At 44.4% G+C, this 144,179-nt stretch overlaps 7 protein-coding genes and 1 pseudogene across 13 annotated transcripts in view; 2 read left to right on the forward strand and 6 right to left on the reverse strand.

The window, feature by feature from the left end:
- Positions 1-17,659: 17,659 nt before the first annotated feature.
- On the forward strand, positions 17,660-49,194 carry LOC110538150 (annotated as a pseudogene).
- On the reverse strand, positions 41,545-78,206 carry LOC110538149 (gap junction gamma-1 protein-like). 3 transcript variants are annotated; one of them, XM_036938213.1, is made up of 2 exons: positions 77,567-78,206; positions 41,545-45,731 (listed from the first exon to the last, which is right to left on the reverse strand). In XM_036938213.1, the coding sequence occupies exon 2, from the start codon at positions 45,675-45,677 to the stop codon at positions 44,220-44,222; it is 1,458 nt and encodes a 485-aa protein (XP_036794108.1). In that variant the 5' UTR covers positions 45,678-45,731; positions 77,567-78,206; the 3' UTR covers positions 41,545-44,219. The 3 variants fall into 3 exon arrangements, with proteins under 3 accessions (XP_036794108.1, XP_021480454.1, XP_036794107.1); XM_021624779.2 differs by lacking the exon at positions 77,567-78,206 and adding an exon at positions 76,192-77,193; XM_036938212.1 differs by lacking the exon at positions 77,567-78,206 and adding an exon at positions 55,536-55,854.
- Positions 78,207-81,230: 3,024 nt separating this feature from the next.
- On the reverse strand, positions 81,231-99,396 carry LOC110538952 (116 kDa U5 small nuclear ribonucleoprotein component). Its single transcript, XM_036938214.1, has 26 exons — positions 99,239-99,396; positions 98,626-98,738; positions 98,324-98,486; positions 98,134-98,212; positions 97,944-98,019; positions 97,763-97,828; positions 97,232-97,267; positions 97,042-97,132; positions 96,733-96,815; positions 96,351-96,517; positions 95,983-96,107; positions 91,514-91,577; positions 91,342-91,432; positions 88,449-88,584; positions 87,970-88,097; positions 87,392-87,585; positions 86,388-86,742; positions 86,149-86,231; positions 85,616-85,702; positions 85,123-85,249; positions 84,508-84,595; positions 84,317-84,435; positions 83,664-83,758; positions 83,314-83,467; positions 82,023-82,130; positions 81,231-81,893 (listed from the first exon to the last, which is right to left on the reverse strand). The coding sequence occupies exons 2-26, from the start codon at positions 98,725-98,727 to the stop codon at positions 81,798-81,800; spliced, it is 2,913 nt and encodes a 970-aa protein (XP_036794109.1). The 5' UTR covers positions 98,728-98,738; positions 99,239-99,396; the 3' UTR covers positions 81,231-81,797.
- Positions 99,397-101,898: 2,502 nt separating this feature from the next.
- Positions 101,899-105,381, reverse strand: LOC110538152 (probable phosphatase phospho1). 3 transcript variants are annotated; one of them, XM_021624781.2, is made up of 4 exons: positions 105,132-105,381; positions 104,633-104,693; positions 103,793-103,857; positions 101,899-103,706 (listed from the first exon to the last, which is right to left on the reverse strand). In XM_021624781.2, the coding sequence occupies exon 4, from the start codon at positions 103,660-103,662 to the stop codon at positions 102,892-102,894; it is 771 nt and encodes a 256-aa protein (XP_021480456.1). In that variant the 5' UTR covers positions 103,663-103,706; positions 103,793-103,857; positions 104,633-104,693; positions 105,132-105,381; the 3' UTR covers positions 101,899-102,891. The 3 variants fall into 3 exon arrangements, with proteins under 3 accessions (XP_021480456.1, XP_021480457.1, XP_021480455.1); XM_021624782.2 differs by lacking the exon at positions 103,793-103,857 and having other exon boundaries at positions 105,132-105,371; XM_021624780.2 differs by having other exon boundaries at positions 101,899-103,857; positions 105,132-105,371.
- Positions 105,382-109,480: 4,099 nt separating this feature from the next.
- On the reverse strand, positions 109,481-129,518 carry LOC110538153 (zinc finger protein 652). Its single transcript, XM_021624783.2, has 6 exons — positions 129,162-129,518; positions 120,184-121,656; positions 119,538-119,685; positions 117,954-118,069; positions 114,518-114,662; positions 109,481-113,252 (listed from the first exon to the last, which is right to left on the reverse strand). Exons 2-6 carry the CDS (start codon positions 121,126-121,128, stop codon positions 112,657-112,659), a joined length of 1,950 nt encoding a protein of 649 aa, XP_021480458.2. The 5' UTR covers positions 121,129-121,656; positions 129,162-129,518; the 3' UTR covers positions 109,481-112,656.
- A 971-nt stretch (positions 129,519-130,489) lies between these two features.
- LOC110538154 (prohibitin) lies at positions 130,490-134,038 on the reverse strand. The gene is made up of 7 exons (XM_021624785.2): positions 133,891-134,038; positions 133,289-133,383; positions 132,784-132,945; positions 132,529-132,671; positions 132,210-132,326; positions 131,909-132,004; positions 130,490-131,718 (listed from the first exon to the last, which is right to left on the reverse strand). The coding sequence occupies exons 2-7, from the start codon at positions 133,371-133,373 to the stop codon at positions 131,506-131,508; spliced, it is 816 nt and encodes a 271-aa protein (XP_021480460.1). The 5' UTR covers positions 133,374-133,383; positions 133,891-134,038; the 3' UTR covers positions 130,490-131,505.
- Positions 134,039-135,444: 1,406 nt separating this feature from the next.
- On the forward strand, positions 135,445-141,512 carry LOC110538155. 3 transcript variants are annotated; one of them, XM_036938216.1, is made up of 6 exons: positions 135,445-135,804; positions 136,480-136,663; positions 137,109-137,212; positions 137,307-140,090; positions 140,372-140,580; positions 141,022-141,512. In XM_036938216.1, the coding sequence occupies exons 2-6, from the start codon at positions 136,480-136,482 to the stop codon at positions 141,125-141,127; spliced, it is 3,387 nt and encodes a 1,128-aa protein (XP_036794111.1). In that variant the 5' UTR covers positions 135,445-135,804; the 3' UTR covers positions 141,128-141,512. The 3 variants fall into 3 exon arrangements, with proteins under 3 accessions (XP_036794111.1, XP_036794112.1, XP_036794110.1); XM_036938217.1 differs by having other exon boundaries at positions 135,445-135,799; positions 136,459-136,663; XM_036938215.1 differs by having other exon boundaries at positions 135,448-135,799.
- Positions 141,513-141,645: 133 nt separating this feature from the next.
- Positions 141,646-144,179, reverse strand: part of LOC110538156 (synaptic vesicle membrane protein VAT-1 homolog) — a 42,223-nt gene continuing 39,689 nt past the window's right edge. The window contains exon 6 of the mRNA XM_036938218.1: positions 141,646-144,179. This exon is cut by the window's right edge and continues 3,383 nt beyond it. The gene's annotated coding sequence lies outside the window, so the exon portion shown is untranslated.

Consider the following 144,179-nt stretch of genomic DNA (forward strand, 5'->3'; position numbering starts at 1 on the left):
CTGTGTACAGCTGCAGCGATCGGTAAGCTGCTCTGACAGCTGATACTTAAAGTTAGTGAGGGAGATATAAGTCTCCAACTTCAGTGATTTAATAGCTACAATGCTATCATTGTCCTATGGATTGCTAGACTGAACGGATTAAGCCCACCCATCCTCCCCCACCAACCTCCCTACTTTCATTTCTGTCTCAAGTAACTAAACCTTTAGTTGGTATCATATATCTTGGAAATACGTAAAGTATGTTTCGTATGGCTCTGAGGCCAGGCTGGTTCTCTGGCAGTGACCTTGCAATCCAGGCCAGTCTCATAAAGCAGACACAGGCAGGGAGAGAGATAAGATGGAGCAGCTCTGGTCTGGTTTGAGTCACTCCAGGCTGCTCTACTAAGGCCAGTTCAGACCAGTTCAGCTCAGACCAGGGTCTACTATAACAGGTGTACTCTCTGCCAGCTCTCACAGCACACCCACACCCACTTACACTTATCAGGTGCTATGGGGAGAAGGTGGGTGGCACTGCCTGTGTGCATTTATGTGTGCGTGCCTGTGTGTGTTTGTGAATGCACCGGAGGAGGCATATAGGATTATCAGCATTGTGTATGGATGATAATGAGTATGGATTGCATGATTATGAGTGTGATTGGCAGGTGGTTGTATTGTATTATTTCTTACATTGTTAGCATAGAAAATCTTAAGTGTTATTACATACAGCCGGGAAGAACTATTGGACATAAGAGCGACGTCAACTTACCAACATTACGACCAGGAATACGACTTTCCCGAAGCGGATCTGTTGTTTGGACCACCACCCAGGAAATTGGATCTAATTCCAGTGGCCGACACAAAACAACGTCGCCACAGAAGAAGTAGACGGAGCGGCCTCTTGGTCAGAATTCGAAGGCGTGCACACCACCCACCGCTGCTGAGTATAATACTTGCCAATATCCAGTCTCTAGACAACAGGGTAGACAAAATTAAGACAAAGGTTGCCTTCCAGAGAGATATCAGATATTGTAACATTCTCTGCTTCACGGAAACATGTCTCTCTTGGGATATGTTGTTGGAGTCAGTACAGCCACCAGGTTTCTTCAAGCATCGCGCCAACAGAAATACACATCTCTCTGGGAAGAAGAAGGGTGGGGGTGTATGCTTCATGATTAACGACTCATGCTGTAATCATAACACCATACAGGAACTCAAGTCCTTTTATTCACCTGACCTAGAATTCCTTACAATCAAATGCCGACCGTACTATCGCCCAAGAGAAATCTCGTCTGTTATTGTCACAGACGTGTATATCCCCCCTCAAGCAGATACCACGACAGCCCTCAAGGAACTTCACTGGAAACCATATATCCTGAGGCTGCCTTTATTGTAGCCGGGGATTTTAACAAAACAAATTTGAGAACAAGGCTACCTAAATTCTATCAGTATATTGATTCTAGCACTCTTGTGGAAAATACACTGGATCACTGCTACTCTAACTTTCGCGATGCATTCAAGGCCCTCCCTTCGGGCAAATCCAACCACGACTCCATTTTGCTTCTACCATCCTACAAGCAGAAACTCAAACAGGATGTACCTGTGACAAGAACCATTCAACTCTGGTCTGACCAATCGGAATCCATGCTTCAAGATTGTTTTGGTCACAAAACTGGGAAATGTTCTGGGCAGCCTCAGAGAATAGCATTGATTTATACGCTGATTCGGTGAGTGAGTTTATAAGGAAGTGCATTGGAGATGTTGTACCCACTGTGATGACTAAAACCTACCCTAACCAGAAAAGGTGGATAGATGACGGCATTCGCACAAAACTGAAAGTGTGAACCACCGTATTTAACCATGGAAAGTTGACTGGGAATATGTCAGAATATAAACAGTGTAGTTATTCCCTCCGCAAGGCAATCAAACAAGCGAAATGTCAGTATAGGGACAAAGTGGAGTCGTAATTCAGCAGCTCAGACACAAGAGTATTCACCCCATTGTCATTTTTCCTATTTTGTTTCTTTACAACCTGTATTTTAAATTGATATTCATTTGGATGTCATGTAATGGACATACATACACAAAACTGAGAAAAAAACAACAGAAAAGTGGTGTGTGCATATGTATTCCCTCCATTTGCTATGAAGCCCCTAAATAAGATCTGGTGCAACCAATTACCTTCAGAAGTCACATAATTAGTTAAAAAATGTCCACCTGTGTGCAATCTAAGTGTGACATGATCTGTCATGCTCTCAGTATATATATATACAGTGGGGCAAAAAAGTATTTAGTCAGCCACCAATTGTGCAAGTTCTCCCACTTAAAAAGATGAGAGAGGCCTGTAATTTTCATCATAGGTACACTTCAACTATGACAGACAAAATGAGAAAAAAAATCCAGAAAATCACATTGTAGGATTTTTTATGAATTTATTTGCAAATTATAGTGGAAAAAAAGTATTTGGTCACCTACAAACAAGCAAGATTTCTGGCTCTCACAGACCTGTAACTTCTTCTTTAAGAGGCTCCTCTGTCCCCCACTCGTTACCTGTATTAATGGCACCTGTTTGAACTTGTTATCAGTATAAAAGACACCTGTCCACAACCTCAAACAGTCACACTCCAAACTCCACTATGGCCAAGACCAAAGAGCTGTCAAATGACACCAGAAACAAAATTGTAGACCTGCACCAGGCTGGGAAGACTGAATCTGCAATAGGTAAGCAGCTTGGTTTGAAGAAATCAACTGTGGGAGCAATTATTAGGAAATGGAAGACATACAAGACCACTGATAATCTCCCTTGATCTGGGGCTCCACGCAAGATCTCACCCCGTGGGGTCAAAATGATCACAAGAACGGTGAGCAAAAATCCCAGAGCCACACGGGGGGACCTAGTGAATGACCTGCAGAGAGCTGGGACCAAAGTAACAAAGCCTACCATCAGTAACACACTACGCCGCCAGGGACTCAAATCCTACAGTGCCAGACGTGTCCCCCTGCTTAAGCCAGTACATGTCCAGGCCCGTCTGAAGTTTGCTAGAGAGCATTTGGATGATCCAGAAGAAGATTGGGAGAATGTCATATGGTCAGATGAAACCAAAATAGAACTTTTTGGTAAAAACTCAACTCGTCGTGTTTGGAGGACAAAGAATGCTGAGTTGCATCCAAAGAACACCATACCTACTGTGATGCATGGGGGTGGAAACATAATTCTTTGGGGCTGTTTTTCTGCAAAGGGACCAGGACGACTGATCCGTGTAAAGGAAAGAATGAATGGGGCCATGTATCGTGAGATTTTGAGTGAAAACCTCCTTCCATCAGCAAGGGCATTGAAGATGAAACGTGGCTGGGTCTTTCAGCATGACAATGATCCCAAACACACCGCCCGGGCAACGAAGGAGTGGCTTCGTAAGAAGCATTTCAAGGTCCTGGAGTGGCCTAGCCAGTCTCCAGATCTCAACCCCATAGAAAATCTTTGGAGGGAGTTGAAAGTCCGTGTTGCCCAGCAACAGCCCCAAAACATCACTGCTCTAGAGGAGATCTGCATGGAGGAATGGGCCAAAATACCAGCAACAGTGTGTGAAAACCTTGTGAAGACTTACAGAAAACGTTTGACCTCTGTCATTGCCAACAAAGGGTATATAACAAAGTATTGAGATAAACTTTTGTTATTGACCAAATAGTTATTTTCCACTATAATTTGCAAATAAATTAATAAAAAATCCTACAATGTGGTTTTCTGGATTTTTTTCCTAATTTTGTCTGTCATAGTTGAAGTGTACCTATGATGAAAATTACAGGCCTCTCTCATCTTTTTAAGTGGGAGAACTTAAATAATTGGTGGCTGACTAAATACTTTTTTGCCCCAAGGTATGTAGATATTCCATAAAAAAAAACACTACAATAGTCATTTACAACATTAACAATGTCTACACGGTATTTCTGATCAATTTTATATTATTTTAATGGACGAAAAAAATAATTATTTCAAAAGCAAGGACATTTTCAAGTGACCACAAACTTTTGTTTGGTTGTGTACATCCTCGATATCTCCATCTCTTCTTCATGTGAATGACGGGCCTTGTCTCGTGTCTGAAGGAAATCCTTCATGTCCGACTCGTTTAAAAAACATCTTTGTGGCCTCCTGGGTGGCGCAGTGGTCAAGGGCGCTGCAGCGCCAGCTGTGCCACCAGAGACCCTGGGTTCGCGCCCAGTCTCTGTCGTAATCGGCTGCGACCGGGAGGTCCGTGGGGCGACGCACAATTGGCCTAGCGTCGTTAGGGAGGGGAGAGTGTTTCCTCCGACACATTGGTGAGGCTGGCTTCCGGGTTGGATGAGCGCTGTGTTAAGAAGCAGTGCGGCTTGGTTGGGTTGTGTATCGGAGGACGCATGACTTTCAACCTTCGTCTCTCCCGAACCCGCATGGGAGTTGTAGCGATGAGACAAGATAGTAGCTACTAACATTTGGATACCACGAAATTGGGGAGAAAAAGAGGGTAAAATTCAACAAAAAAACTAAAACAAACAGAAAAACATATTTGTCCCGTACGAGGTGAGTAATCAGTGTCCTTATAGAAGCTCTTTTCGGTCATAAGAAATGTGGCAGAAACATTATGTACAAAATAATTTACAAATAACGCAAAAAAACACACACAATAGCACAACTGGTTAGGAGCCCTTAAAACATCTGCCATCTCCCCCGGCGCCATCACCAGAATTTCGACCAGAAATACAACTTTCTTGAATTAGATCCTTTGTTGATCAATGTGATTCCAATTATTCCAGAAGCTTCTCTAAGATGCCACCGGCAGAGAAGAGGCTTTCGGGAAGGGACTTTTCGTCCGACTCAGGTGTGCATACCATCCACCGTTTCCGAGTATATTACTCACTAATGTTCAGTCCCTGGAAAATGAAGTAGATGAGCTCAGGGTGAGGATCTCCTTCCAGAGAAACATCAGGGACTGCAACATACTCTGTTTCACAGAATCATGGCTCTCTCCAGATATACTGTCCCCGTCCATACAGCCAGCTGGGTTTTCAGTACATCGCTCAGACAGGAATAAAGAACTCTCCAGGAAAAATAAAGGTGGAGGTGTGTGTTTCATGATTAACTACAAATGGTGTGATTTTGGTAACATACAGGATCTCAAGTCCTTTCGTTCACCCGACCTAGAATATCTCATAATCAAATGCCGAACGCATTACCTGCCGGGATAATTTTCTTTAGTCATCATCACAGCCGTTTATGTTCCCCCTCAGGCTTAACCACAATGGTTCTCAAGGAACTACACTGGACTTTGTACAAACTAGAAACCGCATATCCCGAGGCCGCATTTATTGTAGCTGGGGACTTTAATTACTTTTATGAGGAAAACGCTACCAAAGTTTTATCAACACATTGCCTGCTCTACTCGCACATGGAAAACGCTCAATCATTGCTACTCTCCTTTCTGGGACGGCTACAAGGCCCCCACCCTCCCTTCGGCAAATCAGATCACGCCTGCTCCAGAAACTCAAGTATCCATGGTAAGGACTGTCCAACGTTGTTCTGACCAATCGGAGTCTATGGTTCAAGATTGGTTTGATCACGTGGACTGGGATATGTTCTGGGTTGCCTCTAAGAATAACACTGACACGGTGACTGAGTTAATCAGGAAGTGCATAGGGGATGTTGTTCCCACTGTGACGATTTAAACTGATCCAAACCAAAAACCGTGGATAGATGGCAGCATTCATGCAATACTGAAAGTGCAAACCACCACATTTAACCTCGGCAAGGTGACTGGGAATATGGTAGAGTACACACAGTCCAGTTGTGCTCTCAATAAGGCAATAAAACAGGGGAAATGTCAGAACAGAGGCAAAGTGCAGTTGCAAATCAACAGCTCAGACACGAGACGTATGCGGCAGGGACTCCAAACATTCACAGATTATAAAGGGAAAACCAGACACATCGCAGACACTGACGTCTGGCTCCCAGACAAGCTAAACACCTTGTTTGCATGCTTTGAAGAAAACATGGTGCCCCCGACGCGGGCCGCCGGAAGAAATGGCAGCAGTTGTGCTATTATGAGTTTTTTTTTCACGTTATTTGTAACTTATTTTGTACATAATGTTTCTGCAACCGTATTTTATGGCAAAAAAAGAGCTTCTGGAAATCAGGACAGCGATCACTCACCTCGGATTAGACAAATACTTTTTCTACAACAAAGATCACGCACAAGACATTCTCCAAACACTCCACAGGCCCAACATCCTCGTTATTTGCAAGAGGAAGCGACGCAGGTACAGGACAAAGAGCCGGGTGCCTGGTCAGGACCCGGAGAAGGCGACTGGGAAAGCTGCCGTTAACGTCAATACTACTCGCCAATGTGCAATCATTGGACAATAAATTAGACGAGGTACGATCACGAATATCCTACCAACGGGACATCAAAAACTGTAATATCCTATGTTTCACGGAATCGTGGTTGAATGTCGACATGGAGGGGGTTGTGCGTATATATATATATATATATATATACAGTGCCTTGCGAAAGTATTCGGCCCCCTTGAACTTTGCGACCTTTTGCCACATTTCAGGCTTCAAACATAAAGATATAAAACTGTATTTTTTTGTGAAGAATCAACAACAAGTGGGACACAATCATGAAGTGGAACGACATTTATTTGATATTTCAAACTTTTTTAACAAATCAAAAACTGAAAAATTGGGCGTGCAAAATTATTCAGCCCTTTTACTTTCAGTGCAGCAAACTGTCTCCAGAAGTTCAGTGAGGATCTCTGAATGATCCAATGTTGACCTAAATGACTAATGATGATAAATACAATCCACCTGTGTGTAATCAAGTCTCCGTATAAATGCACCTGCACTGTGATAGTCTCAGAGGTCCGTTAAAAGTGCAGAGAACATCATGAAGAACAAGGAACACACCAGGCAGGTCCGAGATACTGTTGTGAAGAAGTTTAAAGCCGGATTTGGATACAAAAAGATTTCCCAAGCTTTAAACATCCCAAGGAGCACTGTGCAAGCGATAATATTGAAATGGAAGGAGTATCAGACCATTGCAAATCTACCAAGACCTGGCCGTCCCTCTAAACTTTCAGCTCATGCAAGGAGAAGACTGATCAGAGATGCAGCCAAGAGGCCCATGATCACTCTGGATGAACTGCAGAGATCTACAGCTGAGGTGGGAGACTCTGTCGATAGGACAACAATCAGTCGTATATTGCACAAATCTGGCCTTTATGGAAGAGTGGCAAGAAGAAAGCCATTTCTTAAAGATATCCATTAAAAGTGTCGTTTAAAGTTTGCCACAAGCCACCTGGGAGACACACCAAACATGTGGAAGAAGGTGCTTTGGTCAGATGAAACCAAAATTGAACTTTTTGACAACAATGCAAAACGTTATGTTTGGCGTAAAAGCAACACAGCTGAACACACCATCCCCACTGTCAAACATGGTGGTGGCAGCATCATGGTTTGGGCCTGCTTTTCTTCAGCAGGGACAGGGAAGATGGTTAAAATTGATGGGAAGATGGATGGAGCCAAATACAGGACCATTCTGGAAGAAAACCTGATGGAGTCTGCAAAAGACCTGAGACTGGGACGGAGATTTGTCTTCCAACAAGACAATGATCCAAAACATAAAGCAAAATCTACAATGGAATGGTTCAAAAATAAACATATCCAGGTGTTAGAATGGCCAAGTCAAAGTCCAGACCTGAATCCAATCGAGAATCTGTGGAAAGAACTGAAAACTGCTGTTCACAAATGCTCTCCATCCAACCTCACTGAGCTCGAGCTGTTTTGCAAGGAGGAATGGGAAAAAAATTCAGTCTCTCGATGTGCAAAACTGATAGAGACATACCCCAAGCGACTTACAGCTGTAATCGCAGCAAAAGGTGGCGCTACAAAGTATTAACTTAAGGGGACTGAATAATTTTGCACGCCCAATTTTTCAGTTTTTGATTTGTTAAAAAAGTTTGAAATATCCAATAAATGTCGTTCCACTTCATGATTGTGTCCCACTTGTTGTTGATTCTTCACAAAAAAATACAGTTTTATATCTTTATGTTTGAAGCCTGAAATGTGGCAAAAGGTCGCAAAGTTCAAGGGGGCCGAATACTTTCGCAAGGCACTGTATATATATTTATATAACATATAAATATGTTGTGCATATTTGGAAACAACAGCTGGTGCACGAAATCTAAGGAAGTCTCTAGATTTTGCTCGCCTGAAGTAGAGTATATTGGGATAAACTGCAGGCCACACTACTTGCCTAGAGAGTTTTCAGCTATACTTTTCGTGGCTGTTTATTTACCACCACAGACAGATGCTGGCACTAAGACCACACTCAGTCAGCTGTATAAGGAAATAATCAAACAGGAAACCACTCACCCAGAGGCGACGCTCCTAGTGGCCCGAGACTTTAAAGCAGGGAAACTTAAATCAGTTCTACCAAAGGAAAAAAAAATCTAGATCACCTGTACTCCACACACAGAGACTAGACCAGAAGCCATGGATTACAGGCAACATTCGCACTGAGCTAAAGGGCAAAGCTGCCGCTTTCAAGGTGCGGGACTCTAACCCGGAAGCTTACAAGAAATCCTGCTATCACCTGCGACGAACCATCAAACAGGCAAAGCGTCAATACAGGGCTAAGATTGAATCATACTACACCGACTCCGACACTCGTCTTATGTGGCAGGGCTTGCAAACTATTACAGACTACAAAGGGAAGCACAGCAGCAAGCTGCCCAGTGACACGAGGCTACCAGACGAGCTAAATCACTTCTATGCTCGCTTCGAGGCAAGCAAAACTGAGGCATGCATGAGAGCATCAGCTGTTCCTTACGACTGTGTGATCACGCTCTCCATAGCCGACGTGAGAAAGATCTTTAAACAGGTAAACATACACAAGGCTGCGGGGCCAGACGGATTACCAGGAAGTGTGCTCCAGGTATGTTCTGACCAACTGGCAGGTGTCTTCACTGACATTTTCAACATGTCCATGATTGAGTCTGTAATACCAATATGTTTCAAGCAGACCACCATAGTCCCTGTGCACAAAGGCAATCTGCCTAAATGACTACAGACCCGTAGCACTCACATCCGTAGCCATGAAGTGCTTTGAAAGGTTGGTAATAGCTCACATCAACACCATTATCCCAGAAACCCTAGACCCACTCCAATTTGCATACTGCCCAAACAGATCCACAGATGATGCAATCTCTATTGCACTCCACACTTCCCTTTCCCACCTGGACAAAAGGAGCACCTACTTGAGAATGCTATTCATTGACTACAGCTCAGTATTCAACACCATAGTACCCTCAAAGCTCATCACTTAGCTAAGGATCCTGGGACTAAACACCTCCCTCTGCAACTGGATCCTGGACTTCCTGACGGGTCGCCACCCCAGGTGGTAAGGGTTGGTAGCAACACATCTGCCACGCTGATCCTCAACACTGGAGCTCCACAGGGGTGCGTGCTCAGTCCCCTCCTGTACTCCCTGTTCACCCACGACTGCATGGCCAGGCACGACTCCAACACCATCATTAAGTTTTCCGACGCACAACAGTGATAGGCCTGATCACAGACAACAACGAGACAGCCTATAGGGAAGAGGTCAGAGATCTGGCCGTGTTGTGCAAGAATAACAACCTATTCCTCAACGCGACCAAGACTAAGGAGATGATTGTGGACTACAGGAAAAGGAGGACCGAGCACGCCCCCATTCTCATCAACGGGGCTGTAGTGGAGCAGGTTGAGAGCTTCAAGTTCCTCGGTGCCCACATCAACAACAAACTAGAATGGTCCAAATACACCAAGACAGTCGTGAAGAGGGCACGACAAAGCCTATTCCCCCTCAGGAAACTAAAACGATTTGGAATGGGTCCTGAGATCCTCAAAAGGTTCTACAGCTGCAACATCGAGAGCATCCTGCCTGGTTGCATCACTGCCTGGTACGGCATTTGCTTGGCATATGACCGCAGTGCGCTACAGAGGGTAGTGCGTACGGCCCAGTACATCACTGGGGATAAGCTGCCTTCCATCCAAGACCTCTACACCAGGCGGTGTCAGAGGAAGGTCCTAAAAATTGTCAACGACCCCAGTCACCCCAGTCTGTTGAAGGATTTTTATCAATAATGACTAAATAATGTATACATTTGGCGTAGAGTTATAACTCAGAGTTATCTGTTGTCTGTTGATGAATATGTTGGTACATAGGCCAAGAGGAAGGGTCTACAGACAACTCGTGATCATAGGGAAACTAACAACAGGAAATATGTCTGGTCCCCAACCAGGGAGAGGAGAAACCGTTGGGCGTGCAGTAGATTTGTAACATATGGTAGCAGAAGATAAGCAATGTGTTGGAACTGAATTGAAAATAAGTTTTGACATGATCCAGGAGGAGGCGGGACATTTTCGTAAGACATGACGCAATGTGTGTTATATAAACTAATGTACATGGGATTATGTTCAGAGCTCTCGGAAATAAACACTATTGATTAATCTTGAGACTGATCTTTGTCTATTTTATGCAAATAAGAATCGTACAAATTCTTAGAAACGGACCAGGTGTTTTGTTTAATGAACATATAGGAATAAAATTCCTCTAACACAGTCATAGACTGTTCTCTCTACTACCGCATGGCAAGTGGTACCGGAGTGCCAAGTCTAGGACACAAAGGCTTCTCAACAGTTTTTACCCCCACTCCACAAGACTCCTGAACAGATGTCTACCCGGACTATTTGCATTGTGGGCCCCCCTGTCTCAGATCTTTACAGACAATTCCTTCGACCTCATAGCTTGGTTTTTGCTCTGACATGCACTGTCAACTGTGGGACCTCATATAGACAGGTGTGTGCCTTTCCAAATCATGTCCAATCAATTGAATTTACCACAGGTGGACTCCAATCAAATTGTAGAAACATCTCAAGGATGATCAATGGAAACAGGTTGCACCTGAGCTCAATTTCGAGTCTCATAGCAAAGGGTCTGAATTCTTATTTAATTAAGGTATTTCTGTTTTCAAAAACCTGTTTTCACTTTGTCATTATGGGGTATTGTGTGTAGATTGATGAGGAAAACATTTCATTTTATAAATTTTAGAATAACAAAGTAACAACATGTGGAAAAAGTCAAAGGGCCTGAATACTTCCAAATACACTGGATATACTGTATTGTAGTCGAGGCCTATCCTATTTAACTGTTGCTGTACATATACTATTCTGTCCTACGTGTTCTACAGATATACTACATGTTATATCCATATACAGTGCCTTGCAAAAGTATTCATCCCCCTTGGTGTTTTTCCTATTTTTTTGCATTACAACCTGTAATTTAAATAGATTTTATATTTGGATGTTGTGTAATGGTCACATACAAATAGTCCAACTTGCTGAGGTGAAATGAAAAATTAACTTTAGAAACCCCCCCCCCCCCCAAAAAAAGAATCTTAATTCCAGGTTGTAAGGCAACAAAATAGGAAAAATGCCAAGGGGGTGAATACTTTCGCAAGCCACTGTACTGTCCATAATGTCTATACATCCCATCATATACATATATATTTATACTCTGGACTCCGACATTGCTCATCCTAATATTTATATATTTCTTAATTCCATTCTTTTAGTTTTTAGATTTGTGTGTATTGTTAGATATTACAGCACTGTTGGAGCTCGGAACCTAAGCATTTCGTTGTACCCACAATAACATCTACTAAATCTGTGAATGCTGCCAATAAAATTTGATTTGATTTGATTTGCCGGGGGACAATGGGTCCTTTTGTTACCGTCTCTCCTGTATCCAGAAGCTGCCCAGCCATGCCGTGTGATGTCACATGGGCACAGGCAGGAAGTAATTGCCCCTCCCCTCCATCCCACCCCCACAGCTAAGCTCCTTCTCAGGCTCCCTGTGTGGAACAGCTGGGCTATATCAGCCTGGAAACATACACAGCAACACTTAACCAACACCTTGACAATCAAGACCAGCAGCACTTATGTACACTTACACAAATATACAGGTACAAAATACACTCACCTAAATACACAGAAAACCATTCATGATAAACCTAGAACTCTCAAACAGACCTTTATCCATACACAAATCTACTGTAATAGGTCAACAGTAAACACACACATACACACTCACAAATCTTGATAATTTATCGAGAGTGTACTGGACTGATTCCTCCTCTCTCTGTTGAATAATAGATTAATCACTTTAAAGTATACTCAATTGAATTAGATTGGTAATTTATGAATTATTCAGTCAGGCAGGGGAAGTGAGGGAGGCGGGGGAGAGGAGAGCAGGTTGTTCCCAGAGAGCGAGGCTTTAATAAGATTAGAAATGTGCCCTACGAAAAAAAGGCATTTTTGCTTGGAACAAGAAGGAATTAATGTGGCTTGGAGTGCTGTGTGTGGGACAGCATGTAACACGGGGAAAATGAGATGAGACTTTTATCAACAGAGAGAGTGACAGAGAGAGAGTCAGAGAGAGAGAGAACACTGCCTCCTTCTACTATCAGCATATCATATACGCAGTGTTGCTGCCTGCTGCTTTCGTTGTTTTTAGGGTTCCAAGCTAGCGCTGTCTTTTCTTATCAGTGCTTCACAGTCCTGCCCCGATCATATAATTTTTGTAGGCATGCATGCTGCCGTGTACTTCTCCACACAGGCCTTATGCTCTAGGGCTGAGGCATTTATCTGGCGTCTACACAAGGTTCATAGTTCATACAGTCTGAAGAAGAAAGAGCTTTCCCAGAACTCCCTCTTCTATCATGAAAGGATACATATTATTATCTGAGAGGAAATACTGTTATCTGTGTATAGGAGATAGAAGAGCCGGCGTGTGTCCGTGTATGTCCGTCTGTCTGTCTGTCCGTTCTTCTGTCTGCAATAGGAAATGACACAACGGAACTAGAAGGACATAACATCCACCCCTCCCCCTGACCATCGTCAAGCCCAGATGGTACAGCGGTATAGGCCATTGGAACACACAGCACACACATAGCAAACATTCCCCATGGGAGGCCCAGCTGCTTACATAAATCACTGAATCCATGAGCCTAGCATAGCATAGAGACACCAGTCATCTTACACAAAAACACTACACAACTCACCCATTCACCTTCCTCCCTGCCTACACAGAGCTAGCTAATAGCGCTGTCAGATTGCCCTTATGCTCCCTCATTGCCTCAGTGAGATCCAACATTAGCAACACTATTAATCCTAGTGTGTGTTATTAACAGACCGATCTTCATGATCTTTTATTAGCCTTACTGCACATACTCATAATGTAGCACATTTAGTGCCCTTATATAACTGAGCAGGATCTTTGCATGGGCAGGGGCATACTGTGAGATGTGCCAGGAGAACCTCTCTTAGAGCTCTATTGTTTTGGGAGGCTTAAGACTGCACAGTCCAGCCTACTGGGCAACTTCCCAGATTAACGGTAGCTTTTAAGACAGAGCCCTACTCATAATCAATGGGGCTTTTCCCTGGAAGTTAAAGACAGGACTTATCTCTTGTTGATCAAATCTGATCACATACACTACATGACCAAACGTATGTGGACACCTACTCGTTGAACATCTCACTCCAAAATCATGGGCATTAATATGGAGTTGGTCCCCCCTTTGATGCTATAACAGCCTCCAGTCTTCTGGGAAGTCTTTCCATTAGATGTTGGAACATTGCTGCAGGGACTTGCTTCCATTCAGCCACAAGAGCATTAGTGAGGTCGGGCACTGATGTTGGGCGATTAGGCCTGGCTCGGAGTCGGCATTCCAATTCATCCCAAAGATGTTTGATTGGGGTTGAGGTCAGGGCTTTGTACAGGCCAGTCAAGTTCTTCCACACCAATCTCGGCAAACCATTTATGTATGGACCTCGCTTTGTGCACAGGGACATTGTCATGCTGAAACAGGAAAGGGCCTTCCCCAAACTGATTGCAACCAACTTGGAAGCACAGAATTGTCTAGAACGTCATTGTATGCTGTAGCGTTAAGATTTCCCTTCACTGGAACAAAGGGGCCTAGCCAAACCATGAAAAACAGCCCCAGACCATTAATCCTTCTCCACCCAACTTTACAGTTGGCATCTATACATTCGGGCAGGTAGCGTTCTCCTGCCATCCGCCAAACCCAGATTTGTCCGTCTAACTGCCAGATGGTGAAGCGTGGTTCATCACTCCAGAGTCCAATGGTGGTGCGCTTTACACCACTCCAGCCGACACTTGGCATTGCACATGGTGATCTTAGGCTTGTGTGCAGCAGCTCGGCCATGGAAACCCATTTCATGAAGCTCCCAACGAACAGTTATTGTGTTGACGTTGCTTCCAGAGCCAGTTTGGAACTTGGAAGTGTTGCAACCGAGGACAGATGATTTTCAGCACTCTGTGGTCTCGTTCTGTGAGCTTGTGTAGCCTACCACTTCCTGGCTGAGTCATTGTTGCTCCTAGATGTTTCACAATAACAGCACTTACAGTTGACCAGGGCAGCTCTAGCAGGCCAAAAAATTTGACGAACTGACTTGTTGGAAAGGTGGCATCCTATGACATTGTCATGTTGAAGTCACTGAGCTGTTCGGTAAGGCAATTCTACTGCCAGTGTTTGTCTATGGAGATTGCATGGCTGTGTGTTAGATTTTATACACCTGTCAGCAACGGGTGTGGCTAAAATAGCCGAATCCCCTAATTTGAAGGGGTGTCCACATACTTTTGAATATATGGTGTATAATACACATGATTTCGGTGTGGCCTACGTGCCCACGGTTTTCCTAAAGCCAAACCCTGAACATTATCCTCCACCTCTTTGCCTCTGTATTCCACACTCCCCCCTCTCTCCACCAGAACAGGAGAGAGATGGAGACAGGTTTCATACAAAGCAACAGGATGCAATACAAACCCGTATTATTCCTCAAGGCATCTGTTTCTCACTTTCTTTTTTTCTTTCTTCCTTGCTCTTTCTTCCTCTAAGTCATTTTGGGGGTGTTGCTTTAGTTTCCCGGGTGATTGAACCGGCTCCAGGGCTATGTCACAAACAGGTTCTCATCACACACAGCTCAACTGCACAGACTACTCATCCCTGAGCCCTCTACCACTCTAGCATGGGAAACATATTTGCACATTGCCAAAGCAAGTGAAATAAACAATAAACAAAAGTGAGAAGAAACATATTTAACAAAATTATTAGAAATGAACAGGAAACATTGCACTCAAAGAGGTTTCAAAAAGATAAAGGCATTTTAAGTGTTATATTATCAGTGTTTTAGCAATGTGTAAATAGTTGTAATACGAATAGTGGTGGAAGATTAAAAGAAGAGAAATGTTGGTGGCTCTGTAGGGTCTGTTTGTGTTTGTGAACCGAGCCCCAGAACCAGCTGGCTGAGGGGACGCTTCTCTAGGTTAATCTCTCTGTAGGTGAGGTCTTTGTGGTGGAATGTGTGGGCATTGCTTCCATTTAGGTGGTTGTAGAATTACATGTTGATAACTAGCAGGTATAGTCTTAATTCTGCTCTGCATGCATTGTTTGGGGTTTTGCGTTGTACACAAAGTACAGTGCCTTGCGAAAGTATTCGGCCCCCTTGAACTTTGCGACCTTTTGCCACATTTCAGGCTTCAAACATAAAGATATAAAACTGTATTTTTTTGTGAAGAATCAACAACAAGTGGGACACAATCATGAAGTGGAACGACATTTATTGTATATTTCAAACTTTTTTAACAAATCAAAAACTGAAAAATTGGGCGTGCAAAATTATTCAGCCCCTTTACTTTCAGTGCAGCAAACTCTCTCCAGAAGTTCAGTGAGGATCTCTGAATGATCCAATGTTGACCTAAATGACTAATGATGATAAATACAATCCACCTGTGTGTAATCAAGTCTCCGTATAAATGCACCTGCACTGTGATAGTCTCAGAGGTCCGTTAAAAGCGCAGAGAGCATCATGAAGAACAAGGAACACACCAGGCAGGTCCGAGATACTGTTGTGAAGAAGTTTAAAGCCGGATTTGGATACAAAAAGATTTCCCAAGCTTTAAACATCCCAAGGAGCACTGTGCAAGCGATAATATTGAAATGGAAGGAGTATCAGACCACTGCAAATCTACCAAGACCTGGCCGTCCCTCTAAACTTTCAGCTCATACAAGGAGAAGACTGATCAGAGATGCAGCCAAGAGGCCCATGATCACTCTGGATGAACTGCAGAGATCTACAGCTGAGGTGGGAGACTCTGTCCATAGGACAACAATCAGTCGTATATTGCACAAATCTGGCCTTTATGGAAGAGTGGCAAGAAGAAAGCCATTTCTTAAAGATATCCATAAAAAGTGTCGTTTAAAGTTTGCCACAAGCCACCTGGGAGACACACCAAACATGTGGAAGAAGGTGCTCTGGTCAGATGAAACCAAAATTGAACTTTTTGGCAACAATGCAAAACGTTATGTTTGGCGTAAAAGCAACACAGCTGAACACACCATCCCCACTGTCAAACATGGTGGTGGCAGCATCATGGTTTAGGCCTGCTTTTCTTCAGCAGGGACAGGGAAGATGGTTAAAATTGATGGGAAGATGGATGGAGCCAAATACAGGACCATTCTGGAAGAAAACCTGATGGAGTCTGCAAAAGACCTGAGACTGGGACGGAGATTTGTCTTCCAACAAGACAATGATCCAAAACATAAAGCAAAATCTACAATGGAATGGTTCAAAAATAAACATATCCAGGTGTTAGAATGGCCAAGTCAAAGTCCAGACCTGAATCCAATCGAGAATCTGTGGAAAGAACTGAAAACTGCTGTTCACAAATGCTCTCCATCCAACCTCACTGAGCTCGAGCTGTTTTGCAAGGAGGAATGGGAAAAAATGTCAGTCTCTCGATGTGCAAAACTGATAGAGACATACCCCAAGCGACTTACAGCTGTAATCGCAGCAAACGGTGGCGCTACAAAGTATTAACTTAAGGGGGCTGAACAATTTTGCACGCCCAATTTTTCAATTTTTGATTTGTTAAAAAAGTTTGAAATATCCAATAAATGTCGTTCCACTTCATGATTGTGTCCCACTTGTTGTTGATTCTTCACAAAAAAATACAGTTTTATATCTTTATGTTTGAAGCCTGAAATGTGGCAAAAGGTCGCAAAGTTCAAGGGGGCCGAATACTTTCGCAAGGCACTATATATTTTTCTCCCTCTTTCTCTCTCATCATCTCTCAGGGTGAGAAAAGTTGTATTCATTAATAGCTTCTTATAACTCATGCCTGATGCTGTAAACAAAGTTGAGCTTGAGCCTGCAAACCACCTAGAAAGTAAACTTGCAGAGCCAGCCAGATATGTAACGGGGCAGTCAAAGAAGGGCACGAGATAGAGAACAGGGAAACCGTCGATCTGATTGGCCGATAGCCCCTTCCCCTAGCCTACTCTGACCATCATTGGCTAGGGGAAAAATAAATCCCTGCCAAACAGACGCTCACACAACACATACACACGTACATACACTACACACACTCATACACACAAGTCAAGAGGCAGACCCTGGGCTAATTCAGTACCAGGGAATTAAATTACTGGCTGCTCTACATGCAGAGGAGGGGAGAGAAGAGGGGGTTCGGATGGGGGTGGGACGGATATTACAGGAAGAGAGGGAGGGAGGGAGGGGGAAAGTGGAGAGAAGGCTGGGGCTCAGGGGTGGGGTTGGAAAATGCAGAAGGAGCAACAGCTTGAGCTCTGGGACTACAGTGGACAGAAAGTAAGAGCATGGTGTGCTCTCAATGAAGGAGTGAGAAAGAGGAAGCCAGAAAGAGAGATGAAAGAAAACAAGACACATCAATCTACGTAAAGGAGGGCGTGAGGACAAGACGGACATTGTAGTTCTACAGGAGCCGAGTGGAGAGGGAGAAAAGAGGGGGGAAAGGAGAGAAAGAAAGGAGAGAGGCGCATGAGGTATTTTTATAGGGCACAGACAGAGATATGATAGCCTGCTTACAGAAGCGGTGTGCCTGGAAACGCTCAGAAAGAGAGCGAGTGGGAGAGAGAGCGAGAGAAAGAGAGGGTGAAAAAGGAGGGGGGAGTGAGTGAGACAGAAAGATTAACCAGTCAGAAAGAGCGAGAGTGAGCAGTGAAGTACAATCGGGGAGAAAAGGCAAGGGAGGGAGGAGGGTGCATGAGAGGTAAAAAAAATAAGAAAATGAAACAGGGGAAAGGTGCCAAAACAAACTAATGTGTCAGTGCTGAGTGAGGGACACTAGAAGAGAGAGAGAGAGAGAGAGAAGAGGGCCAGCCAGAGGACGTAGTAGGGGGAGAGAGGCATGAGGGGACTGTTCTGCTTTATGCTCACCCTGTCCATCCTGGGGACTGTCCTGACTGCACTCGTCTGGTATGTCTTCAGAGACCGGTGAGTCCCACTCCCTTTCACATCCCTTCTCCCCAACTTCCTCCCTCTCGACTGGGCAGGTGTTGGAGCCTTTAGCCACGGGCTAGGTTGGGGGATTAGGCCTGGCTGGTGGTAGCTAGCATCATATACTCCAGACAGGCACAGAGAGGACAGAAGGGAGTGAGTCTCCACACTTTTGCTTTTAATGTGTGATTGTTTCACATCGGTTGGTGTGAGTAGCTGCTCTACTGGAACAAGGTAAGAGTTGTGCAGGGGGTGAAATATGATATGTTTAGTGTTGGTGGTTATGCCTGTTCACTGGTACCCCCTCCACCAACTCCCCTTTTCTCTCTTCTCTCTCTCTCTCTCTCCTCAGAGCAATGGTTGGTTTTTCTCAATGCTTGTTACTGTGGGTATCTTAACTAAACCACTGACACACCCTGATTATGTGGTGGAAAAGAGAGAGAGAGAGAGAGAAACTTCTGTTTGTGCCCCAGCAGAGCTGATGTATTTCAGATCATAAATCCCAAAGTCTTTAACTGACTGTGGATTTAAACCAGACCACTATTAATGGACTCTGAACAACCTGTTCTAATTTTACAACTTGTGCTGAAGCGAACTCAACTGTTTATTTGACAGTGTAGGTAGAATAAGAGGAAGGTGTTGCAAAGGCACATGGAAGGCTCAACGTTGGTGCATTTTGAAATATCATACTCACACCCCAAAAAATATTATAGCAGATCTTATCTCCCCTCGACCCCATTGTTTTATAAAAACATACGAACCTAGCATGTGCTTGTAGGTGTGCTCTGTTAGACGTTGATTTTAAATAGTGATCTGTTTTCTGTGGGAAAGGAAGATGTCGCCTGTAGGCAGGCGAAGATAAGTAAGTGAAAGGGGGAACAGAACAAGAGATTGAGATCGAGAAGTCACTGTAAAAGGTCTTCTCGTGCTGTTACCAAAACACGCTTGATGAACACACTGTTGGCTTGTTGTAGCTTAGTGTCTGCCCTTCTGTGACAGTGACACTTGAGAGACGTCCCCCCCCCCCCCCCCCCCAGTCACGTCTCGATGAAACTAACTGTCTGAATGTGGCGTTAGACTCAGATTAATCATAGAACTAAGTGTTGTTTGACATTCACCATCTGCAGGATATGACAATTATCCCGCCATAAATAACTGTCTACAAGAGTGTCACATTGTGGAGCAGCGAAACCCATGTACCCTCTGTGGTGTGTTCTTAAAATATCTCTTTATAGCTCACTTCAAGGGGGATTATCTGTATGTAGTAAGTTCAGGCTCGACCTTGCCCTTGAATTTCTTCTCAGACTGTTTTTGATAAAGTCCCTTGTCTTTCAGTTAATTTGGGGTTGGCACTGCCGTTTGTAATGCTGCTGTAAAAGCGTTTGGGTTTCCTGTTTGAACAGTAAAACACGCTTAAACAGCTGTGTTTACCCTTCAGTAACCCTTTAGCTCACCAGGTTGTTGTTTATAGTATGCACAACATTCAGCTATTGGTTTAATGTGAACACACTGTAAATGACCACATCAACACAATTAATTCAATGAAGGTAACATGGTAAACTCAAGCAATACACTGCAAATACAACAGCAAACAATGCAGCTATACAAGCGTTGACAAGATAAGTGGTGTACTGGGTTCAAACAGAGGTCTACTCATCCTTCTATTCTCTCTGTCTTTCTCTGTCCCTGTTGGTGTACATAGCAATGTTCAACCTGGCATACCCCCCCACAAAGATCCTATTATGAACTCTGGGCCAGTCCCCTCCGGAACATGCAAGGGCTGCAGGTGAGACTAGATACACGCCCTGACAACCACTACCCACATCCTCTCTGCTCAACAACCACCTCATCGGTCTCTCTACTGTTCTTAACTTCATTACATGGTTCATAACTGCATGTTCTGTGTTGTGTCTGTGTGGTGTGTGTGTGTGTGTCTGTGTGTGTGTCAAAGGGATACAGTTACTGAAAAAGTGGTGGAGCGCTACTCTCACAGCTGGAAGAAGCAGGAGGACAAGTTCAGAAATTTCAGGTGAAACATCACCACACTATAAACCCAGACTCTGAACCCCACTAAAAGCCAGCCAAGATGAGCCAAAGACCACTTTGTGAGGGTCACTAACCATAACAAAGGGGATGTTTCCTTACTACTCCTAGAAGAATGAGATGCAAAGCACGTGGAAGTGTGCTTCAAAGCAGGAGAAGTGACCTGTGAAATGTTAGTGTTTACTTCTTCATGCTGTTAGTAGCAGTACAAGTAGAGGTCAGCGTTATGTAAGATTGTTGCGACACATTGCGTCAGTGGGTATTTCCCTTCTCAAGGCTATCTTCCTCAGCTTCCTGTCTCTGCAGGCTAATTCTGGCGGAGACAGGAAGCTGAGTATACAGAGACTTCAACCACACCAAACAACACCAAAGAGAACTGTAAGGAGCTTTGTAAATGAATAAAACACTTGAAAGGAAGGACATTCTAAAAGACAATACTTTTCAACAAACATTCCTTTCCAATTTGTATATTTATGTCAAGATGAAGATGAGGCCTTGTTTATGTATTCCTATATCTGATATTTTCTTACATTTATCACCAGTAGGTTTTTATACCTAACTTATCAAACAGACTGTTTCACAATAAGAGAAATGTGTGTTTGAAGTACATGACTCATTTACAGTTCGCTTTTAATACTGTGTCTTTATCTTATAATCAAAAGGTTATTGTTGTGTTCTCAGGTCTCTTCTGAGTAACAGATGTCATGGACTTACCAAGGCTATGGTGACACAGGCCAACACTCCTCTGGGGTCAAAGGTTGTGTACGATGGAGAGAAGAGGAAGCCTCTTCAGGTGACCCCTGAACTGTTCAGCACCTTTGCTAAGGTTTGTTGAGCTGGTCCAGAGTGTCACCTCAATGATTAGTGTGTGTGAGTGTGTGTTTAAGAAAGAGAGTGACATGACACATGTTGTGTTGCCTACAGGAGAATCCTTTTGTGAATACAACATGGGATACGTGTTCTGTTGTTGGGAATGGGGGAATCCTAGCTAATAGCAGCTGTGGAGAGAAAATCGACTCCGCCCAGTTTGTTATCAGGTGTGAGACAGAAAAATTACTCCACAATAATTACCCTTTCCTCTCAAACATTGTTAGAAACAAATTCACTGACCACTTCCCTCTATGTCTCCCTTTCTCAGGTGTAATCTCCCTCCTCTGGAGAACGGCTATGAGAGAGACGTGGGCAACAAGACAGACCTGGTGACAGCTAATCCCAGCATCCTCATGGAGAAGTGAGTTTCGGAGTTCATTGGGCTTCTCATACTGCTTATCACCTGGTGTTTTATGGTGGATTAAGAAATTACTTGATCATATATTCTGGTGCTGGTCAAATTCATCTCCTCCAGCTGTTCTTCACCGCTCTCTTTTTCTCTCCATTACCATCCTCTCTCAGATATGGGGGACTGCAGGAGCGTCGTCGGCCCTTCGTGGAGAGCCTGCGTAGCTATGGCGACTCCCTGATGCTCTTGCCAGCCTTCTCGTATGGCCCCAACACGCCTGTGTCTCTGCGGGCCCTCTACACCATCCAGGACTTTGACAGCCCCTTGCGGCCTGTCTTCCTCAACCCAGAGTACCTACAGAGTCTGGCGCACTTCTGGCAGGGCCAGGGCCTGCGGACGGTACGCCTCAGCACAGGACTCATCGTGGCTAGCCTGGCGCTGGAGCTGTGCACCAACGTGCATCTCTATGGGTTCTGGCCCTTTAATGAACACCCCCTCCGACACCAGCCCCTCACCAACCATTACTACGACGACAGGCAGAGTAAGAAGACGGTGCACGCTATGCCCGCTGAGTTTGACCACCTGCTTAGACTCCACAGCCAGGGCGTGCTCAGGATACACCTGGGAGAGTGTGCGCCCATGGCCAGGTAGGCCCCACCCCTTTACCGGAACTTTACCTACAGCTAGGACAGACACAACAGGGACATAGGGCCCTCCTATAGGCTCTCTCAGGAGTCTTACCCAGTCATGCACTTACCCAGGCATGTCTTTGCTACCTGCCAGATGGGATGGCCCCGACTGGCCCAGAACACTCTGGTATTCAGCACAGGGGCATGTTTTATGTGACGTATGTCTGGTCACAGTGGAGGAGCAAGGGAGAGACTGGGACAGTTAGTCTCCCCAGCAGCCGTTTGTAGATTCTCAGTGTGAGAGTCTGCAGAACAGGTTGATCTGCAATTAAATAATTTGTACTGTACCCAAAATGGGTGTAAATACATGAAATATGCATATCATATACTGTATAGGTGTACAATTATGTATTTATCATCAAGTGTTCTAGCTGGAATCTAGAGAATGTTTTTGTTTTGTTGGACTTAAATACAAAGTGTTTTGGAACATGCATGGTTTAGATGAGGCCTTCCCAACTACAGAGGGGGTCAGTGTAGTGCCTAATATGACTCACATTCCTGACCCTAGCCAAAAAAAAAACACATGCGAGCCTTTAAGAGTTAACTGAATGTATGGTCATGTCAATCTAATACCTCCTGGATTGGGCAATCTTTAGCTGGACTGTTACATTCAGATTTCTATTTAATATTAAATGTGTTATTTCTCATTATGACATAGTGTATAATACATTCAATGTGGTACTGGGTCCTTCCATGAAATGAGTCCCTTTTTTGTCTCTTTGATATTTTAAGTAGAAATTGTGCACCAATATTGAATGTTAAAAGACTGTTAAATTAAATGAAGTGCCCTTTAATATAGACCACATGGAAAATTCAATAAATCATATTTTTTTAAATGAATAAAGACTTCTGAATTTTAGATCTCCATTTGTGCACCCTCTGTGACTTCAAGAAAGATTCTAACCCACTTAACCCCACTTTCACCATCATTGTAAAGCCCTTAGTTATTTTATTGCTTTAACAAATTAATTTCTGAAGATGATTATTTATTTCACATGATTTAGTTATTAATTTTAAGGTAAAAAAAAAAATAACCTGTTACGTGAACTGAACTCTCGTTTTAATATGGTGAAACTATTTATTTTAAAGATGTTTTTGAAAAGAAACATTGAATATCTAATAGTCAAATCATAGTGTAAAAGCAGAGCTGCTTCTACGCTTTTTGGCCATTTTCTGGTGTTTTGTGGTGGAAAACTGAGTGGGTTGAACATAACATGTCAAACCTGTTACCCATATAGGAACAGGCTAAAATTATTTTAAAAAAAATACATTTTGTAAAATGCTTTCTTTCAAGTGCCCTTCTCTGTTTCACACAACAAGCTTCCATATTAAATGGTATACCCTGTTGTGGTTAACCCCGATATTTGGCACTTAATATGCACTGACTAGAGTAATTTTTTTATTCAACCTCTTATGATGGGAAAACACAATTTTTATTAAGTTGAACATGTGCTCTTCATGACAGAATGTTCAAATTAGGTGATATAAAACAGTTTATTTTCTCTCCAAGTTAGACTATCCAAAACTCAGCTAACAACAAATGTTCCCACAACTTTAGAGAACATTTCCTTAAGAGTTTCATTAGGTCACCAGAAGGGACTCATTTCCTGGAATGACCCTACTACTATACCAACACTATTTGTTTCATCATTTCAAAATACATTTTGGGAAAGAAAAACAGTGTTTCAATGATTCTGTAAACATAAAATAACAACAAAGGGGGGTTCTTCCCTTACCCAGGCCAAACTAACTAAGAATAATGATGCTGGAGCACGAAATTGTCTTTGCACATAATTTAAAAACAAATGTGAAAAGGATCTAGGGAGTGTCATTAGTCCAATGTTAGTCCAGTGTTTGAAAGTGACCTGGCACAGTGTGTTTTATAAATAACATAAACACACTGATGTTACATAACCCTTCAAACAGAGATCTCTTCCATTCTGGTTCTTTGTACCATTTGACAGTCCTAGATGTAGCACAGAGATGGCTGGGCCCCAGCCTCAGTCTCCCGGTTGGCTCTCTGGGTCGTGCCATGCCCACACTGGCACAATGCAACACAACCTCCCAGACACAGAAGCCTTGGGCAAAAACACAGAAGGGGGAACAGAAGGAGACCAGGGAAGTGATGACACCCATAAACATTTCTGGTGAGTCCTTTTTCAAAAAGGGTTTCCATGGTTACCAGCTCTCACAGGTCAAAGCGTTATAACAACAAATACTCTCCCCCTGTGACCATGGTGACAGTAAAGAAACGGTGCTGTTATTAAATAACAACATTAGCAAGGGAGTGGTGGGGGGATGCAGGATTGACCAGTTCACTTATTAGCACCGTAGCTGCTGTAAGTAATAGGTTAAAACTAGATGCATGGGTAAGAAGTGTCATGTACTGTCATGTTGTGTCTTGTCTCTGTCCTTTCCCTTCACCCTGTCTCCCTCTGCTGGTCGTTGTTAGGTTACCTTTTCTCCCCCTCTTTCCCCCAGCTGTGCCTTGTCTCCTCCTAACTACCCATTCACCCCGTTTCCCACCTGTTCCCTTTTTCCCTCTGATTAGGTCCCTATATCTCTCTCTGTTTTTGTTCCTGTCCTTGTCGGATTCTTGTTTGTTGTGTTTCATGCCTGAACCAGACTGTCGTCATGTTTGCTGTAACCTTGTCTTGTCCTGTCGGAATCTGCCGGTCCGTCTGAGCCTACCTATGTTTGGTAATTAAAGAAGCTCTGTTTAAGTTAATTCGCTTTTGGGTCCTCATTCACGCACCGTAACAGAAGAATCCGACCAAGAATGGACCCAGCGACTTCGGATCCTCTCCACTCAGCCGTCGGGATCCAGGGAGCGATGCTAGGCAGACACGAGCAGGAAGTGTCTGCTGCTCGACATGCCGTTGAGACCCTGGCCACCCAAGTCTCCAACCTCACAGAACAGGTTCACCATCTCCGCCTCGATCCACCGGCCACTTCCAGGGCTTTCGAATCTCCGGAGCCCAGGATCAATAACCCGCCGTGTTACTCTGGGGAGCCCACTGAATGCCGCTCGTTCCTCACCCAGTGTGATATTGTGTTTACTCTCCAGCCCAACACTTACTCCAGGAGCACTGCTCGTGTCGCCTACGTCATATCTCTCCTTATTGGACGGGCTCGTGAGTGGGGCACAGCAATCTGGGAGGCAAGGGCTGAGTGTACTAACCAGTATCAGGACTTTAAGGAGGAGATGATACGGGTTTTTGATCGATCTGTTTTTGGGGAGGAGGCTTCCAGGGCCCTGTCTTCCCTATGTCAAGATAATCGATCCATAACAGACTACTCTATTGAGTTTCGCACTCTTGCTGCCTCCAGTGGCTGGAACGAGCCGGCTTTGCTCGCTCGTTTTCTGGAGGGTCTCCGCGCAGAGGTAAAGGATGAGATTCTCTCCCGGGAGGTTCCTTCCAGCGTGGATTCCTTGATTGAACTCGCTATTCGCATTGAGCGACGGGTTGATCTTCGTCACCGAGCTCGTGGAAAGGAGCTCGCGTTCTCCGTTGCCCCCCTCTCCGCATCACTACCATCTTCCTCTGCCGGCTCGGGTGCTGAGCCCATGCAGCTGGGAGGTATCCGCATCTCGACTAAGGAGAGGGAACGGAGAATCACCAACCGCCTCTGTCTCTATTGCGGTTCCGCTGGTCATTTTGTCACTTCATGTCCAGTAAAAGGCCAGAGCTCGTCAGTAAGCGGAGGGCTACTGGTGAGCGCTACTACTCCTGTCTCTCCTTCAAGATCCTGCACTACCTTGTCGGTCCATCTACGCTGGACCGGTTCGTCAGCTTCCTGCAGTGCCTTAATAGACTCTGGGGCGGAGGGCTGTTTTATGGACGAGACCTGGGCTCGGGAACATGACATTCCTCTCAGACAGTTAAAGGAGCCCACGGCCTTGTTCGCCCTGGATGGTAGTCCTCTCCCCAGGATTCAGCGTGAGACGCTACCTTTAACCCTCACTGTTTCTGGTAATCATAGTGAAACCATTTCTTTTTTAATTTTTCGTTCACCTTTTACACCTGTTGTTTTGGGCCATCCCTGGCTAGTTTGTCATAATCCTTCCATTAATTGGTCTAGTAATTCTATCCTCTCCTGGAACGTCTCTTGTCATGTGAAATGTTTAATGTCTGCTATCCCTCCTGTTTCCTCTGTCTCTTCTTCACAGGAGGAGCCTGGTGATTTGACAGGGGTGCCGGAGGAATATCACGATCTGCGCACGGTGTTCAGTCGGTCCAGGGCCACCTCTCTTCCTCCACACCGGTCGTATGATTGTAGTATTGATCTCCTTCCGGGAACCACCCCCCCCGGGGTAGACTATACTCTCTGTCGGCTCCCGAACGTAAGGCTCTCGAAGATTATTTGTCTGTAGCTCTTGACGCCGGCACCATAGTCCCCTCCTCCTCTCCCGCCGGAGCGGGGTTTTTTTTTGTCAAGAAGAAGGACGGGTCTCTGCGCCCCTGCATAGATTATCGAGGGCTGAATGACATAACAGTGAAGAATCGTTATCCGCTTCCTCTTATGTCTTCAGCCTTCGAGATCCTGCAGGGAGCCAGGTTTTTCACTAAGTTGGACCTTCGTAACGCTTACCATCTCGTGCGCATCAGGGAGGGGGACGAGTGGAAGACGGCGTTTAACACTCCGTTAGGGCACTTTGAATACCGGGTTCTTCCTTTCGGCCTCGCTAACGCTCCAGCTGTCTTTCAGGCATTAGTCAATGATGTCCTGAGAGACATGCTGAACATCTTTGTTTTCGTTTACCTTGACGATATCCTGATTTTTTCACCGTCACTCCAGATTCATGTTCAGCACGTTCGACGTGTCCTCCAGCGCCTTTTAGAGAATTGTCTTTTTGTGAAGGCTGAGAAGTGCACTTTTCATGCCTCCTCCGTCACATTTCTCGGTTCTGTTATTTCCGCTGAAGGCATTAAGATGGATCCCGCTAAGGTCCAAGCTGTCATTGATTGGCCCGTCCCTAAGTCACGCGTCGAGCTGCAGCGCTTTCTCGGCTTCGCGAACTTCTATCGTCGTTTCATCCGTAATTTCGGTCAGGTGGCAGCTCCTCTCACAGCCCTTACTTCTGTCAAGACGTGCTTTAAGTGGTCCGTTTCCGCCCAGGGAGCTTTTGATCTCCTCAAGAATCGTTTTACATCCGCTCCTATCCTTGTTACACCTGACGTCTCTAGACAGTTCGTTGTCGAGGTTGACGCGTCAGAGGTGGGCGTGGGAGCCATTCTTTCTCAGCGCTCCCTCTCTGACGACAAGGTCCACCCATGCGCGTATTTTTCTCATCGCCTGTCGCCGTCGGAACGTAACTATGATGTGGGTAACCGCGAACTGCTCGCCATCCGGTTAGCCCTAGGCGAATGGCGACAGTGGTTGGAGGGGGCGACCGTTCCTTTTGTCGTTTGGACTGACCATAGGAACCTTGAGTACATCCGTTCTGCCAAACGACTTAATGCGCGTCAGGCGCGTTGGGCGCTGTTTTTCGCTCGTTTCGAGTTCGTGATTTCTTATCGTCCGGGCTCTAAGAACACCAAGCCTGATGCTTTATCTCGTCTCTTCAGTTCTTCAGTAGCCTCCACTGACCCCGAGGAGATTCTCCCTGAGGGGCGTGTTGTCGGGTTGACTGTCTGGGGAATTGAGAGGCAGGTAAAGCAAGCGCTCACTCACACTCCGTCGCCGCGCGCTTGTCCTAGGAACCTTCTTTTCGTTCCCGTTCCTACTCGTCTGGCCGTTCTTCAGTGGGCTCACTCTGCCAAGTTAGCCGGCCACCCTGGCGTTCGGGGTACGCTTGCTTCCATTCGCCAGCGTTTTTGGTGGCCCACCCGGGAGCATGACACGCGTCGTTTCGTGGCTGCTTGTTCGGTCTGCGCGCAGACTAAGTCCGGTAACTCTCCTCCTGCCGGCCGTCTCAGGCCGCTTCCTATTCCCTCTCGACCGTGGTCTCACATCGCCTTAGATTTTGTCACCGGACTGCCTTCGTCAGCGGGGAAGACTGTTATTCTTACGGTTGTCGATAGGTTCTCTAAGGCGGCTCATTTCATTCCCCTTGCTAAGCTTCCTTCTGCTAAAGAGACGGCACAAATCATCATCGAGAATGTTTTCAGAATTCATGGCCTTCCGTCAGACGTCGTTTCGGACAGAGGTCCGCAATTCACGTCTCAATTTTGGAGGGAGTTTTGCCGTTTGATTGGGGCTTCCGTCAGTCTCTCTTCCGGCTTTCACCCCCAGTCTAACGGTCAAGCAGAACGGGCCAATCAGACTATTGGTCGCATCTTACGCAGTCTTTCTTTTCGCAACCCTGTGTCTTGGTCAGAACAGCTCCCCTGGGCAGAATACGCCCACAACTCGCTTCCTTCGTCTGCGACCGGGCTATCTCCTTTTCAGAGTAGCCTCGGGTACCAGCCTCCGCTGTTCTCATCTCAGTTCGCCGAGTCCAGCGTCCCCTCCGCTCAGGCTTTTGTCCAACGTTGCGAGCGCACCTGGAAGAGGGTCAGGTCTGCACTTTGCCGTTATAGGACGCAGACTGTGAGGGCTGCTAATAAGCGTAGAACTAAGAGTCCTAGATATTGTCGCGGTCAGAGAGTTTGGCTCTCCACTCAGAACCTTCCCCTTAAGACGGCTTCTCGCAAGTTGACCCCGCGGTTCATTGGTCCGTTCCGTATTTCTCGGGTCATTAATCCTGTCGCAGTTCGACTTCTTCTTCCGCGATACCTTCGCCGCGTCCACCCGGTCTTCCATGTCTCCTGCATCAAGCCCGTCCTTCGCGCCCCCGCTCGTCTCCCCCCCCCCCCCCCCCCCCATCCTTGTCGAGGGCGCACCCATCTACAGGGTCCGTAGAATTTTGGACATGCGTCCTCGGGGCCGTGGTCACCAGTACCTCGTAGATTGGGAGGGGTACGGTCCTGAGGAGAGGAGTTGGGTTCCCTCTCGGGACGTGCTGGACCGTGCGCTGATCGAGGATTTCCTCCGTTGCCGCCAGGTTTCCTCCTCGAGTGCGCCAGGAGGCGCTCGGTGAGTGGGGGGGTACTGTCATGTACTGTCATGTTGTGTCTTGTCTCTGTCCTTTCCCTTCACCCTGTCTCCCTCTGCTGGTCGTTGTTAGGTTACCTTTTCTCCCCCTCTTTCCCCCAGCTGTGCCTTGTCTCCTCCTAACTACCCATTCACCCCGTTTCCCACCTGTTCCCTTTTTCCCTCTGATTAGGTCCCTATATCTCTCTCTGTTTTTGTTCCTGTCCTTGTCGGATTCTTGTTTGTTGTGTTTCATGCCTGAACCAGACTGTCGTCATGTTTGCTGTAACCTTGTCTTGTCCTGTCGGAATCTGCCGGTCCGTCTGAGCCTACCTATGTTTGGTAATTAAAGAAGCTCTGTTTAAGTTAATTCGCTTTTGGGTCCTCATTCACGCACCGTAACAAGAAGGGCATTCTAGAGCTTGTATTATTTCCCTATAATGCAATATATATTTGGAAGGTAGAATTCAATGGCTGTAGTTCATTCTTAGATGTTCTATGTTTGGACTGCTTTTGAAAGCAAAAGTCGAAATGAAAACACTATTGACATTTTTTTATTAGATTTTCATAGTGGTAAACTCAGACTGATGGTTTGATTGGCTAAACTAGCAAGTCTGTTTGTTTGGTTACCACGGCAACTACTGTAGCTATCTAGTAAACTTGCTAGCTACTTCAGTGGATGTTGAACACATTTCTAACGCAAATGTGTTAAATTATAGCCATGGTATAAAAGGGATAATCAACTCGGGGCTCTATGCGTTCTCTGGAAAATAATGCAATTCAGAGGAAGGTCTGTTCCACTCACCTAGCGGGTCATGGAACACACCTTCCACCTCGTTCATTATTTTCCATGGAACACATAAACCCTAGTTGATTATCCCTTAAATACTTTTCTTCAACCCCACTCCAATATGCTTTCCACACCATTTCAATGTTGTTGTTTTTTTTTATTTCACCTTTATTTCACCTTTATTTAACCAGGTAGGCAAGTTGAGAACAAGTTCTCATGTACAATTGCGACCTGGCCAAGATAAAGCAAAGCAGTTCGACACATACAACAACACAGAGTTGCACATGGAGTAAAACAAACATACAGTCAATAATACAGTAGAAAAATAAGTCTATATACAATGAGAGCAAATGAGGTGAGATAAGGGAGGTAAAGGCAAAAAAAAGGCCATGGTGGCGAAGTAAATACAATATAGTAAGTAAAACACTGGAATGGTAGATTTGCAGTGAAAGAATGTGCAAAGTAGAAATAAAAATAATGGGGTGCAAAGGAGCAAAGTAAATAAATAAATAAATACAGTAGGGGAAGCAGTAGTTGTTTGGGCTAAATTATAGATGGACAATGTACAGGTGCAGTAATCTGTGAGCTGCTCTGACAGCTGGTGCTTAAAGCTAGTGAGGGAGATAAGTGTTTCCAGTTTCAGAGATTTTTGGAGTTCGTTCCAGTCATTGCCAGCAGAGAACTGGAAGGCGAGGCGGCCAAAGGAAAAATTGGTTTTGGGGGTGACCAGAGGGACATACCTTCTGGAGCGCGTGCTACAAGTGGGTGCTGCTATGGTGACCAGTGAGCTGAGATAAGGGGGACTTTACCTAGCAGGGTCTTGTAGATGACCTGGAGCTAGTGGATTTGGCGATGAGTATGAAGCGAGAGGATGGGGGTTGGATGATTACAAGCTGTATGAGAACGAGTGATGCGCGTTTGGAGTAATACATGCTGTATCCAAGGCTCAGCCAATCGTTCACATGGCAGAAAGCCGCACGCGACTGAAGAGACGCGCACGCTCTGGAAAGACAGCGGGAGAGTGGAAAGGCAGTTTGTGGGTTAACGTACAGCAAGCAGCGCGTTCTCTGAACGATAACGATTAGGTAAGGAGACCGGGGTGAGAAGGTGACGTTGCGTACTTCATGAACTGTAACCGAAAAACAACTGGCATTTGGAAAGTTTTTAGTTGAGGGAGAAATTGTGGTGGAACAAGTATTGTTAAGTATCTTGCTTGCTAGATCGAATTATCCGTTAGCAAGTCAGATATATTGAGCAACATTAGCCAACTTAACTGATCAAATAATTGAGTTTATGGTGTTAGCTAACGTTACAACAACAGATGAGCTAACGTTAGTAACCTAACCAATTCGCTATAGTATATGACGTTGTACGACTCCTTGCCGTTCGTTCCTTACTGGACCCTGGCAATCTGCGTGAAATGTTAACTAGTTAACGAACTAACTACTATCCTGTGAACTAATGTTTTCCCTCTACAGTATGTGGTTAATTTTCAGAATTAGAGAATGGGGTGAAAATGAGGCGTTGCTTGTTAAAGAAGTGGAGCTGGAGCTGGGCCTGGTTTAAGCTGGATGTCACTATAGGGGTGAAAGGAACACCACACACTTTCCCTCTTTCTCACTTTTTCAATACAGTGGATGAAAGGGGTATGGCAGGTGTACTCTCTGCCTGAAAGTTCATTTATGCCAAGAAAGGGCATCATGCTCTGCTGACACATTGTAGAACAGATGTCCACAGGCAGAAAGTGTATAATGTATTAATGCAGTGTACCCCAAAGATATTGCTTTTGTTGTGTTGAACTTGACAGTACCACTTATTACATGTTTTACTCAGTAAATGTTATTTTTGCACACATGTAGCCTTGTGCACTTGATCGATGTCTATAGTGGCCTCTATAATAGAGCAAAAATAGAATGCCTGTTTGTTTCATTCTATTTCTACTTTAAGATTGTTTCCCAAGTGCAATATTTAGATGTGTGTGGTCACAAGCGTTATATTATAAAGGCTGTCATGACTGTAACTGTAATATTAGTGTATTGATTTTTTTTCTCAAGACTTGAGTGTCATTTGCAGTAAAGTCTAGGCAACAAATAACATTGGATTGCTTTCTTTAGCCCTGGATTGTAAACTGCCATGGTCAAAACATATTGATACAACAGTAGCTAAGATGGGGAGAAGTATGTCTATGATAAGGCGCTGCTCTGCCTGTAGGCAGGTCCTACAGGCCCTAATGTTGTTGCAGCTGGATTACTGTTCAGTCGTGTGGTCAGGTGCCACAAAAAAGGACTTAGGAAAATTGCAATTGGTTCAGAACAGGGCAGCATGGCTGGCCCTTTGATGCACACAGAGAGCTAATATTCATAATATGCATGTCAATCTCTCCTGGCTGATAGAGGAGGAGAGATTGACTTCATCACTGCATGTATTTATGAGAGGTATTGACATGTTGAATGCACCGAGCTGTCTGTTTGAACCACTGGAGCACAGCTCAGACACCTATGCATACCCCACAAGACATGCCACAAGAGGTCTCTTCACAGTCCCCAAGTCCAGAACAGACTATGGAAGGTGCACAGTATTAAATAGAACCATGACTACATGGAATTCTATTCCACATCAAGTAACTCATGCAAGCAGTACAATTTGATTAAAAAAAAACCTTATGGAACAGCGGGGACTGTGAAGCAACACAAACATAGGGACAGACACACACACACACACACACGCAATAGCATACGCACTATACACACACTTACGCATGGCTTTTGTACTGTGTATATGTGTTAGTGGTGGAGTAGGGGCCTGAGGGCACACAGTCTGAATGTATTGTAATGTTTTAAAAATGGTATAAACTGCCTTAATTTTGCTGGACCCCAGGAAGAGTGCAGCTAATGGGGATCCATAATAAATACAAATTCTTTCAATTTTGTAGCTGTGAGTTAGGTTCACATAAACCACTTTTTATTTTACACACAGCACCTGACCATGTGGATCATATTCTTTGTTTAATTAGTTAAAACCTGCATTTCCCCATAGAATTTTTGCATGTTTCAGTGCAAAAAAAAGTCCCACCTTTTTGGGCCCTCACCAGTTTGCATCCCTGTAACATAGCTTATTTACTGCCAATTCAGTCAGCGAGGACATATAATAGGGAAAATATTTTTGTTACTGTTTGAAAGCAGTGGTCCCCACATGTTGCGGTTCAAGAACATGGGTTAATGAGATTCCATTCATGTGGACTGTGACCTCAGTGTAGAGCCAACTGCTGCTCTCAGCTCCGCTCCGTCTCCGACTGGTGCATTGTTGTATGATTAATGATATTATAAGCAAGCTGATTGCAAATAGAAAATCCCCTCTATTTTAAGAATGGCTTTATACCAGTGGGGCCTCTGTGACAGTCAATCAAGGCCTCCCTCAAGGATTGAAATGTTCTCATACCAACCTGAAACTCAACTGTCACCAAATTAACAACTGCCAAATAAATATGACATAGCTGACATGAGAAGAAGTGACATATTAGGCCCGTCTGCTGCATGGGTCGCTGGAATAGTGACACAGCATCAGCCTGTAAGACTGTAATTCTTCTGATAGGACCGTACAGCCCGTTGCTCTCCACCAATCAAAATCAAACGGGAACCCGACTGACAGTAAGAGGACAATACAACAACATCCCAAAAGTCCATGTCAGTCTTGTCTTGTTCTGGTGATGTGGTGTTTCTATACTGAAGAGACAGGCATCAGGGAGACATTGATGGGGATACCAAACTGGAACTCTCAGAAACATCCTTTACAAAAGGCTAGAAAACAAAAATGTTATTATGTTATTTATGAAACTGTGCTTTTCTACTGTTGGTTTGTGATGAAATCCCCAAAAGGTGACTTTGACAAACATAGAGGACCTCTAACAGACTACCCATCATCAGACAAATAGATCCCTGCGTAAAGGGTACATAAAGGGTTCAACTACATAGACATCAACAGACACATGCTGAGGAAGATAATGTAGCCTCCTGATGAGTAGACACAGTTGACAAAACTTCATTTTGATTCAGTCTGACTGGAGATCTTTTATTTTTTTCAGTTTATATTCTGGGCCTGACATCAACACAATGTGACGTCTGAGAAAAGTATCTGTCTAATGTAGAACCCACACAGTTAGACAAACAGCCTACAAGGCCAATCACAAGCCATTATGTCTCCTGCTGGAATGAAAAGTGCTGGGAAAGCGATGTGTCACATCTGCACTTCTGCTGAATACCGTCGCCTTCTAGTTCCAACCCCACTCACCAAGCACCATGGGACCATGTTGAGACCATGTTGACACAGAGTCAGGAAGAGTGCCCAAATCCACTTGCACACACACACACACATTCAAGCATGCAGGGGCGGTTGAGGACCCAAATTTGGCCCTGGCATTTACAGTGCCTTCAGAAAGTATTCACACTCCTTGACTTTTTCTAAATGTTATTGTGTTACAGCCTGAATTTAAAATGGATTAAACTGATAGTTTGTGTCACTGGCCTACACACAATACACCATAATGTCAAAGTGCAATTATATTTTTAGACATTGTTATGAATTAAAATGTACAAATGAAAAGCTGAAATCTCTTGAGTCAATAAGTATGCAACCCCTTTGTTATGAACCCCTTTGTTGTTCAGTCTGCTTTCCAACAGACAAATTCACCTTTCAGAAGGACAATAATCTAAAACATAAGACCAAATGTACACTGGAGTTGCTTACCAGGACAATATTGAATATTGAATGGCCCCTAGTTACAGTTTTGACTTAAATCGTCTTGAAAATCTACAGCAAGACTTGAAAATGGGTGACATAGCTTGAAGTATTTGAAGAATTAAAAAGAATAATGTGCAAATATTGTACAATCCAGGTGTGCAAAGATCTTAGAGACTAACCCAGAAAGACCCACAACTGTAATCGCTGTCAAATGTGATTCTAACATGTATTTACTCAGGGGTGTGAAAACTTATGTAAATTTGATATTTCTGTATTTAATTTTCAATATATTTGCAAAAATGTCAAAAACATGTTTTCACTTTGTCATCATGGGGTATTGTGTGTAAATGGGTGATATTAGGTGAAAAATATTTAACCCATTTTGAATTCAGGCTGTAACAAAACAAAATGTGTAATAAGTAAAGGGGTATGAATACTTTCTGAAGGCACTGTATAACACACCGGACAATTATTTTCCTTGAGGACACCAAATCGGTTTCTTTCTTGAGGCCCCCACATCGGCCCATTTTGTTCCTTGAGGCCCCCATTATTATCCAGATAATTTCCAGATAATTATAATTTTGCACAAAAGTTAGATAAGCCCACTGAGCTAAAAATGGACCAGCCCATCTGGCATTTGCCTGAAATGCTAGGTGGCCAGTCCGCCCCTACATGAACGTACACATGCACACAAATCCAAACCACACAGGCCCCATCTTGGAGCCATAAGTCACCCCAGTCCACACTGACTGATGCTCAGATGTGGAGCAGATGGGGCCTCAGCCTTCCTTCTCTCTGAGATGGCCCCTATACTGCCTGGGACTGGGTCCCACTGAGGGTCTGCTGGCTGGGGCCACATAGAGACAGCTGCCCACAGACATCTTATACAGGATACATCCCAAAATGGCACCCTGAAAGTAGTGCACTATATAGGGAATAGGGTGCCATTTGAGATGCATACATAGACTCTAGGCCCCTATAGAGCCATTGTCGAGCCTCTTCAGACCCTGTACGGACCCCTAACACACCCAGGTACTTTGAACCCAGTCTGGGCCTTTTCTCTGTGGCATTTAGTCTATATACTATACACATTTTGATTTCTAAGAGGGGCCCAGCTCTCCCCCTGCCTCTTTAGGGGTCATTCTTGAATTGCGGTGGTAGATGCTGCCTCTTGATTTTGGCACCATGTAAAAACAAAAACATGACAAAACATGACAAATAATAAATGTTCGGTTTTATTTAACTGTTATTTAGTAGCAAAACATGTAAGTCCTTTATACTGCAACATATTTATTTGTATGTATTATAGAAACTACTGATGGCTTGCAAATTGGTTTGTCCCACTAGTGATGTATAGAGGTGATGTTTTAGGTATTTAGAGATATCTATCATTTTGAATGCTAGACAGTGAACAAAAGTATTAATATATGAATAAAATGAATAAAAACAAAGAAGGCAATTAAAATAAAAACAATTGTACTAGTATAATGTGTGTCCCTCAGCTTATTATTATTTGTTATTATTTTACCCCCCAATTTCAATCTTGTCTCATCGCTGCAACTCCCCAACGGGTTCGGGAGGCGAAGGTCAAGTCATGCGTCCTCCAAAACATAACCCGCCAAACCACGCTTCTTAACCCCTTCCCTTATCCAGAAGCACCAAATTGTCAGAGGAAACACTCAACATTCAACTGACAACCGGGGGTCAGCCTGCTGGCGCCCGGCCCGCTAAAGCGCAATTAGCCAAGTAAAGCCCACCCGGCCAAACCCTACCCTAATAGGACAATTGTGCGCCGACCTATGGGACTCCCGATCACGGCCGGTTGTGATACAGCCTGGGATCGAACCCGGGACTGTAGTGATGCCTCTAGCACTGCGATGCAGTGCCTTAGAACGCTGCGCCACTCGGGTGGGTTGGCCCTCAGTTTTATGCCATTTGTGTTACCGCCTTTAAAATCACTGATTGCAAGGATATCAAGGACCTTGAGCATACTCTCCATTGGCAAACTGTTATCGGGAGAGGGGTCTATGTATTAAAGAAAATTATTAGCTAATCATACCCTTTTAGTATGTCATAAATTTGAGGATTCCATTGATAACTTGGTGTGTCTAAATACAAAGTGTCACTTGGTGTTATGCTGCATTCACATGCTAGTCGGAAGTAGGAAACTGACATTTCCGACTTGCTAACTGGTGGAACACGGGCACGTGTATAACTACAACCAGTTAGACATTTCAGAGTTTCCTTGTTCCGACTAGCACGCGAATGTGGCGTAAGTCAATTTAAATGAAGGGAAATAACATTGTGAGTAAAATGATTATTCATATCACTTTAGTAAATTGTTTTTAAAGGATTGATTAACTTAGATTTGAGCACTTGTGGTCTCCATTTTAGAAAATCCTCATTTACCTAAAATGTCTCATTGGTGTCACCATCATTGCTATTACTCCTACTGGTGGCACAATGTTATCATAATGGTAAAAATGACTTAATGTTATTAATATACCATATTAGTTGATTCAGAGTGGGAAAATGTACCCAAATGTAAAAACAAATATATAGAGAAAATGTGTTTTTTATTTTTGAAATGCCATGCCCAAATGCCACCGTAATTCAAGAATGACCCTTAAAGTAACTGAAACTAAATGGATCTAAATGAAAAAAATGTTTTTTCTCCTGTGCTGAATTTAATGCGGGCTGATTGCCTTGTAAAAAAAAAGGGAAGCGAGAGATTGACATTGAAGATCATCAAGGACCTCAGCCACCTGAGCCACGGCCTTTTCACCCTGCTACCATCAAGAAGGCAGACAGTTGTATCAAAGCTGGGATAGAGAGACTGAAAAACAGCTTCTATCTCCAGGCCATCAGACTGTTACTAGCCGGCTACCACCCAGTACTCTATCCTACACCTTAGATGCTGCTGCCCTATGTACAGTGCATTCTGAAAATATTCAGACCTCTTGACTTTTTCCACATTTTGTTACTTTACAGCCTTATTCTAAAATGTATTAAATAGTTTTTTCCACTCATCAATCTAAACACAATGCCCCATAACGACAAAGCTAAAACATAGCTTACATATAAATAAATAATACAAACCTGAAATATCATATTTACATAAGTATTCAGACCCTTTACTCAGTACTTTGTTGAAGCACCTTTGGCAGCGATTATAGCCTTGAGTGTTCTTGGGTATGACGCTAAAAGCTTGGCACACCTGTATTTGGGGAGTTTCTCCCATTCTTCCCTGCTGATCCTCTCAAGCTATGTCAGGTTGTGTCGGGAGTGTTGCTGCACAGCTATTTTCAGGTCTCTCCAGAGATGTTCGATCCGGTTCAAGTCCAGGCTCTGGCTGGACCACTCAAGGACATTCATAGACTTGTCCCGAAGCCATTTCTGCTTTGTCTTGGTTGTGTGCTTAGGGTTGTTGTCTGTTGGAAAGTGAACCTTCGCCCCAGTCTGAGGTCCTGAGCACTCTGGAGCAGGTTTTCATTAAGGATCTCTCTGTACTTTGCTCCGTTCATCTTTCCCTCGATCCTGACTAGTCTCCCAGTCCCTGCCGCTGAAAAACATCCTCACAGCATGATGCTGCCACCACCATGCTTCACCGTAGGGATCTTGCCAGGTTTCCGCCAGATGTGACACTTGGCATTCAGGCCAAAGAGTTCAATCTTAGTTTCATCAGACCAGAGAATCTTGTTTCTTATGGTCTGAGAGTCCATTAGGTGCCTTTTGGTCAACTCCAAACATGCTGTCATGTGCCTTTTACTGAGGAGTGGCTTCCATCTGGCCACAATACCATAAATGTATGATTGATGGAGTGCTGCAGAGATGGTTGAGAAACTCTGGAGCTCTGTCAGAGTGATCATCGGATTCTTGGTCACCTCCCTGACCAAGGCCCTTCTCCCCCGATTGCTCAGTTTGGCTAGGCGGCCAGCTCTAGGAATGAGGATTTTTTATTTAACTCGTTTTAGAATAATGCTGTAATGTAACAAAATGTGGAAAAGGGGAAGGGGTCTAAATATTTAATGAATGCATTGTATATAGAAAGGTGTAGGCCTTTCCAAATCATGTCCAATCAATTGAATTTACCACAGGTGGACTCCAATCAAGTTGTAGAAACATCTCAAATATGATCAATGGAAACAGGATGCACCTGAGCTCCATTTTAAGTCTCATAAGCCTGTAATGTAACAAAATCACACATCACATAATAACACATCACAGACAAACTGAATTGGTCCACTCGCACAGACAGCATCGTGAAGAAGGCGCAGCAGCGCCTCTTCAACCTCAGGAGGCTGAAGAAATTCGGCTTGTCACCAAAAGCACTCACAAACTTCTACAGATGCACAATCGAGAGCATCCTGGCGGGCTGTATCACCGCCTGGTACGGCAACTGCTCCGCCCACAACCGTAAGGCTCTCCAGAGGGTAGTGAGGTCTGCACAACGCATCACCGGGGGCAAACTACCTGCCCTCCAGGACACCTACACAACCCGATGTTACAGGAAGGCCATAAAGATCATCAAGGACAACAACCACCCGAGCCACTGCCTGTTCACCCCGCTATCATCCAGAAGGTGAGGTCAGTACAGGTGCATCAAAGCTGGGACCGAGAGACTGAAAAACAGCTTCTATCTCAAGGCCATCAGACTGTTAAACAGCCACCACTAACATTGAGTGGCTGCTGCCAACACACTGACTCAACTCCAGCCACTTTAATAATGGGAATTGATGGGAAATTATGTAAAATATATCACTAGCCAGTTTAAACAATGCTACCTAATATAATGTTTACTTACCCTACATTATTCATCTCATATATATATATGTATATACTGTACTCTATCATCTACTGTATCCTTATGTAATACACGTATCACTAGCCACTTTAACTATGCCACTTTGTTTACATACTCATCTCATATGTATATACTGTACTCGATACCATCTACTGTATCTTGCCTATGCTGCTCTGTACCATCACTCATCCATATATCTTTATGTACATATTCTTTATCCCCTTACACTGTGTATAAGACAGTAGTTTTGGAATTGTTAGTTAGATTACTTGTTGGTTATTACTGCATTGTCGGAACTAGAAGCACAAGCATTTCGCTACACTCGCATTAACATCTGCTAACCATGTGTATGTGACAAATAAAATTGGATTTGATTTGATTTGAAATGGGGAGAAAGGGAAGGGGTCTGAATACTTTCCGAATGCACTGTAGATGGTCATGGAACACTGGTCATTTGAATCATGTTTACATGCTGTTTTACCCACTTCATATGTATATACTGTGTTCTAGTCAAAGCTTATCCTATATAACTACGGCTGTACACACCTTTTATATTCATATACAGTCCATAATGTCTATACACAAAAATATTTATATTCCTGAATCTGACATTGCTCGTTCTGATATTTCTTAATTCCTTTCTTCATTTTTTGAAGGATTTGTGTCTATTCTTTTGTATTGTCAGGTATTACTGCATTGTTGGAGCTAGAAACATAAGCATTTTGCTGCACTTGCGTTAATATCTGCAAAATATGTGTATGCGACCAATAAAATGTGATTTCATTTCATTGGGCGGTTGATATAACACCTGCGGCTTGCGGGGATCAGAGCAGAGTGAGTATAGATAGAGCCTGGCGTCCATACCAATCAGCCAATCACTGCCAGAAGAGAAGCTGACTGGACGGAGTACTTCCTGTGATTTATGCCTGCCTGTTGGCTGCCTTATAACCATGGACACGTGGCACTGAACATGTACAATAGGCTTTAGGATTATTACTTACAAGGAATGCTTTTTTCCCCGTTTGAATTGGTTACTATAGGTTATGAAGTACTATTAGTTGGCTTCTATATCTGCATTACTTGCTGTTTAGGGTTTTAGGCTGGGTTTCTGCAATGCACTTTGTGACATCGTCTGATGTAAAAAGGGCTTTATAAATACATTTGATTAATTGATTGATTTACATAGGTTAGTGAGATTTAAGAGAGGCCTATCAGGAGAAAGGTCTACCCATAGTAAACCAACAGTACAACTAGGACAGAAAGAGCAAGATTATTAGTCCTAAAATTGGGAAAAGTTACTGTCGAGCAGAGCTAAGAAAGATTTGGCAGTTTCTCCCCCATGCCCAAAATCTGGCACGCTCCTATACACACAGCTGGTCAGCACTACTCAGAACTTTAGTTGACTGTATGCGGTTTGGGTGGTGGACCATTCTTGATTGAATTGATTGATTGACTGTTGAGCATCAAAAACCCAAAAGCGTTGCAGTTCTCGACACAAACCAGTGCGTGCGCCTGGCATCTACTACCATACCCTATTCAAAGGCACTTAAATATTTGGTCTTGCCCATTCACTCTCTGAATGGCACACATACACAATCCATGTCTCATGGCTTAAAACTCCTCCCCTTCACCTACACTGATTGAAGTGGATTTAACAAGTGGGATTAATAATGGATCATAACTTTCACCTGGATTCAGCTGGTCAGTCTATGTCATGGATAGAGCAGGTGTTCTTAATGTTTTGTACACTGAGGAGTGTAATTACAATCTAAAAGGCCAAACTGATCTTAGATCAGCACTCCTACCCTGAGATGATTTCTGAATATGGGCCCAGAAGTTTGCTACATGGCAAATTCGAGTCTATTTCCAAACAAGGATACATTTGGCAATTACATTTTTTATTTTACACATCAACAACATGATACACAACTATTGTACCTATAAAAATATATTATTTGTACAATTTGAAGGCAATGAAAGAAAAACAATTATAGAAGAAATTATCTGTAAAAACAATCTTTATTGTTTATTTTAAAAATCTTTATTGAAGAAAAAAAGTTTTGTTTGAAAAACACCACTGGTCAAAAAAAAACGGAAACCAATTTAACTTCTGCTACATTAGACCTCCCAAAACACACCGAAACACACTTACACATAATAGAAAACAGAGCGACTTTTACAAAAAATACAAAGGATTGGTCTTACATACAGCACACAGGTTCTTCTCCTTTGTGATTCAGGTAGCATGGCCACAGTATTCCTTAGCAAAGCTACATGACAACCTGGCTGCATAGTAGCCTAACGTTGTCTTGGCAATGGCAGTGACGCTGCCGTCATCACACTAACAGTGTTTGGTCTCTATAGCTTCATCCCAAATGGCACCCTATTCCCTATATATTGCAGTACTTTTGACCAGGGCCCAAGGGGAGTAGGGCGCTATTTGGGACAGAGCCTATATGGCAGTTCAGAGAAATACTTGGACAGAGGAGAACAGAGAGGCAGATCTTCATCAACACGGCTAGCTTGGAGAGCTGTTTTTATTCCAGCCTTGTTGGTCTCATATTGAACACTGTGAGGAAGGTTCTTGGAAGGAAGAGGTTGAAAAGGAAACAGGGGGCTGCTGTGTAACTGGAGAGACTAACTTCAGGTGTTTGGAATGTTGGGTGATCATTGGTAACTCGAAATTAGTAAGTACTAGTAAAATACCAAATTAAAGTAAGTAATGTTGTACTAACGGGATGATAAATCCTTAGTTTACCACCAGGGGGCACTCAATAATCAGACAGATAAAATGTCAACCCAGTACTGAGAAAACCTTACACAGGTCCAAAATGGAGAGAACTAGTGACAGAGAAACACAGAGAAAATAAAGTGAAAAGAGTGCAGGTTTACACAGGGAGTTGTCAATAAATGGTAATAATTAATGGTGAGAATAATTGCTTCTCATACACATTGTGAAGGAGGGGAACTCCAGTGGCTACAAGAGTAGCCCTCTTCACCAGACTCTGTCTCCATCAACCATCTCCCTGACCACTTTCATCTGATCAAGCCATGATCAGTCCCTCCACCTGGAAGATGCATGCACTCAAAGACTTGGCCTGGGTCAAATATAAAGTCACACACATATTAAACATCAGCGACCTTGGAGAGAAAATAGACAGACAATAGCCTTCAGGGAATTTGAACATCTACATTGTGATTGACCTTTTCATTATTATCCCTGCATTAGGAAGTCATTGCATTATGATGTCATTGCATTAAAAGCAATGGTTTTATACTGTCTTTGTATTATGATGTCATTCATTGCATTATGATGTCATTGCATTATAAAGTCATTGTTTTATACTGTATTTGTATTACAATGCCATTCATTGCATTATGATGTCATTGCATTATAAAGTCATTGTTTTATACTGTCTTTGTATTATGATGTCATTCATTGCATTATGATGCCATTGCATTATAAAGTCATTGTTTTATACTGTCTTTGTATTACAATGTCATTCATTGCATTATGATGTCATTGCATTATAAAGTCATTGTTTTATACGGTGTTTGTATTGCGATGTCATTGCATTATGATGTCCATTCATTCTGATGCCAATGTATTATGAAGTCTGTGACTTTGCAGAAAGTCAGCCAGCAGATTATCTTGATCAAAATGTGGCATGGAAATCAGGATCACCAAGAGAATGGACGGGATATAAATAAATGGATCAGAAATCCCCAAAAAGAGATGGTGATAACGATTTAGTAATTTTCTCAGCCCAATATCCTCTAGAAGACTTGCCTGGCTGCCCAGAATCCTTGCTCCGGCCAAACGCTACACCACACCCACAGACGTTAGTTTCTTCTCCTCAATGAGTCTGGATCTGAGTACCTCCCCAACCCTTCACCGAATGCCAACACATTCAGTTTGAAAATTCCTCATGGACTCTGATTGGTTAGAGACGATCCAATCGCTAATGACTTTGTTTGTACAATGCCCCATGTGCCCTTCGTCACCACAAACGACTTCAATAATGGCAGGCTCAGACTAAAGTATGCAGCGAACTACAGAATAATTTACTGTGAGTCGTCAGGCTACTGGAAGACGGGACAGTAGGAAAACAACAGAGAACAAGTGTCTGCTTCAGAACTGGAAGAGTTCAGAAACACTAGAGACTGTTTCAGAGAGTTGTGTCGGGGTCTTGTAGGTTAGACAGCGACAACCCAGACACACAACTGCCTGCTGAAAAATCCCTAGTGCTCTTGACACACCTCTCCTCGCCTGTCCACACTGACATATTACTACTGTAGGCTAGTCTCCTCCAGCTTGTGGGATTTTTAAAGGCACAACATGGTGTTGAAATATCCACAGAAAGACAGCATGACATCCCACTACCTCAGCTCTCCATTCAGGGCTGGCGCTGGTGTTTTCGGGACCACCCCTTCCCTCACTGACACATACACTACACGGATATGGGGCTCCGTCAGTGCTGGCTCAGGCCAGGGCTTGAGTGTGTGTGTGTTTGTCTATTTGTGTGTGTATGGGGTCAAATCCACACAGAAGGCTTGCCCACCCCTGACTTGCTACTACTGCTGTTGCTGCTGCTTCCAGTCCCTTCTCCACTGCTGCCCCCCTTGCCGTGTTTGAAGCGGTGCTTGCGCTCCTTGTGAGGCTGAGGCTTTGGCTGGGCCTGGGTGATGTTGCTTTGGGGCTTGTCATCATGGTTGTCCCCCAGGTGTTCCTCTGCCCTGTGCTGCTGGCTGTAGGCCTGGATGGCTGCCTCTAGCTGGTCATGGGCATGCAGGATCATGTCCTTGTTGAGGGCCACGCGGGCCTCCCCTCCCGTGGGGAAATTGTCCTCGTTGCTTCCAAACTGTTGCTGCTCCTCCTGGGCGATGTTGGCCCGGTTCTGCTTGCACGCCATCTTGGCGTTGCTCAAGTCTGTGTAAGGAATCTGTTCCGGCTTCACCACGATGTTGTAGCCTGGTGGAGCTGACGGGGCGTTCCACGAGAACGGGTACCCCACGTACTCAGCACCCCCATCCCCCACCACCCCTCCCCCTGCTCCCGGCTCCGGCCCGGGCACCCCCACGGAGACCCCTACGCTGGGTCCCAGCAGCCCCAGCTGGTACTCGTCCTCCTGGGGTGGGCAGCGGCGACGGCGGAGGATGTCACAGATGGTCCCGATGCCCAGGTGCAGCATTTCCCACACGTTGAGGGTGAGGCAGAGCACCGTGACACCGTACATGATGCGCAGGAAGATGGTCTTCTCCGTGGGCCGTGACACGAAGCAGTCCACGCTGTGGGGGCAGGGCTCGAAGGAGCACACGAACACAGGAATCACACGGAAGCCGTACAGCAGGTACTGGCCCGCCAGGAAGCCTGCCTCCAGCGCCGTGCGAGTCACCAGCTGCAGCACGTAGATACGCATCAGCCCGTCACCCTGGATACGCCGCCGCCCGTCATGGCGTACCTTGGGCTTGGGCCGCGGGGCCAGCGGGTCGACCCGGCGAGGGGGCTCGGGCTCAGGCACCTCGTAGATCATAGGGTCATCCTCTTGGTCCTGGTCCTGGTCCTCCTCTATTCCCCGGTGCTGCCGCGCCCCAAAGCAGATCTTCCTGGGCCTCCGGTGGGTGTAGCCCCCTCCATCCCCTCCCCCTGTCTCAGTGGTCAACCCTCCCCCGCCCTTGTCCTCGTCCAGCCGGGCGATCTTGTTGACGGCGTAGCCCATGTACATGAGAGATGGCATGGCCACCAGGATGATCTGGAAGACCCAGAAGCGGACGTGCGATAGCGGCGCGAAGGCATCGTAGCAGACATTCTCGCAGCCCGGCTGGCCCGAGTTGCAGACGAACTTGCTCTGCTCGTCATAGTAGATGGACTCTCCCCCGACGGCGGTGAGGACGATGCGGAAGACGACAAGCACGGTGAGCCACAGCTTCCCCACGAAGGTGGAGTGGTTGTGGATCTCCTCCAGCAGCCGCGTGAGGAAGCTCCAGCTCATTATGTCGCTGGACAGTGGGGCAGACAGGATCCCGCACTCACCTGCTCACAGACTCTACATGGAGACAAGGAAACAGAGAGAGAGAGAGAGAGAGAGAGATACAGGGGTGGATGAAAAGAGAGGGTGGGGGAGAGATGGAGAGATAAAGAGAGAGACAGGGATGGATGAAGAGAGAGGGGGGAAGGAGAGAGAGAGAGGGATGATGAAGAGAGAGAGGGGAGAGAGATGAAGACAGAGGGATGATAGAGGGGGAGAGAGAAAAAGAGAATTAGTCAAATATGAAAGGAGATTATACATAACGTACTGTCTACCAACATGTCTCAAAAATTTTGAAGGAAGAGCAAAGAAGTACGAGCGCGCAATATCTTATCATGAAAGCGGATGAGTGAGAGGATTTTGACAGAGAATGTAGAGATAGTCGAGTTAGACCAATGAGCTTCGCTTCTTCAAGTTCAACAGCAGAAGTCAGAGATGAATTACGGAGGAGAGGAGACAGATAGAAAAGCATGAATCCAAACAAGTGTTCTCTCTGAAATTGAGACAGACTGCAATCTCCACATGTATTAGATCCATTATAGTCTCTGCTATACCCCAAAAGAATACATGTTCCAACCCAACAACACAGTTTCAGCACAGTGAAATAAATGGGGTTATTTTGAGGGGCTGTAGGATATCAAACCAAACAATAGGATATCAAACCCAAGAAAAAGATGCTCAAATGTACCAGAGAGGAGCCAAAATAATCCCAATAGGAATTGAGCTACCACAGAACACATTTTACACACACACACTCTCTCTCTTTTTGGGAATCCTCTTAGTGATCCCTCCTCTGTGTGAGGTGCAGATTGTGTTGACTTAACGGTGTTGTTCTGGTGTGTAAATGGCATTGTGTAGTGTAGTGTGGTGTGGTGTTGTGTTGTGTGTAGTGCTGTATTAAAATGTATGTGTATGTGGGAGAGGAGAAGCCTGTCTATGTAAGTTAGCCGTGGGCTCCAGGCAGCCAGTCCAACTGCACCAGTTAAACCAGAAGGCGGCCTGGCCAAAACAAGTGGAGCATGGAGTCACCTCAGACCCACATTAGCCAGGTGTCCAGAGCCAGGTTGCCTTCTGCACAGAGTGACACGTCCACCAAAAAATATATATATATTTCATTGCTAAGTGGCTCCAATGGTGCATGGCTCATTGTGAGTCGGACTGAAAGGTAAACCCAACCATGAAATAAGAGCTTAGGCTGAGGTTTAAAAGGAGCTCCACAGCGCCTTCCTCCCCCCTCGCAGTTTGGGAACTCAGATAGAGGGAGGCCAATACAGGTCTGCTGAATGCTGGAGGGAGTGGATGCTTGGCTGTTAGTAGACATACTGTAGGGTGTGTCCTAAATGGTACCATATTCCCTACATAGTGCACTACTTTTCACCAGGGCCCATAGGGAAGCTTGAGCTGGAGCTCCTCAGACCCCTGGTTAGTGTCTCCTATGGAGTGAGAGGAGAGGAGAGGTGCAGGAAGGGAGTGAGAGTTAGAGATGGGAATGTTTGAAGCTGCCTGCCTGGACTCACCATAAAACATGTGCAGTATTGATCACTGTGACCATAAAAGGCCTGCCTGGGATAGAGGAGGTACTGTAGATGTCAGGAATGCTGTGCATACTGCTGTTTTAGAGTGTGTTTGTGTGTGTGTGTGTGTGAGTGTGTATGTTCCCACAATTGTGTACTAGTGTTTTTAACACCAGTCTCACATCAGTAGTACAGTAACACAGTAACACTGTATATACAGTGGGGCAAAAAAGTATTTAGTCAGCCACCAATTGTGCAAGTTCTCCCACTTAAAAAGATCCCACAGTTCATTTCTTCAAACCAAGCTGCTTACCTATTGCAGATTCAGTCTTCCCAGCTTGGTGCAGGTCTACAATTTTGTTTCTGGTGTCCTTTGACAGCTCTTTGGTCTTGGCCATAGTGGAGTTTGGAGTGTGACTGTTTGAGGTTGTGGACAGGTGTCTTTTATACTAATAACAAGTTCAAACAGGTGCCATTAATACAGGTAACGAGTGGAGGACAGAGGAGCCTCTTAAAGAAGAAGTTACAGGTCTGTGAGAGCCAGAAATCGTGCTTGTTTGTAGGTGACCAAATACTTATTTTCCACCATAATTTGCAATTAAATTAATTAAAAATCCTACAATGTGATTTTCTGGATTTTTTTTTCTCATTTTGTTTGTCATAGTTGAAGTGTACCTATGATGAAAATTACAGGCCTCTCTCATCGTTTTAAGTGGGAGAACTTGCACAATTGGTGGCTGACTAAATACTTTTTTGCCCCACTGTATATATATATATATATATATATATATATATATATATATATATATATATATATTTTCCTCCCCAAAACAGAAAAGTGAGTACTGCAACAGTGTTAGCACTTCATACCCGAGGAGCTGAGCTGACATCAACACATTGAGCCTTTAGGCAGTTTGTCCTTCAACTGTCTGGACTCTTTTTTTTCCTTTTTTTTTACCCCTTTTTTTCTCCCCAATTTCGTGGTATCCAATTGTTGTAGTAGCTGCTATCTTGTCTCATCGCTACAACTCCCGTACGGGCTCGGGAGAGACGAAGGTTGAAAGTCATGCGTCCTCCGATACACAACCCAACCTAGCCGCACTGCTTCTTAACACAGCGCGCATCCAACCCGGAAGCCAGCCGCACCAATGTGTCGGAGGAAACACCGTACACCTGGCAATCTTGGTTAGCGCGCACTGCACCCGGCCCGCCACAGGAGTCGCTGGTGCGCGATGAGACAAGGACATCCCTACCGACCAAGCCCTCACTAACCCGGACGACGCTAGGCCAATTGTGCGTCGCCCCACGGACCTCCCGGTCGCGGCCGGTTACGAGAGAGCCTGGGCGCGAACCCAGGGACTCTGATGGCACAGCTGGCGCTGCAGTACAGCGCCCTTAACCACAACTGTCTGGACTCTTGTCTGGCTCTGGCCTTTCCTCTCCTGCATGACATCATTAAACACACCGTCTTTATAGAACCATCACTGTTATCCCTCTGCTATGCTCAACACATGATTTCACATTGCCAAGACACACTTAGAAACATACTGTACATTCACCCAGTACCGAGGCTAATAAACGACACTAAGTGACTTGTAATTTACAGAACAGTGTGACACAGACAGGGATCTTTTCATCTGAGGAAGACGTCACTGAGGATCCGTCAGATGTCAGTATACGTGTTTGAATAAAGCCCGAGTGTAAGAAGATAAATATGTCTGCCTGTTTTTTTTCGAGTGCTATAACACCTGTTAACCATACATTTGTTATTTTTGGAAGTTTCTGCTGTGTAAGCCCAGTCCAGTTTTCTGTTTCTTGAATGTGCATTTTGTGTCTCTTATCTGTCAGGGCAAGCTGTGGCAGAGGGGGATCTCGAGTGACACCTGTCATTGAGTCATCGCCGTGTGAAAGGAAGATCTGGGTAACAGACCCCTGGATGTTAACATACGGTCTCTCTGGAATGGGAAGGTGTGAGGATTAGAATGTGTGTGTGTGTGTGTTATATCTGTGTGTAGGTAGGTGTGTGTTTGTGCATGTGGAGGAGGAAAGTGAAAGTGAACAAAGTGTGTGTGTGTGTGTGTGTGTATGAGCTAGAGGTGGAATACGTTATGTGTGACTGTGAAAAAGTTACACACAGTGAATGCGAACAGAGAGATGGCACCATGTTAGATGGCACCATGTTAGATGGCAGCATGTTAGATGGCACCATGTTAGATGGCACCATGTTAGATGGCCAGAGTGTCCTCTGCCTTGCAGTCAGGATTAGCCTCTTCCTGCACTCACAGGCCTGGAGCGCCATGGAAAGAACTAGCAGCCTGGGGCCGTCATACCACCAGCTGCCCATGCGAGAGCCTCCAACATGGGCACGTCTCCAGCTGCCTCCCCCTACCAACCTACCACCCCCCACATCCTGGCCTTCCCTTTCTCAATCATTCTAGCAGAAAATACCCCTAACCTTTGAACGTGTTTTTGAATTTTTTTAGTCCGGATCAATGATTTTAAAGCCACAGGCAGAGATGTCACAGACCATGCAATAGTGTATCATCATTCTGTACGCACTCCTCTTATATCAACTCCACAACACTCGTAGCATAGCTCAGAGCCAAACAGACAAACTAAGGCCCAAATGAGAGGGGTTAGGAGCAAGGTCAGATGGGTTAGGGCTGAGTCCTAGGGGATAGCTGGTTACATAACCTAGTTTAATCTCTACTACACACTGCGCAGACTCTGTGCAAATCACCCCGCTGGTGATGATGCACTTTCTACGATGCATCATAATGCAACCATGCCACTAGATTCCCTGTTATGGACACGCACCACCGCCATCATATCATACCCTGCATTGAACAGGTCGACCGACAGACATTTGAAACCCCAGACTCCATCCTCATACACAACAGATTCTGGACCATCTGTGTATGTAGTCTCCCAACAGACGGAGCAGAGCAGTGGAGTGTGTGTCCTGGTGAGGACTGAGGGGACAGCCGTGTCTCAATGTAACCTCAGCAGCCAGAGAAACACTGGTCCTCCTCGGGAGCATGGAGCTGGATGTAGGGGCAGGACAGGGGAGCATGGGGCGGAAGGTAGGGGCAGAACAGGGGAGCATGGGGCTGGAAGTAGGGGCAGGACAGGGGAGCATGGGGCTGGAAGTAGGGGCAGGACAGGGGAGCATGGGGCTGAAGGTAGGGGCAGGAGAGGGGAGCATGGGGCTGGAAGTAGGGGCAGAAAAAGGGAGCATGGGGTTGGATTTGAGGCAGGACAAGGGAGCATTGGGACTAGGGTTGGGATCAATTCCATATTAATTCCAGTCAATTCAGAAAGTTAACCAAAGGCTAGATTCAGTCCGTAGGATGGAAGGTCTGTGTTGTAGCGTGGTTGAAATTTAAATGTAATTTCCAATTGAGCCAACATATGCAGCATTCACCGTGAATGCAGTATCCATGTACACGGAAGCATTGCCTTTAACGCTGATCTTCTGCACTACGGATTGAATCGAGCCCTAAATTCCAATTCAACATTTTCCTCATTGAAAAGCATAGAAGAGGATTGGAATAAGAATGTCAGTGTACTTCCTGAATTGAATGAGATTGAAATGGATTTGTCCCCAACCCTGTCCTAAGGCAGGCCAGCTGAGCACGGAGGGTCTTGTCTCCATGTATGGATGGGATGGAAGGAGAGCCCAGTGAGAGGTAATGTGTTTGTGTCACTGGATATACTGTATCCAGATATATCCTACATGGGGGTTGTTGAGCAGTGGATAGGCTGTATTAGACAAATAACTACATGGAGTCACCATAAACTGTCAACTAAACTGACATGATGAACAACCATTTATCTTATGCATGTTTATTTTCCATCTCTCTTTCTCTCTCGTCTCTCCTGTTTCTTTTCCTGTGGCCCTATGGCAATCGGATCTCTCTGTCTCTGTCTCGCTCTCTCTCTTTCATATCCTCCTTTCCTGTGTCCCCATGGCAGTCTTTCGCTCTCTCTCTCTCTCTCCCTCTTCTTTCCCCATGGCAGTACACGTCTCTTGCGCTTTCTCTCTCTCTCTCTGTCTCACTCTCTCATCCTCCTTTCATGTGTCCCCATTGCAGTCCTCTCTCTCTCTCTCTCTCTCTCTCTGTCTCGCTCTCTCTCTTTCTCATATCCTCCTTTCCTGTGTCCCCATTGCAGTCCTCTCTCTCTCTCTCTCTCTCTCTCTCTGTCCCGCTCTCCGTCTTTCTCATATCCTCCTTTCCTGTGTCCCCATAGCAGTCCTTTCTCTCTCTCTCTCTTCTTTCGTTCCCCATGGCAGTATATTGTGTCTCTCTCACTCTCTCTCTCTTGTGTTATTTCTCTCTCAAGGTTGAATTGACACTCACCCCCAAAGGGAACAAGAGACTTTACATTTGTTTGTCTACATTAACTGCCGCTGGGGACTGCATATTCACACACAAGCACACACATAAATACACACACGCACCCCCCCCCCCCCCCCCCCCACACACACACACATACACACTGCTACTGTGTGCGTTAGAAGGAAAATGTGGGCGGGCAGTTGGATAATGAACATAAATTCACAGTGAGTTATGAGGGGGAAATAGTGATTGTCTCTCCAGTTGGGGAGGGAACACTTCACAGAAGTGAAAGTGCTGTAGCATGAAGCCTATAGACACAAAACGGCACGGTCCCAGCCTGGTGAACACATCCATTCCTCCTTCCATCCCTCCTTCCCTTGCTCCTCCTCCTAATTAAAAGCACACTGTTGGAGCTCGCCATGGGAGAGCCAGCCTCTCTCTCAGGCGACATGTGACACTAACAGGAAATCAATGGAGACTTCCTTTTGTCTTTGCCTTTCCCTCTTCTCTCCCTTCCCTTCTCCAACTCGTCACATCTCATTTTTCTTCTCCCCCTTCCCTTCTCCCACTTGTCATCACATCTCATTCTTCTTCTCTCCCTTCCCTTCTCCCACTTGTCCCAACATCTCACTCCTTAACCCATGCCAAATCTCCCTCAGGTTCATTCCTGTATCCACTCCAAACTTCCATGTCCTAATTGTCACTACCATATGGGGAGTTGGCAGTCGATGTCTGATTGTACGCCCCAAATCAGAAACAGGCTTCAGCACATGTAAAACACACACATTCCACACACAAGCAACACACACACGGACACAAACCGACACACCGTCGCACACAGCTCTGTTTTATCCATACGGACCTCCCTCTCTGCATCTGAGGATGGTGGTTGGGGACCATGCTGAGGGGACTGTTCTTGTTCTAAGGGTCAGTGCCAACCTGGCCTCTCTACGTCATTCAAGATTCACCTCCAGAGTTCAGTGTAGTGAAGACTTTGGCCGCCTCACACGCACACACACACACACATGCATATGCACAAACGCACAGATGGCACCAGCCAGTATACATACACGCATGCACGCGAGAGAGAGAGAAAGAGAAAGAAAGAGAGGGGGGAAGATAGAAGGGGACAGAGAGGGAGAGAGAAAGAAAGAGAGTGGGGGAGATAGAAGGGGACAGAGAGGGAGAGAGAAAGAAAGAGAGGGGGGAAGATAGAAGGGGACAGAGAGGGAGAGAGAAAGAAAGAGAGGGGGGAAGATAGAAGGGGACAGAGAGGGAGAGAGAAAGAAAGAGAGGGGGGAAGATAGAAGGGGACAGAGAGGGAGAGAGAAAGAAAGAGAGGGGGAAGATAGAAGGGGACAGAGAGGGAGAGAGAAAGAAAGAGAGGGGGGAAGATAGAAGGGGACAGAGAGGGAGAGAGAAAGAAAGAGAGGGGGGAAGATAGAAGGGGACAGAGAGGGAGAGAGAAAGAAAGAGAGGGGGGAAGATAGAAGGGGACAGAGAGGGAGAGAGGATAGAGCTCAAAAGGTCATTCACATCTGTGTGATTTAATGTTAGTGAGCACAGACCCAACCAGGACTGTTGGAGGCCGCTGGCTGAGGGAGGAAGTTGTTTTCTTCTAGCCAGCGGGGAATGCAATGGTAAATCCTTAAGGCAATACCCACAGGATTTCTCTCCTGCTTGGTTACTCTATCACATCTGAGCTAGGGGGGTTTGGATTAGCCCCTTTGTCAAATGTTCAGGAATATTCAAAATCCCTGCATATCTAGTAGAAGAATTCTTATCATGTCTCCTTGCCTGTTATTTTGTCTAAGCACCAACCAATAACCCTGGGAGTGGATTAGACGGATGTGTAAGAATGTCTGCCAAAAATGACTGTACACAGCTGGGTTTAAACTGAGCCGGTTATCAGTGTTTATGATCACACATTACAAAGAGCTGACTTCATGTTCTCAGACAGTTCTCTCCGCATGTCTAATGCAAACATACTGCTAGAGGCCTATATACTTCAGTGTTCAATTGGGTTGAGATGCGGGGACCGAGACAGCCATGGCATATGGTTTACCTCATTTTTATGCGCATCAAACCATTCAGTGACCACTTGTGCCCTGTGGATGGAGGCCTTGTCATCCTATGGGGGCAAAGCCCAGATAGCCAAAATAATGGCCTGACCAGCATTTTTATACATGACCCTAAGCATGATGGGATGTTAATTGCTTAATTAACTCAGGCACCACACCTGTGTGGAAGGACCTGCTTTCAACATACTTTGTATATCTCATTTACTGAAGTGTTTCCATTATTTTGTCAATTACCTGTACATACTTATAGTTAACACTCTCTCTCTCTCTCTCTCACTCACACACACACACTCGCACTAGCAAGCATGTACAGACATAAATCAAAAGCAAACACAACAGTTTATTCCCCAGTGGAGAGAAGATGGATGGGGGACCCTCATTTGGGCCTCAACTGTTCTATAAAAAGATCTTGTTTTTACTATGAGACACCAAGAATAACACAGATCTTTCTCCTTAGAGGGTAAACATGGATACAGTGTTGGACAACCTCTGACCTTTTCTAAGAAAAGCACAGTCTCCCATCCAGTCAGATATATTGGACCATGGTTCAAGTAGGGAATCAGGGTGGAGAATGCGGACATCTTTGGAGAGATGGATGGAGACATTTGGGAGGAGGGAGAAGTGTCAGCTTCTCTGTGTTCGTGGTTAAGTAGGCCTACAGATTGTGAGGAATTCTGTATTTTACAGCATCCAAAAGGGAGTGAAGGCAACTATGAAGCTGTTCCATATGATCATAGAAAAAAACACTACACGTGTAAACAAACTGTCCGACTGTATTTTGTATCTCCTCAAGAGCTCCAATATTAAATAAACAATACAACACTGTATCTCCTCAAGAGCTCCAATATTAAATAAACAATACAACACTGTATCTCCTCAAGAGCTCCAATATTAAATAAACAATACAACACTGTATCTCCTCAAGAGCTCCAGTATTAAATGAACAATAAATGGATGTATCTCCTCAAGACCTCCAATATTAAATGAACAATACAACACTGTATCTCCTCAAGAGCTCCAGTATTAAATGAACAATAAATGGATGTATCTCCTCAAGAGCTCCAGTATTAAATGAACAATAAATGGCTGTATCTCCTCAAGACCTCCAATATTAAATGAACAATACAACACTGTATCTCCTCAAGAGCTCCAATATTAAATGAACAATACAATACTATCTCCTCAAGACCTCCAATATTAAATGAACAATACAACACTGTATCTCCTCAAGACCTCCAATATTAAATGAACAATACAATACTATCTCCTCAAGAGCTCCAGTATTAAATGAACAATACAATACTATCTCCTCAAGAGCTCCAGTATTAAATGAACAATAAAAGACTATCTCCTCAAGAGCTCCAGTATTAAATGAACAATACAATACTATCTCCTCAAGAGCTCCAGTATTAAATGAACAATACAATACTATCTCCTCAAGAGCTCCAGTATTAAATGAACAATAAAAGACTATCTCCTCAAGAGCTCCAGTATTAAATTAACAATACAATACTATCTCCTCAAGAGCTCCAGTATTAAATTAACAATACAACACTGTATCTCCTCAAGAGCTCCAGTATTAAATGAACAATACAACACTGTATCTCCTCAAGAGCTCCAGTATTAAATGAACAATAAAATACTATCTCCTCAAGAGCTCCAGTATTAAATGAACAATACAATACTATCTCCTCAAGAGCTCCAGTATTAAATGAACAATAAAAGACTGTATTTTGCCAAAGGCTCCAGTATTAAATGAACAAGTAAACAAACCAAAGGGCTCACACATATAGTCTGCTTCTTTCTTTCACAACAAACACGCGCGCGTGCACACACACATACAAACAAACAAAAGGTACAACAAGGTGGAATAGGGAGGCGACATACCCACATTCCTAGCCCAGTCAGCCTCTCCTTTGTCATTGAGCCTGTTTCTGTGTTTTCCCTGCATCTCTTTATCTCCTTAATGTTATTATTCAGTCTCCTTTAGCAACTCCTTAAACTAACCTGAGCTGGCATCCCAGTGCCCTGGCCTAATCCCAAGCGCACTAAACAACACAAAACACAGATGACCCCGGAGCCATGTGCTTAAACAAGGAAGCAGTGTGTATGTCTAACCAAGTGTGAGGCGCTGGTGAAAGAGAGAGGAGAGAGAGCATCCCGTCTCTCTGAGGCAAACACAATGTTCCCCACTTACCCTTCATCTCCTTGGAACTGGGTCATGGATGGGGGTGGGGTGGGGTTCTATGGTAAATCCCCCTGAAGAAGAGGGGGGTAGACAGTGATATGTGTGGGGGAGAAGGTGTAAAACAGAGGGGGTATTGGAGGAAGGTAATATATGTAAGCGGTATAATTGCTAACCGTCCACGGCAGAAGGAGTGACCTTGTAGAATCTATTAGAATAGACAGTGTATGGGGAAGAAATACTTCATGATTAGAATGGTAGGGTACAGTAAGTGTCCAGACAGCAATTCATATGAGCAATTAATATGAATAAAATAAGCATTTTCATCCTTCCAATGTCTCTTCTCTCCATCCCTTCCTTCCCATCTTCAAACCTTCATAGAGTTATAATCCTTCACTGCTGAGAATAATGAGAAGTATTTTGTTTGGTATTGTAGGAATCCACTCACCAGTGGTTCTGGTGTAGCGTAAATGAGAGTCAAGAGCTATCTCTCTACTCTGTTCTTATCTCTCTATTGAGAGTGGACCGATTCCCATCACCACATTTCACAGCATCTCACACAGCAAGAAAAATCGCTGGGTATTAACATTCAAATCACATCTCACAAATCCACAGCCTATTTAAAATGTGGACTCTGTCTGGCAGCCTTGTTATCCTAGTGGTGATCTGTCACTTGTGACTGGTCTTGGTTTGTTTGCCAGGTTTATTTATCAATTTTTATAATCGATAAATGTATTATCTATTAAATAAAGTCACACCAATATAATGGTGCAGAAAACCATTACCTTTAAATACCTATACTCAAGTATGCAGTTCTAAGTTTATATCTTATACATCTAATTACTTTATTAGATGCAGACTTTAACCATACCATAAAACTGTAATTTCATGGAAGCCTTTAAACACCAAAAGCTTTCCTGAGATTCTTGTCTGTAATTAGTGTGAAGGAAATGAGTTGACCTGGGGGTGAAGTGAGGCTAGGAGCACTATCAGCCTGCACTGTAAGCACACACACACACACACACACACACACACACACACACACACAGGAAAGTGCACAGGCACACACCTCCGCACCCCCAAGCTCCGACTCACTTGTGAGCTCCTAGAAAGATATCTCATTAGCAGGCAGGACAGGAGGAGGGGAGGGAGAGATGGAGGAGAGGATGGGGGAAGGTGGAAGGGAGGAAGAGATGGAGGAGAGGATGGGGGAAGGTGGAAGGGAGGAAGAGATGGAGGAGAGGATGGGGGAAGGAGGAGGGGAGTATGGGGGAAGGGGATCTTAGAGTTCATTTGAGTGTACAAGCGAATGCACATGTGATTGCGTACAGTTTAGAGAGTTATTGTATACGTATATTTGTCCCCTGTCTGAAACCCTATTAATGCGCAGCGGTCTAAGGCTCTGCTTCTCAGTGCAAGAGGCGTCACTACAGTCCCTGGTTTGAATCCAGGCTGAATCACATCTGGCTGGGATTGGGAGTCCCATAGGGCAGTGCACAATTGGCCCAGAGTTGTCCGGGTTTGGCCAGGGTAGGCTGTCATTGTAAATAAGAATTTGTTCTTAACTGACTTGCCTAGTTAAATACAGGTTGTTGTTTTATTGTCTCTTTTTATTTCTTAAATCTTTTTTATATGGTCTGTGACAGACAGGATCGTAAAGGCAACGGGGTTCATAGATGTTTCGCTGGAAGTGTGTAAAAGATTGCTTGTGTGTGTGTGTGGTGGGTGTGTTTGTGTGTCTGTGTGGGGGTGGGGAGGTGGGATCATGAAAGGTATACCAGAAAGCCAGGTACTGTAGTGCATGTTTAGTATCTGTGAGTTGGCTGCGTACAGTATGTATGGGTTATACTACAGAGATAAAGGTCCTCCCAGCTGTAACTAACTACAGGGAAAATGGTGTGGATGGAGGGAGTCCACTTCAGGCTGAAAAATGCTTTAATGTGTTTGTGAGCCAGGAGGGGAGGGAGTGTTTCTTGTTGTGTCTTGAGGCATGAATAGTGCGTGTGTGTGTGTGTGTGTGTGTGTGTGTGTGTGTGTGTGTGTGTGTGTGTGTGTGTGTGTGTGGTGCTGTGGAGGTTCCTCAGATGAGGAAGGGGAGGACCATCCTGCTCAGTGAATAAAACTACAAATAAAATAACATTACAAAAGTGAAAATATTTAGCTAAAACTATACACCAACTATATTCACATCACCAAATACCTGAATAAAACCCACTGTTTTGCAATGAAGGTTTACAGTAGTCTCAAAAGCACTAGGGTGTAGCTGGAGGACAGCTATTTTCCATCCTTCTCTGACTACATTGACTTCATTACAAAACCTGGGAGGCTCGTGCTGCTCACCTCTTTCCATAGACCGACATGGTAAGTATGACCACTTCCGGAGGACATCCTCCAACCAATCAAAGCTTTTGCAGTATGAACTGACATGTTGTCTATCCAATCAAAGGATCAGAGAATGAACCTAGTACTACGCATGATTGATTTAGAAGCTTGGTGAGTTGGTGACGTTGTTGGATAGATTGAAATAGTGAATAGTGAAAGGAGCGTTTAAAAAAATATAATTCCATTCAAATTAGTTTCTTCAAACTACAGGAGACAGAGGGGGTAGATTATATGTTGTTTTCTTGGTTTTATAACTTTATTTTGGTGTCAAGTTAGTGCCATTAGTGCCCTGCTAACTTTAGTAGCGAGTAAGTAGCTAGATACTAGACGAGTGGAGTTTTTTTCTCGCCAGAATGGCTAGTTAACACTAACGTTGTAGTGGAACAACATAGTGGAATTGTTGTTGAAGAACCCCTTTCATTGCACACATCAGATTCAAGCTTCTGAGAAAAAGACCCATTGATCATGTAATGGACGAAGGTCTGCGTATTCAAACTGCGCAACAAAAAACAAGAAGAAAAAGGGATACTCCATTTTTGGGCTTTTTGGACACGTTGTGAAGCAAAGGGGCATGATGAGAAGGAAAGTTCCGCTAACAAGGGCAACTAGTACAACTTGAAAAGGTAATTGCATGTTACGATGCTTTACTTGCTGAGCATATGGGAGTTTCTACTGTCTTCTCTGGGATGTAGAAATCAATTCAGAATGATTTGATCACTTTTATCGCATCATCCATTAAAGATGAGATTAAAAGAGAGGTTGACGCATGGCAAATGGATGAAACCCCAGACATCAGGTGTCGCGCGCAGTTGTTAGTTATCACCAGGTATGTGAATGATCGGGGCTTTATTCAGGAACGTTTATTGGGCTACTTTGATGTGTCAAGTGGGCGAGATGTGCAGTCTGTGTTTGAATATCAATTCTGAGTTTAACTCCATGGTTGCCCAAACTTGTTGCCCAAACCTAGGATGGCGCTGCTATTTGTATTTACAGCCAAGTCCCCTCCTGTTCCCTGACTAAGAGGGGATGAACACTCCACCACCAGTTACAACTCTCTCCTGATATGAACTGAAACAATGTCTCATCTGGCAAATTGAATGTTCCCTTTCAATTTTCTCTCATTACTGTTTGTAGAGTCAATCACTAAATCCCATTATTTCACATCAATGTGATTTTAATCCGTGCTTGGACTAACTCATTCTTAACTCTTTTGTCTAACTGTGTAGTGTTCTTGTTTGTTGTCTTCCCAGTCAAATCTTGTCCTGCCCTCAGTGGAAGAGTTCTTCTCCAACACCATCCATCCATGATGAGCCTGTCCTGCACTGAACCCTCTGAACACCTCAACCCTTGTCCTGCACTGAACCCTCTGAACACCTCAACCCTTGTCCTGCACTGAAAGCCTCTGAACACGTCAACCAGTTGAATTACTGCTGCGGTCCATTCCCAACAGCATGTAAGTAGCCCTCTCATTTCCATTCTCCATTTTACTATCAATGTCTTTATTAAATGTTTTAGGTTAAAATAATTGATTTGGCAATTTTTGAAAGACGCTTTTGTGGTCTGTGCAATCCGCGCTTCTACTGTGGGTCTCAAGTCACCAGCCTCCACTGGTGCAGTGGTTACTCTCTAGGGTAGAGAGGTAAGAGACAGTGTGCAATACACACACACTCACTCACTTCTCAGGTCCAAACCACCATTACCATTCAAATAAGATTTAATACATCACTCAGCAGTTTCCTGGTTTTGTTTAGTCTAAATTGAAATATACCTTGCAAAGTATTTGTGGTGACTTGATTAATAAGCACTACTTAAAATACCTTCCATTGAACGAGGGTTGTTTGGTAGAGAAAAACATAGATGTAGGAGGAGAGGCTGTTTTTTATTAAATAACATCCTGTAGACTCATTAACGTCAAATCTGTTTCCTAAATGAGGATGTGTTTTAGTTATAGAGATGGACTACCATCTGGCTGTGTTGGGATGCATAATGTCCAGGGAGTTGGGGGCACAGCCTGGGCGCTGGGTAAGGAGGGGATGGACGAGGTGCACAGCCTGGCTGCTGGTTAGGGAGGGGGGAATTGGGGTGAATTGGGGACACATCCTGGGCGCTGGGTAAGGGGGGGTGGATGAGGTGCACAGCCTGGCTGCAGGTTAGGGAGGGGGGAATTGGGGTGAACTGGGGACACATCCTGGGCGCTGGGTGAAGGGGGTTGGATGAGGTGCACAGCCTGGCTGCTGGTTAGGGAGGGGGGAATTGGGGTGAATTGGGGGCACAGCCTAGGCACTGGGCACTGTGGCTGACACCCCCTAGAAGGAAGGCAGAGGAAGAGAGGGCAGTGAGGGTGGCAAGGTTTCCTTCAAACCAAGTCAGGACACAGCTCATAAGATATGTCATTACTATTATTAGCAGTAGTGTTATTAGTATTAATAATATAAGGTTTATTTACAGCTTGTCATAGCAGCGCTCACACAGTGACTTGAATTCATTGCCTTATCATATTTTGGTGAAAAAGGAGAAACTCAGTAACCCACTTATGCCTCTGGATTTCCACTGAGTTCCACTGAAGCGAGAGATTTAAATGGCATCAGTCCTGTTATTAAAGCACAGCGAAACATCAGACAAATGGGGAGGGGCAGCGAGTGCAGCGGTGGTGTGTGGGTGTGTGTGTGTGTGTGTATGGAGTGGGGGGTGTAGCAGCTGCAGCAGCTTGCACACTGGGTCTCTAGTACTGTGAGAGACATTCTGTCATCTGAAAGAAACACTGACAGATTTAAAAAGCAGAAATATGATGGTGTCTCTGTGGACACCATTGCATTTGACTTACACAGCAGTATGTGAATGGGAATGTATTCCTATTACAACTCTATGTATACACTGTGACAGAAAACAGACTCTGTTGGGTGAGGGGGGGGGGTGATGTGGCACTGTTGTAAGATAAGGGTCACACTACGAGAGTCGCTGCATCGTTTTGGGAAGAGGCACTGTGAGCTTATCGCACTCATCAAAGCGTGCAGAAATCTCCACAAGGGCCTGAGGGGTGAAAGACAGAGTCTTGATGATTGGGTTTGGAGAGAGAGAGAGAGAAAAAGATAGAGAGAACCATCCACCCCTTCTCTCCTTCCTCCCCAGTGGTATTATCTTATCCCCACCATTCCTCCTTCTCCATGCCGACTATCTTTTAAGCCATGCTAACCACAGATAGTGAAATGATGCCCTATGCATACCTACATACATTAGCAAAGAAAAACCTGAAAGCTGAGCGATTCTCACACATGGCAACACGAAACACACACACACCAACTCCCCCACACAAAGACAGCCTAGCACGCATGGAGCCCACAGTCTTACGCCAGTAGAGTGTGTATGAATAGAAAGCTGTGTCTGTCTGTGAGCCCATGGCACCATGGACCCAGTAGACACAATTCTGCCCTACCAACTCATTCACAGCCTTTCATCCAGGGCACAAAATGGAGCTGTGTGTGTGGACTCTGAGAGGGGAAATCATCAGCTCTCTAACAAGGTTCTCCCCCTCCCCCAACTCCCCATCCCCCAACACCCCTCGCTACCCAGCCCCCGTCCACCACAACATATCTGTAGTGTAGCCCCCCCTTCCCAATCCCCCTCTACCGAGGCCTCCTCTCTTCTTCTCTCCCATCCCCCTCTTTCCTCACCAGAACTCCTCATCATCCACCAAAGACCCTGAGGATATAGACTCCCTCCTTCCACATCAAACACACAGCATCAGTGTGTATGTCTATTCCTTTTGCATGTGCAGTATGTCATTCTACTCTTACCCTCTGTGTTCAGTAATTAGGTGAATCAAATGTTGCCAAATACAGACCAACACATATTCATTATTCTGTAGCTGACTTTTGAATTCAGGGCGCAATTCAGGGGTAATTTATTTTTAAGGCAGACACGCCTCTGATGTGAGATGTGCTGCTAACAAGCTGTGCAGGAAAGGCCCCTGGAGATTAAACAGGGCAGGAATCAGAGACTGAACCAGGGTCGATACACACACACACACACACACACACACACACACACACACACACACACACACACACACACAGGGGGAAGATTCCCTTATTGATGAGATTGATTTCCAGTGAGTCCATTACAGCAGTGTTTGGTATAGACTAAAGATGATTAGAATGGTGATTTAAGAATGGACAAACCGCAAACCGCTGTCAGAGCAGAGCAAACCCAGATTAACCTGAGAGACAATGGGATGGGACAATGGGATGGGAAGGAAGAGAATAGGATAAATTGGTCATGAGAGTCAGGAGAGAGGCCATAAAGAGCATTCGGATATGATTTCAAGCTGCCAGAAGCCCAGTTCTATTGTGTTAGTAGTTGGTACATCGCCTGAGGCCAAAGCAGACCTGAGACCTGCCAAATGTGCTCACCCCCTGTTGCTCTGTCACAGAGCTGAACACTCCCAACTGACCTGGGATCTGAACATATTCACCATCTCTGCTCCAGATACCAGCGGAGGGCTAATCTGTATGGGCTGTTTCATGTCCTTTGAAATTAAAGCCAATCATCGGCATGGTAAAAACGTAACAACACAAATTAGAAATTGATTAGTGAGTGAAATGAGTGTAATATTATTAACAATAGGATGGAGGAGCACCTGACATTTCACTTTATAACATGTCATTAGCAGAACTTATTATATTTTCACTAGCGCCAAATTGGCACTTAAGCTATTGTCATGAGCTGTGAACATTTCATTTGGGGTGTGAAAATGACTAAATCCTTTCAAAACACGCATGAGTTATTACAGAAATGAATTAGCATTGAATAATGAATGAATCAATGTTGGCTACCCCCTCTGGCAGAGTCAAAATAGACATCTTACATACAGAAGGGTGACTCAATCATCAATAGCCTAGGCCTTTAAGTGGCTAGGAATTTTGATCAAGGACCCAAATCTCTAAGAGAAAAATTATCAACATGGTCAAGGTTTATCAAACAACATCATTGCATTTGAGAGACATTCAGTAGAGATGCCCTATAAGCTATAGTGTATCTGTTTCTGATGTGGAAGAGTTCCCTGTTTCAGAAAAGAGGAAAACGCAGCTCATAGTTAAAGGTAATTGATAGTGACATCCCATAGCTAAGTAAGGGATTAAAAAATTGAAAAGTATAGGACTTTCCCTGGATTTATTTAAGTGAGACCCCTAAGGCCCTAGAGCAAGATTCCAACACCAACGTATTCAATTGAAACTAATAGAAGCCAAATTCAACAGATGGAAAGCATTATGTTGAACTAAGCAATCACTTTACCTTCCACAAAAGACTGTGTGTGCACCAGGGAGGAGAGTGGAATGGAGTACAGAGTGGAAGAGTAAGGGAGGAAGGGTAGAGTCACTATGGAATGAATATGGGGGCACATCAGATCTCTCCCAAAATTGTTAACAAAAGTGAATTCACCCCCCAAAAATCCCTTATTCACCTAAAAACGTTGTAGGCTAAAGCATAAGAGTATACCATGACTACACCATTGTAGGACCTACTGTTGTACATTGTGCTGTCTCACATCCAAGACCACACGCTGATGCTTATTGTTCAGGCAAGCAGACGAATAAAGGCTTGTTCATTGGCCATGTCAGTCTCAGTTTTCATGTAATCTCATTGATGTCGTTCTCCACAGAAACCAGTGTTTGAAGGAGAAGCGTGCTCCTTTCCAGTAATGATAACAGAGACGCGCTGAAGGATTACAGACTTGGACTGAAGAAGCACAGTCCTGGCTCACTATGTGTCTCTCTGACTCCAGACAGTATTCATGTGTGTAGCCTAAGTCTTGCCAGGGCTACCAGTGACTCCGCACACATAAACGGACCAGTTTTCTAGTATAGGTCCCTCACTGGGTCAATAACTGGATGGCTTGGGGTGGAGAGTGTAGGGGAGAGGACCGGCTGCTCCAGGAGTCCTCTACTGCCAAGTTCAGTAGACAGAAGACGAGATGAGATCCAGACATAACTCCACTGCCCCAGCCAAGGACCCCTACTCAGTCTCTCCCCCATGCCCCACACCAAAACATATACTTTATCACCTTCAGATAGAACACATTTCCCATCAGCCCTTCCTTGGTCGTACTGTAAACACTCTTGAGTTAAGGCTGTTTATGTGAGAGGCTCTTTTCCCTCACATCTCTCTCCCTTCCCCGAATCCATGCCCTTCCCATGTGACGGTGGAAACCAGCCAATTTCAAGTTAGCCCTTGAGCTCTTCTGTCAAGCTCATATTTTCTTTAAAAAAACATTAAATCTCAAAGTTTGCTTTGATGCTAACGCCCATTATTAGCTAGCATGCTAGCATCTGCGTAGCCCTTTAGGCCTTTTTCCCTATCTATCACACCACCAGATAATCGCCAGACCTCGTGGCCATGGAAACACACTTGTTTAAACATGACTCGGGGGGGAAAAGAGGGAAAGGGACTGTGGGGGTGGGGGGAGAGGACTGGACCGCACCGTCCTGAGAGAGCTAGCTCATGGCGGTGATGTAACAAGGCCGTTGGAAAATGACGAGCGTGCCACATTAGTTTGTTGTTGTTGTTTAAAACTCTTGCCCAATCGTTTCATGTTGTTGTCAACCTGCCTCTTGTGCGTAGCTGATGGCAGGCCGACAGGCTGTGCCAGTTCATCCCACTACCATCTAGAAGGCGGTGACAGTACAGATGCATCAAAGCTGGGACTGAGAGACTGATAAACAACTTCTATCTCTAGGCTATCAGACTGTTAAATAGTCACCACTAGCCAGCCTCCTCCCAGTACCCTGTCCTGAACCTCAAGACATCGTCACTAGCCGACTACCACCCGGTACTCTACCCTGCATCTTAGTGACTGATGCCATATGTACGTACATAGATTTATTGAACTCTTGTCACTTTAATAATGTTTACATATTGCTTTACCCACTTCATATGTATATACTGTATTCTAGTCAAGGCTCATCCTATATAACTACTGCTGTACACACCTTTTCTATTCATCCTGTCTATATACACCAATCACATACATGTACATTATTTATACCCAGGTCCGGAAGCTAAGTTCCTGCAATTCTATCTATTTTGCTATGGGGTTTTCAACTGTCTATTTATATAATGTATTCTTCACATAGCCCATTCTAATATTTATACTACTGTACATTGCATTTTAGTTACACTGCTTATACACACCGCATATTAATTTATGTACTGGATTCTTGACATAGCTCACTCTAATATATCTACTAGTGTATTGTACATATCATTGGATTACTGTTGCAGTGCTATTTGGGTTGTTCATTGGATTCATTCTGGCGTTTCTTCATTTCTTTCTTTTTTACTTTGGATTATGTGTGTATTGTTTTGTATTGCTAGGTATTGCTGTACTGTCGTTGCTAGAAACACAAGCATTTCGCTGCACCTGCAATAACATCTGCAAATCTGCGTACGCGACCAACAAACATTGATTTGATTTGTTCCATGATCTGTTATTGAAAGTTATTATGTTGAAGGGGCCTGACTGACAGCTTGAAGAGAATAGGTCAATGAGTGATAAAGAGAGGCCTAGACTAGGGCAATGTGAAACTATTGTTTCTACTGTGACCACCTTAAACGCAACCCATAGCTAAGACTGACCTCCCCTTCTCTCTCTGCCTCAACTCAGATCATGGAGACAGTATCAATCAGGAAGGGCCTTCAGAGTAGCCTTCCATATGTAGTTGGTGCTGACTCCCTAGAGTTTGAAGAGGAAAGATAGGGATTAATGCAGAAGGGTGACTAAAGCCCAAAAGTTGAGAGAACAGAAGAGTAGACTGACAGTGTTTGAGTAATTTTCCAACTGACCCTCCCCACCACAGCGAGTCAGACCAGGAAAATATGCATGCTTACAAAGCTTATGGCATATCATCATATAGATGTAGCCTATTTCAGGGAGAAGAGTTGTGGAGGACGTCAGTTTGGTGATTCGTCTGGGATCTGATCGCAGTATAAACGGATCAATCCCTCTTGAATATTTCAGCCCATTGGAGACAATGTCTATATCATCTAGGAGATCTATCCACCTGTCTGCCTATCCACCATATGGAGTTGGGATGGACAGCTACGTGGCCAAAGACAGTGGGATGTCTCAGAGAAATAACCCTTACTGCACATGTACAGTGGCAAGAAAAAATATGTGAACCCTTTGGAATGACCTGGACTTCTGCATAAATTGGTCAAAATATTTGATCTGATCTTCATCTAAGTCACAATAGACAAGCACAGTCTGCTTAAACTAATAACACACAAACAATCATACGTTTTCATGTCTTTATTGAACACACTGTGTAAACATTCACAGTACAGTGTTGGAAAAGTATGTGAACCCTTGGATTTAATAACTGGTTGACCCTTATTTGGCAGCAATAACCTCAACCAAACATTTTCTGTAGTTGCGGATCAGACCTGCACAACAGTCAGGAATTTTGGACCATTCCTCTTTACAAAACTGTTTCAGTTCAGCAATATTCTTGGGATGTCTGGTGTGAACTGTTCTCTTGAGGTCATGCCACAGCATCTCAATCAGGTTGAGGTCAGGACTCTGACTGGGCTATTCCAGAAGGCGTATTTTCTGTTAAAGCCATTCTGTTGTTGATTTACTTCTGTGTTTTGGATCGTTGTCCTGTTGCATTATCCAACTTCTGTTGAGCTTCAATTGGCGAACAGATAGCATAACATTCTCCTGCAAAATGTCTTGATAAACTTGGGAATTCATTTTCCTGCCCATGATAGCAAGCTGTCCAGGCCCTGAGGCAGCTCCAAACCATGATGCTTCCTCCACCATACTTTACAGTTGGGATGAGGTTTTGATGTTGATGTGCAGTGCCTTTTTTTTCTCCACATAGTGTTGTGTGTTCCTTCCAAACAACTCAACTGTAGTTTCATCTGTCCACAGAATATCTTGTCAGTAGAGCTGTGGAACATCCAGGTGCTCTTTTGTGAACTTCAGAAGTGCAGCAATATCTTTTTTTGGACAGCAGTGGCTTCTTCCGTGGTGTCCTCCCATGAACACCGTTCTTGTTTAGTGTTTTACGTATCGATGACTCATCAACAGAGATGTTAGCATGTTCCAGAGATTTATGTAGGTCTTTAGCTGACACTCTCAGATTCTTTTTAACCTCGTTGAGCATTCTACACTGTGCTCTTGCAGTCATTTTTGTAGGACGGCCACTCCTAGGGAGAATAGCGACAGTGCTGAACTTCCTCCATTTATAGACAATTTGTCTTACCGTGGACTGATGAACATCAAGGCTTTTAGAGATACTTTTGTAACCCTTTCCAGCTTTATGCAAGTCAACAATTCTTCATCTATAGGTTTTCTGAGATCCCTTTTGTTCGAGGCATGGTTCACATCAGGCAATGCTTCTTGTGAATAGCAAACTCACATTTTGTGAGTGTTTTTTATAGGGCAGGGCAGCTCTAACCAATATCTCCAGTCTCATCTCATTGATTGGACTCCAGGTTAGCTGACTTCAATTAGCTTTTGGAGAAGTCATTAGACTAGGGGTTTACATACTTTTTCCAACCTACACTGTGAATGTTTAAATGATATATTCAATATACAAGACGAAGACAATAATTTGTGTGTTATTAGTTTAAGCGCACTTTGTTTGTCTATTGTTGTGACTTAGATGAAGATCATATCAAATTTGATGACCAATTCATGCAGAAATCCAGGTAATTCCTAAGGGTTCACATACTTTTTCGACCTGCCTCTGTGCGTAGCTGATGGCTGTGTCTGTTTGTTTGTTTGTTCCATCATCTGTTTAGATGAAAGGTCATCATTATCTGACAGGGGCCTGACAACTGATTGACAGCTGATTTGAAGAAAATAGGTCAATGAGTGATAAAGAGATGCCTAGATTAGGGCAATGTTACTGTGACAGCCTTAAATGTAACCCATAGCTAAGACCCTTCAAATTGACCTCCCCTTCTCTCTCTGCCTCAACTCAGATCATGGAGTAGCCTTCCATAAGTAGTTGGTGCTGAATCCCTAGAGTTTGAAGAGGAGAGAAAGGGACTTATGCAGAAGAGTGACTAAACCAGACAAGTTGAGCGAAAGAACAGAAGTGGACAGAAGAGTTGTGTCAAAACAGCCAGCTTCAGTCAGCTGTTCTAGCACACTCTACTGGTGTTCTTCAGTCATTCAGAAAGTCCTAAACTTATTTTAGTTCTTACGCTACTCATCCTCCTGCATGAGGTCACATACCTTTGCAGTTTGGATGTTTTATTGTGCATGCAGCTTAACATAGAGATCTTTATGTCTTGTGGGTTTGGAGCCAAGTAGTGTCTGTTGTAAATAATTGTATTTTGTTGAGCTTGTTAGTTAGCTCGCGCTCCCGTTAGCGTGTGCTAGCATTAGCATTTATATTCAGAATGCATTAGGATTTAGCATGCTTATTAGCGATTAGCCCTTTGTTAGCACTTCTCATGCATGGTGCCAGGCTATATTATTTTTGTATATTGCTCATGCTATAATTAAGCAATAAGGCCAAAGAGGGTGTGGTATATGTTCAATATACCATGGCTAATGGCTATTCTTTTGCACGGCGCAACACAGAGTACCTGGATACAGCCGTTAGCCATGGTGTATTGGCCATATACCACAACCCCCCGAGGTGCATTTTTGTTATTATAAACAGGTTACCAACATAATTAGACCGGTAAATAGTAATTCTGTGTCATACCTGTGGTACACAGTCTGATATACCACAGATTTCAGCCAATCAGCACTCAGGGCTTGAACCACCCGGTTTATAATCTGGGCTATATTCTGTAGACATTTCTACATTGCTGTATTTCCTATATATTTGTTTATATACAGGACCTCTAGCTTATGGAGCCCGTTTACTAGTTCATTTATGCTAGGCCTTTTTACAGTGTTGTACACTAGCTTGTACTTTCATGTCATGCATGTCATATCAGTGCTACAGCCTACATTTATTTATCCTTTCTTTTCAGAACCACAATCATTCTCAGACACAATTAATGTCCTTTCTCACTGGATGGGATTCTCAAATTATCTGAACCAAGAGTGGTCAGATGTGTGTGATGTGTGTATGAATGTGGACATCTCCTTCCATTAAACTCCCCTTAACCTGGACATCCGCCTCATCCTTGTTCTTTAGGCTGGTAGCGGTTGCTTCCGGCCTTAAGCTAGCACCTAAGGTTTCTTCTTACATTCACGGTCCTTCGATTCTCTACAACCATACCCATATCTTTTGAGTATAACAGAGTCATTTTCTAACTGACACACCACACCACAGCGAGTCAGACCAGGAAAATATGCATGCTTACAAAGCTTATGGCATATCAGCATATAGATGTAGCCTATTTCAGGGAGAAGAGTTGTGGAGGACGTCAGTTTGGTGATTCGTCTGGGATCTGATCGCAGTATAAATGGAGAAATCCCTCTTGAATATTTCAGCCCATTGGAGACAATGTCTATATCATCTAGGAGATCTATCCACCTGTCTGCCTATCCACCACATGGAGTTGGGATGGACAGCTACGTGACCAAAGACAGTGGGATGTCTCGGAAAAATAACCCTTACTGCACATGTAGCAGTGGCTAAAAATAACCCTGTACCAGCTTGTCTCTCTCTCTCAAGGCCCTTGGTTTCAGACTAGACATATACAGTGTACTGTATGTTTTCAGCTGCTCATTCACATCTATTCGTTAAAAGATCATTATGTCAGATTTGACATAGATTTGACATGAATGAATATTATAAGCTAAAACACTTGTGTCAGCAAAGAAGCAAATCAAATGTCTCCCTCTCTCTGTGCCTTTCCTTCCCTCTCTGTGTAGCTGTGTCTGGCTGCCGGGGAGTAACAGGTTGTCTCTGCTGCGGTGGCCCCTGAGATTGGCTGTTGTGCTCAGCTCTTCTCTCCTGCTGACGAGGACAGAGAGAGACAGAGCCCATGCAGCCACGTCTGGCCCAGCTAAGCATGAGCAGTGAACGCTGGACAAATCGTGCGTCCTTCGCCGTGCACAGCACTGTGACACAGATCCCCTACTGGATTCTTATAGACGACCACCTCAGTCTCTGCACCCTGCAGATGACCCTTGCGAGTGTGCTGATATTTCTTGTGTGTGTGTGTGTGTGTGTGAGTGAAAGGGCTTTCTCTGTGTGTTCCACCGCAGCGGAGACAACCTGCTGATAATTTGTCACAGTGTTTCACAGCGTGTTTCACCTTAGTATCATACTGTGTGTGTGTGTGTGTGTGTGTGTGTGTGTGTGTGTTAGTCTAGAGCTGCTTATTAGCCACAGAGCTTAGAACTCAGGCAGGCGAAGAAAGGCTTTGGTTTAAGGAGCCAAGATACAGTATCTCAATATAATATGATTCAAGCGGCACTGGCTATGCGATTATGTTTAAACAGTGCAACTGTGCATCCTCCGTCCTGACTATATTTCACCCTAGCAACAGCTGCACCTCACACGCAAACGTCCATATGCATACACCCACACACGACACACATAGATCTCAGTTTCATTGAGTGAACGACCAGCGTCTGTGGTACATTCCTTCCTACTGCGTGTAGTGCAGCCAGCTTTCAGCTATGCGGCTCCACCCCTTTAGTGACTTGCGGGCAGTAGGCATGAGACCCTTCGCCACGCATTGCGGGCCGTGCCGTCTCCTCCACGCTTGCACGTAAATGCATCATGGAGCCCTGACTCATGAGTCTGAGAAATCTGTGTGAATATGTATGTCAGAGCGTAAACGTCTCTGTGTGTAAGAGCAGTGTGTGAATCTGTGTGTGTCTGAGACTGTGTGTGTGTGTGAGTGTCTGTGTGTGTGAGAGAGAGAGAGAGACGGTGTGTGTGTGTTACACGAGGCACATGTGTCTGAGCGGATCCCCGTGCTCAGCAGTGACTTTCCCAGTGGGAAGGAGTCTCATGGCTGTATGCATTTGCTGTGCTGCTCACCTCTCCTTAGGAGCACACACTGAGGTAAACCAGACATCACAGTCTGTACACACACACACACACACACACACACACGCCCGCATGCACACACACACACACACACGCCCGCATGCACACACAGACATTTTCCTTTGCATTACAGACCTTTATAACACTGAGATAAAGTTTCTGATGTCTGGTCTGATGAACATTCATGGCTTTCTATAAGCCTGTCTACAAGTCTTCAATATCTGAGGGGTGTAAGAAAATGAACAAAAATGACACAGTTTACTTTTTCCCCAGAAAAATGACCCTGATAAGTATGGGTGTATCGTGAATCATGACGATATGGATTCTCTTCGTTAGGAAAATGACCAATTTCTCTTGCTTAACAAAAATGAAAGACTCATCGTTACACGTGGAATGTCAACTACAGACATTTGTGTTTTAAGGGAGGGTGACCGCAGGGGACATTCTCCTCAGACTGACGTCAAGTCATGATGAGTCACGAGGACAAGGACACGGTCCTTCCCCACTGCTCACTGTGTAGTTTTGTTGGAATGTTTGGAAGGGTTGGGATGAAGCAGAAGTCAAATTTCAGTTGGATCTTTTTTGTGTTCGATTGCCAAACAAAGTGATGCTAATCGCGTGTTTTGGACTACAGACGCCCCACCACGTTTCTGTGTCAGTGTTAAGAAGAAGCAAGGACAAAGAACGTGTGTAGTTGCAGTGCGCACTCATTAATCTTACACATTAATTAGAAGGGGGGGGGAGAAATGCATTTTTAGTTAAGAGCAATTAAACAAAACAGCAAGGTCAAAGTCTTTGACGTAGTCGACCTTTCTGAAGAAAGCAACTTTCATTTAACACACCCATCTCCCCACACACGTTTAAAAATCCTCTACTCGCTTTCTTAACTCACGTACAGCATGACCTTCCGTCAGTGGATAGAGGAATGCTTTGTGTCACAAAACGGTCGTCAAGTGTTCAATGAATTGTCCCAATATCTTAGTGAAACTGAAACCGTTCTAAGAGACTAGCCAAATTCATAATCCAGAGCAAACAGTTTCACAAAACCAGCTCAATCCACAACCCATAGCCAAGATCCAAGATGTTCTACAAGACCAGCTCAATCCACAACCCATAGCCAAGATCCAAGATGTTCTACAAGACCAGCTCAATCCACAACCCATAGCCAAGATCCAAGATGTTCTACAAGACCAGCTCAATCCACAACCCATAGCCAAGATCCAAGATGTTCTACAAGACCAGCCCAATCATCATACCAGTACTGTTCCACAACATAAACCACATTAAAACCCAGAGACATACAGCACCCCCCCCCCCCCCCCCAAAAGAACATATGCTCTTCTAATTTTGCCATAACTTCATACCAGACCAAAACTGTCAGTAACACACAACAAACCCAATTTACAACAACCATTTACACTATTCGATAAAACAGGTCCCTTCATTCTACCTTAAGATTATTCTCCGTTTTTGTTTTGTTTTTGACAAGTCTAAAGCACTAGCCAAGAGGAAAATGGAGGGAATCTAAAGCATTTGCATTTCAGACACAAAGCCTCAGTCTTCTCTGTCTGTGCGCTGTGCGACCAGGGTTAAATCTGAGGTCTGCTAAACTCGATATACACATAATGCCTAGGCATTTCAGCTCTTGTCCCATGCAGCTAGAAAATTGGACGGAGAGTGAGGAACCCTCTACAATGACATTCACTATTTAAAGAAGGAGAATGTCAAATCCTTTTCTGAAAGAGCACCCTGCATTTTCAGGACATCTTTTGCAAGATACAGTCCGTCGGCCTCCACCATTATTCAGACGTCGACCATTTTTAGGTCCATGATTAGCCTACTATTTTACAACAGCTGTGATTTATTTTACATTCTACACTATTACTCAAGGGGAGACAAATCTCTCTCTTCTAGCACCTAGCAGACTCTAATATCCATGATTTATTCCATTCGTTTATCCATTATTTGTATTCTCTACAGTATAAGTCTGGCCCAGTGGTTTCCCCCAACAGATGATTCAACAGAGAGCAATTTGTGTGTTTTGAATGGAAATATTAGAAGAGCACATCAGTCATGATGATAAAGAACTGATGTGGGAGATGGTGTTCTTTTTTTTGCTGCCACACAGAATCTGCTACTCATCCCTCTCTCAGCACTGGGGCCAGGGAGGCTGGTCTCACCTGCTGACCCCTCCTCCTCCCTGCAGTGGTCGGGTCTCCCACCCACTCTCCAGGGACTAAAATGAGAGCTCAGGATTAAGGGGGCTGGTCTGGGGGTTGTTGGGGGGGGGGGGGGGGGGGGGGGGGACAGAGATAAACTGCCTAAAAAAAGTGTGTACCACAGTCCCATGGTGGAAATGAAGAGAAATGCCAAAACACACCTTGTAAATCTAAAAGCAGAGAGGAGGACAAGAAGGTATTGGGAAAACAGGGCAACTGAGGGGATGACGATGGTCATTTCACCAAAGGGGAGACAGAATGAATACATGCCATCTGTATTTAACACAAACCAATACGTAGGATTCATGGCTAGAGCTTTTCTGTTGGTGCTGGGCTATGTAAAATGTATCTACATTTTGTAGACAGTCATTGTATTGTGTGTCTGCAGCTTGGTGCAGTCACTGTATAACACATTGAAGTCAATCCCAGTCTGTCAGTGTGAGATACTACACAGAAACCGGATGTATACTGAATCAAAATATAAAACGTAACATGCAAATATTTCAAAGATTTTACTGAGTTATAGTTCATATGAGGAAATCAGTCAATTGAAATAAATGATTTAGGCCCTAATCTATGGATTTCACATGACTGGGAATACAGATATGCATCTGTTGGTCACAGATACAGTACCTTTAAAAAAAAGTTGGTGGAGTGGATCATTAAACCAGTCAGTATCTGATGTGACTAGCATTTGTCTCATGCAGTGCAACACATCTCCTTCGCATAGAATTGATCAGGCAGTTGATTGTGGTCGGTGGAATGTTGTCTCACTCTTTAATGACTGTGTGAAGGAGCTGGATATTGCCGGGAACTGGAAAGATATGTCGTACACATCGATCCAGAGCATCCCAAACATGCTTAATGGGTGACATGTCTGGTGAGTATGCAGGCCATGGAGGAACTGGAAAATGTTCAGCTTCCAGGTATTGTGTACAAATCCTTGCGACAAAAGGCTGTGCATTATCATGCTGAAACATGAAGTGATGGCGGTGGATGAATGGCACGACAATGGGCCTCAGGATCTTGATTGTGCATTCAAATTGCCATCGATAAAATGCAACTGTGTTCATTGTCCGTAGCTTGTGGCACTCTGTTCAGAAGGTTGTCATCAGCAAACCTCTCACCCCCACACAACGCCATAAACGTGGTTGTGAGGCCGGTTGGACGTACTGCCAAATTCTATAAAACAACATTGAAACAGCTTTGGTGGACATTCCTGAAGTCAGGAAGCCAAAACTTCCTGCCGCTCCCTCAATACTTGATACATCTGTGGAATTGTGTTGTGTGACAAAACTGCACATTTTAGAGTTGCCTTTTATTGTTCCCAGCACAAGGTGCACCTGTGTAATGATCATGCTGTTTTTTTCCAGCTTCTTGATATGCCACACCTATCAGGTGGATGGATTATCTTGGCAAAGGAGAAATGCTCATCAATTGTTGGACGACATTAACAAGAACAACATTTAGGAGAAATAAGCTTTTTGTCTGTATGTAACATTTCTGGGATCTTTTATTTCAGCTCATGAAACATGGGACCAACACTTTACATGCTGAGTTTATATTTTTGTTCAGTGTATATTTAATGTGCATAAGGGATAATGGAACAGGAACTCATTGCAGTAAAATAAGAATGGAATATCCAGGCTATGTCTGGGGTTAACCATACCAAGTGATGGGAGTGCCTCTGACTGAACCAGTTACAGATACATTAAATACATCCAGGGAGAGGGAAGTTGGTCAAAATGAATACTTGCATGGATTAGAGAATCAGGTGGCTAATAAAGCAACACCCACGGAATGGAGAGAAACGGAAAAGGTGGCTATGGGGAGGAGGGCCATTTCTGAAAATCACGGTATACCTTTCTTCCACTGTCCACGACTCACTCTTTTGCTCCTTTAATAAAATAATAATCATTTAATTGTTATATAATAGTAATGTCATAAAAGTAAAAGATACATCATGTTTAATGTTACCATATTCGCATGAGACAAAAACACAAGATTTTCTGAATAGCCTAAAAACAAACCAAAAGGATCTGTATATCTTGACAACTACATTTCCCTTGTGTATTGTCTTATTGTGCATAGTAGTAAATACTAAACACTAGGAACTGTAGCTAACGCTCCAGAGCCTATTGTCCCCAACTCATTGACTGTGGTTACCGAACGTTTGTTAATCCCATTAATCGAGCGCACTGCACATGATCGTTAATTAATCTATGAGAAACCAAGCACTAGTTCCGAAAAGCTACATACATTTAAATGAATGCATACTAAAAAAAGAATCATCATCCAACATGACAACTGTCAATATTCTGTAACAAAGGATAGGCTAATGAAGCGTTTATTGACATGCAAACCGAATACACTTATTTGAAATAACCCTACAATTAACCGGTGATAGACTATTAATTTGAGATTGGCACACGGATTGCACTCACCAAATAGATTTACGTCGCGCAAATTAGCCGCCACAATCTAACCCGCTCTCCAACCACATGTGCATGCAGGTGTGGTCGGTTGAGAGTTGCCCTCCTGGTGATACTAAGGTACAGTAGGCCTGTAGGCAACATAACAGTGAAACAGGTAACGCAAAATGTATATCACAATTTACGAAAAAAAACAGACCATGCAAAAATGTGCGTTCGATTTGCCATTGTTGCAAAGGCGCATTGGTTACCCAAGGCTAACCAAAACGCACTACGGAACACAGCCTCGTGCAGACAATGAATAGGCAAATAAAGAGCAGCATCGTTATTGTATAGGGCAGAAATTCTTACCGCTATGCGAGTCTGTGAAGATGCTTTAATATAGATGCGGTGTTCCCGTGAAATTGGTTTGTCGGTTCTGGCTTTACACACAGTCCAAACTTAAATTTTTGTCGGTGTTGGTATGGTTGGCTCCAATTCTCAAGAGAACTTGAAGAGTATCTCATCGCATCAGGCAAAGCTTGTGCATTATTTGTCCATGTTCCTAGAATAACTATTATTCTCTCATGATACAAGTACGTCGATTAAAGCAAAGTTCTCTGCTGCGTAAAATGCATTCCAAATCCCAAATGAGCGCATTCCTGAACAGTCTACGGTCTTGTTATTTCGGTAGCCTACTAGTGAAAGTGGGATACATAGTCAGTTGTCCAACTGAACCTATTCAACTGAAATGTGTCTTCCGCATTTAACCCAACCCCTCTGAATCAGAGAGGTGCGGGGTCTTTCTTAATCGACATCCACGTCTTCGGCGCCCTTGCTCAGGGGCAGAACGACAGATTTTTACCTTGTCAGCTCGGGGATTCGATCCCACAACCTTTCGGTTACTAGTCCAACGCTCTAGTAGGCTACATACGCCACTTGTCAGGTCTAAAGGCTTCTTTGCATATGGAACAGTAGCATCAGCTACTCAGACAAATTATTTTGTTCATGTCAGTCGCTGAATTGGGTTGCCACAATTCAACATTTCTAACAAAGCCATGAATCGCTCACATCTATTGTTCCTTCTTGGGTCGCTTCATCGTCGGAAAACCAGAGAGTTGATGTCTTGTGCAAGTGACTTCAACTGGTCTAATCCACCTCAATCCGACAGTGACTTCTCCTCTCGTATCTATTATGGCAGGCGAGCGTTTGTTTACCATTTGGCATGACATAGTCGCTGGCTAGACTTCGAGCTGACACGTTTTGGTTGAAGATACGATGGAGACCGGAGAGTGACAGCTCGATTTTCTGTCAGAAGCGCAGTGATGTCGATGTGATGCGAAAGAACAGTGGGATGTTGCGCATCTTTGACAGTGCGCGTGCTCGTCAGGTTACACATTTGGATTTTGGTGACACAACTCATCATAAACATCACCGCACGTTGAGGAGCCAATTCCTTTGCATTAGCAAACAACTATTTAAAAATATGAGCTATATCTAGGGGGAGGGAACATTTCAATGGAACAAATTAAATTGTGTAAAAGTTAGTTACCTTACCTTGAACTGTCTGCAGAATTAGATGTGCAAATATTGTGATAACCTAATTTTGTAGGCTATTTCTTCTCCAAATGAACTGTTAAAATGTTAGACTAACCTAATCCCCATCTAATTCCCTATTAACGCACAAGCCCATAAAATGTTGACTTTGCCTCAATGGCCAATTCAAAATCGAATTGACTGTACTTACCCTAAAAATGCCTGATGTAAGATTTACGTTTCTTATGAAAGGAGCTGTTGCGCTGACTCCGGGTTTTCTACTTCTTCCATCACAGAGAAGCGCGCGAAGAGACACGGAAAGTTCCAACGGTAGAACAATGTAAGTCCTTTTAGAGATAACCTTGTGGCAATGAAATGGAGAGTGACAACGGAACCGGGTTCCCGCTGTGACCAGTGGCAGTCCCTCATCCTCTCTCCACAGTGATAGTCCTGTCAAATCAGGACAGGCTTGACAGGATTGGTTGGGTCTGGGCTCTGCCTGTGAGGGCGCCCAGAGAAGAGGCTGATGCCAGGTTTACACTCGTTTTTTCTGTCCAGTTGCTGCTGCTCAACACCAAGAGCCCGAGGAGAGAGGAAAGTTGGGATCCCAATACAACTTTGATGACTTCACTCGGTTGGATGACCCATAATGCAGAGTGTAATTGACAGTCTCCACCACCAGGCCAAAGACAACAGTGTCCCAAGGGGAAGATTAAGTTCCAAAAGATTCCCTTCCATATCATGATCCCATAGAGTCAAATCTTCCATTCTTGATTCACTGGAAATAACGTTAACATTCTCACTCCTGCTCTATACTGGAAAGGAACATAGCCACTCCATCCATCCATCCATCCATCCATCCATCCATCCATCCCATTCCCTAACTAACTGCTCAGTACTGAGAAATCTGTCCTTCTGCCTCTGAACAAGGCAGTTGACTCACTGTTCCTAGGCCGTCAACTGACTTGCCTAGTTAAATAAAGGTACAATTAAAAAAAATGACATGGGGCCTGGTCTTGATCTGCCTTTGTGTGAAGCCTCAAGCCAGGGAACACATGGCTAACTGAAACCAGGCTAGTTAAGTTTGAGGGCTAATTCTTCAATGTGGGTCCAATGTATTCCACCCCGTCTGTCTCGCTTTTCCTGTCAGGCATGTGTCTGTGCAATCATCCCCAGCCCGACTCTCCCTGCCTAGCTGCTTGTGTTCTGCAGTGTGGCCTGACCTCCACAGATCCTGTGATCTCTCATCATCAGAGGATGATGATTCAGTGTTTTGGGTCCTTCAGGTGCCCTAGGGGTGAGAGAGTCACACAGTCATGTGTTTTTTTTCTTTTCCCCTTTGTTCGTTCAGTATTCCGACCTTGCCGGACCAACACTTGTCACGGACCGGCCAGCCAGGCAGCAATGGCGCCCCCCTGTGTCTCTAGGACATGTGTGACTATTCAGGGAGGAAAGGATGGAGGGGAGGTCAGGGCAGCCACAAACCCTCCTCCCCATTAAAGGATTAGGAAATAACCTCTACGTATACATACAGCTCTGTCATCAAGCCACCTACTCTCTACCAGTCTCTAGTCATCTGCTGATAAAGGGAGACATATATTTAGCATTTAGCCACCAGTCTCTGCTCAGTCTATGGGTATTGTGGTTGGGTCACACTAACAAACTAATGTAAATAATGATTATATTATTACATTTCTTATCACAGTAGACATTGATATGTTTTCTGCTGGGGGGGGGGGGGGGGGGGTGGAGGATGTGAGAGGAATGTATGTGACTGCTTGTGATGTAGAGGAGAGGTGAGACTGAAAGAGAGAGAGGGAGGCAGATGACAGAACCAGAGGTGTAGGAGAAGATAGACAGAGCGAGGAGATGAAAAGAGGGGGGAATCGAGCAGATGAAAAGAGAGACGAGAGTGGATGAGAGAAGAGAGGGAAGGGAAGGCCTTGCTGGGGAGGGTGCCCTCAGCCAGGCCATAGCAGAGAGCGGTCTCTAGTGTCTCTCGTCTATATTTAGCAGCAGTCCACAGATTGCAGCGAGCGCTCAGGGGACGTGCATTCAGACCGGCAGGAACCGCTGCCATCCGTCCCACTGCCCAGGGCCACGCACGATCACAACTCACGCCAGCCAGCACGGGGTAGGGAGAGAGATAGGACCACTGCAGAGGGTTAAAAGACACATTCACACACTGTACAGTACATACCAGCAGTGTGGGAGAGTGAAAATTATCATATACAATGTCACAACAGACGCCATCGAAGGAGGGTAGGGGACTTGGTTAATTACCAACAAACTGAGACTCTTGTAACTGCTGTGTTTGACACTGACAATACTGATTACATCAGACCATTATAAACATGTACAAGATACAAAAAGTAAAGTCATAAAACATTGCATTTAAAGGCTCAGTGCAGCCAAAAACATTATTTCCCTGTGTTTACCTATTTCACACTTCGACTTTGGAATAACACTGTGAAATTGTGAAAATTATGATGCCCTTTCAGTGCAAGAGCGGTTTGAAAAGAACAGCTGAAATGCCAGCCTTTTTTGGTGGGATGGAATTTTGACCTGCCTGGTGACATTAGTAAATTAGTTAAACAGGCCAATAAGTAAGAGGGTTCCAAACCTCTCTGCCAATAACAGCAGGTTTAAAATGTTCCCCTCCCAGACAGTCCTAACAAAACTGTTTGAGAAATTACTCTTCGGTAAGAAGCTATTTGCTTATTTTTTACCATTTTAATTGAAGACAATCCCTTAATCATCACCAGAAATGATTTGATATCTAGAAAATAAAAAAAATAGCTGCATTGGACTTCTAATAACCTGCTGGAACATTCCATATCTTAATGTACCGATGTCTCCGCGAATGAAAACCACACCCACAGAGTCCTCACGAAGCTGCTCCAGACCGTTTTTATGTCCCTCCAGGTCCAGTCCCGTCCCCCACCCTGCATCCCCGTATCCATTCTAGTAATCATGATGGGCATACAGCTGAGATGTCAGAGCTCTCTAGGTGTGACAGCCAGACATAACCATATACCAAGTCATCAAGACAAGGGAATAATCCATTATTAGTCAAGTGTACTGAATCAATCCCTGCTTTCTAACACACACACACACACATATATATGTGGTTATATTTAAGCTATTACACAAATATGTCACAAGTCTTTGCCAAATGTTGTATCTTGGAGCCAATTCCTTGTGCACTCAGACTTTAGTTGGGTCAGTGGAAAAAGCTTTGGGAAACTTTGACTTACTTTTACATTTATCATCAGAGCACCAAGAGAGAGGCTCAGATAGAAATAAAACCACCAGTGCGTCCATTTCTTTAACCTCCTTCCTCCCACCTTGCTACCTTTCCCGGTGGCTCTTTCTCAATTCATCTTTCCTCGTCTCCTTCTCAAAACCCATTGGATGTGGTCCTAGGGGAGGGACCCTGGACCTTCTCCTCCAATAAAGGAGGCAAGGAGATAGAATGTGAGGAATCTTTCACAGAAAGACTAAGATAGAGGCTTTGTGCTCCAGCACAGGGCAGCACACTTGTGGTGCATGTGACCCTGGTCTCGCCATCTATCTTCCGTGGCTGCCTATCCCCATCCAGAGGCCTGTCCATCGGTCACAGCCCACACAGCCCCCCAAAACAGACATGCCAAATCACTCACACGGACGCCTGTGCTCCAACATGGCGCTCCGCACTGCACACACCCACTTCTGCTGTACATCACCGCCATATACATACAGTGCAATAACACATCAAGGTCATGACGTATATACAGTAACTTCCGAAAAGGGCCCTCAATGTGAACCAAACTAAACACCTGGAAGGAAGTGAAGAAAATAAAGTTACCTCAGTTGGTTATGGATTCAAACAAAACTGATTTTACAAGCATATTTATTTTTTACTAAAAACAGACGCAAGATATCCAATTTCACAAAAAAAAATAAAAACAATCAAGCCTGCTTTCAAGTCATCTTCCATCGACAAAACATTTGGGAATTTATACATGTCAAAAAATAAACAAAGACATTGTTGAGGGGAAACACCTCGGCAGTATTATTCATTGCGCTGATGACGAGAGGTGTCAGAGATGTTGCTATCCCGCCAGCCCCTACAACTGTAGACGCAATTCTATCATAATAACAGTCCCTCCTACAAGGAGAGCACGGGTGGCCAAAGTCTTAACAGGAGATTGCAGGGTCTGTTGGGTTCCATATCAGTGCTTCATTGATTAACTTAAGTCATTGATGGGGGTAAGTGGTTAACAAAGTCCACATAAATCACCAATATGAAAGCAGGAAACAAAACTGGCAGACTCCGCTTCCCTCTGTGACAATGTCCACCCACCTCAGTGGGGTTTATACAGTGTGGTGTGGTGATGTTGGTTGTGGTGCTGGTGGTGGAGGGTAGCACTCCGGTCGTTGTCTCCCCGTCTCCTGACACCTCACATGGGGTAGTTGAGCACCACGTCCTGCTTGGCCAGCTCCAACAACATAGGGTCGTCAAAGAACTTGCTGATGCTCACATCCTCACTCAGACCCTGCATGGAAACCAGGGAGTCGGTCAGTCACATGGTCGTGATGTGCAGGGTCAATAGTACATACTTAAGGCACACCTCCCCTCACAGACATGGGGGGGGGGGGGGGGGGGGGGTAGTATACATACGTACCTTGCGCCGACGGGTCTTGATCATGAACTCTCTTGCCAGGTGAGGGGCAGGCTGGGGCTCCAGCGGCCTGATCACAATGCTCTTGTCCAGGGGGTCACCAGGGACAATCTGGGGGGAGAGGAGAGAGTAGAAACAGGGATCATGAGAGGGTTGAAAATAACAAAAAGGGGAATGAGTGCAAAGGACAATATGGTCAGTTTGAGAAATTCCCCATCTAGTCTTCGGCTTCACATGATCCACACACTGACTAGATGTACAGAAGCTGAAACCTGAGCAGAGGCCTCCTATAATAGAGTCTCCACCACTAAACCTTTCACCACTCAAACACGTGATCTGTTCTCTGCTAGTCAGCTGGCGTTCTCCATGTCACTGATTCCGTCACACTCTTCATCGCCGCAACGTTAGCACATCTAGTTCGGAGTAGAATGGCGTTTTAAAATGATTACTTAAACCTATCATCTTCACCGGCACCTCAATCCTGTTTTCATGCCTGTTGGAAGGGGGGGGGGGGGGGGGGGGCAAGGGGGGGTGAATCTCTTGGCCCCAAATCAGGCAAGGGGCTGTTTCGCCAACTCTGCAATCTCTCACTCCCTCCTCCGTGTGGGGCTGCGTTCCAATCCCAAAATGGCACCATATTCCCTATTTAGCCCTATGGGTCCTGGTCAATATTAGTGCACTAGCCTAAATAGGGAATAGGGTGCCCATTTGGGACAAATCCTAGGACTGTGCTGTAACAAAACCCCAGGCCTGCGGGGGAAAGATTGAACGGGGGGAGAAAAAAAAAATCAATGGAGCGTCTGCAGCCCAATGAACCGATGGAGCAGGGCCGCTAAACGCCATCACACCACACTGTTTCTCCACACACTGGGAGAGGGTGATGATCACGCTACGGAGAGGAATCACCTCCGTTTCAGTTTTACAGAAGAGGAGAGACTAGAGGAGAGACTAGAAGTAGGCTGGAGCAAACGAGGGCGACGGGAGCAAATACATTTTTCCTGACACAGCCAAAGAGGAGAAGAGAGAGAGACACACGACACAGGGGGGGAAAGACAGAGACAACTGTAGCGTACACAATAGCTGCTGACTCAACACCCTTCTAGTCAGCATCCAAACCAACTTACTCAGAGTGGCAGGCATGAGCACGAGGTTCATGACTCTGGCATCATTCTGTCCGAGTGTGTGTGCATGTGTATGTTAACACAGCTGGTGGGCATTAAGAAAGAGGGCACACGTCTGTGTGTGTGTGTGTGTGTGTGTGAGAGTGAGTGAGTGTCCGGCCGTTTGATCCTACCTGCCAGTGGTGGAAGACGGACAGGGAGAAGGCCTGGCCCTGTGTGTGTGTTCTCAGGTCCGTCTCGAAGCCAAACGAGTCGATGGCTGGGATGAAGGCCTTGATGGTGTAGAGGGGAGACCCGGGGATGGGGGCGTCCTGGGTCACATGACCTCTGTAGCACAACACAAAAACACAGCAGATAGAATTGTAACAACGACAACAAAACCACCACATTTGAGCAATCAGCACAATATTTCCACATTCAACTTTCCAGATGAAGGTTTAAAAAGGTCAGTCAAGAAGTTATGGGTGGGATAATTGGGATGGTACAGAGGAGACATCGTTATTTAGTGGTTTGTGGACCTCACCTCCGTCTGGCCAGTACTGTGTACACAGCAGACACACAGTCAGCTGGGGCCTGGACCTCGACAAAGTAATAGGGCTCCATCAACCTGGGGGTGGCCTGCGAGGGACAGGAGAGGGACAGTAATTGGGACAGCCATTAGGAGAACCAGAGGAGAGGAGGGCAGGAGGGAGAGCCAGAGAAGATAGAGGACAGGGGAGGAAAGAACAGTGGAGAAAGTCAGAGGAGAGGAGGGCAGGAGGGAGAGCCAGAGAAGATAGAGGGCAGGGGAGGAAAGAACAGTGGAGAAAGTCAGAGGAGAGGAGGGCAGGAGGGAGAGCCAGAGAAGATAGAGGACAGGTGAGGAAAGAACAGTGGAGAAAGTCAGAGGAGAGAAGCCCGAGAGGCAGGCAATGATGGAGGGATGCAAGGAACCAAAAGAAAAAAGGGGAAAAAAGGAGACACCCTTGAAAGAGGGAGGCTATCACACCTCAGTACAAACAAGAGCAAGTCGGAAGAAACCAGCACTTTAAATCAAGGTAATGTAACTCAGGAGAAAAACTGGAGAAAAGGGATAGGAAGCAAGAGGGAGCGAGAGTTAATGAAAGATGGAAGAAAGGAGAGGGTGAGGGAGGGAGGTAGAGATAGAGAGAGAGCGAGAGAGAGGGACGATCTCACCATGAGGAAGGCAGAGTACACCACTCTCCTGGCTGTGGGGATGACCTGTCCTCCTCCTCTGTGTAGAGGCTCCTGCGCTATGACCGCATCCAGGATCTTAAACTTCACGTTTCTGATAGCTAGGGAGGGGACATACAGCGGTTAGGTGATTGCGTGAGTGAGTGAGTGATAAAGAGTGGCAAGACACTTACGTTCGTCACACAGAGGCCCCTCCCTGGTGCCCCACTGGAAGCCCTGGATGATGCTGTCCTTAACCGAGCCCAGCAGAGCCTTGTCCACCTGCACACAACGACACGCCGTCAACTACCTGGAGACATATGCCCCGTGCCAAGCTACGCACGTCTGAATACAGGTGGACACAAAATTGCCTTCATTACACCCAAGTGTCATAATCAAAGATCAATATGGAGAGATTGATTGTTCTCATTGATCATAATATTTCCTCGTCTTCCAGGGGGCATAACACTAACCCACGACCGATGTTGTTGTGCCCGATGACCGGCCACTCAATGGGTCAATGCCCCCATGATCACACCGGGGTCGACAGAGGGCCAACTCACTGACACATCCATCGATGCATTTTCACACATCTGCTAGACAGCAGTCATCCTAAATCACTCCAACACACACTCACAATTCACACACAGTCTGTTTACAGTTAGGCCTAGAGACAGACAGGCTGACCCCAAAGTAGCCCAGCATGACCCCAGAGCCCTAGCCTGCCCAACTCACCTCAGCCCAACCTGACCCAAAGACCACCAGCCCTCCACACCACCCCTAGCCCATCCCCAGAGCCCTGGTCTCACCTCAGAAGGCAGGGTGTCATCTACCAGGATGTTAGGCCCGGTGGTGTCGGGCCCAAAGGCCCAGATAGACCTGGCAGCCAGCAGATCCCAGTCATACTTGGTCTGGAAAAACTCTCCCAGCTTCTTCCTGGAACCAGGGATTAAACAACAGGATGGATTAGTGAGTGGTGTCCGTGGGGATGTGGGGTGGGGGTGACAGGAAGAGGAACAGAGGGGACAGAGTTGGTTTCATGGGATGTCAAGTTAAAAAGTGTGTCACTGCCTTGGCACCGTGGCTCACGTTGGCAATGCCAGGCCCAGATGGGTTCACAGATGAGCAGCACACAGCGGGCCGGACACTGTACACTTCCAATCACACACACCTGCGGATAGGATAGGCCTCAAGGTACGGTAAAGACAGGTGTCTGTTTGGGTTGAGACACTGACATGTGGACAGGTAGAAGGATACAGCAGGTCTCTGTAGAAATAGGTGGTGTGCAGGTGTGTCCCGTACCTGTTCCATGTGATCTGCACCACCTCGTTCTCTATGTCCTCAGCCAGGCCCTTCTCCAGAGGCTCGGCAATCATGGTGATCTTATTCCTGTCAATCAAAACACACAACCACCAATCACACAGGGGCGGCAGGTAGCCTAGTGGTTAGAGCATTGGGCCAGTAACCGAAAGGTTGCGAGATCGAATTCCCGAGCTGACAAGGTAAAAATCTGTCATTCTGCCCCTGAACAAGGCAGTTGACCCACTGTTCCTAGGCCGTCATTGTAAATAAGAATTTGTTCTTAACTGACTTGCCTAGTTAAATAAAGGTTAAATTCAATTCAGACAAAACAGCCACAGCTCTCAATCTCCCACCCATCCACACAGCACACGAAACCTCACACCTCAACACGGGACCGAATGCATCCTATATAGTGCACTACTTTCGACCAGAGCCCTATGGAGTGCCATTTGGGACGCAACCAGTCTAAACTAGTCGTTTAGTGTACTGTAGGCTAGGTCACTGGTGACCCATGGGAGATGGTGGATTCTTACTTCTTGTTCGGCGTCTCGGCAAAGCACTTGAGAGACGACGTCTCCACTACCGTCTCACAGAAGGTCACCACGGGGTCAGCCACCTGGGAGAAAGAGGGAAACATTCAGTACTGGAAAACTAATCAAGGAATAACACCAGACATGAAGGGTATTTTGTTTAAGATGTTACAATTCGATACAGGAAGATTAGTTTGTTGTTCCAATTGGGTGAAGGGACATGTGAGAGAGCGAGAACTGACCTTGATGTCGATCTCAGAGTACATCTTCCGCAGGTCGTGCATGACACAGTCCAGGTAGAGTTCCCCAGTCCCCAGGATAACATGTTCCCCTGACTCCTCCACCTTGGTGGTGAGGGAGGGGTAGCTCTTATTGACCTTCCGCAGTCCGTCCAACATCTTGGGCAGCTCTGACGGGTTGACTGGCTCCACAGCGATCTTGATGACAGACGCCGTGTTGAACTTGAGCGGACGGAAGATCTGGGCTTCCTCGTTCCCTCTGGGCTCGGTGATGGTGGCTGTCTTGACGATGGGCTGGTCACAGCCCTCAATGAGAACCCAGTTGCCAGCAGGCACACGGTTCACCTCTATCTGGTACCTGTGGTTGAGAACGTGAAGGGGTGTGAACTGCTGGGGTAAATGACAAGACAACTTCTCATACTGAACACTTAGGGGGTTAGGATACGCAAAAAAACATGGTGTATAATACGCACATGTACATGTGAAATAGGACAAATATAAGTAACGGTATAGCTTCCGTCCCTCTCCTCGCCCCTACCCGGGCTCGAACCAGGGACCCTCTGCACACAACAACTTGACACCCACGAAGCATCGTTACCCATCGCTCTACAAAAGCCTTGCAGAGCAAGGGGAACAACTGCTTCAAGGTCTCAGAGCGAGTGACGTCACAGATTGAAACGCTAGTGCGCTAACTAGCTAGCCATTTCACATCGGTTACAGAAGCACCCACCAAATCATGATGGTCATTATTATATTGAGGACCAGAGACTAGGGAGGAAACACAGAGGGGTTAGACTAATGAATTCATAACCGTCAACTTGTTATAATGAACACACTCATTCTTCACCCAAAATGGCACCCTATTCCCTATATAGCGCATTACTTTTGACCAGGGCCCATAAAGCTCTCGTCCTAATTTGAGCACCATGTACGGAAGAGTGTGCCATTTGGGACGCAGGTCAAGTGATATGTCCGCGAGGTGGCATATTAACAATGCCTGTCCTTACCTGGCGACGTTGATCCAGAGGCGTCCCACCGTGCAGACCTGCGAGTCCTCCTCGTCCTCCAGAGTGTAGTTCTCGCCCAGCACCTTGACTGGCTGGCCCGCCTGGATGGTACCGCTCAGCACCCGGCCGAACGCGTGGAACTGCACCCCGTCCTCAGTACTGTACATCTTAGTGGTGTGGCACATCAGAGGACCCTGGTGGGAGGAGGGGAAACAGAACGGGCAATAGAGAAGGGATACAGGGAGAGAGGAAATAAATAGAAAAGGTTAATAACTAAGTTTAACAGAATTCAAAAGCAACTATTTGTTACATCTCAAGCCTCTCCCTTCATTATTGGCTAGAGGATCTCTGAAGGGCATTTGGAATGTTTGTGATCGATTTTTTTTTTAACGACTCACTTCACTCCCAGTCAATTCCAAATCACCCGCTTGCTTAATTGCGATTCCAATTGCAATGAGGCTATTGATTAACACTGAAAACAGATTCCCCCTACTATAAACCAACTACCATCCATCTCTCTCTTGCCTCTTCTCACCCCCAGCCCCAGGGCCTGTTTCCCCCCACTCCGTCACACTCACATCAGGGTCGCATTCTGCCATGGCCTCCCCCAGGTCTGAGTCCAGTCCTCCAGTGTAGCTGTGCTCTATCTTGCTCTTGGCACCACCCTGTGGTGAGGGGATGTGCTGCACGCACATGTCCACAAAGCCTGCAGGAGGGAGGTCATGCTCGGCATCACAATAATATGCTTGTCACACTCACCAGAAACATAACATTGAGTGCAATTATACCACTGATTATCCAAGAGTATAGGTGGATACACTGGCCAGAGCACACGGAGGGTGAGCGATAACCACGTACAGTGAGTCATTGTGTACGCAAACTAAGAGCCTATAATGAGAATGCGTACAATAGAATTAGGCCTTGCTAAAGACAGGAGATAAACATGGCTCAACTGTAAACGACCTCTGTGAATAAGATTAAACACGATACAGTTATTGGCGGTAGATGAGGCAGTAGAGGTCAGAGAGGAAACGGGGGTGGCGGATGGCGTACGTACCAGTGAACTCTCCGAAGAAGCGCTTACAGACCAGCCTGAGTAGAGGTCTGATGTTGAGCTTCAGCTCCTCTTTGACCAGGTGGATCCCCAACTCATCCAGCACCCGAGGCAGAGACGTGTCACAGTCACCCACCACCTGGGAGGGAAAGAGAGAGAAGGGGGAAGTTTACTTTTCAGACATGCTAGCGCTACTTAAAGACTTCTATGGAATGGGGTGGTCATCTGGGTCAAGTCATGGAGTCCAAAACAAGAAAATGTGACGGCATCTCCCATGAATGGCCACAACAACACTTTTCAATTCATGGTGCTCCTATTGAGTTCATAACGCGTTTCGCCCGGCCTTTCTCAAAGGGTGCTTTCTGTGACAAAGACAGATCGAGGTCGCAATGGGTCAGCTTTTAAGAGCACCGTGAACTGAAAAAACTGTTGCGGTCTTTTATGGGAGACGCAATCCCCTTTTCTTTTTTTGTACTCACAGGGATAGTGTTTGAGGGAACAGACATGTCTACACTAAAGAAATCATCTGTGCATGTAGTAGGGTTGCACATTTTGGGGAAAATTCAGGAGGTGGAAACTTTCTGTGGGAATTAATGGAAATATATACAAATTAATATTAATACCACTTAAATGTAGATGTTTTTTGCATTGGATATATTTACCATATCATATGGAGACAGATACATAAACATTTTACCTTATCATAAGTAGACATCATTTCAAATGATTAAATCCTTCCAATAGAAATAAAACAATTTAGTTATGAATTTAACTTTAATTAATGAGTTGACTCTTTACATGGGATGATTTCACTGAACAACAAAAGGGAATATTGAATGATCCATCGCATCTCCCAAAAACGTTTTCAACATACATCTGTAAAATGACCCCAAACAAGGACCAGTTGCGCTCTGAGGCAGTTGATGTTGGTGGGTTGATGAGGCAACAGGGGAAAGAGCCTCAGATCCATAAATTCCCTTCCACCAGGTGGCTGATGAGACATGTTGGCACGCCTGCCATATTGCATCTCCATCCCAAAGCCCTTGCTTGGAAGTGTACTTCGCCAGACTGCCAAGAACCTTGCCCTCATCCAGGCCAATGTGGTGAGACATGGTACTGATGACACCATAGGCCTTGTTGATCTCTGCACCAGACAGGATGCTCTTGCCAACATACTTGGGGTCCAATATGTATGCTGCGGCGTGTATGGGCTTCAGACAGAAGTCTTCATGCTTTTTGATGTATTTCAGAACTGCAGTTTCCTCTGCTTGGAGCAACAGTGAAGTGGGCAGGGCAGTACGTATTAATTATCTTACATCTGTAAGCAGAGTCTGAACACCAGTCAGGATGGCATTGTCTCCCTCAATCTGTGCAATGGCTACTGCTATAGGTTTCAGGAGTTTCAGGCTGCTCTCCCAAAATACATCATCCAGGAGGATCCTCTTGATGGGGGTGTCCATATCGGCCGACTGTGATATAGCCATTTCTTGGAGAGACTCCTTGCCCTCCAGGAGACTGTCAAACATGATGACAACACCACCCCAACGGGTGTTGCTGGGCAGCTTCAATGTGGTGCTCTTATTCTTCTCACTTTGCTTGGAGAGGTAGATTGCTGCTATAACTTGATGACCCTTCACATACCTAACAATTTCCTTGGCTTTCTTGTAGAGTGTTTTTCAGTGCCATGATGTCCTTGAGCGGATTCAATGCATGAGCAGCACAGCCAATGGGTGTGATGTGACGGTAGGACTCCTCCACTTTAGACCAACTCTGTTGAACTCTGTATCCAGCAAATGAGTAGATAAAACATGTCTGGTTGGAGGGGTGTATGCTGGGCAAAGAACATTCAGAAATCTCTTCCAATACACATTGCCTGTGAGCATCAGAGGTGAACCAGTTGCATACACAGCTCGAGCAAGACATTCATCAGCATTTCTCTGACTACGTTCCTCCATTGAGTCAAAAAAACTTTTGATTCCAGGAGGACCATGAGCTGTTGCTATCAATAAGGTGTCTGATTCATCATGTTCACATCAAATAGAAGTAGAGGGACTTTTGTCAGAGGTTACTTGTGAGCTCCTGAGGGAACTTTATGCACTTGGCCAGATGATTCTGCATCTTTGTTACATTCTTCACATATGATTTGGCACAGCTTGCAAATGTGCACAGCTTTTCCTTCTACATTAGCTGCAAGGAAATGTCTCCACACATTAGATAATGCCTGTGGCATTTTCCTGTAAAGATTAGAAAAAAGGAGTAAAAAAATATTTATATACACAATTCCATGTACAGATAAATAGTTAAGCAGTTACATTAAACAACTCCTTTGTAAGATAAATGTTTTAAAATGAAACATGTAAGGTGAATTAACACTCAGTTAGCACCCACACGGTAGCATAAACCAACTAGCAGAAATTGTTATCAAGTTAGAAATGATTTAAACACACTTTGCTGTAGGCTACTATTTACTTGTTAACAAAAAATAATGTATGTGATATAAAATATATTCACCCCACCCAGTATTGTAATCAAAACTTACCAGAAAGCGTGTAGTCCTTGGCTCACACAGTGTAGTAGTGTGGGCTCAATAGCATCTTATTAGTGTGCAAGATCTTGAGAATCAGCTGTACATGTGATGGAAGAGTGCACCGTGCATGCAGAGGGTTGCAATTCCATTGAATTGGGGATAGTTTAATCAAAATATGCTACAAGACCTAGAATTGCCTGATGTGTATCCCACAAAAAAAAAGATTCACTGTTATAAGTCAATATTTTGCTGAATTTAACCATGGAAAATTTCCGAAAATTTCCCAGAAAGTGTCTGACCCTTTGCAACCCTAGCATGTAGCGTATAAGATTTGTTTTCTAGGAGATGATTGCATTAGAGGGGTCTTACCTGAGATAGGATCTTGTACAGAGGCTCCAACACAAACTCCACAAAGCTACGCTGGGAGTTACTGGTGGGGGCTTTCTTAGTGAACCTGCGCCTGAGGAGAGAAGACAAAACAGGGTTATCGTCGTGCATTACAGACAAAAAGTCTAAATGACACTAAATGAAAACCACTTACGTTTTGGGGTTGAAATAAATGTCTCCCCACAGCCTCTTGGCAAACTCTGTGTAGTTGATGTCCCCTGCAACACCAGAGAGAAGGGTTAACAGTTCATTTTTAACAGTTATTCGTAGGGTTAAAACTAGGGATGCACAATATATCGGTGAACATATCAGAATCGGACAATATTAGCTAAAAATGCCAACACGGTATCGGCCTGATGTCTAGTTTAACGCCGATGTTAAAAACCAGTGTCAAAGCTGCCGTACATACCTACAGTTGAAGTCGGAAGTTTACATACAACTTAGCCAAATACATTTAAACTCAGTTTTTCACAATTTCTGACATTTAATCGTGGTAAAAATTCCCTGTCTTAGGTCAGTTAGGATCAACACTTTGTTTTAAGAATGTGAAATGTCAGAATAATAGTAGAGATAATTATTTATTTCAGCTTTCATTTCTATCACCACATTGCCAGTGGGACAGAAGTTAACATACACCCAATTAGAATTTTGTAGCATTGCCTTTAAATTGTTTAACTTGGGTCAAACGTTTTGGGTAGCCTTCCACAAGCTTCCCACAATAAGTTGGGTGAATTGTGGCCCATTTCTCCTGATAGAGCTGGTGTAACTGAGTCAGATTTGTAGGCCTCCTTGCTCGCACACGCTTTTTCAGTTCTGCCGACAAATATTCTATGGGATTGAGGTCAGGGCGTTGTGATAGCCACTCCAATACCTTGACTTTGTTATCCTTAAACCATTTTGCCACAACTTTGGAAGTATGCTTGGGTCATTGTCCATTTGGAAGACCCATTTGCGACCAAGCTTCAACTTCCTGACTGATGTCTTGAGATGTTGCTTCAATATATCCACATAATTTTCCTCCCTCATGATGCCATTTAGTTTGTGAAGTGCACCAGTCCCCCCTGCAGCAAAGCACCCCCACAACATGATGCTGCCACCCCCGGGCTTCACGGTTGGGATGGTGTTCTTCGGCTTGCAAATCTCCCCCTTTTACCTCCAAACATAACGACATAAGACAGAACGCGTCTCCTTCCTGAGTGGTATGATGGCTGCGTGGTCCCATGGTGTTTATTCTTGCGTACTATTGTTTGTAAAGATGAACGTGGTACATTCAGGCGTTTGGAATTTGTCCCAAGGATGAACCAGACATGTGGAGGTCTACAATTTTTTTTCTGAGGTCGTGGCTGATTTCTTTTGATTTTCCCATGATGTCAAGCAATTAGGAACTTAGTTTGAAGGTAGGCCTTGAAATACATCCACAGGTACACCTCCAATTGACTCAAATGATGTCAATTAACTTATCAGAAGCTTCTAAAGCAGTGACATAATGTTCTGTAATTTTCCTAGCTGTTTAAAAGGCACAGTCAACTTAGTGTATGTGAACTTCTGACCCACTGGAATTGTGATAAAGTGAATTATAAGTGAAATAATCTGTCTGTAAACAATTGTTGGAAAAATGACTTGTGTCATGCACAAAGTAGATGTCCTAACTGACTTGCCAAAACTATATTTTGTTAACAAGAAATTTGTGGAGTGGTTGAAAAACGAGTTTTAATGACTCCAACCTAAGTGTATGTAAACTTCCGACTTCAACTGTATGTAACGTAATGACGCCACGTAAAATGTTGCGCTACACTTGCAACACAGAATTCCTAACCTAGCCCACAATGTCTGCCCATAATGGAATTCATTGCCCTTGACAATCAACCGTTCTCTGTCGTAGGTGAAGCTGGCTTGCGCTGACTGGTCGAGCACCGGTACACACTACCAAGTGCGCTATTTTTCAGATGTTTCCCTACCAGAGTTACACAGCAGTACTGCTATTATTCACGACATACATACTATGGAATGCCGTTTGGGTCTTTGCGTGTCAAAACAGATAAAGTAAGCACTGTCAAAGCTGTATAAAAAAGTATGCAAACAAGCAAACACCAGCCACGCACAGTGTTTACAATAGAGTGTTGGTAATAGAGCATAATTTGTTTGACCGCAATTTCTGGGGTAGCTAGCTTTAGCTTGGTACCTAGCTAGCACCAATACAACCAGCCTGAAAACAATGACCAGCAGAAACTGCAGTCATTTTCATTATTCTTAGCAATGATTTAGGAATCCTTGTGAGGAAGTATTAGCTAGGTTGCTACTTGTTGTTCACCTACTGAAATTGAACTTCAGTTAGCTAGCCAGCTACTTCAACCCTGTTGCCCAAAGCTAACGTTATTAGTAGCCAGCTAGCTTCATCTGGCTAGTGAGGCTCGACCAGACCGGGTTGTGTTGTGAAGCTAGCCACAATAAGGATTAGGCACAATAGTGGAATTTGCGGTTTGCCTTCAAAATAAAAGTATGTTATTGACAGTGACACAAATGAATCCAAATAGTACAATTATGCCATACTTTTATTTTGAAGGCTAAATGCAAAGTCCACTATTGTGCCTAATCCTTAATGTGGCTAGCTTCACATACAGTGGGGCAACAAAGTATTTAGTCAGCCACCAATTGTGCAAGTTCTCCCACTTAAAAAGATGAGAGAGGCCTGTAATTTTCATCAAAGGTACACTTCAACTATGACAGACAAAATGAGAAAAAAAATCCAGAAAATCACATTGTAGGATTTTTTATGAATTTATTTGCAAATTAATGGTGGAAAATAAGTATTTGGTCACCTACAAACAAGCAAGATTTCTGGCTCTCACAGACCTGCAACTTCTTCTTTAAGAGGCTCCTCTGTCCTCTACTCGTTACCTGTATTAATGGCACCTGTTTGAACTTGTTATCAGTATAAAAGACACCTGTCCACAACCTCAAACAGTCACACTCCAAACTCCACTATGGCCAAGACCAAAGAGCTGTCAAAGGACACCAGAAACAAAACTGTAGACCTGCACCAGGCTGGGAAGACTGAATCTGCAATAGGTGAGCAGCTTGGTTTGAAGAAATCAACTGTGGGAGCAATTATTAGGAAATGGAAGACATACAAGACCACAGATAATCTCCCTCGAACTGGGGCTCCACGCAAGATCTCACCCCGGGGGGTCAAAATGATCACAAGAACGGTGAGCAAAAATCCCAGAACCACACGGGGGGACCTAGTGAATGATCTGCAGAGAGCTGAGACCAAAGTAACAAAGCCTACCATCAGTAACACACTACGCCGCCAGGGACTCAAATCCTGCAGTGCCAGACGTGTCCCCCTGCTTAAGCCAGTACATGTCCAGGCCCGTCTGAAGTTTGCTAGAGAGCATTTGGATGATCCAGAAGAAGATTGGGAGAATGTCATATGGTCAGATGAAACCAAAATATAACATTTTTTTTTGTAAAAACTCAACTCGTCGTGTTTGGAGGACAAAGGATGCTGAGTTGCATCCAAAGAACACCATACCTACTGTGAAGCATGGGGGTGGAAACATCATGCTTTGGGGCTGTTTTTCTGCAAAGGGACCAGGACGACTGATCCGTGTAAAGGAAAGAATGAATGGGGCCATGTATCGTGAGATTTTGAGTGAAACCCTTCTTCCATCAGCAAGGGCATTGAAAATGAAATGTGGCTGGGTCTTTCAGCATGACAATGATCTCAAACACAACGCCCGAGCAACGAAGGAGTGGCTCCGTAAGAAGCATTTCAAGGTCCTGGAGTGGCCTAGCCAGTCTCCAGATCTCAAGCCCATAGAACATCTTTGGAGGGAGTTGAAAGTCCGTGTTTCCCAGCAACAGCCCCAAAACATCACTGCTCTAGAGGAGATCTGCATGGAGGAATGGGCCAAAATACCAGCAACAGTGTGTGAAAACCTTGTGAACTTACAGAAAACGTTTGATCTCTGTGATTGCCAACAAAGGGTATATAACAAAGTATTGAGATAAGTATTTGGTCAATAACAAAAGTTTATTTTCCACCATAATTTTTCCTCATTTTGTCTGTCATAGTTGAAGTGTACCTATGATGAAAATTACAGGCCTCTCTCATCTTTTTAAGTGGGAGAACTTGCACAATTGGTGGCTGACTAAATACGTTTTTGCCCCGCTGTAGATGGGTCCGACCATCATTAATCAAATAAGACTGTCTTATAAATTAGGGTTGTTTTCGATGACACCTAGCTAACTATAGCTACTGAAACAGATGTCATTTTCCTATGTTTCTGGGGAAGAACATTGTTTGCATCCATGAGCTAGCTTTTTTAAATTTTAGGACCAGCTCTGTAGGTGCGCAAGACATATTTTTAGACACGCAAAGACCCAAACGGCATACCATAGAAATCCTGGTTGAGAATGAAACGACTGAAGAAATGAGCAACGAAACAGCACAGCAAGTAAGTGAAAGAAATAGGTTTTTGATTATGTTTTACTGATAATGGGGACATATGTAAACACCAACAAAATAATTGTTTGGTCAGTGTGGTGTGTGTGTAACCTTGATTTAACTAGGAAAGTCGGTTAAAAACAAATTCTTATTTACAATGAGGGTCGTCTCACCGTAGGTGTCAGAGTAGATCTTGGCGAAGGAGCCCAGGGTGAAGCAAACACAGTACTGAGAGCTGGCGAAACACACGTTCCCCAGGAGAGGAGACACCACCAGGTTCTCGTCTGTAGAGTAGGTGCTGAGGGAAAGGGGAGAGTGGAGCCACAGTCAATGACACACACTGGACACTATAATACAACAGGCTAATCTCAATGCTAGTAGTTTTCACATTCATGGTTTCACTCTGCAATGGAATCGTCTTTACAAATGCTCTGTTTGATACTCGTAGTAATCTCATTTGAAAAAAGTTGATATTTCCTTTCCTCCACACCCCTGTGTCAGCCCCGTAGCCATGGTTACCAAGCCCTCCCCACGTCAGTACCTGAGCATGGCGTTGACCTCGTCCACTATGTGGCGTAGTTTGTAGTAGGCGTCTGTAGGGGGCAGCTTGAGCTCCACGATGAGGCGGTCCACCTTATTGATGCAGATGGTGATGGCCAGACGCTCCTGGACTGCGTGCTTGATCAGACGCTCTGTGTTTAACATCACCTAAAGACACACAAGAGGGACAGAGAGGCCTGGGTTAGGGGAGAAATGGTACAGTTGACTTTCTGGGTCCAGGCCTCAGAGGTGGAAACACAAAAGCCTGCGTCTTTAGGCCAAACACAGAAGCAAAGTCTGATAAGAGAAGTGAGACAAGATAGTGAATCTCTCTGAGGTGAGTGGGGATTTGAGCTAAAAAAAGAAAAAGTAAGAGCACCCACCCCTTCTGCTGCGTCGATGAAAAGCACGATGCCGTCGGAGAGTCGGATGCCTGATGTCACCTCATCCGAAAAGTTGACGTGGCCTGCAGGGACGACAAAGGGTATGAGGTCCCGCTCTGCCTTTCTAAAGCAGCCGACCCAACATCACACACAGTGAGGCGGTAAATTATACCAATCAACCGCCCTTGATTACTCTTTTAATCTCCCCTACGTTTCCTAGGAACACAAGCATTTCGCTACACCCGTAATAACATCTGCTAAATATGTGTATGTGACCAATAACATTGGATTTTATGTTGATTTGCATACCTGGTGTGTCCATGATGTTGAAGAGGAAGGATTTGCCTCTGGAGTCTGGAAGAACCATTGTGACAGGGGTGCTCTTGATACCAACTCCTCGCTGTGGAGGCACCAAATAGGAGTCAGCACAATGCACTTATATGGGAGATAAACAATTCTGCAAGAACTTGTCATAGCTCTGAATACAATAAAAACGTACCTCCTGCTCAGTGAACAGGATATCTGTGTAACGGAGCTGAAATACCAAGGAAAAATGCAGTGAATTAATGGCAGATTTACAGTATACACAGAGCATTTCAGATTCAAATCAAATGTTATTTGTCACACACACATGTTTAGCAGATGTTATTGCGGGTGTAGCGAAATGCTTGTGCTTCTAGTTCCGACAGTGAAGCAATATCTAAAAAGTAATATCTAACAATTTCACAACAAATACCTAATACACACAAATCTAAGTAAAGGAATGGAATTAAGAATATATAAATATATGGATGGGCAATGTCAGAGCGACAGACAGATTCAGTAGATAGCATAGAATACAGTATATACATATGAGATGAGTAATGCAAGATATGTAAACATTATTAAAGTGACATTATTTAAAGTGGCCAATGATTTCAAGTCTCTGTATGTAGGCTGCAGCCTCTCTGATTATAGCATTTCTCCAAATTAGGATGAAAGGTGAGCAGCAAGTTTGGGGCAGTTTAGTCAAGCTGAGGCGTAAACTCACATCCATGTCATCTCTCTTCCTGATCTCTGGGTGTGTCTGTTCAATCAGGCAGTCCACGAAACACGTCTACAGACAATAAAACAAATCCATTAAAATCACAATAATGCCAACAGTCTAGTTACTAACATCCATGATTTAGCCAGGTCTGGCTCTAAAGCAGGTCAATTGCTGAGTTTTTAACCTTGCCGTGGTGCAGGTGGCCACACAGGGTGACGTTACGGATCAGCTCGGGACTGTCCATTAGGTCAGCCAGGAACCTGCAGAAGAGGAGAGGTAGGGGTTAAACATGGACCTTTGGTGAGTATAGACAGAGACAGACAGACGCAGGTCTAGTTTACAACAGTCAAACTGGTGAACGGTCAATGACTTACTCCATGTCATAAACAGTGGAAGGTAGCTCCTGTTCCATCAGAGTGAACTGCTTGTTTCTTACAGGCTTGATGATGGGTTCTGATGGGGATGGAGAGAAAATGGGAATAAGTTTAATACTATCATATCTGAATTAATGCATATATGTGCTTGTGTATAAGTGCAACTGTGTTTGTGTGTGTGGTGTCTGACCTGTGAGGGGCTGTGCGTCCTCTTCCTGGACTAAAGTTTCCACCTCCGGCCCGTACACTTCCTCTGCTGTAGGATAGTATTTCTTATCCTCGTGCAGAACTACCTCCATTCCTGGGACATCTTCATCAGCATCAGCCGGCTCATCATCCTCATCCTCATCAGCCTTCACAAAGCAGAAAGGGACACAAGCATGTCATGAAATGACCAGACATTATAAACAACCCTACCCTACTTAATTTTTGTTAGAATGCGTTGTAATGTGAATTAACGTCTATGCTCTCTGTTGATTTCAGTAAACAAACCTCATCCGCATCTCTGTCGTCTGTCTCCAGATCATCATCCTCGTCAGAGTCTAGTTCTGGACCAATGTAGTTCCCAAACTCGTCATACAGATCCGTCTCCATTGTGAAAGGGACTGGGTAAGAGGAAAACATAATGGATTAGCATTAAAACTGCATCACGCACATGATTTAGCCTTCTGCAAAGTGTACCTTCTACAAACCAATGAATGTTGTCTACTTTAACTCTGCAATTAGTTAGCTGTGTTACTGGTTCAGATGTTCATGTATAACGTTTCAGATGCACACACACGCTAGATACTACATGCATTGGCGAGTAAGTTGAGAAAATCATGAAAAGAAACACATCAAACTCACACCTCAAAGACAATGGTTCACTTTAAAAAGGCCTGAAATGTGCAACTTTGTAATACAGATATTTAGTAGCTACAGTAATCTCTTAGCTATGTTTTTGGTGGAATCGCTAGCTAGTTAGCAGATAGCAGTTATATAGGGAATGAATGGCATCCCTAACCAACGGACAGGCTGTGTTGCGGTTGATGATGTTTCGATTTTCTACAATAAAGTAGCAAGCTTGTTCTGGAGAATATATCAGCACAAAAACACATAACGTTACCTTGATGTGCAAAAAGAGCGGTAGTTTCAAATTTGTATCACTATTTTCCTAATTATTTGAACTATTCACAATGTTTTCTCTTCTGTTTCCAAACCATGCACATGTAGGACCCCTCAATGGAAACGGACGTCGAGCGTAGGTGATGCACAAATGTAGACTATCTTCATATTGCCTGATTGTATATTTTATTAAAGTACAATGCATTAAAAATAATGATATTCAAATAATATATCTATGGTTATTTGTTTTATGAAATGTATATAACATGTACAGTCCACAGATATTGTATTTGCTAATATATTTGGAAGAAAATGTTCATGCGCGCGAAGTCTCTTGCCTGGGCTATATTTTTTTGTACAGGCGCATATTTTACATGAACGACAAGCGCGATAACTCAGGATAGATATTTGGTACTGAAAGTCAATATTTGTGTTAGATGGATTTGTAGGTTTGTTATAAAGGCCTAGTGCACTCAAAATGTTGTTTTCTGTATTTTGTATCATATTGTACAACCGCTAATGAAACTAACATTGTAAAAACTATTTTAGCAGTACAAAAGATTTGATCAGCAGCTACTAGTTTCCAAACAATTTGAGACAGATTATCATGCACATATTTTAAAATCTGCTGTTAAATTCACATGTACCGAATGATAAATACAAGTTAAATGGGTTTCCATCGCATTTTCAACTTTACTGATGGTTTTGTCACAAAAACTGTTTCTTTATATAGCAAATATGTCCACTATGGTCTTGGTACAAGCACTCTAGCCAACAGCTTGCAGATACAGTGAAGGTAGGCTACCTACATTATGAGATTATTATTATAAGAGTGATATTATTTGTATTTGTAAAACGGCAGCCCATCATCGATCATCATGTCACAAGAATAAGACCCTTGATATTTATTGTAAAGAAGCATAAAGCTCATCATCACCTTGCACGTTCACCACCCTGTGAAGTTAATCATAACTTATTCTAGGCAAGTCAATTATTCTTATTCTTAACTAGGCAAGTCAATTAAGAACAAATTCCTATTTACAATGACGGCCTACCCCGGCCAAACCTAGACTGACGCTGAGCCAATTGTGTGCCGGCCTATGTGACTCCCAGACTGTTGTGATTCAGCCTGAAATTGAACCAGGGCCTGTAGTGATGCCTTTAGCACAGAGATGCTGTGCCTTAGACCGCTGCGCCACTCGGGAGCTCAATCTCTAGCCTAATAAACTGCAAGCTTTCCTGAGTCGTAGTGGGAGGACCACACAACATATCCTCGCGTGACTCCAAGTTGACTTCGATTTGATGGTTATTATATCAATATTTGTACATAAAGGCATTTCCACCGCCATTTCCCGCATAAATCATTTTACCGACACAGAAAGTTCCCACCATGTCGAAATAAAAAAATTGTCTGTCAGCATTTATAAAATTGTACCAGCATTTCATGTGTCCATTAGGCCGGTCGTGAGTTTTTCATACATCAAGTAATTAATCCGCATGAAATGGTTGGATGGAAACATGGTGAATGTTATGCTTCTTCCTAATAGTTGCTGGTTGAAAATACAATCTACACAGGACCATCTAATCAGAAGGTTTTTTCACATGGGTGGAGTTTCAGCTTCACTGGTGACATTCCCAGGCAGTAAATAAGTTAATAGACCAATGACAAAGAGAGTTCCAAACTTGTCTGCCAATAACAGCTAGTTTTCAGTTTTGCCTGCCCCACTAAGACCACTCCGGGACATTCTTAGCAAAATTAATGCTTGAGAAATAGGTTTTGGCTATAAAGCTATTTTCGTTTCTTTTTGACCATTTTACTGGAAAATAATTACTGTAAGGGTTTTCATTTTTACTCAAATGATTTGACGTTGATATAAAAATGGCTGCATTGGGCCTTTAAGGTGGAAACGACAGTCATATATTTGCCAAATGAAGATGTATTGCAACCATTATCACGATATATAAGTTGTTAAACTAGCTTTCTCTAATAGCCTGCTCTTTGTAAACAGTTTAAGTGGTTACAGTCATTATGTGAAACAATAACATTGGACTGTTCTTGTTCTCAAATTCTGTATAACGTCATAGATATCTTTTAGATAGGCTTGTGTCATAGATATATTCTAGATAGGCTAGGCCTGCTTATAATACAACCAATGGATAAATCCTCAGGGGCTCAAGCGATGTTGGCACAATTATAATTTTTTGTTGTTGTGGAAATTGACAATTGTTCATTGATGGTTGCATAGTTCTGGGGTGTCAGATGACTGGCATGAGGAACAAATCTGCCTCTGTAATTCAGTAGGCCTTGTAATATGTCGAACCAAAAGTATGCATTTATCAGCGATTACACAGAATAAATTCATAATCTCTTTGGTGTCATGGTGAACTATTTTTCACCCACTTTGGAGACATTATATATACCTTTCCTTTATCACATTGGTTTTGGCCTATTTCACAGCTAATTATCCTCCGTGGTCTAATGTTTTGAGAGGGAGGGGTGTGGCATAGGCATGTGTGCGAAACGCATCTAAATGGAGTGCAAGCCTATTGTGCTGCTGCCTTAAGAAACACTGTTTCCAGTGGCACTTATGTGTAGAGAATAACATAGTGGGGTGCAAATACAGTGTGTTAGGATAGGACATTAAAGTACAGACTCAGAAGTTAAGTTCATGGCTTTATATTCCTGCTGGTGGTAGAACAAGTACATGGTACATATTAAAAACAGACATGTATACACAAATAATAAATGTTTTAAAATGACAATATTTAGTTATGCCATTTGGTACAAACTTTAAAACTGGTCTCCAGTTGCAATCTTTAGGTCTGCCAGTAGATGGCGATGTTGTCACATTACATTTTCCCTGATCAACCATAAATTCTCTATTTCACAAAGAGCACTGTTAACAAGTAAACACCATTCATTATTGATAATATAAGATAATAATTACACTGGAATAGCCACCCATTCATTTAGCATCGACAATGCCATTGTGTGGACTGGAGAGGGCTAGAGTCAGAGAACGGGCCACTAACTAACATGATCTGCTGCCCTACTGACCTAGTTTGACTGTTAATAAACCAATAAAGCTCAGTGTCAAAGGAATATAGGTAATACATCAGTCCTAAATGTATCACTGCAGAACCCCCTATTCAGTCAATGATGTGTTTGTTCCTCTTCCCTCTCAATCCAGCGTAGAAGGATCAATCCCTGTAAAAGCTTGGTTGACTCAATACTGGCCTGATTGGTAGGGCATCAACTAAGGCATAGGTCTCTGTAATGATTAACAGAGTTGATGCTTTTATTGGGTTGCTATCTTTCATTGACCTTAAGCCTAGAGTATGATGAGCTGGACTGAAAGACTACAGTATCTCTACAGTATCTCTAGCTCTATGGCTGAGTCAGAGTAAGACAGATGGACTGAGCGGAAGTGTGACACGGTCTGTCGCAGGCAATATATCAAAGGCCTGTTCAATTGGCATGCTCTATTCTTGAGTGTAGAGTGTTTTTTCATTGATGTGTGTCAGTATGTGGTTTTGTGGGTATTTGATCTGGGAATGTGATTTGTGTATGAGTGTGTATGTGCGTGTGTCTCTGAGTATTTGTTCATGGGTGTGTGTGAACAGGTGGTGTACCCCCCCGCCCCCCTAGCGTCATTATTTCTCCTCTGCGTGCTTCCTGAGTCGCTCCACCACATCATCCCCACTGGCCCATGGCACAGTGACAGCCTTGAACTCCCCCGGCCTGGCCTCGTGGATCTCAGTGATCAGCCGGTGCATGGGGTAGTCCCGCCGGGCGAACGCCGTGTCCCGGGGGCCCAGGATCAGTGACGGGCAGAAGTCGTTGGCCCCATCGCCCACGTAAAATACCCTCTGGAACGGCCGCCCACGCTCCTGCGTCCGCCTCATCACATAGTCCCTCAAGATCACCTGCTTGCACATGTTCTCCGGGCAGCGCAGGCAGCTGTGAGAGTGGAAGGGGCGCAGCACCAGCCGGCCATCCTTGTCGAAGGTGGCAGGGTTGGTGAAGATCTTGACGAAGAGCTGGCGGGCCCCAACGCGGCGGAGCCAGGACTCGATGAAGAAGGTGTTGGCATCAGACACCAGAACCACCTCAAAGTCCTGCGGGGGGCGGTGGCGGAGGAACTGGAACAGGGCCAGCATGCCAGGAGAGGCGGGGATCTTCTCGATGACAGAGCGGATGGCGCTCTCGGGCACGCCCTTCTCTGCCATGTAGGCTAGCACGCGCTGCATGTACTCGTTGTAGTGGCCCGGCCGGTATGTGTCCTTCAGCCAGGCGGGGAGGTTCTGCCCTGGGGCCGCCTGCACCACCACATCATCACTGCTCTCATTCACAATGGTCTCGTCAAAGTCGAAGATGATGAGGAAGCGCCTGTCAGAGGGGGGTGTTGCTGAGTTGGCGGCCATGTTGTTTGCAGAGCGTCTGGAACGTGGGGGGGTAACGTCCTCGCCTGGGGGAGAGCCAAAGCAGTTCATGATTGGCTTTGCCACAACCTCTTACTGAGATGAGTGGCACCAAAATCCCGCTCTTTTGCACCTTTTGGTCTCTCGTTCACGAGGCAGGTCGGAAAACACAAGGTAGGGGTTCTGGGAAGAATGTGTCTAATAGGACAGGGAGGAGGAGGATGGAAGCAGAGTAAAAAGTAAAGATTGAAGAGGAAAAGACAAACAAAATACAAACATTTAGAGAATTTATTTTTTCAATGGACCTGAAATAGAAAGATTATAAGTGGTATGAGAAAGAATAATTTTGCCAATATCAGCGTGGGTTGCATTTCTGCTTGGTAGCCACAACAACATTGATGTTTTAGTATACATTTCTACCCCTGAAACCACATTAAGTCAGAGCAAGTCACAAGTCTTCAAGTCCGAGTCCTTTATAGTCACGAGTCGTGTCACAAGTCACTTGCAGTGCTAAGCTGCCACGCAACCATTTTTATAGGTACTAAATGCAGTTACATTGTTGCACATTGTAAGGATATCTAGATCATTTAGCTCTCTAACATTTGCTGTTGTAGCTAGTATGTTAAATTACGCAACAAAGAGATATTTTCAAAGGCCCTACTGATCGTGTCGAGTCATATCTGGTCCTGGACTATAGTACTACAATACAGTTTTTTTTACCATTTGAAAACGTCAAAATGTAAAGTCTCATTATTATGTAAGTGGTACAGCTGTGATGTCCTGCACCTGTGAAGCTGCAGAACATAGAAACGTAATAAGACCAAGCAATACAAATAATGAGTCAACAGCATGCAAAGTAAACTGATATCTTAAATCAAGACATGTTTTTTTTTTACGCCAGCCTACACGTCATGCGATGCTCTGTTTGAAGCTGCAAGGAATCAGTGAGAAGAACGGAACATACTGTACTGACCTTCAATGTTCCGTGCTGTCAACAGAGGGTTCCTAGAACACTATCAACCAATGCATGGGATCTGTAAAGTGAGGAGGATAATTAAGGAACAGGAAAACCCTGTAAATAACCCCAAGAGAGACGGACACTGTTCAATGTTGTAATTCTCTACAATGCCAGAAAATGTAGCGCGCTCTGCAGCTCTTGCTGTAGGCGAATAATGTCATGTAACCATCTTCATACAATATTAGGCTACATACAAATGTATGCAATGAATATAGTACAGTAGCGCATTATATTATGCCATTTCACAGGAATTTCAATTACTTAACCTATAAGAAAGTGTTCCAAAAACCGAGTAGACTGATGAACATCTAATAGATACATTAGCCTTTATGCAAATGTATTTCTAATCCACGAGTGAACGCGCTGTATTTACGCACTGCAAAACGTCCCGACGGCTAGTTTACTAAATAATTCATCTTATTTGCGGAGCAAAGGACAATAGCAAAAAATTTACCAGTAAGAATGTATGTCCACAAACATGTCCCGACGGCACGGTTGTCCCTCGCAGTATCTCTAAAGGTGCCTATGTTCTTGAATTGGTCACCGGCATGCTGTACTTTGTCCAGTCTCGAACTTGACCATCACTTGGTTATATATAGGTTTGATTATCGAGGAATAGGGTGCTTTCAGCTCGTTTTATTGGCTGTCAAAACCACTGAGCTTGCTACGATTATGACGTCCTAGGCTACGCAACAACGGGCCATTTGGCGTCCGCCTCCAATATCCTGTGTAAGTGAACCCATAGAGCAGCAGACAGGCTGGAGAGAGGTTGGTTGATTCTGGTTTGAATATCATTCAGCACAGCCTCCACAGAGAACGTGGGAGAGATTCCGTTTGTTGTGTTCTCTCAATGTATGCATAACAAAACTGCTTAGTGGTATGTACACAAGATAGGCCTGTTATGTGACATCATTTACAGCCTTTTTGCTGTGTGTGCAAACCACACATCCCTAATTGACCCAAGGGTGACACCAAGAACACAGAGCACAATGTTCAAATTTATGGAAAAATAAACTATGAATGGTTTACAAGTGGTTTAGAAAAAAGGTGAAAACAAGACATTTGCACCTCTGAATGCTCAGCCACTGCGACCCAGCAGGTTACCCTCCCCCCTCATGTCTTTATCTCCTCTCAGACAGCCTCCCTTCCTCCTGCCTCTCTGCCAGAAGAGCCAATAATGCCTAGCAGTTGGGAAGTGACTATTTCTGAACGCAGATGGGAGTGCAGACATATCTGGTGCTGTGTATTCACCCTGGCCCTCTCCCACTAACAGTGCAAGAGAATGAACCTGACCACCCACTCACATACAGCATCAGTGCTGTGGTGAGTCAGTCAGTCACTCACTCACACGTTCCTCTGCCACTCCCAGCAAGCACATAACATAACTGAGAACCATGTTTCTTAGCGCTTGATGAGGGCGTGTTTGTACTATGGTTATTTTGCATACCTTCCCACAACTTTCTGGGAATGTTGCTTTGTATATGTAAAAAAAAAAAAAAAAACACGCTAGCTCCAACCTGGTGGCCCAGTGGACTATTTCCATGCATGGATAGGGAACAGAGCTTCAAATTTCAGACGCCGTGTCATAATTTTTTTATATTATGTGTTTGCATGATTAAAGCCTTAGGAAATTAAATTTTCATGTGTCCTATGTGCTTGGAGTAAAACAAAAAAGTTGACCTAAAACAAGCTAGCAGTGTTTAGTCTTATTGAAACATTAATTGAAACGTTTAAGATGGTGACTAAACCAGCCGTGTTGCGTGCAAAAAAAAATGTACATGTGTGTTATTGAATAGTTTCATCCCAACTGCTCACATGGTCTGCGTAGCCAGGCGCTCAAATAGATCTTGGCTCTATTTTAGACACGCCACCTCTCCCATCTACCCATGGGTTTCTAAGAGCATAATAACCCACGTGGGTGATTGGAGGTCCAGACTCCAGTCTAGTTTGAGGTAACGCACCTTAAAGTTGGTTACCAAACACCATATAAAATCCACAGAAGAAAAAGAAAACTGAATGAAGAGAGAAATCTCACTAAAAATCTAACTAGGTTTCCCATTTGATCAGTGGATTGATTGTCAGAGTAGAGAACACATGATTTTGGATGACTCAAAATGGGCCAAAATTCTACAATGATCCAGCAAAAAAAAAGGACCTTATGTATTTCTTCCCCCAGGACAAATTAGCTAGCAATAGCAATCTGTCCTTGAATGTCTCATTTGTGTTTTGACCGGTCAAATGAATTGGCATTTTAGCCTGCGTGTCATGAACGCGTCAGGCACAATGGCGCACACACGGGCGAAGACGGTTTGGTCAAGGTTTAAGGAAGTTATTCAACAAACTCTAAGTAACCTATAATTTCCATTCTCAGTGTTTATAAAACCTCCCTGCAACCTAAAAATGTTTTCTTTTTTTCCAGAACAGGCTACATTTTTTACTTTTATTACTTATCTACTACTTATTCAGTTTTACTAGGAAACCTACGGCTTTGTTCCCAGAACCAATTGGGATACACCCCCCTCTCAAAAAACACATTCCCACAACTTCCAAGGAACCAAATGAGCTAGCTTGGCGCGCTCTCTTTCTCATCTGCATAGAACACAAACACTGACTCACATCCTCTCTAACCCTGTGATGTCAACAAGGAACTGTGATGCAAAAATTTCAGTAATCGACTCTCTCTCACATCAGGTTCTGAAAATAAACTTTGTTAGGTCTTGCCTGCTCTGGCTACAGGGTCTCCACAGGATGAAGAGTAAACATCTGCAAGCACTTGAACACAGACAAACACTCATGAAGCCAAAAACAGACACCCAGACAGTCAAGGGACTAGTGGGTGGGGTGTCCTTTAACCTGGTTGATGTGGCGTGGACCCACCTATTTGGAACATGCACTTGGTGATCTTCACTTCTCATTTCCTGAAGGCAGGGACATTTCAAACTCTCATGAACACACACACACACACACACTGCAGCCCAATACACTGCTGTTAAAATACTTACTGTTCCCATTGAGAGCTGCTTAAAAGATCTTGGATACAATCAAGCTAAAGTGTAGTCATGTGATTTATGTGGCGTCCTCCATGTCAAACCACTCCCGCTTCCTTCCTTCCTGGCAAACCCAGTTCTATTAATTAAAAACGGGTGCATAATATTGTCTAGTTATGCACGGGGACTGCTCTAAGAGTTCCCGCAGTGCTTACAACAAGGCTCATTAGCAGTGGTCTTTTGGTGCTTAAAATTAAAGCACATTTTTTGGGAAACCGTCAAGCTGTGTTTGTGCAAGCCTTTCATTTATTCATCTCTAGAACGGTTCCTTGAGAAAAATCCCCCCCCTGGACATTGTGCTATTAAGACTTCTAAAGCTGTGAGGCCAGGTAACAATGGAGTTGAGTCAGGTCATCTAAAAAAGGTCAGGGGTGTAGAAGACTTGACCTATTTGGACTGGCACACAAGGCCAAAGGGAATACAGTGCTCCAGCACCGTCGCCAAAGACACAGGGATTACTAGACTTACCACAGACCCAGGTCATAACTACACACTGTTGCCACAGACAAGGAATTGCCACACAGATCAATTGGTGAGAGATAAAGGACAGCCTCTGTTTGGTAATGCAGTGATTGCAGCCGTTTGATCAGTATCAGCTTCTTTCTGTTGATAGAATCACATCCACTCACAAGAGTTGAGCTTGTCAAGTGACCCGACAAACATCACCCGACAAACACAAAACTGACTGCAACCACAGAGATGGAACAATCAGAAGAAAATAGAAAAAGAGAACAAAATGTACAGAATGAGCCAGCTTGCAAAAGGAGTGAAAGAAAGAGGTCAGCGAGTTGCAAAACCCTGTGTAACAGGAATGACCAGAATCAGAGCTGTAGGCGTCTGGAGCCTGTATCAAACATGACTAAGCAATCAGAACACAACCCCTGTTGATTAAATCAATGTAGTAATGAATAGTACAGCCACCTGGGATTAACTATGGAAAACAGCCCTGTTTCATGAAGGCTTGGCGGCAAACCCGCTTTTTTTGGTTCTCAACATGGTGTACAACTTCAACCACAGCTTTCCACCTTGGTGACGGATTTGTTTAGTCCAGGACTGATTGTACAGCTTGTTTTAAAAAAAAATATTATCAGCCTGTGACTCAAAATGGCGGGTCAAACTATCCATTCAATGGGGGGGTCTGAATTTAGATTAAAATTCAGTTTTAAAAAGTATTTGTCACATTCTTAGTGAACATGATGCATTTCCTCAGTTACAACCTGTCTGTATACAAGACACATGTGGTCACCGTTGCAACAGACAATGTGATGTAGGGCTGAGACTAGCAGTGCATGATATTTACCAAATATTGCAATTATGATTTAACTTGCCATTTAGATCAAAACAGTTTGCTGAACTGTTGTAATCATAGAAATAAAAATAGCCTGGCTGATTCTATGCTTGGTGTAGTTTGGCATGACAACGAAAGAACAAGCAAGGTACAGTAGAAGTTGTGACAGGGTAGGAACCAGTGTTGGCCAGTTTCCCAGGGGACCCTTATTACGTTTGAATGTTACATTCATGGCGTTTAAGAATAAATTGCCACCTCTTGCGATATGCATATTGTACAAGTCAATATTGCAATTTCGATAATAATTTGAATAATTGTGCAGCCCTAGCTGAGTCTGTGAAATGTTATTCCATAAGCTGTGAGAACAGGATACCATTAATGCAAAGATAGCTTCATGTGCATTTGAAAGCTACCAATAACACATAGGATCTGATGGAGAAGAACACACGACAGCACACAAATAATGTGATAATTATGGCTACTCGTTTTTTTACTTCTGAAAGTTAGCAGATAGTCTGTTAAATGTACATTATTAAAAAAAGGCCCAACATTTCAACTTCTCAATCTCCAAAAAACAAACATACAAAAACAACCCCCCCCCCACACACAAAAAAAAACAACCCAGGACAGTATAAAGCCGCACAATTTTGTACCAGATACTGACAATAATAAAATATGCAATGCTACATTAAGTGGTTAAAAATACACGAGGGGAAAAAGTATATTGATTTTTAAAAAAAAAATAAAAAAAACATCTTTAAAGAATATACATTGCTATTTTTCGTAACTAGCCAGGATTTTAGTCAAAAGTGCATTCTATATTACAAATATGAAAGGAGGAGAATCATACAGTAAATCGGAAGAGAAAATGTTACACAACAAAAGAGGAAACTAGATATGAGGCAGACAAACACCTCAATGTATTTCAGATCAGATGAAGCAGGGAGGGGCTAGTGTAAGAATCGCCAAAGCAGAAGGAACAACACTACTCGATCACTCTTTGGGAGTCCATATTAGAGCCAGTCTATTTCCTTACAGGAAATAATAAACAAATGTATGAACCAAACAACATTTCCTTATGCCATGGTCCCTTCCACACTCTCCACGTCCAGATTGATTCCCCTCCTTTTCCTTGCCCAAACAACCACTCACCAAACCAATCACCTCCCTCCATGCACCCGACACATCACTCACTCCCACAATGCGTCGTCAGTCCCTCCCTTTCACTGCGCCTCACTCACGCAGCAGTAAAGTGCAGAGGACACACAAATGACTAAGCTTTTCAAAACTAACGTAACAAAATAAACCTCATAGTGAAACATTGTGAAAAACACTAAGTAACTCATGGTTAAGCCGATACAGAGGCCCTACTAACAGACCCACAGTAACGGCAGAATGGTTGTAGCTCTCTAGAGGGTGGGTATCTCTGTCCACTGTTAAACCAAATTCAATGGGCCTTGCTCATGGCCTGCTATTGTTCCTCTTCAGTTTCTCCCAATATGCAAACACAGTAACCTGATCCACTACTACGCTATACCTATTGTGTTAATCCACAGAAACATATATCAGACATATTCTTGTGTGCAAATCACCCCCAGCACCCCCTTCAAGAGATGGCATGGCTTCACCAGGGTGTGTGCATAGAGGGAGAGACCCAGAGACTATGTAAAGCAGCTTTTGTACAACAGCACCAGAGGGGTTCCATTTTGCCATTACTGAGACATGTTGCTCCTCACCACTCATTCTGATCTGAGAACAGTCCCAGACAGGGTGAAGGGGCGGCGGACAACATCCTGCAACCCACTATCAACAATCCCACAAGACAGAATCTCTCTCTGTTATCCATCAACACTAACAACAACCGGACTGTCAGAACATCATACAATGGGACAGCGGGAACATTCACACACACACACACACAAAAAGGTTACATATACCAATGTGATTTCTTTGAGTAAATGTACAACTTGAGTAAATGTATCTACACGAGAAATTGAAACGCATGTTAGACATAATCCTCCAACCTTTCCTATGACTATCACTCAACAGTATGTTCAGAGCGAGGTGAGAACAATTCTTCGGTCTGAAACCGAATGTAGCATATTTCAAGAAATTATTACTTGAAAATAACATTTGATTGCTAAACCGTTAGCCAATATCCCTCCATCTAGGCAACATTCAACGTGTTTTGATTCATCATTATTTGCCAACGTGGGCGATAGGGCCTCAATGTTTGTGTAACCTAAAACTAAGAGAAGAAACTGTTACATTGCAAACAAGTGTCATGCTCCACACCAAGCTGTGGAATATAGGCTGGTTGGGGAAAAATACATATTTTTCAGTTATGAGTTGTGCTGAAAAAGTCAGAACTTCTGAATGTGTTCTAATGGCCTTTTACAGGGTGACCCGTATCATCATCATCATCATCATCATCATCATCATCATCATCATCTCGGCAGCAGCAGCGGGAGAGAGACAGAGGAGCGAGAGACGGAGAAAGAGAGAGATAGAGAAAGAAAGCGAGAGAGACAGAAGAGAGACGCGAGGTCCAGGTTGGGTCGTATGTGAGGACCCGTCACAGTGGCAGTATTTAACTGTTTTGATGACAGAAGACAAACAAGAAAATACACAAACAAAACAGCAGAATCCCTTGACAAGCATTGTGTGAGAAGTGAGACCAGTGATGTCATACTGCTTTTTGAAGTGTGTGTGTGTATGTACATGGCGGCACGTTCAGGATCATCAGGTTTGTTCTGTTGGGAACATTTGACCTTGTCAGCTCGAAGGCTGTATGTCAGTCAAGAAGACAAATCCCAGAACTGCATCACAACAACACAACCAATCCCACTCTGTTACAGTACAGTCCAGATGTTACGAGATCTAGCCTGTGTATAGAAGTGTGTAGTACTGCAATGGAAAGCACCAATTAACCAGAATCTCTGTCGCAACAGACTAGTAGTAGCACTAACAGCCATTTTCTAACTTCCCCACTGTGACCTGTGGCAGTGATTCCTGGCCTACTGCTGGTAGAGCCAGTGTGGAATGCCTCAGGAGACAGTGGGAGACCCAGTTGGCACCAGGTTGGTAAACATTCAACGAGAACTTGGTGACCCCATGGTCCTACGGGTCAGCCTTAGGACTTACAACTCCCCCAGAACTGTGCAACCGTTGTTTAAGTCAGTTGACATGAAGGACTAAGTTGATGAAATGGATCTGTTCTGATCCGCTACCTGGATAAGGAACCACTAGCAGAATAATGACATTAGCAACCGTCAGTGGAGAGGATAAAATGGACACAAACAAGGGATAACTCACATACCGGTACACACACAGCCTTCTACCATGGGAGGCAGGTTGTCTTAGAATACAGGATTTTCTAAGAATATTTTCACAAGAAAAGATATGAGCAAGAGGTTGTAAAATCTGTGTCAGTTGACCTGGGTCTCTAGCTAAGTGGGTCACTCACTTATCTAAAGTGTAGACTGAAAGTGTACCTGTCTGTATCCCTCACACACTGGTGTGTACTGAGCTCTGAGTGTCTTGTTCATATCAGTCTTCGAGGGGCCGCTCTACACCAGGGGCCAGGGAGAGTTGGGGTGGGGGTAATCGAGGTGTGGCAGGCAGGCCTGGAGCCCACATAGGGTTCAGTGATGCTGGGGGGCCCCAGGCCCCTTGTCCTGTGGTGCCATGTAACGCAGGTAGCTGCTGTCCTCCTGTCCACAGTGGGTGAGGGGCTCGCTCTTGAAGAGTGCGGGGGGAGGGGAGACGGGGGGCACAGGCAGGAGGTGGTGGGGCAGAGGGAGTGCTTGCAGGGGCGTGCCGGGGTGGTGCTGCTGTTGTTGCGACGTTTGGTTGTGAGGGAGATGGTGAGAGGGGGTCATGTGCAGATGGGAGAAGGTGGGGTGGCCCACGGGTGCGCGTGGGGGAAGAGCCCCCCCTGTCGGGCTGAGGCCCAGAGGGGTGGAGGTGGTGGCAGCTAAGGGGGCGAGGCCCGGGCCAGAGGAGGAGGTGGCAGAGAGGTGGAGAGGCAGGGGGAGGCTGCTGGCCTGCAGGGTCACAGGGCTGGTGACCCGGAAGCACTTCTCCTTGTGGGCCTTGAGCATGTTGGAGAAGCGGAAGCGCTGGCTGCACAACTCGCAGGGGTAGGGCTTCTCTCCTGTGTGAGTACGGCGGTGTCGCTTCATGTTGGGCCGGCTGGTGAAGCTCTTCCCACAGATCTCACAGATGAATGGCTTCTCTCCTGCAGGAGACGGGGACAGAGAGAAAGGAGAGAGAGAGCGCGAGGAGATGGGTGATTTAGTCCCTGACTCTCCTTAATTAGTTTAACTTCATGCATGAGAAGAATAATATACCACCTGGCAACACTTTTTGTCCTGTGCTGATTAAACCATCTCTGAACTTTATGAAGAAGTTAACTTTACAATCAGACAATGTCCCTGTAGGAGAGCATGAGGGGTCATTGCTGTCTAACCACCCACTCAGCAGGCAGCGATGCCAGTTCACACTTTGGGATGAGAGGAGATGAGAAAATGAACAACGGCTGTCCATTCGAGAGCTGCTCTCATTAACCTTTCATTCAATGTGCCCGTTACCACCCCCGTACACTCATTCACAGCACACTCAAAGCATCTCTCTGCTTTAATCTGAGCTGCATGTTTTCTGAGAGGCTCCGGTAAACCATTTACAGTATGACAGTGAATCATTTAATTGTGACAAATTATACTGGAGCCTTTTGTTAATGTCCTGCAACTTCTGTGTAGTAGGTAAGTTCCAGAGGAAAGCATAAACCTTGGGGGGGGGGGGGAAGGAAAAAGAAGGACGAAGAAGAAGACTGTGTATTACAAGGCATCACTGGGTGTGTCTGACCACAGGAGGCCAAATCGGTCAGCGGCGGCCAGGAGAGGGTAAAATAATTACACCTTACAAAGAGAACCACCAGGGAGTGCAGGGAATCCACCCACACTAGGGAGGGAGAAATTAAAAGGACTGAAAAAGAACATGCCTGGTCCCGATGTTCTGCTTTGGAAAAGGAGAAAAGTATCAGGGGAGAAAATGTAAGATGTAATATAGAATGTGTCAGGGTAGTCATTATAAGTAGACATGGCGGAGAGGCACCACTGATGCTTTGCCACCCTCTCATTATAGAGGCTGGGCGAGGTCTCGGTACTGTTCGCCTTGAGACGCCCCGTTGCTTTCCTTTTATAGAGCATCTACGGAGTCTAACTGACTAGGGATCAAGACTGAAGGCCATGCAGACTCTCCAGTAAATGGGACGGCTTTGGTCAGGGAGAACCTCCGAATGTTAACAAATGAAGAGGTCTGGCTTCTAACGTTATTGAAAGACCAGCGTCTGAATATTTGGTTTCAAACATTTCGATGACATGAAAAAGCTCAAAGGCTTTTATAGTCCTTGGAGGGTGAGCTTCGTAATTGCACGTTTGTGTCACACAAATTCCTCAGTGAGTGTGTGAGAGTGTAAACTGGTGTGTGTTCACTGTGTCTTACCTGTGTGTGTTTTCATGTGCTCGTCAAAGTACTGCTTCATGTTGAAGTCCTTGCCACACCACTGACACATGAACTGCTTGTGTCCGATGTGGATGCTCATGTGGGAGCGTAGCTGGTACTTATACTGGAACCTCTCAGCACAGTTCTATAGAGAGACAGGGAGGAGAGAGAGAGACATTTAGGGTGTCCCAAACGGCAACCTATTCCCTAGTAAGTGCACTACTTTTGACCAGGGCCCATAGGGGATGGTAGTACACTATTATTGGAAATAGGGTGCCATTTGAGACGTAGCCATTTAGACGACATAGCACGTACACAATCATTCCTGGAATGGAAATTCACGAGGGCTACTGTATAACACGGTCTCATCAGCCCAGCCATGCAATTTATAAACTTGATCTCCACTATAAAACGCATCTAGACATTATCTCATTTCTTTTAGACTAACATTTATTTTTCAACAATGGAGATTTGCGTAAACCTTGCTGTCTAGCTCTCTGACATTTGCAACATTGTTTCAATATTCAAATTTGATCTCCAGGTGTCCTGTAGTAATGAACGAGTCGGGAAAGGACAGACAGGCAGCGTTTCTCTGCCAGTCGAAATCAGGCTTATAAACAGCGTGTACATGTCACACATGGCTAATAGAACGCCAAACTCTTCACTGAGACCATGCTGAGACATCAATCCATGGGTGAGTCGGTACCACATTTTCATTTGTGCCAAAATCTAATTGAAAGAAAAGTTGTATTGCAAATATAGAAGGCTATGGTCCAAAACAGGCTTTTAGAAGTGCTGTTTTTATTTGATAACTTATCGTTAATGCCGGCTTTGCTGTGCTTTTCCAATACATAAGCACCTCCCATTCCTAGCGATAAAATAATCGTATTAAGTCATAGAAAAGTTTTACTGAGTGTGAAGTTTCAAATGCATTCTGTCATTACTAAATGTGTAATGGGATAGGTATTTTAACATGACAATTTAATATTCAGTCGTCTTCCTCAAATGAAGAGGATGATGACGGAATCTATGCGAGAGGGAATAAATCTGAATATATTGGTCCTCAACTTACGGCTCAGACACTTCAAGCAGTATAAATAGAGTTACTTGCCCCAGGGCAGGTAGTTATGAAGGAATCTTTGCCATAGAAATGTACCTTGCTAAAAGGTGAGCCTCGTTGTACCGGTTATCCAGAGTTGAACTCAGAGTTGACCGAAGTTACCTCTCTAACTGCTCAAACCTGATTTGCAGTATAGAGCTCTGCTGATTAAACGGTCCTATGCAGATGGTTGAAGAAAAAAAACTAATCAGGAATTAACATTTGTTTTCAAAATGTTTTCACACTTTTACAGTGTTCGTTTCATCAGCTGTTGTACAACAATATTATACAAAACACAGGAAAAACAGAGTTTTGACTGCACTGGGTCTTTAAAAAGTAAACAGTCCAAAATTCCAGTCTGTATTTTTATTCCAATTATTCTCTACACCATGTGTATTCATGGTCTGCTAATGTTTGACATGGACATGTTACACCAGCTAGCCGTTGCTCCAACTGTGTGACCATAAACATTTAGGGATAGTTTATATGTAGTCAAGTGTGCCTTGGTTCAATAGTAATCCCCATTTTGGAGCAGTCACAGGAGAGCAGGCCATATTCCTCTGTTCAAACAACCCATAGTTGTCTGAATCCTGCTCAGTTTGTCTGAGTTAGCCATTCAAACCTTACCAGCTAGAAGTCAATATTTAAGGATTCTAATACAAATTAGAGGTCGACCGATTATGATTTTTCAACACCGATACCGATTATTGGAGGCCCAAAAAATCCGATACCGATTAATCGGCAGATTTTTTGCTTTTATTTATTTGTAATAATGACAGTTACAACAATACTGAATGAACACTTATTTTAACTTAATATAATACATCAATAAAATCAATTTAGCCTCAAATAAATAATGAAACATGTTCAATTTGGTTTAAATAATGCAGAAACAAAGTGTTGGAGAAGAAAGTAATATGTGCCAATATGCAATATTTGCCGTGTATGTGCCATGTAAAAATGTGTGCCATGTAAAAATGTGCCATGTAAAAAAGCTAACGTTTAAGTTCCTTGCTCAGAACATGAGAACATATGAAAGTTGGTGGTTCCTTTTAATATGAGACTTCAATATTCCAAGGTAAGAGGTTTTAGGTTGTAGTTAATATAGTATTTATAGGACTATTTCTCTCTATACCATTTGTATTTCATATACCTTTGACTATTGGATGTTCTTATAGGCACTATAGTATTGCCAGTGTAACAGTATAGCTTCTTGCCACACATGCGTCATAATTAAGTGTGGCACACTTCCGTCATAATTACGTAAAATTCTGGCAAATTAGTTCACAATGAGCCAGGCAGCCCAAACTGTTGCATATGACTCAATTTCACCTGACACAATTTCACCTGGTTAATATTGCCTGCTAAACTGGATTAGTAGTTATAACTAGTGATTATGATTGATTGTTTTTTTATAAGATAAGTTTAATGCTAGCTAGCAATTTACCTTGGCTTCTACTACATTCACGTAACAGGCAGGCTCCTGGTGGAGTGCAATGGTTAGAGCGTTGGACTAGTTAACTGTACGGTTGCAAGATTGGAACCCCTGAGCTGACAAGGTGAAAATCTGTCGTTCTGCCCCAATTAAAATCGGCCATTCCGATTAATCGGCCGACCTCTAATACAAATACATTAAAAATGGACACTATTCATACTCTGATGAAACACTGTCCTTATAAAACAAATATTCATGAAAAAAGTGTATACACTCTATAAAGTAATCTTGAACTTAGTCTTCTCCAGACCGAAAGCAGGTGGATGTTCTATTTAAAAACTCTCCACCCGTCATGCATGAATGAAGATTTGGTATTGAAGGGTTTCTGTAACTGGTATATTGCCACTTATTGGTGTTCCATATCCCCATCTAGTGGTCTCTCTAGCACCCCTACTCTATTACAATCCTGTGTTACATATTCTGAACAAATGTTCACATGGTATGTGTAACAGTAATATTTGATGATATTTCTCTTTTCCCTTTCGTATATAACCTAGATCAGGCATTCTATGGTACAATTGTTCTGATGTGTTTTCTTGCTTGATCATGTGACATATGCAATTATCCTTGAAACAAAGCCAGACGTGCCTGCTGACAATTCCAACTGATGATGGCCTGAGGCCGAAACGTTTGTGTTTTGTTTTCACCTTTCATTTATGCACTATGATGTTTATTGAAACATCTTTATTTTGCTTTCAAGCCTCAGTTTTGGATATATATATTTTTTGACAGTGTGTGTGTGTCCATCTCTTCCAATACCCTATAAAGTGAAATAAATCTTCTGTTTCAGTCTGTGTTTGAGTGTGGGAGGGACAGTGCGACTGCAAGTCTAAACAGCTCACCTCACAGCGGAAGGGCTTCTCCCCAGAGTGCTGCAGCGAGTGAACCTTCAGGGACATGCTGCGCTTGAACGACTTGCCACAGGTCTCACAGGTGAACGGCATGTCTTTAGTGTGAGCTGCAGAGAGGAAGGAACAGGTTAAAGGTGGGTGCCAACCAGAGCGGGACAGGGGATAGATATTGGGGCCGTTAAAACAGTGATTCATCGTGCTCAAAAGTGAAGAGTATTCATTTTCTCGCTCTCGATAAAAGAGAGCTTTGAATGTTGCTCCGTGAAAGAGCTAGAAAGGCAAAAGAGGGTGAGTTAGTTCCAATTGATACAGATGTACAGAGACTTGCAAAAGTATTCATACCCATTGGATTTCTTCACATTTTAATGATACAAAGTGGGATTAAAATGGATTTAAAATGTCATTTTTTTGTCAACAATCTACTCAAAATATCAAAGTGGAAGAATAATTCCATATTGATAACTAAAATATACTTGTTGCCTAAGTATCTAGCCCCTTTGTTTAAGCAAGCCTAAATGAGTTCAGGAGTAAAATGTCTCTTAACAAATCACATAAGCTACATGGACTCACTGTGTGAAATAATAGGGGTTGACATGATTGAGTGACCAACCCTTCCTCTGTCCCCATACATACCACATATGTATTATCCCTCAGTCAAGTATTGCATTTCAAGCACAGATTGAACTACAAAGACCAGGGAGCTTTTCTAAAGCCTGATGGGAGAAAACTGAGGACGGATCAACAACATTGTAGTGACTCCACAACCATGACTTAAATGACAGAGTGAAAAGAGTACAAATGTACAGAATACAAATATTCCAAAACATGCATCTTGTATGCAACAAGGTACTGAAGTAATACTGTAAATGAATACACCTTTTGGCCTAAGTGCAAAGCCTTATGTTTTGGGCAAATCCAACACGAAACGGGATGGAGCTAAGCACAGACAAAATCCTAGAGGCTTCAGTCTGCTTTACACCAGACACTGGGAGAGGAATTCACCTTTCAGCGAGACAATAACCTACAACACAAGGGCAAATGTACACTGGTTGCTTAGCAAGAAGAAAGTGAATGTTCCTGAGTGGCCAAGTGACAGTTTTGACTTAAATCTGCTTGAAAATCTATGGCAAGACTTCAGAAATGACTGGCCATGCTCTGTAACATCTTGACAGAGCTTGAAGAATTATGAAAAGAATAATGGGCTAATATTGCACAACAAAAGGTGTGTAGCTCTTATAGACTTACCCAAGAAAACTCACGGTTGTAATCACTGCCAAAGGTGTTATCTAACATATATCGACTCAGGGAGCTGAAGAATACTTATGCAACAACTATATATTTTTGTTATTTAACTCATATTAATCTTTTTTTTTTTATGTTAAAAATGTTCTTCTACTTTGACAGAGTATTTTGTGTAGGTTGTTGTCAAATTTAAATCAATTTTAATCCCACTTTGTAACAAAATGTGCAGAAACCCAAGGCGGAAGAATACTTTACCAAGGCAATGCACATCCTATTAGGGACATTTGGGAGTTACCAGAAAGAGCAGGAACAGACTAACTGGAGTCCACCTACCAACCATGTGCTTGCGGACATGAGCCATCGTGTAGAACTTCTTGTCACAGATCTCACAGGCAAACTTCTTCTCTGCGTAGCCGTGCACGATCTTGATGTGCTCGTGCAGCGACCACAGCTTCTTGAAAGACTTGTTGCAGGAGACGCACTGAGCAGCAGAACACCACACACAGATGACACATTCAGTAATGTTGTTTTGTGCCATTGATTACCCTGACACAATCTAAGAACAGGAGCAAGCAATTGAGACAATCACAGTGTCTGGAGCTGCAGGTGGTATTTCCCACACTGCTGTAACAGTATCTGCCTAGGCTGGTTCCTAACGCTCCGATTCCCTCTGCTGGACAAAAACGTTTCTTACATCCTTCAAGCCCCAGGAATCTGGCCTTGATGACAGACAGATTCCACTGTACCTGGTACGTAACTGTAGCCAATGTACCCAATCAATGGAGTCGTTTTGATTGCTCAGGTCAAAAACACCTTGTACAGTTAATTAAAAACCAGAGACCAGGTCTGCGTCCCAAATGGCCCGCTATTCCCTACATAGTGCACTACTTTTGACCAGGGCTCCATATGGCGCTGGTCAAAAGTGGTAAACTGTATAGGGAATTGGGGGTCATTTGGGACACGCTCCAGCTCTCCTTACCTGGATGTTCTTTTCACAGTCAGTCTGCTGGTGTAAGGCCAGCTCACTCTCCAGGACAAACTTCTTGCCACACTTGTCACAGATTTGCATGCGTCTGTGTGTGACATTCATGTGCTTCTCCAGGTACCAGCGGGTGTTGAAGACACGGGGGCACTTCTCACACGCCAGCGTCTCCCGCTCCTCCCCATCCGCTTTATCCCCTGTGGCAGAGCCACCTGAGGGGGTACCCTTGCCCTCCCTGGCAGTCCGGCGTGTCCTCTTGGGCGGCTGGGTGGTCTTCTTCCGTCGGCCCCTGGTGGTCATGCCGGTGGTGCTCAGAGCGGTGCACTGGGTCTTCCTCCGGGACTGGCTGGTAGCGGGGACCACCCCACGCCGAGCCCTCTTGGCTCTCGTTCTACGACTCTCTATTTCTTCCTCCTCTTCAACTTCATCTTCTTCCACATCTTCCTCATCTTCTTCCTCCTCCTCCTCGCTGCAGTGTCTCTCTGAGGCATCGGTTTGGGGGGCGGACTTGTCCCCCTTTGATACGTTAAGTGTCTGATTATTCAGGTTGACCTCCACGATGATCTGCTCCCGATTGAATGACTCCTCCTCTTCCTCTGAGTCCTCGGAGGTGCCCCCATTGCCTGCCTGGGCCCCCTGCGCGCCCCCCTCCTGCCCTACTGTCCCCTCTCTGTAGTACTGCTGCTGGGGGGAGGTAACATGCTGCGGGGACAGCTGACTGGGAGTCTGGTCACCCATGGGGGTCTTGGCTGCCATCTTGTTGTCCACTAGCACAGAGTAAGGCTTGCCCCCGCCCTCCCGCTTGTACAGCTTGCCCGTTAGGTCCAGGTCTGGGGCGGGGGAGTGGTAGTAGGACTGGGCCACCTGCTGCGTTCTGCGCCCCTCCTGTGACATCCCACCTGGGCTGGACACCTCTCCCTTCAGGCTCTGGCAGGATTTCATGTGTGTGGGAGGGGAAGACTGTAGTAGTGCTAGTTGAAGCTCAGCCAGAGGTTTGTTAGCAGTGTTGGTATTCTTAAACTGTGAGAGTAACCTCGCTATGTTGTAAGGAGGGGCAGGGGGAACGGAAACAATCCCCCACCCCTCCCGCCACTGAGGAGACAGGAAGGAGGAAGGGGCGAAGGGAAGAAAGCGTCACCCAGATTCAAACAGGGGATCCATGCTCACCACAGGACAAAGGCTGAGGACAGACCGTGAGTGGCATTCTGCTACAAGCTTAGGCTTCTGTTGAGCTTGAATCTCAAAGTTTCTCTGGAAGCTGTGGTGTCTGCTCTTCAACCTCGATGAGGTTTTGGTCTCTCCGCAGATGGAGCCTCTCAGGTTAGTCTCTCACTCGAGGCTGTCAGTGTTATACTGTCCGTTAGGGCTTCAGTCTTTAAGCTTCTGTCTTGAGGGTGAGCTTCACGCTGGACGTTGAGCTGCAGTCAGAACTTCTGTGCCTCGTTTCAGGAGCCATCTGCAATCTGCCGCCTGTGAGAGCAAGAGAAATGGAGAACGAGAGATTAGGCTCAATTCGGTGACAAGCGTGTGGTGCTGCCTCAGAGTGAGTGTGTCTGATGTGAAACTACAACCTGGGGAAGGCGTTGTGAACTGAGACTGAGCCATGCTTCACCGCAACCGTTTCACTGGCATGTGTGAACATCCAAACCACACGCATCAGTGCTCTGTGAGAGAGGACTTAACCCCAAACACAGTCCTCCTGCTCTTCACAATCTATTTATGCTTTCAGGTCAAGTCATTTTTCATTAATCTCAACATCTTGTTAACCAGACTTGATATATGCCATCCTATCATCCGCTCACATTTAATCAGAAAACCAATCTTCCATCTCAATCCGGCTTTCAAAAGACCAGTTTCACAAATCAATACCTCAATCTCAGCTTTCACATTTCAATAGCGGTCACACTTAACACACTGACTTGCCTAGTTAAATAACGGTTCAATAAAACTAAATAAATACACTGACATATATATAACAATATTCATAAGCTGGTATGAAATACACAATATTGCTTTATTTACTTTGCTTTTATTTAACCAGGTAAGTCATTGAGAACACATTCTCTTCTACAATAACGATTAATGACGAAGCAATGAATATTGGCAATCATGTAGGCCTATCTTTCGACAAACTTACTGAAAAAGTAAGCAATCTGCTCTTCCAGGTGTTTCAATTGGCGTCTTGAACTCTGATTAGGGGGTGTGCTACTATGTATGATTTGCAATCGTACCTTAACGGCTATAAAATGTCATTTGACCCCCCCCCCACCCACCCACCCACCCTTCCCCTCTATTGTGGCAGTTACAAAGCACAAAATAACCACAGCATGGGAGCTGTAAATGAGTTCAACCACAGGAAACTGTACATCAGCTTCTCTGTTTGAGTGAGTGATTGAGTAGACCTGCACAGCGCATGTGTGCAAGTGATCAAAGAACAAAAAAATATACTGTTTGTAAATGTAAACAAAGCTCTTGCAATATCCTTGTTGCTTGGCTTTTGAGGGGTCGTTTACTGTCCGCCCCTATAACACTGTCATGGCAGTGACCCTCAAGGCACAGTGCAGTGACCCTCAAGGCACAGTGCGCGAGGAGATGACACTGGTATTGAAACATTTAAGTCCGACATAGCTACAACTTTAAGCTTTTTGTTATTTCCACCATGTATGTTAGACCCCAAAATGACCTTGGGCACGGGACGCTGACTCAGCACTGGGGTTGGCTTCTTGATTTGCAACAACTTCGAGAGCACTAGAAGAAAAAATATTTTTTAAATCCTCTCTCATAAACAACAAACATCCTCTGCTCAACGGCCCAGTATAGGTTAACAGTCACAACCCAGCTCCACGATTCTGAGACTTATCAAGCCAAAGAGGCCCTCAAATAACAGATTCCAGCTGGACTGTGTCTGAGGCCGAGCTCCACACACAGCCCCAAACTCTCTGGGTCCACCTCCTCTATCCACTACACTCCAGTTGCGAGAAGTACAATTCTGGAACAGAGCAATTCAAATACACACAAACAAGCACACAGCCTACAGCTGTGTTGACAAAAAAATAAATAGAGGACAGACATGCATAGGCATTTAGACAAAAGCAAAACAATGCACACCCACCCACAACCTTTCTTCCTGTGCATGCTGACTGTCTGATCCTTTCTGAGAAATGGACCGCTCTAGGCGCATTACAACCACAAGAGGAGTGACTGCGCTCCATAGAGCACCTCGTCTCACCTACTGGAGTATTAAACTCCCTCAGATGCTCTCCTGCCCCGTGTGCAGATGTGATGTTATATCTGCCAGAACCAATCCAATAGGCCCTGTACTCTCTGAACAGCTGCTTGTGCACAATAATGTAGTAGGGTCAGGAAGACAGAGGCCTGTGTGCCTTGATGGTCCCTCTGAGTGGAGTGAGTGTCAAATGAGTCACGGCTTTCCTGATGAGTAGTGCAGGCAGATGTAGGTCTACCTTTACACCACGGGTTTCAAAATCATTCGGAGGGCTGAGTGTCTGCAGGTTTTCCTTTTTCCTTTCAATTAAGACCGAGATAACCAGGTGTGGGGAGTTCCTTACTAATTAGTGACCTTAATTCAATAAAGTACAAGGGTGGAGTGAAAACCCGCAGACACTTGGCCATCCGCGGAATGAGTTTGACACGTGCCTAACATCGAAAGACTGAGGGTTCGTTCTGCTCAGTGAAGATTTGCAACGAAATTACTGGACCAGAACTTATGACAACTTTGCACACCCTTAGTGCTGTTCCGGTCATTAACATGATCAAACAGGGAGTGAGATTTTTTTTTTGGGGGGGGGGGGGGGGGCAAGAGAGCATGTGCAAACATTCCACAACCACACACAGGATAGCTGAGGCTATGCAACTCGTATTTAGTAAAATCCTTACTTAGATGAGTCACAGAGTTTCACTCACAATGAGATAGCACGGCCCTTTGATGTGGTGAGCAGGAAGAGAGACGATTTCACAATATCAGTGGTAATTTTACGATTACCTTGTCAGATCTCAAGGTTAAATTCAGTGTAACGTTGATCGTTTATGACTCTGCTTTTTCCAGTTTGGTAGTGCTGAGCGATTCATGCTTTGAGGTTGGTCCTGTTTCAGCTTGAATATTAAAAAAATTAAGTTTTCAATTATTTATTTCTACATTAAATGCACTATGTACAGTTGGAAGTCGGAAGTTTACATACACTTAGGTTGGAATCATTAAAACTCGTTTTTCAATCACTCCAAAAATGTCTTGTTAAACTATAGTTTTGGCAAGTTGGTTAGTACATCCAGTTTGTGCATGACAAGTCATTTTCCAAACAATTGTTTACAGACAGATTATATCACAATTCAAGTGGGTCAGATGTTTACGAACACTAAGTTGACTGTGCCTTTAAACAGCTTGGAAAGCTTCTGATTGACTCAAATGATGTCAATTAGCCTATTGGAGGTGTACCTGTAGATGTGTTTCAAGGTCTACCTTCAAACTCAGTGCCTCTTTGCTTGACATCATGGGAAAAATCAAAAGACTTAAGCCAAAACAGCAGGAAAAAAATCGTAGTTCTCCACAAGTCTGGTTAATCCTTGGGAGCAATTTCCAAACGCCTAAAGGTACCACGTTCATCTGCACAAACAATAGTACGCAAGTATAAACACCATGGGACAGCGCAGCTGTCATACCGCTCAGAAAGAAGACGCGTTCTGTCTCCTAGAGATGAACGTACTTTGGTGCGAAAAGTGCAAATCAATCCCAGAAAAACATAAAAGGACCCTGTGAAGATGCTGGAGAAAAACCGGTACAAAAGTATCTATTTCCACAGTAAAACGAGTCCTATATCAGCATAACCTGAAAGTCCGCTCAGCAGGGTAGAAACCACTGCTCCAAAATCGCCATCTGGTCTAGAGGTCGACCGATTAATCGGAATGGCCGATTAATTAGGGCCGATTTCAAATTTTCATAACAATCGGAAATCGGTATTTTTGGGTGCCGATTTGCAGATTTTTTAAATGTATTTTTTATATACCTTTATTTAACTAGGCAAGTCAGTTAAGAACACATTCTTATTTTCAATGACGGCCTAGGAACGGTGGGTTAACTGCCTCGTTCAGGGGCAGAACGACAGATTTTCACCTTGTCAGCTCGGGGGATCCAAACTTGCAACATTACAGTTAACTAGTCCAACGCAATAACGACCTAGCTCTCTCTCGTTGCACTCCACAAGGAGACTGCCTGTTACGTGATTGCAGTAGGTAAGGTAAGCCAAGGTAAGTTGCTAGCTAGCATTAAACTGATCTTATAAAATAACAATCAATCACTAGTTAACTACACATGGTTGATGATATTACTAGATATTATCTGGCGTGTCCTGCGTTGCATATAATCTGACTGAGCATACAAGCATAAAAGCATACAAGTATCTGACTGAGCGGTGGTAGGCAGAAGCAGGCGCGTAAACATTCATTCAAACAGCACTTTCGTGCTTTTTGCCAGCAGCTCTTCGTTGTGCGTCAAGCTTTGCGCTGTTTATGACTTCAAGCCTATCAACTCCCGAGATGAGGCTGGTGTAACCGAAGTGAAATGGCTAGCTTGTTAGCGTGCGCGCTAATAGCGTTTCAAACATCACTCGCTCTGAGCCTTCTAGTAGTTGTTCCCAAGTTCCCATTTGACCCAAGTTGAACAATTTAAAGGCAATGCTACCAAATACTAATTGAGTATGTAAACTTCTGACCCACTGGGAATGTGATGAAAGAAACAAAAGCTGAAATAAATCATTCTCTATACAATCATTCTGACATTTCACATTCTTAAAATAAAAGTGGTGATCCTAACTGACCTAAGACAGCGAATTTTTACCAGGATTAAATGTCAGGAAATGTGAAAAACTGAGTTTAAATGTATTTGGCTACGGTGTATGTAAACTTTCAACTTCAACTGTATTATGTGAGTTGAATGCTGTAACACAGAATAAAACAATTAATAAAAGTTGCAGTGTGGTTGGTAGTGACTACTCATTACTGCTTATCATTTATTAACCATAATTTATTCACATTACTTTAATCAAATATTTCAGTTGTGTATATTACATGTTTTCATTTATGACTATAATTTTCTCTCATCTCTATAGAGCTGCTGCCTATGCAGTCTGACAAATCACTATTTTAGTAGTTCTTCAAAGTAAATATGGCATACTGTTATGACTATCAATCAATCAATTAGATCATGTATTTTCAGGTAGAGATACCTCGAAGCAACTGCTCTCTTTCCCTCTTGATCTCGCATTCTGTCTCTTATGTAGCAAGAGTAAAATAAATACTACAGCGCACAGTTCGGCATGATCTGATTTATCTCTAGAGAAATTGTGCAATGTCTGCATTGAGCTCACAGAAAAAAAACAGAACAAAATGGAATTCAAATATTTGAACTGACATTGGTCAATTAGTTGTTTAAAAAAAACATTATCGCTCAGCACAACCGTTTGGGCTGCTTTCAAATATTAACTTTGCTCCCTCATCTAAAGTGTCTGCAAGATGGGTTCAAATCCTGTACAGACGGGAATCGCAACTTTATGTAGCTAGTGACATGTCGAGGGTATGCACCAAAGTGTGTCAGCTGAGTCCTTCCCAGAGGTTTAATTTCATTCACCACTGTTTCAACGCATTATTCTGTAGCATTGAATTCCACCCTCTGTCTGTGGACTTTAATGAGCTTTCCCTTTGAGGGAAATGTGTGAGGGTTCACATTCCTGACTCCAAACTCATAAGACCTTAACCAGCTCACTGTGTTGCGCACAGTAGGGGAGCCCCATGCCCTTGTAGGTATTTGTGCCTAAGCTTTCTCGAGATATAGAAGGGCAGCAGTGGTAGGCAATCACACTTTAAACCTCCACAGGCTTCTGCTCTGTCATAATCCTCCATCCAAATGCATGGACTACATTTATTTTTTGCTCTTTCCCTCCCTCAGTGGTGTAAAGTACTTAATAGTACTTACAGGTATTTTTACCTAAGTAGTTTTTTTTGCAGTATCTATACTTTACCATTTATATTTTTGTCAACTTTTACTTCACTACATTCCTAAAGAAAACTATATATTTTTTTACTCCACACATTTTCCCTGACACCCAAAAGTACTTGTTACATTTTGAATGCTTAGCAGGACAGGAAAATTATCAAATTGACACATTTATCAAGAGAACATCCCTTGTCACCCCTACTGCCTCTGATCTGGCAGACTCACTAAACACATGCTTCGTTTGTAAATGATGTCTGAGTGTTGGAGTATGCCCCTGGCTATCTGTAAATTAAAATAAACAAGAAAATACTGCCTGGTTCGCTTAATATAAGGAATGTGAAATGATATACACTTTAATTGAAGTATATTTTAGCAATTACATTTACTTTTGATACTTAAGTATATTTCAAACCAAATGCTTTTACTGAAGTAGTATTTTACTGGTTGACTTTCACTTTTTGTTTATTTTTTTAAAAACATTTTCTATTAAGGCATCTTTACTTTTACTCAAGTATGAGAATTAGGTACTTTTCCCACCACAGCCCTCTCTGTGACAACACAGGAAAGGAAGAGGGGAAAGGATCGGATGATGAAATGCAACAATGTAGGCTAATGAGATGGTCCACGGTGACGCTCAGTTTTGACAGATGAGAAGTCTGTCAAATTTAAAACACTAATAACAAACACATACTGAAATCTCTTAAAATACATGCCACAGTGATTAGTGGGAGCTTGCCATTTAGCTACTATTGACAAAAACATGTATCTATGAAGTTGGGTCTGACAATATGATATGAAGGAACTGGAAGCAAAATGTTTGAATGTTGTTTTACAAATGAGGCTATATTCAACACAACGAACGTGTGCATGGCAAAAGACACCTAATAAAAGAGTCTGCACAACCGACATATTGTGCTCAATAAAAGTTGACATTTTGTTTCGCAAGGATTGGCAAGGCAGCAGCTGGGCCTAAATCACGGCTGACACACTGCAAAGCAATCCTTTGCCCCCTACTCAAACATAACAGACTATCTAGCACGAATGCTAACTCTGCTTCGCTTGTAATCAATCTGGCCTAGCTAGCTATTTTGCCAGCTGGCTAGCTAGGTTAACTTGCTAGCTACGTCAATTTGGCGCTGACGCGTTACCAACCCACGATATATTTTCATAATACTAACAGATTGATAAAATACGGATGGCTATATTAGTTGAATCCTACAACCTCCAAAGCAACGCAGATTAACAACGGTTACATGCAGTTTTGTTGGTAACAACCAACTTTAAAAATAAGTGCAAAGGGTTAAACAAAAAGGAAACATTGGTTGGTCAAGACCATCGGACGGAAGGCCGTTCGGCTAGCCAATTTATTAGCTAACAAACAACTAACAAGGTATATTCAGTTTACAGTAGCTATCTAAAGACATACGCTTTTATTTTACATTGGTTGGAAATCGACATACTAACAAGACAGAAACCGTGCACTGTCCGTTTCACCAGAAATAATACTAGCTTACATAGCTAGCGCAAATGTGAATTACCATGGCACACGGCTAACGTTAGCTAGCAAATCCTAGCTAATCACAGACGACTTTCACTTTTTTTTAACCCAAAACCTCCCAGATATAAATCGGCTAAACCGAGATTTTACACTAGTATACACTATTGCAGCATCAAATCTTATACATCGTTTATACAAATCAAGGTTAAATATGTCAATATTTGTTAATAAAATTGTTTAACAATCATAGCTACAAGAATATTTTAAATTCGCTCTTCCCCATGAAAAACCTAGCAAGATAGCACACAGCTCGTTACATACTCAATGACGGTTTATTGTCAGCAGTCTAGCTTGATAATAACCAAGACAATACAATCGTTAAGAAAATAATTAATTTGTCTTGCATTGTAGACAAATGTCATGTTTGTAAATATATTAAAAAATGTACAATAACTTGTAGATAAATGTTACCTTCGGTGAGAGCGCCCTCTTTCTCATTTCGTGCAATCAGAGTTGCAGGGATTCTAGAGTGCTGCAGACGCACAAAAAGAGCCAGCTACTGTTGCAGTTCACCACTGTTTGATAATCCTATTGCATGCTCGATTGCAAATGTGTTTACTAATGCATTTTTAGAATGTATGACACTGATATGTTAGCAGTAGACTCGGTGCTACTGTAGATCCATCGCTACGTGGCCCAGCCAAGGTCTCGCTCGCACTAACGTTACTGACTCTCGCTCATCCTAGGCACTGACAGGCAGGCCGCTGTCTGGGTTGGGTAAGCGCGCCACAATTTTTTCGTCTTCTATCCAAACCAGACTGGGCACAATGCGCGCACTCGTGTCTGTCCCCATCTTTAGCCGGGAAATTACGAGAAAACCAGAGCTGGATTAGACACGGAATCAGTTACTGGAAAAAGCGAACGACTGCATGAAATGTACATCTAAATGACAATGCCCAGATGTTGAGGGAGATTTATTTTGGATACAGTATTTTACTTTATACATTTTTTTTCATTGCCCATTTCCTGGACATAGAAGCCTATAAGGATGGATGGATGTATGTACTAACCAAACAGATTGAGACTGCTCCGTTGTTCGTCTGTAACCACTCTTCTAAAATGAAATGTGCAACTGTATATTTACTAACTTTCCCCTCTGACCTAGGTACAGAAGTGTAATTGTCATTTGAAGTATGCCGATTACGGTCATACAAATACATTCATTAGATTGTAATATTTACTGTAGTGCCCACAACTATGACTAAAACAAACAGGAAATCAGACTTACATCCTGTGTAAGCGAGACCTGAATGAGGCACTGTTTATAGTACTCCATTCTGCAAAGATATGTGCTAAAGTGTCTACAACCTATAATCAGGCTGTTGGGCTAGGAGGTGAAAGGCAATAGAACCAGTCAAGAACAAAACCATCTGATATGAAGCATAGCCAGGTTTATATTTATAAAACTACCGCTATTTTAGTTCGTGTATGAACTACAGTGTATATATTTGTGCAATGGTAGCCTAGTAAATGTTTGTTCTCTGCCTCAATGTAAACATAAAAAAAGATGCTTAGGGAGTCCTTTCAAACTCTACACAGAATTTACTCAATCGCAGACAAAAGTCTAAGTGGTCTAACTGGTCTAAGTTTCATATTTATGCACACAAGTGCAGGTATTCACAATTGGATGCAAAACTCAGAATATATTTATAGGGCCCTCTTGTGGCTATAAATGAGAGAACCATAACTTGAACATCAACCGTGTCACATTTCAGAGATTTGGTACACACAAAAAGAGCTGCTGTAGAAATAGGACAATTTTATTGTTAAGTTGAGACATATTGAGTGGAATGCGGGGACTTGCATATCCTCCCTCCAAAATAAGACACAGCGACAAACTTTAAAGAATCAGGGAAGGTTGCGACACTTGACCATCTTCCAGGCACGTTTCATACCACTGGGCTAGAAGGGACATGTCACTGAGGACCATGGATGAGGTGGTGTGGACAGCATGCTAGTAAACCAAAGATGATTCTGTAGAGGATCCAATCAAGTAGAGGGGAGTGCAGCACTGGGACTCCATGGCAATCAAACTGGGAGGATTTTAGGAAAGCTAGCTGTGAGAGGACATTTGACAGGCCATCGACACAATAGACTAAGTCAAAGGGATGGTAGATTCAGAGTAATATTTATAATATACGGCTCTGGGTAGATTAGTTCAGATCATTTGTACGATGTAATTTAAAGTTATGAGTGGAAAAACAAGGGTGCTTTGGATCCTACACTACTTTGGTGTATAGCAGCATCTTATTCACCCATGGAAGTTTGTGCTTGGCTAAGATGAATGTAAATCCAGTTGATTAAATTGCTTGTCCTCTCAGAGCAATAAATCCCCAGTATTGTGATTGCTGTGGTGGTTATAATAGTGCTAAAATGTTCCATCCTTCTCATGACATTCCAAACAGCTCTTCCCCTAAATTAACACAATTACAACTTCTTCATATCACAGGACTCTGTCACTGCGCTGAATTTGCCAGACAATGCCAAGGTAAATACAAAATCAGTGATGCAGTAAATTGACTTACTATATGTAGTTTACCATAGATCAATCCTAAGGCTCCCTCTTCCCCACACACTGCCCAGACTTCAGAACCTTATCATGGACCTTTCCACACTCTCAATCCGCCATTATTTCACCAGTCCATAGTTAGTCGGAGGAGAGTGTGTGAAGGTGGACACCCGTTCCCTCACCCCCTCCATGGCCCATGCATTGGCTGGTCACAGGGAGGGGCGGTTAGGTCAGGGTGTGTGGGTCTCACTGGGGCAGCTGGAGGAGTGTGCCCTGGCCGGCAGGCAGGTAGGTGATGTTGCGGGAGCGGGACAGCTGGAAGGCGATGTCCTCGGCAGCCTCCAGCTTACGCAGCTCTACCAGGCCATCTCCAGCCTCCTGCAGGGAGTTAGCAATGAGCAGGGCGGCCTGAGAGTCACCCTCCGCTGAGATGATGGCTGCCTGTTTCTGTTGCTCGGCCTGGGGGAAGTAGAGAAGAAACACACTGTTGACTTCTATTCATCCTTTATAAAAGGTGTGCAAGGTCAGAATCACTTGGTTGTTCAGGGTCACTTCTAGCTTCAAATGTATTAAATGCATGTTCATCATTCTTATCACCTTAAAGAATAAATCTGTCAATGTCTCAAACAAACCCTTTCATCCTTCTTACCTTCTCCACGACAAACCTGGCCCTCTCGGCCTCCTGCTGAGCCACCTGCTTCATCTCAACAGCCTCTGTGAACTCCTTACCGAACGTCAAGTGTGTCTGAGGAAGAAGGAACATGATGTCTTCAATTAAAAACACAGAACATGTACAAGTAACGACCAGAACCACTGGGTAAAACACTGTTGCTTCCTTACTCATTAGAACAATATGAAACGTTAACAATATTTTTCTGCGCACTCACAAGATATTATAAAATCATAGGAATTAGTTGTTTTGAGTATTATTCCTTTAAACAGCAGCTCACCAGTGAGACGTCATCCAGGATGAGGCCGAAGGTGTTGGCTCTTTCTGTCAGGTCGTCACTGACCTGCCGAGACACCAGCTCTCTCTGGGTGATGAGCTCACCGGCATCAAACCGGGCCTGTGAGGTGCACACAAACACACCCATATAAACACAAACACAGATAAAATAAAAAACAGGATAGCATAGACTTCACTGCAACCCAATGCCACTCAGACTTTTTTTTATGACAAGGCCTCAGAGGTGGAAACACAAGTCTGTTTTTACCCCCAAACACCAGGGTAAAACCTTAATGGAAATGCGGCATTAGTCTAACACTCACCACCACGGACTTGAGGACCTCTGTGGTGATGGACGGCAGTACCCTCTCGTCGTAGTCCTCGCCGATGCTGGTGAAGATGCGTGGGAGCTGGCTAGTCACTGGCCGGAAGAGGATGCGCAGTGTGATGTTTACATTCTGCAGATCTGTGTGTGTGGGGGAGGGGGGGGGGGGGGTAAAAGCTTTTAGTATGTCAGAGAAAGACTAAGTGTGAAGGCTAATATGCCGGTGCCGGTCCTCGTGACTCATGTTAGTTACCTTTGCTGCCTGTGATGACAGGCACGTTGCGTGGACGAGAACGACAGTCAAAGATGATAGGCTTCTGTACCCAGGGAATGAGGAAGTGGGTTCCCTCGCCAACTACGGCGTCTTGCACTCCCCGGAACCTGTCAAATATAACTGCCCGATGACCTGCGTCAACTGAAACATTAAGAAATATTAGGCCAATTCAGGTTTGTAGTGTTATGGAATTCACAACTTTAAGTCTTATGTCATTCCTAATATTGCAGCAGGTGGCCTAGTGGTTAGAGCATTGGACTAGTAATCGGAAGGTTACAAGATCAAATCCCCGAGCAGACAAGGTAAAAATCTGTTCTTATGCCACTGAACAAGGCAGTTATAAACAAATTCTTATTTTCAATGAATAAGAATTTGTGGGTTAACGGACTTGCCTAGTTACATAAAGGCTTCATATAAAATCAAAACCCAGGTGTTTCCATGATATCAAGATCAACTGATCCATTTACAGAGCTCAATGTCTCACCATTGAAGAGGGCGGAGTTCACAACACCTCCACCAACGGCGAGGGCCAGCCCCAACTTCCCGATGGATTCAAATAGTTTCGCCATGTCTGCGGCCCTGAAAGAAAATGTATTTAAGATTATAGCTCTTAATCATATTATTGAGTATGTGGTGGTATAATATATCTGCAAATAGGTAAGTAATCACTAAAGCTATCCAGAGCTCGGAGTTATTCCATTCTGACGTGATGGCCTTGGTCTGTCAATGATGCCAACGCTACATTAGCTAGCCAAGCAAGCAGACTTCGCAACAAAAAACGACTAAGACTATTTAACTAGCTATGTGAATTGAAACAGGACACGCAATGTCACACCTGGGCCTGTCATGCCAAACGACAGCATTTGTTACCCTGATCTAGAGCTATCATGACAATCTGTAGCTACATGCTCACGCAGCGACATGAACTTGCAAATCGGTCGCTCGTGTCATTGTTACTCAATGCGTACCTTCCCGGTTTACGGAATAATTACACATAACTAGTCACACAGCAATATCTGACTATTAGGGAGCTTTGTTAATTATATATTGATACATGTATATAGTCAGAACTACATTACCACTCACCTACTGTTTTGTCAGTTCTGTCTATGACCTCCAACAGAGCCAACGTTAGAACGCATGAATTATTTTTCTACAAAGCATGCGCGTCAACTTGTAACAAACTCCTCTCTGATTGGATAAGTAGTGCTCCGGGAACTTGTTTATCGATTAAATTCATTGGCTAGTGAGAATATCGCTGAGCATTCTGGTTGCTGAAGTCCACCAACTATGATAATAGTAATTTTACGATTTAATTAAGCAATAAGGCACAAGGGGGTGTGGTATATGGCCAATATACCACGGCTATTGGATGTTCTTAAACACGACCCAACGCGTAGTGCCTGAATACAGTCCTTAGCCGTGTTATATTGGCCATATACCACAACCCCAGAGGTGCCTTATTGCTATTATAAACTGGTTACCAACGTAATTAGAGCAGTAAAAATACATGTTTTGTCATACTCGTGGTATACTGTCAGCCAATCAGCATTCCGGGCTCGAACCACACAGTTTATAATGATAATTATATATTTCTGTCATTTGAACAGGGTTGAATCATAGAGTTTCTAACCCCCGAGGGGCAACTCGCAAGACTTGCGGAAGACTTGTGAAACAGACCATGCAGACCGGGCCAAGGTTTGAGAAGTCAATGAGAGAAGTGAACAATTATTCGTTAGTTGTTAATTTTCTCAAAATGTAAAGGCACAACCTATATTTGAGTCAATGTCTTAAGTAGTTGAACATGTTATTACTCCAACCTCGTGAAACTGACAAACTAACACGTTTTAATGTTATATCGAAGGAATGCCTTTGATTTGACGGTCTGCACAAGCGCAGATCAGCGGGAGACAACCCGTTAGACCCGATGATGTGCTTCTGCGCATGAGTTAGGTAGCCATTGTCGCCATGACATCGCCTACAAGTGTCATCGGGGATTTCTATTGGAGAAGCATCTCTTTGGCGAGAATAATGTCTAGGCAGATGTTTGACTGTTTCTTCTTAATTTTTCAACTTTTGAGAGGTTAGTGAGACATATTGTGAAAATAAAGTTGAACTTACTGTTGAACTTACTTCAGTGGCTGGCTTCACACACACACACACACACACACACACACACACACACACACACACACAAGATTTGGCATGGGTCCCCAGATCCTCAAAAAGTTCTACAGCTGCACCACTGAGAGCATCCTGACCGGTTGCATCACAGCCGCCTAGTATGGCAACTGCTTGGCATCTGACCATAAGGTGCTACAGAGGGTAGTGCGTACAGCCCGGTACAACACTGGGGCCAAGCTTCCTGACATCCAGGACCTACATACTAGGTGGTGTCAGAGGAAGGCCCAAAAAATGGTCATTACTTTAGTCACCCTAGTCATGGACTGTTCTTTCTGCTACCGCACGGCAAGTGGTACCAGAGCGCCAAGTCAAGGACCAAAAGGCTCCTTAACAGCTTTTACCCCCTAAGTCATAAGACTGCTGAACAATTAGCCCCCCCCCCCCCCCCCCCTTGTTTTTACACTGCTGCTACTCACTGTTTATTATGTACGCATAGCCATTTTTACCATAACGGCTTACCCCCGGCCAAACCTTCCCCTAACCGTAACCCTAAAACTAACCCTAGCTCCTAACACACACACACACACACACGCACGCACAATTTGTTGAAAGACAAATGGACAAATGTATTTCATTATTGGCCAATTCTAATCTAGGTCTTCAGTTGACCAATGCACTGATTCATTTTTGGACCTGTGAACCTGGCCTTATGTTAGCCCCCTGGCGTTTGAAATGAAGAACAACAACAATCTTAACCCTCCAGTTCCCACTTCATTTAGTTTCACTTTCCATCCATGTTTTGAACAACATGCAAGGGAAGCACGTCCACGTCTTTGGTGCGAGACGAGAGATATGAGAGGCTTCTAAAAAGGTACGGTAAGGATATTTGCGTTGATATCATTGTGAAAAAAGGCAATGCCTTGAAGAGCTCTACTTTGAGGTTATTTTAGATTGTGTCTTTGGATTTGTGCACTTCCTTGAAGTTTCATTTTCTCAGTCTCGTCGTCCGCACACTTACCCATTCCTTTTCACAGATGTGATCTGATGGTCAAAGTGATCGTTTCTTTTATAGAGCGGGAAGGGAATGGATAACTATGCGCACTCATCTAGCGTTTATTTCTGAAACAGTGGATGAAAGTGATTTGACGCATACTGTGCCTACTACTGGTCGATTGCTCTTTGTGGACTCCATTTGAACCTCGAGCAGTCAGTGCGCATGTCATGTGAACAGTTCGCACATCTCTCTTTACAGTATACTATCAACATCAACCGTACCTCAAGCCGTTTCCATAGCATTGACCAACGTTGACACAACAGTTAACAAAACGACGTTTATGTTGGTGAAGTTTCCTGGCAACGTCCAGCAGAGGGTGTAATTTGATCAAATATCCAGATAACCCCCCACAAAAAAATATTATGTTGGCCTATTACGTGTCAATGACAAATTTATTGACAATTTACGATCAGTGGTTATTGTTGAAGGGAGACTTGGCTTGGTATACCCACCTATATATTCCTCCTGTATGTCAGTAACCCAGTTTTGCCCAGCAGATGGCGGAGCAGTGCAGGACAGTAAGGGTGAGTGGCCTGCCCACTGATATGAAGGAGGACCGGCTGACAGACAAGCTATACATCTACTTCCTGAGGGCCAGGAATGGAGGAGGGGAAATAGCACATGTCACCATTGTCAAGGCAACACCCGGCTCTGCCCTCATCACCTTTGAGGACATTGGAGGTCAGTAGGTGTGCGTGTGTGTGTGTGTATATATAATGTGTCTGAGGCTCCCGGGAGGGGAGGGCTGGTGGGGTGCGTAGGGGATGGAATGTGAATGAGAAGAGATCAGGAGACTGGAAACTTGATGGTGGTAAATGGACTATTTCACCATAACGTAGAGGCATAAAGTAACTACCGTACATCGTTGCCACTGCGAAGTTCCTTCTCAGTAGATTTCCATCTGGCTTGTTGACCATAGCCACTCTTTTTAAACGTCATTTTGCATCCATTTGCAAATTAACGGTGAAATGCAAAGTATTATGCTTCGTGTCCTGCCACCATCGATTAGCGGTGGGCTCGGGGGTTGGCATACATTTCAAGGAGAGGCCAGGGGCAGGAGTGCTTAGTAACGGTGTTTCTCTGACTGAGATTGATTGAGCTCTTGTACTCTGGTGACCCCACACAGTGGCAAGGAGCGTGCTTCAACATGGCCGACACATTCTGACGGTGGACGGGAAGAAGTATGAACTCACCTTGAGTGAACCTCACAAAGACCTGAACCCAAATAAGGTATGTTGTTGACACAATATTGGGAGAAAGTGACACATTTTTGATTAGACTTACATGCTCTCCCTCTTTCTCCCCCTCTCTCTCTCCCGTTCAGGTCATCTTGAGCATGTCTGTTACTTTGGACTACAGCCAGCTACCTGGAGGAAAGGCAGCATTGACCAGCCTTGACAGGAGTCATGATCTCCAGATCCGCTATAACAACCCAGAGCAGCTCTGCACCTTGCAGGGCCTCTACTCCCAGGTCCAGGCTGCACTGGCCCAAATACTGGGGCTCCCTGGGGTCCTGGCCTCCACAGATACACCCCCAGCTGGGGCCAATGGTGTTCTGGGAGTCCTCACTAGAGGCACTAGGGGCCAAGTGAAAAGGACTCATACCCAGGAGGCAGCAGACCATCACAGGAGAGGTGATGAGCAAAGTGATCGAGGCTCAGGCCCACTTAGGGACTTTACGTCTGGAGGTCAGGGCTGGGAGGGGGAGGGGACAGCCCAGGCAGAGGGGGGTGCTGTGAGTCTGTCTGAGGAACCCCCCATGGTGGAAGAGGACCTCTCCCTGATCATGGATGCAGACTTGTTCCACTACCTGCAGTGGCACTGTGGAGGGGAGTACCAGGAGATCCTCACCCATCATGGGGTAGAGGTGGTGGACGTGACCGCTGAGGGGCTGACCACCCTGTTCCTACAGAGAGTACCCGGGGTGGGGGACATTGGGCAGGAGAGTCTGAGTGGGGCTCGTGCGGACCTGAGCCGGCTCTACCAGGAGAACGAGTCCAGGCTCCGGCGAGCCCAGCTGCCCAAGAGTGTCCTCTCTCCCAGCGGAGGCCTGTCCAGGGCCATGGAGGGCCTGCGGGTCAGGCTGCCCAAGCTGCTGCTCAGTGAGGATGACAGGAACATCTACATAGTTGGCAACAGCAGCGATGTGTCCGAAGCCAAACAGTTCCTCCTCCTGGGGGAGAGAGAGGAGGCGGTGGAAGATGTAGCCAGCTTGTTACCATCTCTCTCATCCACATCTGGTTCCTCCAAGCCAGGGGAAGAGGAGAGACTCACACCCACTCTCTCCTCCACAGCAGGAACACCCCTGGACGCCAGGGTAGATAAGCTGCTGAAGCAATATGAGACAGAGAGGAGGACGGAGGGGGCCCGAGGGTATAAGTTTGCCCCCCGCTTCAAGGCATTAGGGCCGGCTGGGCTAGGGACCAGACCTAGGGACACAGTGATGGTAGGGGACACATCTCCAAGTGTACGACCAGGTTTTGGACCCATGTTAGGCCATGACCTGTTTGGCTCAGACAGAGCAGGGTCAGGTGTTGGGGGACTCTACAGGCAAGGTACACAGGGTAGTGGAGAGGATATCCTGTTCAAGAGAGGTGACCCTCTGTTCACCCCTTCCTCTATGGAGAATGGACTCTTCCTGAGCTCATCACCAACAGACCTTGTGCAGCAGGGTGAGACAGCCCCATTCACCTCAACTCTGAACACCTTGTCAGGGGGCACCACCATCTCAACCTCCGGGTCAGGGTCCACCCTAAAGCGGGCCAGTAGTTTCTCTGGGCGGGCCAGGTCCAAGGTCCAGGACCCAGGACAGAGTGAAGCTGAGAAAGCCACAACCAGAGCCAGGCGGTCCAATAGCTTGGACAGGAGAAATGCCTACAGTGCAGAGCTAACCGTCTCCATGGTGATATGGAATTACATGAAGGAGGCCTACGCCACCCGTATACAGGACATGACCTCTGACCTGCAGATGAGGGAGAGCCAATCAGACAAAAGTAGTGACATCACTGTCATCCTTAGGGGGGCGGAGTCATCTGTGCTGCACACCTGTCAGTTGGAGATGCAGAGGCTGGTTGCCATGGTGAAGACAGACTTCTGTTTGCAGGAGTTGCGTCTGGCTGAGTTAGGCGTGTCTGACCCAGCAGATGAGACTTTAGAGGTGTGCTGTGCTGAGGTGAGGCAACGGTTCAAGAAGGTCTCCATCCAGACAATGAGAGGTAGTGTGTTTCTGATCGGCCCCAAGCAGCTGTGCTCCCAAGTGGGTGCAGCACTGAGGGAGGTGTTCCCTGGGGAGACTGGCCAGAGGGGGGGACAAGAGGACTTCTCTGTCCCGTCTACCTCCACTTTCAATCAGTCCAGTCCATTTCAGGTGAATGGGGTCCAGAACTCCACACAATTTCAGACCAATAGCCCTCAGTGGATGTCTGAGACTCAGCGAGGGGGAGAGGAGGGGCCTGGTGCCAACAGGAAGAAGAATGACGTCCAAAGGAGTGATTCTTCCAAGAGGATGAGGAACAGCGAATCAGAACACAAGAACACAGTTGTTAGCCAATCACCAGCGAGGAAAGACCCTGTCATAAAGGAGAAAGTGGAGAGGGGAGGGACCATGGAGGCAGACGGGAGCAAGACTGACACATTTCTCAGCCATTCAGCGATAGGCAACGGAGGAAGGCCCGGAGCAGTGAATGGTGGCGGTACCAATCAAGACATGGTCGCGCCCCCAAAAGAAAGCAACATGAGATCCGGAGTGACCCAGAAGGACAACAGCAGACAGTTTAGTGGAGCAGAGAACCAGGAGAGGCCCGGGTCAGGGGGAGCTCTGACACGTCACGACCCGGGAAGGTCTAGTCTGTCTGGGGCACGGACACAGATCTGTGTGTGTGGGGAGAGTGGGGCGTCAGTGACGAGGACAGGGTGTGGGATGACCCTGTGCCCACAGTGCCTTCTCAAAGCCCACGTCCAATGCAGGGTTTGCCCCAAGGCTGAGGTGGCAGTTCCACAGGGTGTCCAGGGTAACATGAGCTACTCTGAGATGCCCTTCAGCCTGCCAGGCCATGGCAGAGACGCCATCGTTAAGATCACCTACTGCATCCCAGATGGCATTCAGGGGGTAAGGGCAGGACTTCTCTACCAGGCTATCTGATGGGCCAAATACTGTTGACATTCTAAATGTGTCATGTCATTCATGTGTTATTTTTTTCAACTGTCCAAATGCTCTCTTGGCATTATTAAATCAGCTTATATTCAGATGTTAAGTTTAAGTATCCCTTGTCAGTAATGTCTTGCTTTGCATTTCTAAGTTCTGTCATGTTTAACTCCTAACACTGTCTGTTGGCTATTGCAGTCTGGAACACACCCCATTATCTGCCACCTGTCCCTCTCTTGTTGTAGGAGGGCCACCCCTCGCCTGGCTCTGGGTTTCGGGGGGGAGTATTTGAGGCCTACCTTCCCCTATGTGAGAGGACCAGAAAACTCCTACCGCGGCTGGAGAAAGCCTTCAGGCTAGGCCTCACCTTCACTGTGACGGGCAGGGAGCCAGCGGCCAGGGTCAGCTGGGACAGCATCCCCCACAAGACCAGCCTGCAGGGGGGCAAGTCTGGGTGAGTACTGGAGTCACAGTACCCATTAGTGGCTCTCGACTGAAATAGCAACAGTAAAGAGCAGAAAGTCGGGGGTCAATGTTATGTGCTGGACGTTTTGTTACCTAGATTGTGTCCCAAATGCCATATTCCCTTTATATTGCACTACTTTTGGGAATATGGTGCCATTAAGGATGTAACCTATGTAAGGAAAGCCCTATAGAGCTCTGGTCAAAAGCAGTGCACTATGAAGGATTAGGGTGCCATTTAGGATGTAACCTATGTAATAAAAGCCCTATAGAGCTCTGGTCAAAAGCAGTGCACTATGTAGGATTAGGGTGCCATTTAGGATGTAACCTATGTAAGGAAAGCCCTATAGAGCTCTGGTCAAAAGCAGTGCACTATGTAGGATTAGGGTGCCATTTGAGATATACACCATAATGTAATTTTGTGTCCACACAGGAATGGTTATCCAGACTCCACCTATCTGAGTCGCCTGTCTGAAGTACTGAGGGCTCATGGGATTGAGGAGGCCCCTGCCAAGTCTCAAGTCACAAACAAAACCTGACAAAGATAGTCTTTTCTGTGTTTTTACGAAGGTGTTTGTGTCTATCCGGTGTTTAATCTGTACGCTAATGTCTTTTGCACTGTGTCCCTGGACTCCCTAGAAATCTTGGAACGCTTGTGTGAGTCTGTATAGTAATAAGCCAATGAGAGAAGTTATTTTGGTTCTTAAGAGTTTTTTTTATAGTTGTGCTGTTGCTCATGCTTAAATCAGGACCAATTGATTTCCACAGATATTTTACGGATGATAGTGACAGGATATACTGAAAAGTGTTTGAGCTACTATTTTAATTGGACCAATACTAGTCCTGGCAGCTGTTGTTTATTTGATCTGTCCTGTGTTTTGAATCCCTAGAGACTTGACAGTAAACATTCCCGTCTTTATCTTACCCGTGCATATCTTTCCTGTACTCCCGCCACTGACAGCATTCGCATTCGTTATGTAAACACACTCAACACATGAGCCACAACATATCAAGTAATTGCAGTTCAATATTGTTTCCTCGCAGTAAAATCAATCAATTCTTTTTTTTTCTTTCCGTTATGCTTTTTTATTAGTCGTGGAAAACATGTAAGGCATATGGTAACATTACACATTGAAGCGTTACAAGCTCTAGAGTCCATACTGTGGACAGCATGGCACCCACGTACGCAGTGAAACCCAGACAAGCACAGAAGCAGCATCAATTCAAAAGGGTTTAAAAAAAACAAAGTGGAGACAACTTAGTAGACGAGTGGAAAACGACACTGTGGACAGAAGGAGAGACGGAATGACAAAATCAACGTGTAGGTCGAATAGCTGTCTCACAGTAAACCGTGTGTGGAATCTGAGCTGTCTGGACGGGAAAGTGACAATGGACCTGTTTTTCATGAAACTTTCCCGTAGACGGGTTCAATGTGCATCTTGTTATGAGGCTGACTTGACAGTGCCAGATGAGGGAAGAGGAGGGGGTATGTGTGCAGTGAGGAGAGGCGAGGGGGGGCAGGAGCGGGTATAGGTGCAGTGATTTGGCTGCTGTTGGCACCATGATGATGATGAGGGTGGAAAGGGAAAGGGACTCCCTCTGCACAGAGACACTACTGAACAATACAGTGGAAGGAATAGTGAACTATACACACATGCCTTTTTTTCCGGGTCACCTACACACAGATCCTAGTGTACTATACACATCGTAACAAGCCAAATGCACCAGACACTCACAGCATTTCTATAGAGTTGTGGAATGTGTTGGTAGTTGGCACATGGCAACAATTTTTAGTGATTGCTAATGAAGAGCCAGAGACAGCCAGAAGCGGTTGGGTTGTTTTCTTTTAGGGGAGGGGTGGACGGGTGGGGGCTGTACGCCTCTGGATGTGGTAATAATCTCCAGACTGGGATTATCTTTCTAACTAGGAATACACTCCACCCAGCACTGCGATTGACATAAGACTGGGAAAGAGAACGATATAGTGTGTGTGTGTGAGAGAGAAAAACAAAGACAGACAAATGTACTCAAAGGCAGTCATTTCTGATCAAGAGTACAGGAGGCTGTTTGGAATGACCTGTGAGAAACCATGTGAAACAGTGATATTACTGCTGCCAATCAAATGAAACCCTTTTTTTTACTCCCAAGAAACAATCAGCATGTTATCTAGAACAATATAGCTGGGCGCTGTGATGTTTTCCAATGCATGAAATGCCTTAGTTTCTCGAAGGATCATCTCTGGTTTTAGAGCTCTTGCATAAGAATGTGTGTCTGGCTGGAAAAGCAATTCAAGCTGACATACAACGTAGATTCACCAAGCTGGAAAAGCAATCGGGCGCTAGGGGTTGGGAGGAGTGGGTTAGGGCTCAGGCACAGCCAACATCAGATTCATCCTCTCCTCTCTGACTCCCAGTTACACCCCACGCCCTAGCCACTCACTACACCCACCCACCCACCCACCCGTGTGCTGCAGCTGAGTTCATCTAAGAGACCTTTTGGTTCTATCAAACAGGAAGAAAAACATTGAATCAAATGACATAATCTCTGCACCACATGCCATTGGATGCATGCAATTTAATTCCAGATGTTAATGTGATGTGTGTGTATGGTATGATGAGTGTGTGCATGGAGAGGGGAGAGGGCGGTGCTTTGGCTAACTGATAATTGACTAGAACCAAAGAGCTCTCGAGGTGCAATAGAGAATAATGGAATGTCTGAGACCAACAGGCTGTATGTGAACTGGGATCGGCTTTAGGACAGATATGTTGCATCTGGGACAGACCTAGAGCTGGGTTTCTATCTGTGCAGCTGTGCCATATGGCCTCGCTATGACATCCCCTACACATCTGCTAACTCACTCTCTCTCATCCCATACAAACCATTTGGAATCAGGCTAAGAGAAACAGGAAACCGGAGTATGGTGGTGTTCACAAAGCTAAACTAGAGAGAGGTGGATGAAAGAAATGCTCCATGATTCAATGATTCGCCTGGTCATGTATATTTTTTAAAGAATCCGTTTTAAAAAAAATATTTTTATTTTTTGGGGTTGCAATTCTAAGAAGATTTGAGTTTGTTTGCTTTGCTGTGCAGCCTAATCGTCCATGCACCTTGTCCATTCACTGTTATGGAGATTATATGGAATGAATGTAAACGCATAGGCCTGTCGACTGATGTGGGATCAGTTTGTTGTAGTAGATGTCTGAGGCCTGATAATACTCTTAACACATTTCGCTGATCTGAGACTAGCACAATGAGGAATTTGGATATGGAGGGAAGTGCCTCTCAACGAGATATTGTGTCTATGTGTGTGTGTGTGTGTGTGTGTGTGTGTGTGTTAGGATTGAGGCATGAGAGCAAGACCCCAACCAATCAGAAACAACTAGAACCTTTTGTAAACTGTAGCAAAACTCTATCAGCACCCATAAGCATTTGGGACAGAAATCATACACAGATTGTTTTTGTTTTTCTACAAGGTCATAGGAAAAGTACCCAGAAACATTTTTTCTTCTTCTCCTTTTCATTGAATGCACCGTTGTAGTCAAGGCATTGGCAGAGGAGTACATACAGTTTGGCACAAATGGTCAGGCCCAA

Source organism: Oncorhynchus mykiss, chromosome 12 (genome assembly GCF_013265735.2).
Source record: "Oncorhynchus mykiss isolate Arlee chromosome 12, USDA_OmykA_1.1, whole genome shotgun sequence".
NCBI lineage: Eukaryota > Metazoa > Chordata > Actinopteri > Salmoniformes > Salmonidae > Oncorhynchus > Oncorhynchus mykiss.

Excerpts from the sequence above, each read along its gene's own strand:
- LOC110538152 (XM_021624780.2), bottom strand. The coding sequence starts at position 103,731 with ATGAACTGCTTTGGCTCTCCCCCAGGCGAGGACGTTACCCCCCCACGT.
- LOC110538153 (XM_021624783.2), bottom strand. The coding sequence starts at position 121,128 with ATGAAATCCTGCCAGAGCCTGAAGGGAGAGGTGTCCAGCCCAGGTGGG. Across the intron at positions 114,663-117,953 it reads AGAAGCCCTTCCGCTGTGAG|AACTGTGCTGAGAGGTTCCA; the intron begins GTGAGCTGTTTA and ends GTCTCTCTATAG. Across the intron at positions 113,253-114,517 it reads GCACATGAAAACACACACAG|GAGAGAAGCCATTCATCTGT; the intron begins GTAAGACACAGT and ends CGTCTCCTGCAG.
- LOC110538154 (XM_021624785.2), bottom strand. The coding sequence starts at position 133,373 with ATGGCGAAACTATTTGAATCCATCGGGAAGTTGGGGCTGGCCCTCGCC. Across the intron at positions 132,327-132,528 it reads AGGTCCTCAAGTCCGTGGTG|GCCCGGTTTGATGCCGGTGA; the intron begins GTGAGTGTTAGA and ends TGCACCTCACAG. Across the intron at positions 132,005-132,209 it reads TCCTGGATGACGTCTCACTG|ACACACTTGACGTTCGGTAA; the intron begins GTGAGCTGCTGT and ends CTTCTTCCTCAG.
- LOC110538952 (XM_036938214.1), bottom strand. The coding sequence starts at position 98,727 with ATGGAGACGGATCTGTATGACGAGTTTGGGAACTACATTGGTCCAGAA. Across the intron at positions 98,020-98,133 it reads TCCACTGTTTATGACATGGA|GTTCCTGGCTGACCTAATGG; the intron begins GTAAGTCATTGA and ends CCTCTTCTGCAG. Across the intron at positions 87,586-87,969 it reads TGGCAGAATGCGACCCTGAT|GGTCCTCTGATGTGCCACAC; the intron begins GTGAGTGTGACG and ends TCCTCCCACCAG.
- LOC110538155 (XM_036938216.1), top strand. The coding sequence starts at position 136,480 with ATGGCGGAGCAGTGCAGGACAGTAAGGGTGAGTGGCCTGCCCACTGAT. Across the intron at positions 136,664-137,108 it reads CACCTTTGAGGACATTGGAG|TGGCAAGGAGCGTGCTTCAA; the intron begins GTCAGTAGGTGT and ends GACCCCACACAG. Across the intron at positions 137,213-137,306 it reads AAGACCTGAACCCAAATAAG|GTCATCTTGAGCATGTCTGT; the intron begins GTATGTTGTTGA and ends TCTCCCGTTCAG.
- LOC110538149 (XM_036938213.1), bottom strand. The coding sequence starts at position 45,677 with ATGAGCTGGAGCTTCCTCACGCGGCTGCTGGAGGAGATCCACAACCAC.